General features: G+C 41.7%; 3 protein-coding genes and 1 long non-coding RNA gene across 14 annotated transcripts; 1 reads left to right on the top strand and 3 right to left on the bottom strand.

The window, feature by feature from the left end:
* Positions 1-25,402: 25,402 nt before the first annotated feature.
* On the bottom strand, positions 25,403-38,654 carry LOC136287606 (uncharacterized). Of its 3 annotated transcripts, none has more exons than XR_010720201.1 (4): positions 38,488-38,654; positions 34,515-34,936; positions 33,624-33,681; positions 25,403-26,986 (listed from the first exon to the last, which is right to left on the bottom strand). It is a non-coding gene; the product is annotated as an uncharacterized lncRNA (long non-coding RNA). The 3 variants fall into 3 exon arrangements; XR_010720202.1 differs by having other exon boundaries at positions 25,405-26,986; positions 34,515-34,634; XR_010720200.1 differs by lacking the exon at positions 34,515-34,936 and having other exon boundaries at positions 25,407-26,986.
* Positions 38,655-46,488: 7,834 nt separating this feature from the next.
* On the top strand, positions 46,489-70,776 carry LOC136287607 (lutropin-choriogonadotropic hormone receptor). 4 transcript variants are annotated; one of them, XM_066180375.1, is made up of 11 exons: positions 46,489-46,652; positions 54,681-54,752; positions 57,308-57,382; positions 59,049-59,123; positions 59,652-59,726; positions 59,819-59,896; positions 62,492-62,560; positions 63,202-63,276; positions 64,465-64,650; positions 67,106-67,186; positions 69,403-70,776. In XM_066180375.1, the coding sequence occupies exons 1-11, from the start codon at positions 46,489-46,491 to the stop codon at positions 70,649-70,651; spliced, it is 2,199 nt and encodes a 732-aa protein (XP_066036472.1). In that variant the 3' UTR covers positions 70,652-70,776. The 4 variants fall into 4 exon arrangements, with proteins under 4 accessions (XP_066036472.1, XP_066036471.1, XP_066036474.1 ...); XM_066180374.1 differs by having other exon boundaries at positions 69,409-70,776; XM_066180377.1 differs by having other exon boundaries at positions 69,493-70,776.
* Positions 70,777-74,145: 3,369 nt separating this feature from the next.
* Positions 74,146-86,152, bottom strand: GTF2A1L (general transcription factor IIA subunit 1 like). 2 transcript variants are annotated; one of them, XM_066178093.1, is made up of 9 exons: positions 86,126-86,152; positions 84,229-84,330; positions 83,803-83,926; positions 82,400-82,455; positions 81,328-81,421; positions 79,566-80,161; positions 77,799-78,074; positions 76,960-77,049; positions 74,146-75,100 (listed from the first exon to the last, which is right to left on the bottom strand). In XM_066178093.1, exons 1-9 carry the CDS (start codon positions 86,144-86,146, stop codon positions 74,993-74,995), a joined length of 1,467 nt encoding a protein of 488 aa, XP_066034190.1. In that variant the 5' UTR covers positions 86,147-86,152; the 3' UTR covers positions 74,146-74,992. The 2 variants fall into 2 exon arrangements, with proteins under 2 accessions (XP_066034190.1, XP_066034188.1); XM_066178091.1 differs by having other exon boundaries at positions 74,147-75,100; positions 77,799-78,071; positions 86,126-86,146.
* A 6,775-nt stretch (positions 86,153-92,927) lies between these two features.
* STON1 (stonin 1) lies at positions 92,928-117,077 on the bottom strand. Of its 5 annotated transcripts, XR_010719925.1 has the most exons (5): positions 117,003-117,077; positions 104,275-106,251; positions 99,410-100,310; positions 98,569-98,711; positions 97,661-97,714 (listed from the first exon to the last, which is right to left on the bottom strand). XR_010719925.1 is itself a non-coding variant. In XM_066178090.1 (4 exons), exons 2-4 carry the CDS (start codon positions 106,235-106,237, stop codon positions 97,063-97,065), a joined length of 2,241 nt encoding a protein of 746 aa, XP_066034187.1. In that variant the 5' UTR covers positions 106,238-106,251; positions 117,003-117,077; the 3' UTR covers positions 92,928-97,062. The 5 variants fall into 5 exon arrangements, 2 of the variants coding, with proteins under 2 accessions (XP_066034187.1, XP_066034186.1); XM_066178090.1 differs by lacking the exons at positions 98,569-98,711; positions 99,410-100,310 and adding an exon at positions 92,928-97,137 and having other exon boundaries at positions 97,512-97,714; XR_010719926.1 differs by lacking the exon at positions 98,569-98,711 and having other exon boundaries at positions 97,646-97,714.
* Positions 117,078-122,919: the final 5,842 nt, after the last annotated feature.

The raw sequence follows: 122,919 nt of genomic DNA on the forward strand, positions 1-122,919 counted from the left end.
GAGATTAAATATTACATAGAAAAATGGATTCGATAAAACAGAGCACAAATCATTAAAATTCCAAAACATAAATCTCTTTGTTACTGCTCTTTTGCTGCTGCTGCAAATTGTTGGCATGTTTTATTGGAGCTCTTTTTGTCTGTTTTTCTTAAAATCTGTACATAGAAAAGAGGGTGGAAAATGTAGGTGGAGGGTGAGGGCATTTTTTTCAGCTGGCTACAGTGAGACTAGGAAATATGTTTGCTTTATAAAATCAGATTTTTTCAGTGTTCTGGTTCCATATGGGAAATAGAAGGAGTTGTATAATTTGGAAAGGACTTCCTAAAGATAATCCAAAAGAATGAACTTTTGAGATCATCCATTCCATGTGCCAGGACATCTTTTTTTAATATGAAATTTAATCAGCACTGTGTAATGACACTACATTTTATATTGCAAATTACATATTGTAATTACCTAATTACACATTGTAAATATATGATTACATGAATTTGCACCAAAATTCATAATTACACTTAATTACACTAATTGCATCAATCTAAACTAATCAACTACAAAATACAAGGAAAACTCATGCAAACAAAGCTTAAAAAAGGAACATTTTGAGAGTGAGCCCACACTCCCAGAATACCCAGAGACACAACAGTGCGTTATATCTGGGAATAAATTCATAAGTGGAGATGTGTGGGAAAAAATTCTCAGATCTAAAGATGTTTTTGTGCTCTCAAAGAAATCACTCCTGTTCTGAATTAGGGCAGACACACCTCCATAATCTTACAAAGATTTGGGAAGGCTGGCTATTGGGGGCTTTTTTCCCTTTCTGAATAAAATTACAGGAGACTTCTCATCTGCTCCAGATGGAAGGGATTTGGCTTCAGTAAACTGCCAGTTTCCACCAGAAATGCAGATACATTTGGATGCCAGCTTCACCTGGAGCAGCAAGTGCTTCTCATCCCTTAAAATCCTGTCCTAAATCCCCCACTACAGCAACAGGGCAGGATTTACCTTTGTTGTGCTGAGGGCAATGGTCAGCAGAGAGGATTTAACACATCCTGGAGCACATCCTTGTTCATTTGAAGTTCATGTGGCAGCCCAAGTCCTAAAATGCCCTTTCTACAAAATTAATACTGGCACGTTCCAACTCCATGAGCATAGATATTGCCATGCATGATTATAATTTACTTTCTTACCAATTAGTGGCCCATTTTTCTGCGGCACTCTTATCATGACTCCAGGATAGGTTTTAGTCATGGAAACATATACTGCTTTTGATGCACTTCCAGTAATTAATACTCATCTTACATATTTATCTACATTTCATTCCTTTGGGGAACAATTCTGAGGAAACTGATGGAATTCCTGCTGATCAGAGTCAAAAATAGGCAATTATGGATCATCCCTTTCTTTCCTTCCCTTTTATCACTTCTGTATTGGTAATTAAAACCCTTGTACTGTAAATATAGCTTTACACATCCCAAATGAAGAAGAGCTGTTGCCAATAAAGCCCACACTGTGCCCAGACAGTGTCATAGTGAACGAAACAAACAGAGAGATGCAGTGCATTTCCCCATGGATGAACTCTGGAAAGTCCCATTAATACTCATAATTAGATGATGGGATGGGTGAGAAGATGCTATTCCAAGGCATTTAGAGGTGACCCAACTCAGCTTGGGTGTAGTAGATGTGCTTTAAAATGTTGTATCCCTTCTCCAGCACTCTTTTCCCAGGAAAATTGTCTTTCTGGCAGTTTTTCTTATTTGCCTAATAGAGTTAAAAAGGGAAAGAGCCTTTTCTCTGCAAGCAGCGAGAGGCAAATGTTTACCCTTTGTCATAAATGCCCTCTTTGAAATGTCCCCTCCTTCAGAAGCAAGACAGTGTTTTGCAGTAGATGTGTTGTCACTCTGGGAGTGTCTCTACTGGCAAACAGGGGGCTGGGAAGTACTGGAAAACAGCCTCTCAGTCCAAAGCAAAGAAAACCTCACATTCCCACACCCCCTGTGTACTGCTATCTTTAAAGCCTTTTGTAATACTCTTAGCTTGGCGAGTTGTACAGTGTTATCCTTATTCTCACTGATATAATCGTACTCTCACATTTAATGAAAACATGAGGGAACGTGATGTTTGCTGTTTAACCAGAAGATCCTATCCTGAAAAGACTCAACTCGTAGAAAGCCACAACAATAAATATCCCTTATGTTCAAAACCAGCAACATTTCTTTATCTACTGCCTCTAAACTGGCGTCAATCACACAAAACATTTTTAATAGAGCTAAAATTTATGATGTTTTAATTCAAAGATAGGCACACCTGAACTTAAATTTATCCATGTAATCCCAGTCCTTGCCGTGTGTGACATGGTCTTTAAGCACCCAGTTACACATTATATTTTCTAGTGGATTTAAACTCCTTGGAGGTCTTCCACGGGGCCTCCCTGCTAGCATGTTAGGCCTTGATTTGCATGGGGACATAGGCTCACTGGGCACAAAACCAGGATGTCTTCAAAATCCCCCCGCTGCTTCTGCCTTGCATGGGAGATGTCCCAGGTTCCCAGACCTTTATTATTCCATATCTGTCAGTAAATATCCTTAAGGTCTCAAGGCATCCTCTGAGGGATGTATGTCCTGATAACTTTGAGAATCTTTGCATCGCCATTCCCAAACACTACTAGAATCCCACTGGGATCTGGAAGAAAACTCATCATTCCCCTGGCTGCTTTCCCTGAAGATAGCTAAAGCACATTTATGGGGTCAATCTCCTCACAAAAGAGAAGCCGAAGAGAAGAGCATTTCCCCATTTCTGCAAGAGCTCGGGACTCAGAGGTCTCACACAAGGTATGCGAAATCCACATGCAGCTCTTCTCTGCCCAAAAACATTTGGTCTTCTCTCTCCACTCACAGCCATGCTCAAAGCAGATAATAAAGGGAACTTGCTGCTGCTGTGCTTGCCTGGTTTCTTTCACTGAAGCAATTTCACTGTAGTGGAGTCTAATCCAACACATATCGAGACAGAAATTCAGCAACACCAAGTTTCAGCCTGTCTTGCTGTGACATCCCCAACAGGAGTGGCAGTGCCAGGCACAGAAACCTGCAAGCCCTTCCCTGGATCTAGATCTGACACCTCTCCAGCTGAATTTTCTCACGGATTGAACAGGGTGAAAGCACATTATTTCACTTGGCAAAAGATGGGCAGAGAGTCATGGAAATGAAATTATCCAAAGTATCAATCAAATTCAGGTTTGCTCCTCAGAGTGTTGCCTTGTTAAGTTCAACCTGGGTTAGTTATCTTAGGTTGCTCAAACCAGTCCAAGCTGGAATTATCCACAAGTTACCAGAGGAAAAGAAGGAAACACTTCTAAAGGTGATTTCCCCCACGTACCCTGGATGCACTCTGTCCGTTCCACACACAACACACCAGAACAGACTTTCAGATATCGCTGGCAGTGGATTTGCACAGAAGTAAAAACATGCTCTTTGCCTTTTGTTCACCTGACACTTTGTACAATGTTGGTTCAAAGGCCTCCTTAGTCCTGCCCCACAGATCAAGCTACTTTGTGAGGTCAGGAGGGAAGCTGATGACTACAGTGCTGGAGAAATGGTTTCTGCAGTATTCCTCTCTCACAGCACCACATTTAAAGCTGCATGAATACAAACTGATTTTCATCTTTATGTCTGTTCCTGAAGGAAACATGCTTATGTACTCAGTCAAATGAAATTTCTCATTGTGATTTTAAGCTAGCATAAACACTTTAACACAAAATTAATTTTTTTTTCTGAACAGATAACTATTTTATGTTGGGAAATGGATACAGTTCCACTGTTTTCTCAGGCTGCTTAAAAAAAATGAACAAAAGGTAAACTTATTTCTCAAAAAAAATTTTAAAATCCATATAAAAATATCTTGAACCATGCTGCTAATTGTGATGACAGGTTTATGGTGCCTGTCACCCTCAAGTTTGGGAGTGATGGTATCAGAAACCTTTGTGTGTTCACTTCCTCCTCTGTCCTGTGTGCTTTACACTTCCTGACAAAACCACAGAGAGAAAACTGATCACAAAAAACCTCAGCAGCCGTTTTTGAGTCCAGTGCTGTACTAGGCTGATAATATTGTCCTGAGATGTATGAAGTTATGGATATTGAGAAAACACCTCAAGAGATGAATGAAAAACAACAGGATATTGGCTAATTCTATGTAAGACTGTTCTTCATTTTTCTCTGAAAATATCAACTCAGTTACTATCAGGAATCAAAAAGGCAGTAATATTTGGAAGGAAAGGAGAGGAGTAAAATCACAGCATTTTTCCAAACCATATTCCTTCATCCCAGGTCATATCTTGGATATCATGCAGTCCTGCTACTCTTTTTTCTCCCCAAAAGAGGAAGCACTGGGAACATCAAAGCTCATGGCTGTGCTCAAGTAGGGAATGGCCCCTGCAAAGGAGCTGTGAAACAGGTCAGAATTCTCTCTGGACAAAGGATGGCAGAGCTGGCATGTGTGGCTGGCTAAGCTTGGCAATCATGTTCAACCACAGTAAAACCAATCTGGAAAGATTAACAACTACTGCTCTTAACCCAGGAACTAGAGAGCACCTAAAACAATATTTATATATATGCAGAGGGTTTAAAATGCAGAGAAGGAAGTATTGTCTTCACGTAGTATAGAATTAAAGCATAGACCTTGTCACCACAGGATGTTGAAAGAGCTGAAGGTATAAATATCCATGGTAGAAAGTTTATCTGAGAGTGTTAAACTGGAGTATTGAGAAGCATATGTCTGCCTTGCTGATGGCTGAAATCTGGGTAGGTAATTGATTTATATATTATTCCTCAAAAATGTTTTCTTAAGTATCTGCTGCAGTCACTGGTAGAGGAAGAGCACTGGACTGAACCAGTCAGAACACGTCCAAAAGGGCAGATGTGGAGCGAAAGCAGGCGATGGAGACAGCATGTACCCAGCAGAGCAAGGGTCCTGTTAGTGGAGGTGATACTTCTCACCTAAAGCCAAGAGCATTCCAGAGCAGTGCCGAGCTCTGTGGTAAAAGATGGATGAGAGCCCTTCGGTCTGTGAGAAGGCAGCCTGCTTTCACACACTCACACCCCCAGCCCCCTGCACATATATCCAGAGCCAGTCCTTCCAAACTCAGGGAGCTTTTGTTCCTACAGTGAAGCTCATTCTCATTTCCTTTGTCTCAACAAAGGCAGACGGCTCAATTTGCATCCAGGTGTAATAACCAACCTACCTTTTGGGAGAGCCAGAAAAGGAAGCACCTTAATTCTTCCCGCTGAGGGCTGAAAACCCTGGCACCAAAGATGAAAGCCACAGGAATCAAAAAGCACTTTCAGAATTTCATCCGATTAAACAGAGACATCCGTGTGCGTTTCTCTCCATAACAAGCAGCAAAAAATGATTAGCCTGCCAGTTAATGGGAGTGCTCATGGCTCACTCCTCTGGCTCAGCCACAAACGAGGCGACAGCGACTGCAGCGTTTGAGTCGTTTCCTTACAATCACAGCTGGGCAATCAGACTCCTGCCTTCCTTTGATGGCTACACTGGGAAACCGGGGAAGGAGGCAAAAGGATCATTTGGGGGAAGGGGATCATTTACTTCAGTGCGTTTGGGTCAAGCCAGTGTTGCTTTATTGTTTTTAAACTGCTTCATGCAACATTTCTAAATGAAATGCCATTTTTCTAACAAATTTTTGTAGATAAATGCCCCCACACTACTCCTTTGCCCAGCCCCTTTCTCAAATATACCACACACTTATAAATAGTTTCAGTCATCCTAAAACTGTGGCTTTTGATGAGTAAATTATTTTTCCAAATGCCTTCATCTGAATTTTCCCTAAACTTCTCCACTCTCTTTATTTCAGCATAGCTGGGTTAGAAATAGCATGTCCATGCTCTCATTCTTTAGATTTAAAAAAAAAAAAAAAAAAAAAAAAAAAAAAAAAAAAAAAAAAGTATTTTCTTTTTAACCTACTGAAAAATTGTGCCTTTGCAGAGGGGCTTTGATCCAAAGCTGTGTGAAACAACAGGAATCTTTCCCTTGACTTCAATGGTTTGGGGACTTGGCCCTTATGCTTTTGCTGAGGAATAAGCAAAAGCTATTACTTCGGCAGAGTGAGATAATTGTGTCTTTCGTCTGTCGCGGTGCCCCAGCACACCGAGCCAACAAAGCCCAGCTCACATCTCTCTCAGCACAGCCTGAGCTGAGATGCATTTCAGAAAGGCCTTTGCCAGAGCTTTATCCAATCAAAGCAACAAATATGAGACAAATGTCACTGCTATATTCAGCAGCACCGAACTCCGCTTTATTAATACATATTCGTGGCTCGGCAAAAAAAAAATCCACGGGCTTGTTGGTTTGAATACACAAGGCAGTGCAGAAATCCTGGAGCTGCTGTAAGCCATACAATAGAAGCAGAGCTGGGTTTTGGGGCTGCTGGGAGAGAGCTGTGCAGAGGAGCACGGGAGGCTCATCACGGCTCAGGACTGGGAAGATGATCCCACAGAAGCCAAACGCTTGCCATGTGTGGGAAATGCAATAAAAACCTGCATTGGAGTAGACAGCAGGTGCTGATACAGCAACTGGCACTCACCAGTCAGACATGGACACCATTTTATGATTTCAATTTGTTTTACTTACTCATGCTGCTCGTGGTTTTAAAGAGCCTATCTGAGCAAGGCAGGGAGACTGAGGTGCGTATTTGTAGCAAAGCATTTGCATAGCAAGGTTGAGGGAAATAATAACTTGTCAGTGAAAACAGTTGCTTCCTGGGGGAAAAAAAAAAAACAACAAAACAGTAATTGAATCCTCATTTTATTAAGAGTAAAACCCACAAACAAATATTTTCTGCAAAAAATCCTCATTATGAATATGAAGGGTTTTGTGTGAGGCAGCGTGCTGCTGTGTGATTGTATGTTTCTGCTGCTGGCTGCTCACATTGGGGTCTGGGAAGTTTTGGTCTCTGCCGTTGGAAAATGCTGGCTGTACGTACCACACAGAAACCAGGGAGTGTAAACCTGGAGTAGAATGTCAGTGAGTCATACTCCTCCCTAAATCTCCCACTAGACTGGGGCATGGTATGAATTGTCAGCAGAAATGGAAATCTCTAATGTTATCTTTAGGGAAATGAATTGAATGGAAACTTGGAAATATGTTGATAAAGAGCTATGAAAGGTCTGATCTGGCTCCAGTGATGATTTCACTTCTCCCCAGGAAAATAACCAGAATTTTTACTGCACATCAGGGGAAAGGTAGGGAAGCTGGGCATCCAGGATATGGTTTTTAATAAAGGAATCAAACAGAAATGAAACCATGTTTAGGCTTTTCAGTTGATCTTTTTATGAGTTTTTTGACTCAGAAATCCCCCACAGACAGGTTTCTCAGTGTTGCCCATAGCACAGCAGGTTAGCTGAGAAACTCAGAACAAAGCAGCTCTCTAAGAAATGGGTGCTTTGGTACATTAGAGGCACTTCCACATAATTTCCTATACGAAAGAATAGATAAAAACCTCATCTATGAACACAAAAAGTGTGTGCACAAAAAGCACATTTTCTTCAATAAAAACATTTCCATGTGCTTAATATAAAAATTCAAACATTCCAATATTTTCCACCAGACATCATGATCTAGAGGATTTGTCGAGGTTGCAAGCGCCTCTTTTCCAGATTTCCCTGTCTCTTGGGATCAAGATTCAGCAGGGTGTTTCTCAGTTTCAGAATGTCCTGTCCCCTGTTCCACTTCCTCCTTCAGACAGAGCCTGCCTTGAGGTAAAATAATTGCAACATCTTGAGTTTGTGTATCAGGAAGATGTGTTGTTAGCACACAGAATTTATGCACACAGGCAGGTTTTTTGCGTCCTTCTGAAACAACAGTGACCAATCAGCATCTGAAACACTATTTTGGAGAACAACACTGTGATGACCTCATCATCAAGCTGCATTACTACCAATTCTCAAGCTCCCATGGGAAGTATTTGAAGGAAAGAACAAGTACCTGGACAGGGCTGATACTGTCTACCTTCCTGACTTTTGACGAAGTCCTACCCCACAGGCTTTTATGGAAACTAAGTTGCGGTTGCATAAGAACAAACCCCCCTGTTTGAATTATTACTTGATTAAGAGACAAGAAACACAGGCAGCAGTAAAAGGTCAGCTCATGCATGGGGGAGAAGTCACTAGGAGACCTCTCTAGGAAGCTGGGCTGTGCTGGGTCTGTGCTGTGCAATATATTTATAGGTGCATTTATAGGGAAACGGGTGAAGGAAGGAGAAATGGGGTGGATGTAGAGGGCAAAGAAAGGCAATGGAGTGACAAAGTTTTCTGATGAAACTCAGTGATAAGTTATGAAAGAAAAGTGTTCAGTGTAGTAAGGGTGAATTGTCTATGAAAAGCATCTCCTGAAGACCTTACCACACTGAGTGACCAAGCAGTAACAGATGAAATGCAGTGCAGATACACGTGGAACAAAAAATATGGCTGAAAGAACCCCAGAATCCTAACCTCACTTATAAAAAGATGGCTTCTGAGCTGAGCTTATCCTCCTCCACCATGAGGAGTAAAATCTTAGGTTCACGATAGATCATAGAATGGTTTGGGTTGGAAGGGACCTTTAAAGTGCAACTCCCTGCAGTGAGCAGACATCTTTATCTAGGCCAGGTTGCTCAGAGCCTGGTCCTTCAGACCCTGAATGTTCCCAGGTGTGGGACATCTGCCACCCCTGGTCCAGTGGTTCAGCAACTTCATCATCAAAACTTTCTTCCTTATTTCTAGTCTGAACACACTCTCTTTTAGTTTAAAACCATCTCCTTCAGCAGGCCCTACTAAAACGTTTTCCCCCATCTTTCATATAAGAAGGATTTAAGTAAGTACGTACATCTAAAGTACCTTCTAAGTACTAATAAGCTGCAGTGAGATCTCCCTGGAGCCTTCTCTCCTCCAGGCTCAATCCCAATTCTCTCAGCCTTTCCTTACACAAGAGGTGCTCCATCCCTCTGATCCTCTTCGTGACCCTCCCCTGGATTCACTCTGACAGGTCCACGTTGTGTGTATGTTGGGGATCCCAGAGCTGGATGCAGCACTGCAGGTGAGGTCACACCAGGACAGAGCAGAGGGACCAAATTGCCTCCCTCACCCTTCTGGCCATGCTGCTGTGGATGCAGCCCAGGATGCTGTGGTTTTCCTGGGCTGTGAGCACGGCACACGTGACCAGCTCATGTCCAGCTTTTCATCCACTAGTACCTCCCAGTCCTTCTTGGCAGGGCTGCTCTCAATCCACCCATCCCCCAGCCTGTGCTGGTACCAGGGTTTGCCCTGACCCAGGTGTAGCACCTTGGAGTTTGCCTTGTTGAACTTCATGAGATTCCCACTGACCCACTTCTCAAACTTAGCCAGGTCCACCTGGAGAGCATCCTGTCCTTCACATGTGTCAACCACACCACTCATCTAGGTGCCGTAGGCAAATTCCTGAGGGTGCACTCACAGATGACTGATAATAATACAGTTCAATGTTCGTTAGAAGTAGATAGATAATTCAGAACATCTAAATCATAGGGAAAGTATACAAACAAAACCAATGTGGTCCCACTATATCTTGAACACTACTAACATTTCTAGGCCATCTGATAGGAAAACTCCATAGCCAGAGGGAAGAAGGACAGAAAAAAGGAAGACTGCTGGTGAATCTACTGAAAAATGGATGTCATGTTAACACCAAGATGTATTCCATCCACGTCTAAATCTGCTCAGCCCAAAGTACCTTTGTGACAGGTTTTGTAGTCACCACTTCACAGAGGGAAAAACTGATACACAGAGATTTAGTAACTGGCCCAAGGTTACACAGGAAGTCTGAGGCAGAAACAGGTCTGCACTCAGATCTTCAACTTCTGTCTACAAAACCCAACGTGAAGTGTTGAGATAAGGGAAATGTTCCCAGAGTGGTACAAATTAGGGCATGGCACATACAGTGTGCCTCATTGTAAGCCTGTAAATGAATGTTAAACATGGATTTTGAATGCAATTATTCTGCCCTAGTCACAGAATATATTTTAAGAGGCTAACTGGCCCCTGTCAGTTCTCATCACTGAGGACCTCTGTAACCAGCTCACAAATCCAGGGCTAGAGTTAGGTGATTAAAACTGATAGGAGAAAAGAGGGGAGGGGAAGGGGAAGGGAGTAGCAAACTTAAAAATTCTACTCTTGGTCTTTCATAGAGCTAACTTCTAAACAAAGCCCTTTCTCAATGTAAGAAATATGGGACAGAAGGAATAAGCAGAAGACTGGAGGACAAATCCTGCACTGTCACATGCAAGAGGGACTCCATTGAAATTGATGGGACTGTACTAATGAAGCCAGAGGGGAAAAAAACCAGCTAGACATCTGTTAAAAATACTCTTTTTGTTGCAAAATATCGAGATATCCACGTAGCTTAGGGATTAAGAATAAACACACAAACAAAATAATACAACTTTACTTTTAAACCATAAACATTTAATCTGTCTATCCCTGGTATTCGATGTCTTCCTGTGCAGCAATTTCAAAGTGGGAAGTGGGTACTCAAATTGAAAACAAAAGTGGTTATCATCACTCTTCATTTCAATTAGGCTGAAAGATCAGCTGTAATGTCTGGAAAAAGGCCGCTGTGGAATATCCTGATCCTTACTCCACCCAGCAAATGCCCTGCAGAGATTGCTCTGAAGTGCGTCCTGTGGAGATGGTGAGGTTTTGTAAAGGATAAACACAGTTTGGCAAATAGATATGAAATGACTGATTTACTCAGATTTCCATGTTTACTGGTTTGCCACTGCTGTAATTTGTACTTGTTGTCATATCTCATCTGGCCACATTCTGCACATTTTGTCAGAGTGTGTCTGTGAGGATTCTTCTTTTGTAACTTTAGCACCACCCCATGGTTCGCAGTGTTTAAAACTCCTGCTAAGAAATTGTGAGATTTTTTTTTCTTTTCTATCTTTTCTCTCTCTCTCTCTCTTTTTTTTTTTTTTCCTTTTGGTGGGGGGAGGATTTTTCACAGACATGAAATAAATATTTGAGACCATTTCCTTAATGGAGCATGTGCAAAATGAAATACCTCATTCCTGAGCAATTAAAATCTGAATTCTCTCTTAGGCTTGTATGGTTTCTATTACTTTCTTCAAAGCTCCTCAAAAAAATGCCATTCTCTGCCTAAGTGGATTGGCCAAAAACATTCGTAATCCAACATGAAGAACACTCAGATCCCTTCTGCTTTGCAAATTTCTCACAGTGCATTTTTCAAAAAAATTGGCTAATATTGCAATAAATAACATGTCTTTTCTTACAAATAAAGGGAGAAAGAAGATGCCCATGCCGATGGCAGCAGTGGATGCCAAAGGGAAGAGATGTAGAGATCATGTCTCTAAACATACTGAGGAATTACCTTCCCGCCCACCCCCCTTGCCAGGTATGTGTGTGCAGGCTGACACTGAGCATCCACTTCTTCCCAGCATTAATAAATATGGTGGAGTTTTTTCAATGTTCATGTTGATGAGGCTGTTTCACTGCTACATTGTTTTTCTGGATATGTGCCTGTAGCACTGGAAAGTGTTTATGTTCCTCTCCTTGTTTGCTGCATGAATAGATCTGATCAACCTGCTCTGTGTTAGCTGATAAGAAAAAAAAACTCGACGTAGCTGAATTCTGTTGCATCTCAAACATCTAACAAAAAATTCAAAAGAAAAAAAAAATTGAGGTGAAAGTCAGAGGAGCTGTAACAGGGAAATATTGGTATAGTGGTCACAGGAAAATTTACAGAGTGGGTTTGCTTTAGGGGGAGGAACAAAGATAGATGTGCCTAACATTCTGCCTCTTTTGAATAATTAAAAGTCATCTCAAGCTGCACAGTAAATGCAAATGGCAAAGTCAATGTACCATTTATCTCCAAAGTTTGATGCTCACCGGAGTTATCATTCTCAAGGACTTTCTATCAGTCTTAGAAGGCAAAACATGTGATTGTGCTACAGAACCAACCCTCCGTTGCACAGGGTATTTCCAGGTGCTAAGGGCCATGGGATGCTCTATGTCTGGCCAAGCTGCCATCCTCTACAGACACAAAATGAGATGCCCTCACGGGTCAAGTGGAGTTATACCCTCAAAAGAAGAGGTGCTGACTGGAGTCTCCAATCTGAAATTACCTGTGAAGTTTAATTTACCATCCTGTTGTATTTATCTCTGTTACATGATCCAAAAATAAAATGGCTGTGCCTGCAATCACCTGAGAAAGACCAGAAAGACTGGGACCAAAGACTACACAAAGAAGTGGACTATGGGGGGAAAAACCAAAACAAAGAACCCATATCATTTGAGGTTAAGAGTTTCAGGGGTTTTAATCAAAATGTATGAAAAGCTACTATAACAGTGTGTAGTAGGAATCTAAACCCCTGGCTAGACTGGTGTGTCCAGGACCACAAAGGACTATTGAAATCAAAGGGGTCCAGGCTGACAGAAAGGTCTGCCCAGAGGGATTTGAATTAAAGATTAAGACCTTATATTTTACACTCACATCCCTCAGGAGAAAACTCCTTTTACTGAGGACCATAATGACTAATGGTCGTGTTTAGAAGGTGTTTTAGCATAGGAGGTCATGTTCACTGCTTCACCTGTACTTCTTTTACTGGAGTATTTTTTTCTCAGTTCCTGGCAGAGCAAAGATGAGAGGCAACTTATATTTTATTCTCCACTGTAATATTACAAGACTTAGCAAAATCTTCTTATCTTTACTCTTTCTGCCAGGAAAATTTGGACAACTATGACATCTTTGACTGACTCCCTACTACATATTCCTTCTCTACACAACATTTCTTCAGGTTTCATGCTTTTTCTTTCTCCTCCACATTTAATTTAGCACAGATGCCTCTGGCTCTGCTAAGGCAGCCAAGGAGAGGCACTGTGGTCCAGCAGATGCAGGACCAGCTCCCACAAGAAGCTGTGCCCCTGGCTGAGACCGGGGTCTGCAAAAAAATCCAGTGCCTCCAAGACAACAAACTTCTGGTAGCTTGGAGCCTATTTTTATTCTTTCTGATTTCAGACTCTTTGAAACACTACAGGCCTCCAGCTCCCTTACCTAAGGTAAGCCACTTTCATATTTCTACATCTAGTTCTCAACAGGATGCTGCATTGATTTATGAAAAGACAGTAACAAAGACATCATCTCAAGCATTTAGTGTGCTGGAGCATGGAGCATACCCATTATCTGCCCTGCAGCTCACACTGAATCAGTGCCATGCTGGACTAAACACACCTTTACTTCTCATTTTTTGACTTGGGGAAAAAAAAAAAAAGCCCGTGTTAAATGTGTTGGTTTTTTCTGCTAAAAGCAGAAATTAGAGCATCTGGACAATTACATCCAATATTTATTCCAAAGATTTCACCAACATCTAATGAAGAGTGCTGGACTGAGTGGATGTTTCAAAGGGGAAAGTGTTATCCCAGGATTATGCTCTTGTCTACAAGTCCAGCATTTTTTTGGCTTAGATGTTCAGAAGCAGCTAAGGATCTTTGACATTTGATTTCTGGAATGCTCAGTTGGAAACAGGTTAAAGGGCTTTAGTCCTTAGAGACTGGGTGATAAAATACATGTCGAAAATACAGCTCCTCCAACACTTCATCTGCACTGCATAAAGCAGCTCCTGTCCTTCCAAAAGCTTGGCCCTTGTGTCTCGTACAACGACCAGAAATTCCCAGTCACACCACAACTGCACCCCTGCCTACAGAGCTAAACCATGGGGTTGATATTTATGCCTACTGACAATGCTGGGCACCTTGCTGCTGTGCAGGAGGGAGACCTGCCCTCCCAGCACACATACAGCAGACCTGTCCATCCCAGCTACACCTGCCTAATCTCTCTGGAGGCCAAACAAGCTGGTTAGAACTTTCCTACAATTTTCCACAAAGCCTCCCAGAAGCTGTAATTCACCCTATAAACCCAGTATAATAGAGGAGATCTCTAGCTGTAGGCAGCAGGTTGAGGCACATAAATCCTGCCCCTGCAACACACACAGTAAATGAATCCATCAGGAAGCAGGCTGTGGAAAGTCAGGGGATATCACCCATAAAAAATCTGAGACAGCAGCAGAAAACCAATGGACCAATTACAAAAAGTGAAGAAAGAATAACTTCACGGCACTTCAAAGTGTGCCTCAGTTCATTTCAAGGAGAGAAATCTGAAAAAACAGAAGGGAAGAAAAAAACACCCCCCAAAAAGCCTAAATGATTCACCTCTCTCCACTAAATAGTACAGTGATTTAAATAAAGCTCTATAACCCATTACTGAAACTATTATTTCCCTGCAAAGTTGCATCGCGAGAGAGGGCCTAAAAGCCATCTGCTTGATTTTCCCTTCAGATCATTTATCAAAAGAGATTTTTAATGTTTTAGCCTAACTAGTAAAGACTTTTGAGTTTCAGCCAATCGGTGAACCCAGCTGAGTAATAAGGTGTCAATGCTGTGCATAATCCTTCTTTGTGCAAAAAAACGCTTTTAAAGTTAATAGCAGCTGAAAACAGAGGAAGGAAATGAAAGATTGGGAATTAAACCCTCAGGGCACCCCTACCTTTCTACCTACAGAGGAGGTATGGGCTGGATAATGATCCTCTTATTGCCGTCAACATATGTATGCTGAGGTCCATCCCCAACAGGCTGTGCAAATCAGGCAAAACACATTCCTCCTGTTTAAGGCTTCCACAGAAGTACACAGGCATGCTTTGTACACCTTCTGTTCATGAATCAGAGAAGACATAATTAAATTCAAGTAGCACACAGAATATCTGGTAAATATTTCCTTGCTATCCATTACTCTGGAAAAGCGGATGGAGGGAAAGCTTTGAGTAACTGCAATGTTGTATTTTGCAGCCCACAGAGGCCCAGGTTGCTGGACATTACACTTGTGTGCTGTTTAGCCATCTGGCAAGCACCAGCTCAATTCAATGAGCCCCCAAATAATTAAACTCAGCACACCAGGGCACAATAATGTGAATCAATGGAAGGATTAACATGTAGCAATTTTGCATTGCTTTCCTTTCATACGAGCCTCTCAAAGCATACACATAAACATTTAATTAAGCCCTGTAGTGCCCACACAAAGTAAATAGGTATAACTAAACCAATGCAAGGCTTCATAACTGAACTCGGATGCAAAGAGCACAGAAAAATATTTTCTTTTGCAGATTGAACAGGGCACACTGAAGATATTGTCACTCTTCCACAGATGAGCATCCTTCCCCAGCCAAAACATCAAGCTGGTGTTGTGAGTATGAGCAATGAGACCTCTCACCACTCATGCTGTCCAAAGATCAGGCCTCTCCACATCCTTGCTCAGCACAAAAGAGCAACCACATGGTCAGTAGCCAGCAGAAAGAGTGAGTAATTTCATATCAGCATCAAAAGTCCCAACTGCTGCTTCCCTAGGATCACAAGTGAAATGCCTGTGACGAGGCTAACACTGCGCATTCATCAACTAAATTGAAAGAAAGGTGTATCAGCCAGATAAAAAGTCACTTCACTGCAGCTAATCACATTTTATGCTCAAATAGGGCCTTAAATCCCAAGCAGTTCTGAAGCATTCAGCAAAACTCACAAATCACGCAGTGAGCCTAAGTGACAGCACCTGTAACTTGGCAAAGCAAGAGTGACCCCAGGAGACGCAGAACAGTTTGTGCCAAGTTTGTGTACAATAATATAGATACAGGTGCATGCACAGACATGGACAGCTGGGGTTTAGCAAGACACTGTAAGACACACCACAGTTTAAGACATAAAGAGTGGAACAAACCCACACAAAACCTCCATCCCCACCTGGCCACTTAGGGACACAATATAAGAAGGAATCTGGTGACCATGCCTGGCTCTCTGCTGCTCCTCAGAGCAGACACACAAAATCTCAGATTCTTCTCTCACCAATGAGTGTTCTTGAAGATCCAGTTTCATCAGTTCCCGCCTAGGAAAAAGATTTTTAGCTGGAATATTTGTTCCTAAAAAGCACATTTTCTTAAGTGCCTGGCAAAGACTGGAAAAAACTTCCCTGTGATATTCTTTTTTAGCTTGTGATTACTAGACTTCTCACTGGGTAGAGACTTGCTAAGGTCTCGAACCTCTGAGACAGTTCAGTTATCCAAGGACTCTGGCACCATGACTTTTTTCATCTGGCTGATTACCACTTAACATCAGTGCTGGAGACTGTGGAGATTGTGGAGGCTGTGTCATGTTTAGTTAAAGAAAAAAGATTAATCATTGTTTGAAGCTGTAATTTCACCCTTTAAAGATGCCCTTCGGTACCCTTGCAGCATTGCAGGGATCCTAGTGTTCAAGGAAGATATTCCACTCCCTGTGACCTGGCAGTTAATTCATCTTTGAAGAAATCTAACCCCTCAAACACTGAGAAAGAGCCAAGAGATGAGGACGAAGCTTTGAAACCAGGGTCCTCCTGCTGGGAGAAGAAATGCAAATTATTCCCAGGTGATGGGTATAGGAATGAGGCACAGGTTTTATATGATGCCTGAGTCAAGGTAATACTTTTTTAATATTGGAAAAAATATAAACCATTTATTTCATTCATCACTCACCTTTAGAGAGGGGAGATTTGTGCCTATTCAATTAAAAAGAAACAAAAGAACATAGTTTGATAAGAGTATGTGCAGCCCTACCACAACAAGTCTTGCAGTCATTTTTGTACATTGAATAAAATATTGGCCTTTTATTAAGCCTATTACATTTCTTAATTTGTTTTAGACTGCATTCACTTCCTTGTTATTGTTTTAAATTCACAAGGGATAATTTTAAACTAATCTTCTCATCTTTTGTAGAAAACCCTCATCAATAAGCACTGAAAGGATGATTAAAATATCACTCCATGTAGAACAAACTAAGTCAAAATTACTGTGGGGAGTAAATTACCCTAACAGAGATGTAATGTCAATGCCTTAATTTTATGAAAGATTTATTATTTGAAAGGAAAAAGAAAATGTACCCTTAGTGCTGTAAGCAGGTCTTTGTCAAAACAGCTTTTTTAAACAGATAAATAGCATGGTTTTGTTTTATATTTCTTCATCCACAGTGAAAGAAAAACTCAATGGAGAAAAATTGTAACAATCTTATCAGTGTCCCACGGATGTAATGTCCAAGTGTCCATAGCACCTGAATTTGTCTCTCCAGGCTGCAGGGATGTGGTTGTACCAGCTCCCTTCATTCTTTTACCTCACACTGAGCTCTTTGCCATCCCTGGAGCTGATGTCTCTATCCAGGAGTGTCCCCACCCCTGCAACCAGACCAGCTGCTCCCAGGGACACAATCCCACCCTGTCCAGCAGGAGTTGCAGCATCCTGGGCTCATTACACTCACCCCGTGTTCCTTTCCTGGCACGACCCAGAACTGCCCCTGCTCAGCCACAGTCAGACAGGATTGGCTTGTACAGAAAGCTTCTCACATTATTTTTAACACTGGTTAAAAAGAGAGGGTAATGTGGTCCTAAAATATTCTAGCAACAAGGCTCCAAAGCTGAACAGTTCCTGGGCTCATCTTCCATTATAATCCTTGCACTGTGTTTTTCTTCTAGCTACAAGCAACTGCCTGTAAAGCTTGGATTTTTCCTTTTTTGTTTCTTTTGTTGTTGTTGTTGTTACTTTTCTTTTTATGTATCTTTTCATTCCCTCCCAACAAATGTTCATTTATTCTCTTGAAACCTTTCCTGGGTTGCCTGCCTAGTTATTTACCTTTGATCTATATAGAATCAGAGATACTCAGTTAGTATGCTTGTCAAACTAATTTTTGGAACTTGCTATATTAACCTATAATCCTGAAGGATATTTTTTCTTTAACCTAGATATGAATATTTGAATTCTGCAACTATATAATTTTGTTCTCAGGTAAATTCCTTAAGGATACCGCCTCATGTTTTCACATTTTTTTCCTGGTTCTAACTAGGTGTAAAAATAATGACCACACTGAGCAGCCCTTTACTGATATAAAATAACACACCTTGAAGTTTAGGTCTACAGACTCCTCGATTTAAATTTTTATACTCATTCAGATCTGATTAATCCTTCTGTATTCTGCTGCACTTAAAATATATTTATGACGAGAGAAATTCAAATGACCAATATATTTCCAAATCCTGCCAGTTGCTGTGTTTGTAAACTGACCAAGTGCTAATTTAGCCATCAAAGCAATTTTCAGCAGACTTTTCTTTTGCTGTTATACAGTCAAACAGATTTCTCTGAGGGACAGCTGATAAATATCTAGAGCTAGACTGACTCAAATGCTGTCAAATGTCTGTCATGGCAAATCTTTCTATAAAATAAAAGCAGAAGTTAGGGCTGCCAAAAATTAAATTATTTTCTTCTGTCTAAATTTTCAGTCTAAACTGAACAAGTTATTCAGTTATTCTAATGCAGTTTTCTTGGTGGTCAGCAGTGACTATAGTGCTGCAGAAGCAGAACACGCACTCAGACAGATCCTGCCTCCAACCAAAGCACTGGACAAAAAGAGCAGCACCTTGGATGAAGCACAGAGAGATAAGCAGAACAATTATGCACCACAGAGGAAATTCCCAGGAGAACCAGTAAGGGAGGCATGGTGTCCAGTGCTTGTCTCAGTGGTGGGCTCCCTCCTGTTCATCACCTCTTGTTCCACAAGGATATCCCTTGCCTTAGGACCTTCCTGCTTTTGATACACTGCATTTTCCCATTCTCCTCTGTGAAAGGAGACACATAATTCATTTATTTATTCAACAGCTTCTGCTGCAAAATTACCCTTTCCATTTTGCAGAATCCCTGTTGCCTCATTCACTTCTTATTCTTTGTCCACTTGAAATCCCTCTTATTTATTTTTACTTCTTGTCCAATTTTCATTTTGCCTTCTATCTTTCCTACTCTTATGGCTCCTTTAACATTTTCCAGTTTATCCTGTAATTTTTTCAGATCACCTCTAAGTTCAATCTTTCATAATTCATGTGCCCTTTGCTGCCCCTCTTCCCACTTGAAAGTCACAGTTATCTGCATTATTTTACTTTCACAGCTCTCATCACAGTACAATTGCAAAACTCCTATTGATTTCAGTGGAAATGGGGCTCTTGGAGTATTTATGGCTTCGCACAACACATAAGCCCTGGGCAGGGGCAGACAATGTAATTAAGCAATCTGGGATGACAGCCTGCGCTGCTCTGCCGATTAATGGGTGTGCAGCGTGTGTAATAAACGTGAGCCTCTGGCACACCTGAGGTGAGCATTAATCAGCCCTGTGGTACAACCTGAAAACTCTGATCATTATGAAATGGGTAGTTAAAACATTAAAATGCCCTTTTTTTATGTGATAGAAAACATTAATCAGAGCACAGATCTACTCCTGTGTCCATGACTCCATCAGGCTGCAGTGACTTTCCATCACTGTTCCTCTTTATGCCACAGAAAGAAAGATGGGACACAAGAAAAAAGACAAAGTACAAGCGGCTTGCCCACCTCACCTGAGAAGGGGTCTGTCTGAACCTGTGGAGGGCGCACTTCTCCCATTACCCTCCCCCTGAGGCCTACAGGAGCTCCTGCCCTATACTACCATTCAAGGAAAACATGGTCATGTCACAGCCACGAGGTGCTCATGTCACACTGGGTCACTCAGAGAGGTGCACTGAATGTGATCACATTACAGCTCAGGCACTGCCTGCACTCTGGTTTGCACAGGAGAGAACTGATAGCTACTTTCAGAGTCAATCACTGCGGCTCTTAAATTCATTAAGATGGGAAACACAACCCTGCTGAAACAGTATTGAGCCTATTTTGCACTAAGGATTATGTGAGGCACCTCATTCCACTTGGAAAACCCAGGGCTGCATGCCTCGCTGACATCCCACTCACTCTTCCCCCACATAGCTCGGGGCTCACCTGTAGCCTCTGGTGCTTTTCTGACCAGACACCTTCAGATTCACAGTCTAATATCATTTTCCTGTAGTCTTAGCCTCCCAGAAGGCTTTTGATGGGCAGACCTCCCACTGCCTGCATGCTCTGCTGTGGCCATCTGCAGAGGTGGTGAGGAGGAGGGAATCCAATGGGTGACGGTGAGCCTGCAGGTGTAGCTGCTGCCATAACACCCTCTGCTCCGTGCTGCACTCTCGAACACTTTAGGACAAACCTTCTCCCACCTTCCTTCCGCCTCCTACCAGAAAAGCTGCACTCAGATGGTAAGAGAGGCTGAAACCCACACCCCGACACTGGGGGCTGAACTGTTCTCAGTGGTGTCCCCGATAATTCTGCTTTAAGTTATCAGACCTCCTCCTGTGAATCAGCTTTTGAGTAGCAAACAAGATAAAAAAGAAGCAAGCAAGAACAGTAACATCAGAAATCAGCTGAGAAACAGATCTCATTCAACAAAGACTGAAGTTTTCTGTTGCCCAGTGCTTTTCCCCAGCACAGAGAGCAATGCAAAAGACCCAGTCCTCCAAATTCCACACTTCACTAAATCGCTTCTTTCTCTCCATTTGCATTGGGAAGGGCAGCTCAATGCTATGTTTGTTTTCCAATTTAAGGTCCACGCCAACACATTCCAAAAGTGTTGGCATTTTCATTTTGTTCAGCTTAATGGAGGGTGACTCAAACCTTAAGCCGTTTGATTTTGAAAAGCAAATCAAATATACAGTGCAGCAGAGGGTGAGGTATGCTACAGCTCTGAACCAGAGACATATTTAACAGTAAATTTCTCTGTTTCCCTTCCAGAACAACTGAAATCCATGTTCAGTTCTGGTTTTTCCATACATTTCCTTTCTGAAGGGACCTACCACAGACATCCAATAGCTTCATATGCCTGTCATTTCTTTCTTTCTTTTTTTTTTTTTTTTTTTTTTTTTACTTCTATGAATCACTGACACTTCCTTCCAACTCCCTCAAAGCCAAACTGGCATGAGTCTCTCTATCCTTTTTACGTGTAAGCACAGCCAGAATGGCCACAGAGCACAGCAAGAGGTCTAAGCTCTCATGTACATGGAGGTGTTCCTCCTCAGTGCCACAAAAAGAGCACAAAACCTCACTTGGCCCCTGAGGTATTTTGTACATATAGCAGGTTTTCTATAAGTTGGGCAGTGATGTATCCCACTCCATCAGTCCCTTTGCTGCCACGTTATATCATGCAGGTGAACAGGTGATGCAGACAGTGATGATTTTTCTTTTTGGTAGCAATTGGCTTTGCAGATCCGTAGCACAATTGACCAGGCTGGATCCCAGCAGAGATTTTGGGGTATATAATTTCTTCTCCCATCTGCAAACTGCAATGTTCTAGGGAAGCAGTGGAACATCAGAGACAGGCTCCAGACATTTTGTAACTAGACCAAAGCTCTCTGCTTTCATCAGGAGGAAAGATATTCTAGAAGAGGAGTATGTGCCACAATTCTTTACTGTGAGGGTGGTGAGGCATTGGAACAGGTTGCCCAGAGAAGTTGTGGATGACCCTGGGGGTATATAAAACCAGGCTGGATGAGGCTTTGAGCACTAGACCACCTGGTTCAGTGGAAGGTTTCCCTGCCTATGGCAGAGGGGTTGGAACTAGATGATATTTCAGGTCCTTTCCAACACAAACCACTCTATAATTCCATGAATCAGAAGCAGGAATCTAAGCATTTGCTTTTCAGAGCTGAATTCAGCAGGATAGAAGAAAATATATAGTGTGTTTCATACAAAATAAAACCAGAAACAGCAGCTTTTGAGGACTCAGAAGAACTTTTCAATTTCTAAATCATATAACCAGCTGGCAGCTCTGTAGCTGTGCATGAGGGGCAAAATTTGCCACAGTACTCATGGGCAGTACAATACTGAAACCTTCTCTGGAGACTCTGCTCTGTGCACGAAGGGAACTGCACACCCAGGCACAGCCACAGCAGCGAGTGCAAATCAGAGTTAACACTAAAGAAGCCATTGCCACAGAATGAATGCAAATCACCACAGGCCTGTCTTTTAAATGGCAACATGGGAGCAAATAAAGGCTGAGGCAAGTGACTAGCTAGAATAAGATCTGGGAGGATTACAGGAGAAGCCCTACTGAAGAAGACAATTTCTGAGTGTCTCTTTGTTCAGTCTTTACCCATCTAATCTGAAATACTCAAGCCCATTTCAAAGTATTCAATTTTGGTTTTATTAAAAAAAAATATGAATTAATTAATCACTCTCAGCTGTGACAGTCAGCTCTCTAGCTAGTAAAAATTTCAGAAGTTTTTGTAGTAAATAGCTTCCAGCAGAGAATGATTAGCATGAAGATTGATTGTGTGATTTGGTGTAGTATATGGTAAATGTTTTCTGCAACTAAATAAGAAGAGCATGATCCTACTGTGTGGGAGGGCTGCCTTTAACTGCCCAGAACATCCCAGGAAAAAATAGGTGCTCTTAAAGACCTATAAAACAAGTACTAAAGAGTGCTTTCTCTTTCCACCATGGAAGGTCAGGATGACCTAGCACTGTTGCGGTAACATTTTTAACTTAGAGGATGATAATTACAGGTACATTTCCACCTCCAGTGCTGAGAGAAAATACCACACTTGGTATTAATCACACCTTCAGTACCAAGCAGTCATGTGTGTGGTCCCCAGTGTCTTTCAGTGGCACCAGCAGAGCTGTGGCAGTGGCAAATGTAGCTCTTACCTGAGTTCTCAGCCTCATACAGCTGGGCTATGCTTCCACATTCACCAGAGCTACAAGAGGGCTGTATTATAAAAAAAGCAGATATCCTCAAATGCACAATGAACACTTAACAATACCCCAGATCCTATTCATCACCACTTTTCACCAAAATAAGAAGCCTGCCTTCTACCTATGAAATACACAACTAGACACCCCCATCATGTGTCTGCTCAGCCTGTTTTCTTTAATGAAAATATATTCGAGAGAAAAGGCTCCCACACTGTCACTCAGAACAAATATGCAAAATTAATAGCATATTTCAAGATCTTTGCAGGCACAATCCCATTTTCTGTCATGGAAAGCGCCTATTTTGGAGGAAAGCAAGCAGTACACTTGCCTGCAGCCCCGGAAAATGTGCAAACCATCCAAAGTATCCTTGAGAGGAGAAAAGGACCAATCTGTCTCAGGTCTCCATTTCTAACAGTGCACAAATAACACTTCTAGAAGCAGCCTTGAATCATCCGAGCTGCTTTACTGCATCACTCACTGCAGCACTGCTGAGGAGAGAAGTGGGGCAAGGCAGAACCTCCATAACTAAGCACCTTCTGAGCAGGGAAAAAAATTTTGACAAAAGAGTCCTTTAATTTCTCCTCCATCTCTCTCACATTCAAAAGAGATGGGAAGGTGGGTGCTCAGACTTAGGAAAGGAAAGGAGATGGGTAGATGCTGGAATTTAAGACAGTTTTTTGGCAGCAGGTAGCTTGTTGTAAAATGGCTCAGTCTCATCTGAGGCTTTGCAAGCAGAGAGACTCAAGAACACTTCAGTCATTACTTTGGATTCCCAGATTTTCAGACAGATGCACATGCTCAAAAATCCAACAAAAATATTATAATCAGTGCTGCAGAGACCCTGTGGGGGATACTAAGGATGATTTCCCTGTCTGGTTTTTCATTTCACTTACCCCTCTATAGCTGGTAGTATCTATACACTAACATTATTCTCCTTTCTGGTTTAATTTGGGCTTGGAGCTGCCTTAAACTGATTTTATGCTTACTTAAGAAGCTGTGTTACTGCCAGCAAGAGATGGCTTTTACTGAGAGCATTTCCCCCAATGGCTTTTTAATCTTCCTACCCTTGACCTTTCAGTTCAAAATATTAAACAAATCACAAGCTATTACTTGTATTTATTAGGCCATTAAAAGCCAAACCCACATTTTCCCAAAAGCTATGTAGCAAAAGGGGAGCCCAAAGCAAGAAGGTCCAGATAATCATATTACTAAAGACCAAACACGTGTGAATTATTCTTGTGACATTTTCCATTCTTGTTGCCATCTTCCTAATGAAAATGAGGTGCCAGAAGCTTCACCCCCCAAACCCAAACTTTATGTGATTTCAGTTATGTGCTGCATTACTTTGAGGGTTTTCAATATTTGGAAGCTGGGCCAGCTAGCCATTCTCCTAAATTTCTGACTACAGACTTAACAACCCGTGGAGAGGAACACATTGTAAGCCCAAGTTTTCAGCCTATATAAATGCAGATATGGAAAATCTTATACGAAAGCTCTTCCACACACTGTGGCCACTAAAAGACAATACACAGAGAAATGCAATAGGTCAAAGATCTAGAATGGATTTTTCAGTGAAACAGAAATTTTCAGAAAAATGGCAAACAAACAAACAGAAGCCACAAAAAAACAAACAAACTTCGAGGAGCAAGAGGTTTAAGAACAGCTGCAAGATTTGGCAGTGTTGATGGTATTTTAGATGAAGTAGCTTTGCAGAATAGGACAGTTTACAGCAACAGATATCACAGTGGTTTCCTTCTCTTTCTTTCAGTGACTAAATTTCAAACAATATTCCACTAACTTACTTTGCCATCATATTTTTTTAAGTACAAGTGGTCTGTGGAGAATGTGAAAGGGCATTGTATGTTAGTGTATTATGACAAATACTTCCATGTACAACACTGCCCAATAGCATCATTTATTCACCTGCTTCTGCTCAACACAATGCTGTTATATGAGGAGCTGCAGCACATTAACCTGAAATGCTCAATTTCGAGCTGCTGTCAAAAAGGGCAAAGAGCTCTCATCTCTGAAGATGTAGGAGATGTTCAGATGCAAGCCAATATATATTAAAGAGCATGACTTCCAAATGCGGCATCAAAGAAGGTGAGAATAAAAAGTATAATTGAGGGAGGTCTTTACTAGTATTTTAATTTGCAATGGAGGCACCACAGACTTTCTCAGAGCTACTGCAACAGCCCACTGTGACAAAGAGCAGGTGCCTGGGTGTTTCACTCTTCCCTGGCAGAGGAAGGTCAGCTTGTGTCCAGCTAAGGCTTATGTTACAGCAAGAGAGTGGAAGGCATGATTCTCAGCCCAGAGAAAGATTCATTAGGTTTGGTGTTATTGCTTATGTTACTACTACCTGTGCCTTCACAAAGGCATTAACAGAGAAGGAAAGGGCTGGAATGCTCAGAGGCAGGGAGCTTCCAAGTGGCACTTTCACCCAACCTTTGAGTGCCTGCAACCCATCCTTCTCAGCAGACCTATTCACACTTAGAGGTTACCAAGTTTTACAGCCAGCCCCCTTGTAACAAGGTGAGGGTGATGAACATTTTGCTTCTAAAGCAGCAAACTCGATGTGGTACTTTCACACCACTCAGCTGAGCACACATTACAGTGCTGTCTTGGTCTCTGCTAACAATCATAAAGAGATAGACATTTCCTAAGAATCAGGTTACAAAAATGTAGCTGAGAGACATGCAAGGACATAAAAATTCCAATGAGATAAAAGCATCCCTGTTTACATAGCAATTCTGCTTCATTAGACTCAATGTTGCTTCATTATATTCAATGCCATTTAGTTTTGATTTCAAGGCTGCTTGTTTATACTGAGGCAGAAAGGGAGAAACACACTAAAAACTCCAGGCTGAATGCAATGTTGAAATGGATTTTAATATGAACAACATGTATATATCATGTTCTAGTTAAGATAGCATCACAATTTGCTTACATATGTTACTGTACAAACAATATCCTAAAAATTAAATTTGCCTTCACTAAATCCCATAAGCAGAGAAACTCTTGATTGAAGTAACTCAGAAACTATTCAGAACAGAGATATCTTTTTTACCTATTTATGCATACTTTCTGCTAGATGACATTCACTCCTATTCAGGGCTTCAAAGAAACTTTTTTCTCAGGGATGAATTTCACTTATTAGTATTGATGTCCATCTGGAGTCTTTTGCCAATGGCAAAAATCCAAGGGACAAGGGCTGGTACCTCTGAGGCAGTACAGACTACTTGCCATGCTGTAAAATTGCCTACTTTCTTAAAATGCTTTTCATCAAATTTCTTATATGCAGCAGCTCAAACCCACTAAGGGCTTAATTTTTCATTTTATTGTATGCTATTTTGCACATCTTGCTATAGGGTTTCCCTGAAAGTGCATAAACTCATTTTAATTGTTCCCAGTGCTGACTCCCATTTAATTAAATGGTAGTACTCCAGCAAGATTTGTTATACAGAAACTGAGACTTTTTTAAAGCTGCAACAGAACGTATAGTAGATGTGTCACACTTTAAAAGCCTAATTAAATCTATTGTTTCTCTGTGTCCTCAGCATGTCTCTCTCAAGTGTAAGATATAATTTTAAATGGCTGAGATGTTTATTTCTGTGATCATTTGAGCCAGATCCCCATTTTGGGTGGTTGCTCCTGGCAAAGTGAATGGAGCAGTCAGTAAGAGTGTGTGGTGTGGGTCACTGAATATAACTCAGGTAAGTGAAAGGACTGAGAACCAGAGGACATGTTTTGCCCTTTGTGGGTTTTATCTGATGTCCCTGGATGGGAAAGTGTGCTGAGTCAGGCTTGGGGAGGTAGGTGGAAACCCAGTCCCATTTCCTCCAAATGTGCACAGCTTTCTGGCTTTTTACACCCCCAAACTGAGCCTGAGCCCTGTAGAGACGAACAGGAGAGAGCTGGACCACCAGAGAGCCTTCCCGCCTCACCAAAGAGCCTTTACAGGACAAACAAACCCATCACTAGTGTGGTGCAGGGGCTGGGCTTTACCTGCCTGCACCAGGAAACAGCGGTGGCTCTTAAATCAGCCAGGAGAACAGAGAAGGCTGCAAGGCAGCCAATGCCAGCATGGGAGCAGAGCAGGCACAGAACACTTTCCTTCAGGGGTGCCTCCCAGGACAGGCTGTTCTGAGCTGCCCCATCCTCAGGGATGTGCCTTATAAATAAAAGTCATTGGTCTGGAGCTGGCTGGGATGGCAGCTTTGCATGAGCTTCCCCCTCCTAGCTTGGAGGTTCTGGAATTTGGTTTCTTTAATCACCTCACGTGCCAGCACTCAGATGCTAAAAGGAAAAAAAATTACAGTGATTATTAGGACAGAGCCAGGCAGGATTTTTCCACAGCCCCCAGTGTTAAGCAGACTGGTCCCAAAATGGAAGCTCCCAGCACTTGCAGAGGTGATTAGGCTACAGCCAGTCTTTCTAAGAGAAATTCCCCCTTATCTGTAATCTCAGAACAGAAGGGATGTGCAGCATTTCAGAGACAAGCTGTGCTCCAGCCGAGGTAGGATGTGAGCCTGTGAGGCCAAACTCAGCTGCCCCAGCAGTGTTTGAGCAGCAGAGCAGAACCCAGGGCTCAGCTCAGAGCTGCTCCTGCCATGGTCAGAACCACCGCACCCCATCCCTTCTGCACAGTTAAGACAATCTCATCTCATTTTAAAGGCAATCAAATACAGCCAGTCCCTAAAAATGAGAATAACAACAGGCACCAAGGGAGGCAAATTCCCTTAGAGATCATTGGAGATTATCTTAAGAGAAGAAAATTCAGTACAAGCTCAACCTAAGATGTAATAACTCCTGAGAAACACCCTTTTATGGAGAATCAGAAGCACAGTGGTTATTTAGTCTTTGGCATCTATAACCTCTTATAGTGAAGAATACATTGTAATTATTTAGTCTTAAATAAGTAATCACTTTTTTCCTGCTTTAATATTCTAAAAATAATTATATTACTTGAGGTTCATTAACTGTTTCCAGCAGAATAACCAGCTTTATTTAATTAGCTGGATAAAGCTTTTTAGTTACTTATTTTCCTTCCATCACTGATTAAACATTAGTTTCAGAAGATTAGCAGCCATTTTCTTCCAGTCAGTATGCTCTCTAGTTTATAATCTTTCCATGGGAGAAAAAAAAATTGCAGTAAATCAAACTGAAATGCTGTGCTTACTTAGAAAAGACATCAGTGAGAAATAAGGTTTGCTGAACTCTTTCATCTGCTTTCTCATCCCTAGCAGTGGAAATGGTAAAATGTTCAAAAGCAAAATGAATACCACTTGTAAGGGACCAGAGTATCTTGCTGCACCTTTATTATTGAGCAAGAACTGTGCTCTGGTTATCCTCAAAGGGACACTGTTACAACATAAGCATAAATCTGATTTAATACATGAACCATGAATTCCACTCAGCACATCACTTCACAGATTGAAATATGAACTGTTGCTCTCCCAATCCAATTCCAGCACATTATGGGCATCAAACATTCAGGATTTATTCTTTTCCTTAAATCTGACTTTAGGTAATTCCTACAGCAGTCAGTTCTACATGTTTTCTGTAGAAGTAGTGAGTCAAACTTGCCCCTGCATGCTTCAGCTGACCAAAAAGGACACAATAAGTGTAAGTAAGTGTGCACATAGGAGACCCTTTTGGTAAAGTACGACTCCTTGTATGCTACCCTGGAAGAAAATGGGGGTGGATGGGAGGGGAATAGTGAAAGTAAGGAAGAAAATGTCTTGGAAACAGACACTGTCTTGTGTCTTTACCAAAAGAACTCCACGCAGCAAACAGTTCTGCTATCCTGTCAAGTGCAGGGAGAGGAAGGTTGCAGGCTGTGGTCCTTGGGCAGGACCCTAGGCCACTGGGAATCCAGCACAAGCTCAGCAGGTGAGGAATATTTTTATCAACAATTTACATTCCTATGTAAAGGACCAGTCACTGCAGAAATCATCACTTTCTCTTGCTGAACACCATCTAAACTCCACAGTGACAAAGGTCTGGACTACCAAAAACAAATGATCATGGGATGGCAACATAACTTCTACTGCATTAAGAGAAACAACAGCTTTGTAGAAACGAGATCCAACCACATCAGCTGTCTACTACTGTCTTATCTTTTTAAAATTTTAGCAAACAGAACCTCCACATCTACAAAGCCTACAAATACAAGCATGAAATTTTATTTCCCTCCTTTCAGTAGGGAAAGAAATATTGTCTCAGCTTGCTTAGCTAGTTAATTTTTGTGCCCTGCACAAATTGTGTTAGTCTGCAGCAGCAAAGCCAGAGCTTTCGCACTGGCCCTGCAGCACATTCCCTTGGAAGTAAGCACAGCCAAGCAAATGCTTGACTGCAGACTTCAAAAAGATGCAGTGCTTAGATGTGACATGACTTTCAGGTAGTGGGTGTTAGCAGGGGGCCAGGATTGGTGTATGGATCTTTAGTGAAGGCATAAATCTATTTCATCATCAATAATAGACATTTGAAATGAAAATGCAATTTGTTTTAATGAAAAATTACAATGTTCTATAGATTGTAATTTTTAAATATTAGTCACTCTTACCTTTCCCATGCTCAAGGCCTATTTTTGTCAATACCATACAAACACAGACCTAAACTCTCAGATATCTTTACAGAGTCAAAGATCTCTTTACATTTGCCATCCTAAAACAACTTTACTGCAAACTGCGGCTTCAGGAGGAATTCAGTCTAAATATTCCTGCATGGCACGTGCAAAGGATGTCCACGTAAGGACCCCTGCAGCAGAAGCAATGGTGCACTCTAAATGACTGACAGGAAGATTTTGGGAAGAGCCTCCTGTTTGTTTGCACTGACTCAATACCCAGCCAGCCAACAGTCAGAACTCAGACAGCATTTAACACCTATTGTCAGTAACATGACGTCTTTGAGCATTATATACATTTTCATAGTGGGTGAAACCTGCCCAGAACTCAACAAAACATGTCCATCTATTGTCTGTGTGTCAGAGAAGATGAAAGTGACATAGGGAAATGGTTTGCTTTCTTACCAGGCAAGTGAGGGGGTCATGAAGCAAAAAGATATTTCAGCCTCTCATTTCCTCCCTGCATAAGCAGTTACTAAGTTAGAGAAAGTCTCTTTACAAAAGAAGGACTTGATGTGTGCTTGTATAAAGGATGAGGGAAAACTGGTAATAGGTGGCACTTTAGTTCCCATATCCCCAGAGCAAGATTGATGTTGGAGGATCACAAATTCAGCGAAGAAAAGTTTCTCCTTTAAACACAGTACAACTTTGTGGGCTACTAAAATTCCCCGCAAGAGGAATGGTATGGGGGTAATTTAATTCTTTATTAGTAAAATTCTTCAGTGTAAAATAGTAAAACCAGAAACTCTTCAGGATTAAAGGACAAAAATATTTTCCTTTTTTTCTAAACCTTATTATGTGAAGCATGTTATTCCATTTCCCTGTCCCTCAAAATCTGACTTGCAACAAAACTAGAAGATGAAGCCAACACTTCTGAATAAAATACAGCACTGATTTCAGACACCAACTTCACTGACTCCAGCGAGTCACTCTGGGCCACCACAGTAAATGTGCACCAAGAGCAAGTTCACTGCTGCAGTTTAACCACCCTGTGAGGAGAGCTCCTCATTAAACAAAGGGACTCCTATTTAAGGAGGACAACTAAGATCTTGATCCAGCATTAACTGGCAAATCTTTACTAACTGTAGTTCTACAGACTTCCAAAAATTTCAAACTTGTGGCTTTGACAGCCATTTCACAGATGCTCCTTCCCTCCAGCTCTGAGCCTCTCTGCTGGCTCTGTCCTGCTTTTGTATACTGGGTTCACACCTCACAGCTCTGAAAACTATCACTTGCTCTAAATTTTCTAGTCCGTGCTCATAGCCAGCAACTGTGGTTGTTGTTGCTCCTTTTCAATTTAGTGTTGTCATCTTGATTGACTAAATGGCAAATCTTTCAATAACTGATGTGTTTTTCAACTCACCATCTACAAAATAAGCATCTGATACTCAAGGTCACAGACAGAAGTTGGGAGAGCAGAAAAAAGCAACCCCTAAAAGCCAAACAATAGGAAACAAAGTTAAAAATCCATACATTTACTCTTTTTCATGGTGGACTGGTTTGCATGAAAGCTACATGTGATTTTTAACTGCTTAGGACTATCAGAACAGATACTTCCCAGTCTGTATATGGGTGGCAGGTTTTGGAAGCCTAAAAAGTCATTACAATAAGTTCCCCTTCACTGTACACCCAAACATAACCCCCACTGGGGACAGGTCATCTGGAAGTTTATAAAATAGCTCGCCACCAAGACCAGTTTTCATCATCTCTTTTAAATAATAGATAAAAACTGTTTTCCAATGATTTGCACCCTGCAAGAGGATTTCATTACATCTTGGTAATTTAGGATTTTCTTTCCCTGCTGTCTGCAGTTAAGGACTTTTTTTTATCTGTTCCATCTGTGAAGTGCAATGAATTTCTGATAGACTTTATAGTGACTGTCCTTACAGTTTAAATCTTCCCAGAGAACTTGTTTACCTGTGCTTACTAACCAGGCTGTGGTATACTAAATCATTTAAATGGACTTACAATTTGGTTGTAAAACATCAAGGGATGCTGACCAAGAACACTATTACATTATAAGCAGAAAATTCGTGTTATAAACATTGTTCTCATGCATTATACACAGTGCAAGGTTAGATATTTTATGCAGTAATGGAGGCAATAGAGGCAGTTTTTTCTAATAACATTATCAGTGTGCAGAACTATCCTGAACCTCACAATGGGTCCAATTCTGCCCTGAATTAAGTGGTTTTCACTACAATTCCTTTCAATTTTTGCTGTAACAAGAAAATCTGAGCACACCTTGGGTGCTGCATACACGTGTGTACACATGGGTTATACTGTAGCAGCATTTGGACCGTATTACAAACATGATACCTTTCCATGGAACAAGGTTACCACACATGGTGTCCCCTCCAGGGCTCCCTGGACATAGAGAAGCTGGTGGGACTTGTGAATGATGTATGAAAGCCATATTATTTTATTACAGCAGGACTTAGAACAAATCCAGACAGAGGCCAGGGCATCATCATGGCAGCTACTTTAAACTCACAACATAAAACCTGTGAAGTTGACAGCACAAAGGAAGAGGTATTACCATCATTTAATGGAGAGGAAGAATTCAGATGACAGACTCAAAGATGACCACACAGAAGCATCTGGCAGAGCCACAGAGATGTGCTCACACAATCAGGGTCATCTGCCTTCACACCAGGACATGTCTCCCTGTCCTGATTCAGCTCCAAGTCACTCTTCACTTACTTAAAATGCCACAGCAAACACAAACATCAGTTCCTGAAGCATCCCATGAATGCACTCACATTACCCAGGAGGACAGAGCTGTCACCTCTAAAAGGTGATTTAAGGAGCAAGAAGTGAATCTGTATGTGAATGGGACCAGACCCCTGCTAAGTTACAGAGATGACAGAGCAGAACAACATTGCTGCTCAGCCTACAAAACTCATGTTTATGCTGTATAACTACTGACAGCCCAGGATCCTAGAGAATTTTGTGGAATTAGCAATGATATCCTATAGGGAAGGCCCCCTGAGATATCAGAATGAGTGGCAGCACACTGTGGTACTGTGCAGGAAGGGGTTCTCAGCTTAGTTAAATTTAGCCTTTTTCTTGTGGCTATCAAGACTTCACCAGCCATAACAGAGATAGGATTATAAGCCACAGGCATTGCAAAACTTCATCTTAAGGAGTGAAAGGAGAGAATTAGGTCAAAATGATCTGAACCAAAATCTAGTGGTATGAAGGAAGGAGAGCCAAATAGAAAGGAAAACAAAAAATTCATCCCACACACATCTTCAGACATTGGGAAGGAGAGAGTCATGGAGGGATAAGACCCAGGCATTGAAGTGTAAAGGAGACATGATGAGGAGATGCAATGGGATGTGGAACAGGTAGTTTTGCACTTTCCATCTATTTTTCTGCTGCCAATAATCACCATGTATGCATCACCACATGCTTGTTGTTACCCTTCTGCTGCAAGTTTCTACAGTACCTTCTGAAACAAAAATGGTCATACAACCATTACTTTTTCTTTGGACACGAAGGTAAGGCTTCTTACTACAGACTTCACAGGGAAGTGGATGAGGAAAGTTCACATGATCTTTTACACTGACTCCAGCACATTGGCCACAACAGTCAGCTGGCCCAAACTGACATGTTTATCAGACCCAGAAGAGGATATTTGCCATCTCCCAACATTGTTCATTATAAGCTCTCCAGCCTGAAAAAGAATCTGAGAGAACTCAAACACAATAGCAGCTCTTCTTTTTGATGAGCAAAAGTCGATTTGATTTATACTTCTTACACCTAATTTATAGACAAAGCATAAGTGTGCTAATGTGAGGTCAAAAGATGATTCTCTGGGTCAAATTCTGCTCACAGCTCTATGAAAACAAATTTGTACATCCATTTAATTGGTATTTACATCAGTTTAACCAAGTGAAGAAATTGTCTAGTCAACTCTGATCAGACTCTCACACTACAAAAATCTAAGCACAGAAAAAATTTCTATTTAAATAGCTAATTTTATGCAAAGAGACTGGCAATCTCTGCATCCTTATAAGTCAGCAGTACCACCTATTAGGTTCATTTTTAAGCACACACTTTCATGCTTTGTCCAATAGACACCTTATCTTAAAGGGGGATTTTCCTATACATCTCTGAAAGCCTCTACATTGTCCTCCTTGCAACCCCATCCCAAAACTTCCCTACAAAGCTGGCAGAACTAAGGAAAAAAAAAAAAACAAACCCAGCTGCAATTAGACATCTAGCAAACCAAGGTCCCTGCTGTCCATGCACACAAACCATCTCCTCCACCCGTTAGTTCCTGCCCACACTTCCCCAGCTCACCGAGATCTGTTTGTACAGCACTTGGGTACGTCAGGTCCATGGCCCATACTGAGTGTTCCTGCGCACAAGTGTAACACAGACCACAAAGAAATCATTATCAAATCCCTGGGAAGCTAAAAAAAAAAGCAGCTTTTCACCCACTTCCAGCAGACAAGGGGAACTCAAGCTTTCTTAACTTCTGCTTGTACAATTAACACTCCTTCATTTCACTTTATCATCATGGGGCATTTTCCTATTTGAAATTGTTTATTAACCTGAACCAATTTTTTTACTATGTATTTACATTTAATCATCCAGCAAGCCTGATTATCTTGAGTACTAATAATAATCAACACATGACTAACATCACTTTAGTTTCAAGCCTTATGACTAAACATTTCAAATTAATTCCAAGTTAATCAGTTTCATTAGCTATGCAAATATGTCTTCAGCTTAAAGCATTAAATCAGATTTAATTTACTAAGACAATATTCACTGGGAGTTTATGCAATCCATTCTTGCTTTCTGTTAATTAAGGCACATTACACTGTGGGGTCTCTATGCAAAAAAAATATAATTCTGAAAAGACAAAATTGTAAAACTTGTGCCTTCACTTGCAACTTTTGTATTATGACAAGATCTGAAAACAAAAGGAAAAAAATCAAATCAATGAGACAAAAAATCATAATTTCCTTGTAGCAGAAAATAGAATGGATTTAGATGCATTTAAACTTACATACATCATAAATATTTTCTCAAGATCACTGCACTGGGTTTTTCTTACTGCAAGAGTAGCAACACAACATCACAGCATATAGGAGTGATCTCACTTGTGCTTTAACTCTGAAGTATTTCAGTGGAAGGCATGAAGAAAATTCACTGAGAATGCTCAGGTGCAGAATTAGTCCTTACAGAATATGCAGATGTACAGACACAGGAGAGTTTGTGAACAACTAGCAGTGTAGACAAACAGAGTTGGTTGATCCTTTGATTTATTTGGGCAGCTTTCCTTTGCATCAGTGGAGGTTTGTCCTGTGCAGAAACACAAATATCAATGTCTTTGGGTGGGGATTTAAGCACCTGGCCTACTGGGCAGGAAATTATTAGAGATATCTAAACATCAGGTTGTTCATTTGAAAAACAATCTGGGAAATTGAGGATGTGATACAATCTGAGGATGTGATAGCCAGGTGAATCAATGGGCTGCTCTGGAGACTTGAATGGCCTGCAGCAGATCCAGCTGTAGATGTGCTCCTTGTTGCATCATATCTGAGCCTACAGGAGCAGAGCTGAGCACCCGAAGTACCAGCTCACACAGAAATCACTATTGACCCCTGTAAAATAAGGAAAGGCTAGAGATTAAAATATAATTAGAACTCCCTGTGTGCCATTGATGAGCGAGTTGGCTTCCAGATGCCTCTGCTCTTAACTTTCAGTAACACTGGCCTGTGAAGAGGGATGCTTGAAGGACTGGAAAGTGCTAAATATAAAAGCACTGTGTAAAAGTTTGCTCTTGTTTTCCCATCTATTTAGGTATTGATGATGCTGGATTTATCCCAACAGCATTGTGGAAATGGTAGATCCCCACTGGGAAGTTCTGTTTTCAGGAGCACCTTCATGTTTAAACTGTGGAAATGGAATCCCTATTTAGTCTTGTGAGTGCTGATTTGAATGGCAGCAGGGTGACAGGGAATGGTGCAAGTTATTGGTAGGTATTTGCATTTTACATCACATCTTCACATTTCTGCCCTGTGTATTTCTCACTCTTTGCAATGGTAAACATAGGTAAAGGCTGGCCTCAAGCCACAGAGTATGTACATTTGTGTACAGCTTTAGTGTTAATGAGCAAAGAAAGAGCAGGGGTAATTAGGGATTGAACTTAGAGCTAATTTTCATTCACATGGACTACAACTGTTATGGGATTTTAAAAGATTTTTCCTTTTGCAGATACATCTTGGCCTGATACCAAGTGCTTTTGACTTCAGTGACAATGAGCTGTGCCTCTCAACACTCATCACTCAGTCAGACCACAACTGGAGGCACGAGGACTTCCACACTCCATTCATCCCTCAGATCTGGCCATACTGCCCTCTGCAATGACCTGTCATCCACACTAACACTGCTCTTCCATGAAAGGGCCTTTAGGGAAATGGGGCAGGTTGGTTCTGCCTAATTTGAGAGGTAACAGAGGGATCTTCCCTTTGCACTTTTGGTATGTGGAACAAATCAAATAATGCCACATTTGAACTCTCTGTGCTGAGGTACAGCTCTCCCGTGACATCCCAAGCCAGGGGCAGAGGGGACAGGAGAGCCTCAGACCTATCTTCGTCTCCCAACCAGCTTGTGCTTTTCTCTGGAACACAATTTCTGAATCAAGACTGAGCCTTTCCAAACCAGTGAAAACTTCCTGCTGTTCTTTTCCATTCTGCAAGCCGTTTCTCACAAGCCATCTGCCTCAGTTTGGCATGAGGACAATCTGGTTAGATCTGGGTTGGCACCAAGCTGGTTCATTAAACAAGTGCTCTCTCAAAAATGTGTCTGTCCAGATCATTTTCCTGGACCAAACATAATTCAGGTTTCTTTTGCACACCTAAATTGCATCAGTTACTATACAGAAGTAAAGTCATATCTCAAGACTGATGTATAACTACACCCTGGGACAAATTCCACCCTGTCACAACTGCATGAACTTGAAGTAACTGAACATACACAAATGGACTGGGTTATAAGAGTTGGGTTTCACTGCTTCATCTGGGGAGATGGGATATACACCTGCCTTCCATAGCAGCTTCAGCAAGTATTTACCTCTTTAGCAGACCTTTTCAGGACAAGAGGATCCACAGGTAGCTGTACCTTCACCTCTTAAACTCAGTGGGATTAATGCATACAACTAACTTCAGTCCTATCAATGTGCTCAACTTGCTTTCCACAAGATTTCTCGCACCAATGCAATTTCAATAACTGAAAGGTATCCCAGATATCAGAGATAATTTTTTAATAAAAGCAAATAACTTCTTGTTGTTACAAGTACTTCACTCTTCATACATGCTCACAAATTTAGAAAGTATGGAACTAAAAATCACTCTTCCCCTTTAGGTTTTTATTTATTACTAATTAAAATGTTTGCTTTAATTTTCATTCTGAGCCCCTTATTCCCCTTAGCAGACTACAAATCTGTACAAAGGTTTCATGGACACATAAGGAGCATTGAAGCTCCCTCCATCTTTTAGGATTTGGTAATCAATTAAATATTTATTTAATAAAGATCAAAGCAACAAAACTTTTTTTTAAAGAGAATATTTGCTTATCATTTTTAAGTTTCTCAGTTCCTCATCTAAACAAGGCACATGTCAAAAAGTAATGAGGAAAGGTGTGAAAAGGGGCTATCTTGACCTCTACATTTTTCACAACCAAGAGATGGGGTGAACAAATTTCATCCATGGAGCTGCAGCAATTACATATGAACTCACAAGAAGTGCTCCCTGTTCCCATTTATTTGACCCCAAAGCAGCTGAAGTGGAGGCTTAAGGCAACTGACATCCTATACTAACACAACCTGGCCCCATTCTCAGCAGCTACACCAAGGAGTGCCCTCATGACAGCAAAGAAAGATTAGGATCCTGGCCAGCCTGCCCTTGGGAAAGGCACAGAGCACACTGATAAAAAAGAGAAAAAGGAAAGTAGGGGCAGACCCATGAAGCATCTTTCTGATATTTATCCCACCCATATTCTTCTGCTTCATTTTATCTAGAAAACACTCTCCTCTGACAGCCATGCACACGATCCCACACTTACTCTGAGCCAAAAGGAACGAGCTGGAGACAGGAGAGTTGAGCCAAAGGGTGCTTAATGTGTGATCTGGGCATGCAGCAACTGCTGGCTGCCTCAGTCAGAGCTCTTTTCAGCTCCCCTTCACACACAGGCTTCATCTGTGCTCAGGGGAGCCAGCAAGAGGCACGGCAGGGCAGCACCAAACCCACAGCTGGCAATGCCTTTGGCTTCTTGGGCTGGTGTGGGGAGGTAGGAGAGTGTGAACAGAGCAAACTGAAAGGAGTAGGAAAGGATGCTGTGTGGGAGCTAGAAACAGGGAGGAAAAATCAAGTTCTCTGCATGTCGCAGGGTAGCAGTGCCTGCTAGCTAGGCAGTGAACATACAGGGAGAGTTCCACAGGCCTCAAGGACCTGCTCCTCTGGGCACCTTGGGCTGGCAGGGCAGCAGGGGGACTGGAGAGAGCTAAAGTGTTCCAAGGCTTGTTTTGCTGGCCCAAATACCTTTGAGGGGAGCAGGAAGCTCTTACAACCCAGAGGTGGCCAAGAGGGATCTGAAGCACATCAGGGAATGCACCACTGAGAGGCTGTACATGGGAGAACACAGCTCAAGAAGGGCAGTGGGACATTCTAAATTAACATGTGAAAGTAGACAATTACTCCAAATCCAAACAAATAAATAATCAGAAGCACTGCACTAAGATGTCATCTGTGGCCCCTCCCCACTTCATTTGGCTTTGGTGATGTGAGCCACCATATGAGGACTCGATTTTAGTCTCCTTTGGCTGGTATTCAAACAAGACTGGCCCCAGTGAGCCTGACAAAATACTTTCATTCACAGTAGGCTAAGCTCAGTGGGAGAACAAGAATGTGTCCTGATGAGAAAACAAGTTGAGAACTGTTCCAGGGACAGCTGGTAGAGCACACATCTCAGAAGGACATTAGCAATAATAGCACATAACAGAGAAACACAATAAAGCCACAGCAGCAAAGATCTCTCAGCTAATCTGAATCAGAAATTGTAGAGAGAAAAAAAAAAAAAAAAAAAAAAAAAAAAAAAAAAAAAAAAAGCAGAAGTTATAGCAAACTATAAAAACATAAGAAAAACTAGCTCTTACCTTTCTTTACTCCAGGCAGCAGCTTGCAGGTGCTCAAGCCCCAGCCAAGAACTGCACCACTCATCTGGAAGGTGGGATTTACAAATCCAAGTCACCTTTGAGCAGGAAAGGCACCAAACCCAGGCTCCCTTCTCCTTAGAGGCAGCAGCATTTCTGCCCTTTGTGGAAGCTCCTTAAAAGACAAGGATGAGTTTACAAGGATTTCCTCCTCCCAAATGAGGTGTGGTACTTTGCAGCTCTGAATGGATGCAGCTGTTTGCCTCCAGGAACCCAGCTCCAGGGTGAGCTGGGCTTCATATTCCTGCCTCTGCCCAGACCTCCCTGGCTTACTTTGGATGGCTCTTTATACAGTTTGGATGACTTGGGACCACTTTTTTCAGAGGGGTCTCATTCTGTCCATGAGTTTCATAAGAAGACCAAACCTTGAAGATGGGTGCTGCTGCTGCAGTGGTTGGATAGGTAACAGGTACCAGAGAACTCTGGTATCAGCTCCAGCTCTTCAACCTCTGATGATACTATTGGCTTCTGCAAAAACACATCACAGCTAAGCCCAGGTGAGAAATTAAAGAATTGGGGTCAGTCATCTCCTGGGGCTGTTCCCAAGCATTACACTAACTCCTTATTCACATCAGTGAAACATTACTGAAAAGAAAAAAAGGAATAAATGAAAAAAAGGAATAAATGAAAAAAGAAGCATATGAGGCTAATCACAAGTAAACCAAAAGTGCCTGTCACCTAGATCTTAGTTCCAGTCTCACTTGATACTGGTGTAAATCAAAATGTCTTTCATTTTTCTTGAATTTCTGCCAGTAATCATTAAAAAGTTTTACAAAATTGTCTTTCTTTAGGGCTACTGGACACTGTATATTCAGCAAGATAATCTGGTTGTCAAGATAGTTGAAAGCATTCATCTTGCTGGATTCTGGCCTGAAAATGCAACACACACACATCTCCTCCAAAAACATAATATCTGCTATAGCTCATTACCTAAACAGCTGACAGACTCCATTAATTTGACATTGAGTTGGGGAAAAAAGAGCTTTATGCTTTGTAAGTTATATAAGGGCAAGCAGAAATCATTCCTACATGCTTTATCATTATTAATGCATTTTCTGACTGATGGCAAATTACACAAGGTCCTGCACCCTTGGAGAGGATCACCCTTGGAAATATTGATCTTGAAATAATGTAACCCTCTTGGATGTCAGTGGAAGAGGTAAGAAAGTGAATAAGCTGAAGATGGATAACACAACTACTTTTTGAAATGAACACCAAGACTTGGAATTATTCTCCCTTGTAAATCTACATATCTTTGTCTAACTCAAGAACCTGGATGTTAATGAACTCCCAGGAAAAACAGGAATACTAATTGCTTTCCTAACCAGTTCAAAATATTCCAAAAAAAAATTTTTTAATCAATATAGTACAAGCATTTCTGATTTTTTATCAACAGTTTGTGAGCTATTATTTTTATCTAATGAACTTGTATTGACTATTAAACCAATATTTAATTATTGAAATCACTGCAGTCTTTTTAGACTGTCCCCTACCCATCTCTGCGCTGTCAGAATCTCACAAGCTGGCCTGCCTTGTGTAGCAATTGAAACTCAATGTAATTGCAGCCCTTTTGAACCTGAAAGTCCATGAAATACTTGAACCAAAATCTCAGGATCTAGGCAGCATGCCATTATATTTTTTTTATTCAGTATCCAAATATCATGGGAATGGCAAAGTGTAACTCAGTGGAATTTTACCAATCTGGCCTCATCTATTGATACAATAAAAAATACCCTTTCTGAATAGGACTATTAAAAAGAGATCAAATGTGCCACAGGTACTTTTGTCCAAGGTGGCATCCCACAGCACGGAGTTTACATATGTAAGATTAACAAGGCTGTGTGCAAAACTCCTTCTTACCTTATGAACTTTGGAAGTCACATATTGATCTCATTTGCAGCAATGTTAATCCAGAGCTCAATGAAATTCAAATTTATGCCATTACAAGCATGAGCAGAATTTGGCTCTTAAACTACAGCAGCTAAGCACAACAGTTTTTGTTTCCCTTGGAATGTTTTTAAGCTCCTGATATAGAGACAGCTTTTATGCCTTTAATAATACTTTCTTCCTGAATTCAACAGGGTAAGCATCAAACACATCCCAGAAGAGCAGGGGTCCCTTCATTTCTCATGATGGCTTTAATTTATTTTAAAATAGTCTTTAAATCAGCACATAATAAGTGCTAAAAGTGACAGAGGAATCAGGCTCAGACCTCATTGTGAATGTCTCGGACCTCTTTGCAAAAGGCTGTACCACCCTCTTTTGACATTTTGAGATAACAGACAAAAAATAAATAAAAAGGTGAAAGTCTTAGGAAGAGGGGGACTGTAAGATTACGCTGTACTTAATTATTGGATTTATCATCCAACTGACACATGGATTACTGGATCAAAGACCAGGGGGTTTGTCATCTAGTGAATAAAGCTTACAATTCATCCTACTTCAAAGCTCACCCAGCCTTTAAGCTTGGCTGTGTAACTGTACCTGTATGAATTCACAGCCTGCCTTTTCTGTTCAGTGCCCCTTCAGGCACTCAGATGCTGATGCAGACAAGAAGCCCCACTGGCCTCACTTCACACCTGGAAGTGTAGCTCTCACACAGGTACAGATAAGCCAGACTTAACTGATGGGTCAGTCAGAGAACTAATACTAGGGCCCAAGTGGGAAAAATCCCACTCCCCCGACTGCACTAATTTGCCCTCCACTGCAAAACTGGTCCCACTGCTGAGAGCCCAGGGTTAACTCCCCAGTGCACTCAGCCTCCACACAAGGATGCAGAACACCCACAAACTGGTCTAATTCATAAAGACATGAGCACTGATCCTGTCATCATATTCATGAAGAACTGACAGCTCTGGCATGAAACTGAAAGCACACACAGTGAAGTCCTGAGGCACAGTAACAATTGTACAGAGACCTGTACAATTGTACCAGGTTCAGATCATTTTCCAGCTGCTTACAGACGAGCCACGGGCTTCTTTCTCTCTCAGCATCCTTCCTCCAGCCTTTACTGGAGGTAAATCATTGATTTATATACCCTGGTCCTTCCCAAAAATTTAATGGTGTTTTGGTCAGGAATTGCCACAAATCACAGCTCAATGCTGCCAGACAAACTGGGAAGAAAGAGTGCATCATTAAGTAATTGGCTAAATAACAGAGACCCACTTTCTGTAAACAAATTCTCCTATTAATCAGTACTCAGGAGTTTGGATGTGGTCCAAAGTTACTTACTACTTTCTGCTTTGTGACTGTAGTGACATATTTTTAACAGCATCTTTACAAAAGCAATTCTTTTTGTAGTTCTGGGCCGGGTTAAAGCAAAAGACAGTCAAATGTTAAAAATGTGATAAAAAATTCAAGTAATGGAAAGGAGCTGAAGGTTTGTGTTAAATGGGAAGTACTTGACTAGGCTGACTCAATCATTGTCAGTTCTAATTCACCTGTAATTAACACAGCTCAGCACACTGAGTGGTATATTAGCAGGGCTATATCAATTATTCTGGCCAAGTTAATCTATAGGATAGAAAGTAATGAGCCACTTTAGGTTTAATTCACTAAACAGTACACAGAAAAGCATTTCACCTATCCAGTACCACAGAAAAAAAAAAAAAAAAACTCACACAGAAAGCAGTGAGCACAAACTCCTGTGATGTGGCATGCTGCCTGTTACCTCTGTGCTGCTCTTGGTGTGACACCTGTCCTTAGGATAAAGTGTGCACTTAGGAACGATGGGATCTGAATCACCATTGCATCTTTATAAGTCTGTCTGCATGTAGGAGACTAAAGCCAAACAAAAAACATAATTCCTCCTGACAGACGTACGCAGCATCAGATGTCTCTAAGAGTCCGGGTAGAAGAAATACTGGAGCATCTGCAGGCTGCTCTGCTTTTCAGGCAGAAAACTCAGTCCATGGCAGCCTGCATGCTCACTGTTATCTTCTGGAAACTAGAAAAGCATATGTTACAGCAGCTGCTGCACTGTGATTTCCCCCCTTGGACTCTGTTAAGGGCATTCAGCTAATTGTAGCACTGTAATTAGCTGTGTTCTGTATCTCAGAAGCAATTTTTCCTACACAGGAGTATTCCACTGGCACCATTTCTCTGAGGAACTGTAAAAAGGCATGTTAAGGTTAATAAATGGGGAAAGAGAAGGAAAGATAGTAAATCAGAATAACTGGCCTAAACTGGGTCTATGATGACTGCAAGTTCTGGGTCAATCCTGAACAAAGTGGGCTGACAGGTTGCAGCCCTCAGTGAGGAACCTTGTACCAGCTCATCCAAGCCAGATCTGCCAGCCCTTACTCCATCAGCCCCACATTTCAGGTCAGTGGCAGATCCAAAGGACTGGGGGGTTTTCCTGTTTGTATTTTTTTGCCTGTGCAGAGCAAACCTACAACCTACAGCTGCAGCTCTGGCAGCTGTTATCACTCCTGCAGTTCCTCTGTGCAGAAGGGCCCACGTACACTTCTGCACAGCGGCCTTGAGGCAAGGATTCAGGAGAGCACTCCAACATGTGTAAAGCAATCCCTGCCAGCACTTGAGCAGAAGAATAATATCAGGCATATCTTTAATTCCCTGTAACTTCAGTGAATCTTCAACCCATCGAACTCGAGCTCCCACTTAAGTACTGCCAGAATAAAGATGGTTCCTTCAACTGCAAAATACATATGTTGCCGTTCATTATGATTACATAGGCATGTAGGAATGTAGGTGTGAAACTCTTTGTTGTAGTTTTCTAGTTACAGAACTGTAGGAGGTTTCTCCATGTACAAACTGCTGTTACTCTGGAATCTGTCAGTTTAGGTTAAACACCTAAACACCTATACATGAATATATGCCTATACCACAGATAATTACTGCTTCATCTTGAATAGATATTAACTCAGGAACAGATGTGCAAACAGCATGATTAATGATTTTGTCTTTTCATCAGAAATAAAGGGTTTTTTTGCTTACAAGTCTAATTTAGGTATGTTAAAAAATTTGGCATCAAAACATTTTGATATATATGGGTAACATTTCTCAGTTTCAGGGGGCATGGTGTTCAGGGATAGGTGCACTTTCAGGAGGGTAAAAGTGGGCTGAATGTAAATCAGTGGGCTGAATGCAATTAAGTATGTTTCTTACAGATTATTAAATGGCTTTTGCATTTGATCACAAGATATATACTCTTACACATACGACCATAACAACACATATATTATAAATACAAGATTTATAATTATGCAGCTAATTGTAATGTTCTGCCAAACTTGCTGAATGAGCAGGAGGAGGCTCAGAGATCTGGTATGTCTTGATATCAGCACAAACCCAGCCCCCAGTGAGCCTTAAGTTACGAAACCCCTCACAGCCACTGGTACTTTACTTGGAGGTCAAAATGCTGAAGGAAAAAAAGAAGATTAAGACAGAGAAATCCCTCTGCAGCCTGTGCTATGTTGGCATTGCTGCCAAAGATGAGAGTGCAGCTCATACCCAAACCAGCTTGAGCTAACCAACTCTCATATGACTGCAGCACACAAACCCACCTTTGCCCAAAATGGTTACATCTCAGCGAGGCCAGTCTGTCCCTACAATTCACATCACAACCCCACAGCAAGCCCTGAAGGTCACAGAGGCTACTCACAGCGCCTTGTCTCCCAAGGCATGACACAGGCAGAGCAGTTCCACCTCTCCTGGCAGGGTCTCTGCTGAGAAAAGTAGTCACACCCTCAAACACCACACACTGTTCTAACACCCTTGATAAAAATATCCTCAGAGGCATCTGAGCATCAGTGAAATCCTGCAAACCATCAAATGTTGTGGATAATGGAGCAACCCATGACACCTGCCAGGCAGAGAGTGGCAGCAGGTGTCACTCAGCCATGCTGCTGCCCCACGTTCTTCCAGGATCGCTTGTCAAACAAATTTTCTTTTTAATTTTGTTGGGTTTGGAGTATTTTTATGATGATGCACTACTTTGCCTGACTTTGGGAGTATAGGCAGTATTGTGGACAGGCAAACTGTCCAGCAGAAGGGAGTTTTCTTCTTCACATCAAGTGCACAGGCAGTCAATTGGTAACCAAGCTCCTCCTTGGGTCCCAGTGACCTGACAGAAGTCTGAAGATGGGATGTTCTTGCTTGCTCTCTGACCGTCTCCTCCCCAAATCAATGTGTGTGAGCACATGTAAATAATGCAGGAGTATAACCAGATTTTTCCTCACTGATTATTCCTCCTGTAGCAAACCAAGCTGCAGGAACCCAGAAACCTGCTACTGTTCAACATTACCAGCTGAGTGTCAGGAAAGGGTCAGCAGTGCCACACAGACAAATCTCAAGGAAATTGCAGGTCTTCACCAGGGCACAATGTTATCCTACGTTTGCCAGCTGGCAGTTCAGTTGATCCCTTGATTTCACAACCCCATCACTTTCTTTGATTTCAAAGATGATAGGGAGGTGAGGGGAGGAGGAGGAGAGATCAATACAAAGGCACATGCTGGCTGGAATTAGTTAGCCCATCCATCAGAATAACCCTGCTGCAGTGTTGGATACAAGGGTGTGCTGAGCACAGTGGAATAAAGTGACAGAGTGAACCTCAGAACCACTGCAAGGTCAGGATAAAAGCTAACATCACTATCAGCTAAAGTGGAGCAGATGACACTGAAGGAAGAAGGTTGAGTGGATGGTAGGGCTCTTGGAAAGGACAGCAAAGTGGGGCTTTGCCACCCTACCCTCCTGTGCAAGATTTGGTTCCAGTTCCTGGTCCAGATGGACACAGGTCATGCTGTTGAGGCCAGTCCCAGGGGAGTTCTTAGCAGTTGTTAATGATTCCCCATGATTCAGTCCCTGCTGAGATCACAGGGATGCCCCGAACCACACACGTCTCATGCATCCTTCCTGTCTCACATTTAATTCCTGAAGTGTATAAGGCCTTATGATTTGATTCCATGATTTTAAAGTTAGAAGAAATGTTGTCAGGCAAATCCCATGTGGTGCTGGGTCACTCCCTCCTTGACTCTGACTTTTCCTGGATACACTTGAAGAGATGGATAGGATGATGTACCCATATCCTTATACTTACTTTACAAAGCCTGCTCTGGTGAACAATTATCTTTTTCGGTGGCTTGCTCCATCACTCACCATAAATAAGGTCCTGATTTCTAACTAGCTTCTTTCTAGATCCTCAAAGCTCCAGTTGTAGCAATAAACAGTAATAACAACAGCTATAATGATAGTTGCATGGAAAACAGTCCTTTTCAAAATGGATGGACCTTTGTGAAGAGAAGTGCTGAGAACATGATTGCTGCTTCTACACAAAGGGTATAATTGATCATAAAGTTACAAGTCACGTACTCAGAAATGCCTCTCCCACCACCCAGCAGGCAAATTATAATTCTTCATCAGTGATCTGGCGACTGTGCATGGAGCTGTAAGAGAGCATTTGACACGGACATTTGTATCCCAACCACTTCCATCTTCTAACGAGGCTGCTGTATCCGCACAATAAGCATTTACCCCATTATGGGAAAAGCAGCATATTTTCCCCCAGGCACGAACTCTCAAAGACATTCACAGCCACATAAATGGGTGTTTGCAGGGCCCACATCTCCTTACAGCTTTCCCATTAGGAAGGGGGGGCACTGGGAAGCTTTCCACTAGGAACGGGCAGCATCGCTTGTGGTCCCTCCTAGGCAGGGCCGTGAGGACCAGAACTTCTGAAAATCCATGGAAACCTTCTGCCAACAACCTGTAGGCTTCGCAGCCAACTTTCCCAGCTAGAGCAGCCGAGGAAGGGCGCTCCTCGGGCAGCTCCGGGGGCCGGAGCGCGGCACCCCCGCGGCGGCGGGCGGTGGGCGGCGATCCCGCCCCGGGGCGGGGGGAGGCGGGCGGAGGAGGCGGGGGTGCGGGGCTGCGGGCTGCGGGCGGGCAGAGGCGAGCGAGAGGCGGCGGGAGGCCAGCGGGGCGGTCATGGTGCCCTCGCTTCTGCTGCTGCTGCCGCTGCCGCTGCTGCTGCCGCTGCTGCCGGGGTCGGGGGCCGCAGGCGGGCGCTGCCCGCTGCGCTGCGCCTGCACACACGGAGCGCTGCGCTGCCCGCCGCCGCCCCACGGCGCGCTGCCCGCGCCCGCCCGCGCGTAAGTACCGCGGGCTGCTCGGACAGGGACCGGGGGACCGCGGTGCCTTTCCACCCGCCGTGCCGGCTTGGAGCATCCCTGGCCGCGCGGAGGTGCGGAACTTGGGGCTGAAGTTTTCAAACTTTTAAAGTTCATACAAACCCGGTCGCGGAGTTTTCCCCTTGGGAAGTAGACGCGCATCCTTTCGGGACTTTTTCTCAAGGGGTAAACTGTCTCACTCTCCAGTAGCCTCAGTGACAAAGGAACGGGGCGCAGGTGTCAGGGCTTTCCATGCTTTCTCGCTGTGGCAGGAGGCATAAACTGCCTTTCCAGTTCCAAAACCAACGTCTTGTAGTGGTATGGTTAGATTTAAAGAAACCTGAATAAAATATTGAGAAGTCACCTTAAGCCTTCTGTCAATTCTAGGGTTTGTTTTTTTCTTTTGCAACTCTGTTGGATTTCTTGTAACCTCTTCTCCCAAAGTTTGTGCGATGATTAATTTTCCCTCTATCCTGAAGCATCAAAATCCTCTTCACTGTGCTCATTGCATCTTCTTGAGGTGCAGCTCATCGACAATTTATTTTCCCCCTCTCTTAGTAAAAAAGATGCTGTGAGTTTTGACAGCTGTTTAGATCTGTGCAGGGTGGACCATCATAACTTTCTTAATGCTTACTGCTTTGCTGGGAATTTGGATTAAATTAAAATAACAAGGCAGCATGTGGATTCCCTTTCCCCACTCACACACCATAATCCAAGCTCATGATCTAGGAGACCAGACCAAATAATTGATATATGTAGGTATTCAAGTGTTGTGTTGTTTATGGGCTCAGTTACAGCCCTGATCTAAACAATTATGGCGTCAAAATATGGGATTAGAGGAGTAGCCGATAGGATGCTTGCCATTTCCAGGATGTCTTGGTTATCTCTGCATGAACTGAGCTGGGGTTTTCATATTATGACCCTTTTGGTAACAAAGCCTGTGTTTTCCATTTTCATCTGACTTGTTTGTAAATTTAACTTGGTCTTGAAATTCTCTAGGGATGATACTAACCCTGATCTCCTCTTCCCTTTCTCCCTAGCTCAAGAATGGATAGGAGCAAGAAAACCTAATTTGTAATAATCTAGAGCCATGTGAACCATTCCTCCAAAGTCAGAGATACTAGAAAAAAATCTGTGTCCTGGATTTGTTCCCTCCCTATTTCCCTGTGTTACCTTAGTGTCAGAGAAAGCAGAGCCCATGGGAACAGGAGATTCTCCCATCGTGTTTATTCCTCAGTATTCACAGCCACATGCAGAGCAGGCAGTGGACTAAGCATGTTTATTAATCCGGTGCACTTCACAGCCCAGAGAGGTTATCAAGAGCCCTAAACATTCATGATTTTATTCTTTCTCTGTTATGATTTCATCTTTTATTCCTCCTTTTTCCATCTGTCACCCAAAGAAGAAACCACATCTCAACCTCAGTGATCAGGTTAGGACAGATAATGGGTTTATGGCTGCTGCCAGTTCTGCCTCACTGAGAGCAACAGGGCTGGGTAACGGGCAGAAAGAAGAGAAAAAATTTCCTTTCTACCGTCAATAGAATGTTTAATCCTGATGATTGTACACAAAGTCCCGCTATTAGGCTGGCTGTAGAAACCAATTTATAGACAGAAAAGAGTTCAACTAAGATTTAGCTTGATACGCCTATAGAGAAAATATTTACACTTACAGCGAAGAAAAAATCCCTGTCTTTCACAGACATGTCCAGCTCCTTCTGCTTCCAACCTGATTTATATTGAACCTGAACCTATACTATTAAAATTTCCACTCCTTTGTTTTTTTTAATAGAAATCTTGCATTCATCATACATTTACAAAGCTGTACATACGGATGTAGTCACTAACCCTACAGGTGTACATGTATTCTCACTCTTTTGTTTAGTTGTTATTCAACCTCTTTTACTTTTCTTTCATCTCTTCCTTTGGTTTTCATACCAGTTTCTTCTTATCCATTTAGCTGTTGTCTTCCCCTCTCCCTTACTCTTTCCCCTCTCTCTTATTCATGCAGTTTTTGGAGCTTTGTTAGTGCTGCCTGCCTCTCTTTCCATACTCTCCCAGTCCTCCTAGCTCCCTTCTTCCCCTGCACAGCTCTGTGTATGAGAGAGAAAGCAAGAACATATTAATTTTGTCCCCTCATAGTCACATCTGTACCCGCATGCACCAGGGGAATTGCAGCATGATGCTTGCAAGTGCATTAATAATTTGGGGGGGAAATGCTGGTTTAGGTTGTTCCAGCACAGTTCCTGGGGTGCCCATGTCCTACCATCAGTGCCACTGTAACACAGAAACCAGACCTCAGAAAAGTCTGTCTTTATTGTATGGTCAGTCAAGAAAATAAGCCCCAATATTTAACTCCAGCTATATCTGAGTAAAATCTGATGCTGTAATGATCTGTGCTTCCAAATGTATTTTTGATACTTTGTTATATCCATAGTATATATCCCATAGGGAAATTTCAGCCATTTTTCTTGACCCAAGTTATCCTTGCCATGTCACGTTATTGCTTAAAAACTTTTTTCAAAATTATTAGGCTTCTGACAGGTTGCAGAATTAGGGGGTTTATACAGTCCTGAATTTACCATATTTTTCTCAAATTCCTGTTTTTTGTTTGGACATTACACAAATGCTACAGAACCTCCATTATTCTGACACCTTTGAATGCCCTTTGGCTACAGCAGCTATATGTCCTCTTAGTCTCAAGAGAAAAATAATCTTTAATACGCCATTCTGTTTTGAAACAAAACATGATTTTTCTTCTTTTGAAATCGTATATGTACTTCTGGGGTTTTAAGCAAAGTCTAGTTTGCACCCATCTCCAGCTATACGGCAATGGGCATTGGATAACTTAAGACATTTTTGCCTCTTCAAAAACTTCATTTCATGGTGAGGTTCACTTTGCTGTACCTGAATGTGTGCCCCTGTGTGCAGAACTTCTGAAGTGGGGTGAGTGACATGTGATTAGGAACCAGATTACAAAATATCAAATACAAAACTTCATGGCAAAAGCCTGAAGAAGTAGACAGTTTTACCTTGTATTCATTGGGGGCGTATTTGACTCCTTGGGATTGTCAAAAGAATTCCGTTTCAGGGACAAAGTGTCTTCCATAGGAGATTATATCACCCATCATCACCTTGTGAAAAATGCTGTTTGGGTGCTTCTGTGAGATATCAGAAGTATATCAGGTACATTATACCCAATATGTACCTGATTTCAGGTACATAATGCCCAATATGCAGGGCTTCAAAAATCAGTGCCGATCCTTTACACTGCCTCCCAGAAGCTGATGAAAATCCTAGGAAAATAGTGGGTTTTCAGCTGTAGTTTCAATCAATATTCCCAATCCTCCCAAGTTTAAGGATGCTACAGATTAAAATGCTTGCCAACAAGAGTCTACCTTATGCCTTTTGGGCATTAAAAATGCAAGTAATCCTATAAAATAGACATATTAAAATATAACAACCAATCCAGCTACAATAACTCATTCACACCTATTGCTATTGGGGCTGCACTTTTTATGTTATTATTTATTACTTCAACTAAACACTTTTCATACAAGGTCAGTTCTGTAATACAATGATTTCCTCCGGTGGTGTCAGTGAGCTTGGGCTTGGACTCCTCCTCGGCAGGACTGCAAGTGATCCTGAGCTCCTGGGGCATCCAGATCTCTCAAAAGCTTTTCTTGGAGCTTGAGTCTACATGTTGGCAGTTCCTGTCTTTGCCAATGCTCCTGAATAGCCTTAAATACATTTAGCTTGTCCATTTCAAATCTTACTGCCTAGAATTATGTATCTTGAAAATCAACCTTGATATCTAGAAATGAAAAAGGCTGCTGAATGCCAGGAAGTCTGGCTGGCTCTCCACTTCTTTCTGTCTTTTTCCAAGGATGAGAAGTCCTGCAATTCTGTGAAGCCGCAGCATTGTCAGCACTGAATGACAGCAACGAGTACAAGCATACAAGTTATGATGCATTAGATATGAAAGAAACTTTACAGGTTTTCTTAAAAGTGCAAACATATATCTTTTAACAGTAGTCTTCAAAACAGTGCAAGCAATTTGTATTAAAGATGGGTGTATCCCTCCTTTCATGAGCTACAGAACTCAGGCCAGCAGTGTGGGCAAGTTAGATGTATAAAAGCTTTGTAGCTTTGTAGCTTTGGAAAAACATGTTTTGTCAAAAGCTTCCTCAGCTGAATGAGTTTCACAATCTAAGTGCTGAAAAGAGAAGAGGAGAGGAGAGGAGAGGAGAGGAGAGGAGAGGAGAGGAGAGGAGAGGAGAGGAGAGGAGAGGAGAGGAGAGGAGAGGAGAGGAGAGGAGAGGAGAGGAGAGGAGAGGAGAGGAGAGGAGAGGAGAGGAGAGGAGAGGAGAGGAGAGGAGAGGAGAGGAGAGGAGAGGAGAGGAGAGGAGAGGAGAGGAGAGGAGAGGAGAGGAGAGGAGAGGAGAGGAGAGGAGAGGAGAGGAGAGGAGAGGAGAGGAGAGGAGAGGAGAGGAGAGGAGAGGAGAGGAGAGGAGAGGAGAGGAGAGAGAGAGAGAGAAAGAAAGAAAGAAAGAAAGAAAGAAAGAAAGAAAGAAAGAAAGAAAGAAATCAATCTGAACAAGCCACCCCACTAGGAAGACTGAGCAGATGAGACATCTACAGACAGAGAAACAGCCTCATGTTCACAATTCCTGATCCTCAGGGCGGACTTCAACAGCAGCAGAACATAAGCAATCCAAGAAGTTCTTGGAATCCTTTGATGATAACTTCTGTCTCCAAGTGATAGAGGAGCCAAGGAGGAGAGGTGCAGTGTGGGCCTTGTTCTCACCAACAAGGAGGGACTGGTGGGGAATGTGAAGTCCAAGGGCAGCTTTGGCTGCCAGGACCACAAAAGGTGAAGTTTGAGGACCTCAGGACAGTGAGGAGGGTGCGCAGCAAGCTCATTACCCCTGTCTTCAGCAGCCTTTGGTCTTTTCAGGCACCTCCTTGGCAGAGTCCCAAGGGATAAAGCCCTGGAGGGAAAAGGGGCCCAAGAAGGCTGGCTGATATTCAGAGACCAGCTCCAGGCTCAGGAATGATACATCCTAACAAAGAGGAAGTCAGGCAAATCACCAAGAGACCTGCATGGATGAACAAGGAATTCCTGGACAAACTCAAACACAAAAAGAAGGACTAGAAGGTGGAAGCAGATACAGGTGGCCTGGGAAGACCACAGAAAAATTAAGCATACAGGATCAGGCTAGGAAAGCTAATGCCCTGATGGAATTAAGAAAAGGGGAAACATAACCTTTATTATTACAGAGGGAAATAAGGAATACCCAAAGAAATACATGCCACTCAGTCTCACCTTCATGCCTGGCAAGATCCTGGAGCAGATCCTCCAGGAAAACATGGAAAGGCACATGGAAACTAAGGAGGTGATTAGTGACAGCCAATGTGGCTTCATTAAGGGCAAATCTTATGCCTGACAAATTGAGTGGCCTTCTAGGACAGGGTTACAGCAGTGGTGGATGATAAAAAAGCACTGTCATCATCTACCTGGACTTGTGCAAAGCATTTGACACTGGCCTGCATGACGTCCTTATGTTAAAATTGGAGAGAGATGGGATTGATGGGTGGGCCACTTGGTGGATAAGGAGTTGGCTGGGTGGTTGCACTCAGAGTTAGTCAACGGCTCAATGTCTGAGTGGAGAGCAGTGACAAGTGACATTCCTCAGGGGTCCTACTGGGAGCAGCTCTGATTTACATCTTTGTCAGCAGCATGGTTGGTGGGACAGAGCTCATTGTCTGCAGGTTTGGGGTTTGGGGATGCAGGTGTGGTGGGTTCAGCTGGAGGGCAGGGACCTTGGGAGGTGGGAGAGGCTCGAGGCCTTGAGACTGTGCAAACCTCATGGAGTTCAGCAAGGCCAAGTGCAAGGTCCTGCATGTGGGCCAGGGCAATCCTAAGCACAAAGATAGGCTGGGCAGAGAATGAACTGAGAGCAGCCCTGAGAGGGACTTGGGGGTGCTGGTGAATGAGAGCTTGGACATGAACAATCAGTGTGTGCTGGCAGCCCAGAAAGCCAATGGTATTCTGGGCTGCATCCAAAGCAGCATGGGCATCAGGGCGAGGGAGGGGATTCTCCCCTCCTACTCCGCTCTTGTGAGAACCCACCTGGAGAACTGCATCCAGCTCGAAGGCTTCCGGCATAAGAAGGATGTGGACCCACAGGAGCAAGTCCAGAGGAGGCCACAAAAATGCTCAGTGGGAGGAAGCACCTCTCCTGAAGAGACAGGCTGAGAGAGCTGGGGTTGCTCAGTGAATATTCATAGAATCATAGAATGATTTGGGTTGAAAAGGACCTCATAGATTCATCACTTGTCACTCCAAGCCATCACCATTACAACCAGCACACTGCTCACCCACCAACATGGCTCATGGCCTGATGCAATTGAAAGCCAAGATTTGGTTTTATGTTTTGCACCTTCAGTCACATTTCCATTTCTTTGTTTTTGCAAGCAGTTCCACAAAAGATATGCTTTGTTTTCAGAGCAGCCTGAGCTGATGGTGCAGTTAGAGGGTTATAGAGTAGGAATTTCTCAGCTTCTACTTTTTGCTTCTTCCTGAAGTTCTTTTCCTTTTGGCTCAGAGTGTTAAAACCTACAGCAGATTACTTCTACCTGTCTCTACCCTTCAGGGAAAAAATACATTCTTCAAGCTGCATGACCTAGTTTCATTTCTGTTTTAGCCAAACCTTATACACAGCAAAACACACCAGCATCAATCTAGAGACAGGTATGACCCAATCACAATGGCATGACAAACATATATAAATCCTTATAACACCCTTGTTAGGTAGGGAAGCATTGTTATTCCCAGTTTACTGACAGGGAGACAAGGTCCAAGCAAACTAAATTATTTGCCCCAAATCATACAGACTTCTTAGTACATAGAACATAGCTAGGAACTTCCAGGCTCCTTGGTACATCCAGATTTGTAATCCCTAGACACAGTATGTATGACAGCCTGCCTTTATAATGTGTAGGTATGACATAATTATATATATATATATATATATATATATACAAAAAAATTGATGAACATTTAACATAAATATTGATAATAATCATATTTCTTCATATAAAGGATCATGATAACAATGAAAACAAAGCAGGTTATGTGAACAGCAAGGAAACATTTCAGTCAAAAAAGCCTTGAGGGGGTGAGTTTAAGGATGGGAAACAAACGTCTCTGACTAGATATTTGTCATTCTAAAGCAAAATGAAGCAATTATCTGTTTTCACAGAGATAACATTTTGAAATATGTTAAATATTTTCCTATGGCCATTATCAGGGAGAGTGTGGTCATGGATAGATAATTTGGCTGGTAAAAGTACTGTGGTTCAGATATGGAGAATGGTAAAATGTGGCTCAGTCTCCCACATCGTTGTTAATTTCTCAATCAGAGAAACTCAAAAATTAAAAATTAAAATCCACACTTGCTTTGAATCAACTAACTACACTGATGCAATTTATTAAAAAAAAAAAGAATTCCATTATACCAGTCTGATTTGAAGTTCTTTTACCCTTTGTGTACAGCCATATTCATGATGCCACAGTGCAACATTACAGGGGTATTGCTGCGAGGGGAACATAGTGCAGCTAACACAAAGATACTGTTTTAATAGAGAAAGCTTTACATGAAAGCCACTTCTGAGGATCTAACTTTAAATAGCCTGTAGTTGCCTTAACTGTGAATGTAGCAGCCTACTTTCATGAGGCTATAAATTTACTTAATAGGTTATGATTATTATTGATTTGATGGTGATTACTCTCAAATTTATGCTTTGAGGAACTGACTCAATATCTTTTGAATTCCATTTAACTAAGATCAATGACAAATTGATCAGGCCCCTGAGATACAGAGAACTGCAGGAAAAATAAAGTGGCATTATGCTTTATTGGTTTTCTCCAGACCATAATGGTACAATTATAAACAAAGAAACCCCCTGCCTTACAACCCTTTCTTCCCTCTCTTCTTTTTTTTTTCAGATCATTTACTCATCTCCCTGTAAAAGTAATCCCATCACATGCATTTGAAGGACTTCAAGATGCCTTCATCATGTAAGTTGTCAATATTTTCCATAGACTTTTCTTTAATTTCTTACAAAAATCATCCTTTTGTAATAATGTAAAAACATGCGGCTAATACACTCTGTTGATGAAAAAAATACACAGGGGAAGGATAAACATAGCATTCCTTTCATGTAAACAGTATACAAAAGACTCTTTGAAAGTGTGTGATTTTTAACATCCATTTAAAGATCAAATAAAGAAATATTAATCATGTCAGAGACAACTGGATACAGCTTAGTAACTGATGAGAGGAGCATTTGATTAGCAGAGGAGATAGATTTCTATCATCAGACATTACCTCTGCAATGACAGCCATGGCACTCTGTGGTTATACATTTACAGAAGATCCAAATAAGACATTTCTTTAGTATTTTGCAGTGAGAGATAAGCTTGGCAGGGGTTTAGTAGGACTGAGCCTTTCTTTGATCTTTCAGTCTGCAAGTGCTGTAATTTTGCACACCAGGTCTGCACCGCTTCTTCACCCTCAGCATTGGACCTATTTTCCATCAAGGATTCAGACCATAAGGCTCTTCTTATCCCTCTTGCCCTCGTTTCTGCTGTTATTCCAGCTGAAATGGCATGCTTGAGTCTCCTTTATTTATTATTTTTTATTTTGTCTGCATTGAGTGACCTCTAAAGGACAAAGCTGATGACACAGCAGTGCAGTGAAGAGCAGGGGAATGACCTCCCCCAGAAGCTAAGCAACAGCACTGAAGATGCTGCCTTCTTTTCAAGGTGCACTCTTTGTACTTCTCTGCTGCACATACCCACCTGCAATACAGTATTAAAGCAGAATCCAGTGATTCTGTATTCTTGCATTCACTTGCATCTGAATGTTTAATGAGAACTTAATCATTTTTCACACTGGAAACCAACTTAAATCTACAAAATTTCTCCTACCTGTAAGGCTACTCTCAAACTGTACACGTCATATTCTCCATAAAGAATGGTTTATTCATGGACATTTTCTCTTCCATAACATGTATTTAATTGATCTTTTTATGTGCTTTTAATGAGTCTCTCCAAATTAACTGTGTGTGAATCGTATTTTATTGAATTTAGTTTGTAGAACACTTCATAATTTTATTGAGATTTAGGGCTACTTTGAAAAATGCATATTTTTTAATTATAAATCTCTGGGTCAGCTATTTGGCAACACATCACTCTCTGAAAGATGATAAATTATTCTTATGTCATAAGTCATTCCAACATATGTAAATGGAAAAACTGGCTGACAGGGAGGATCCCATGGAAGAACCATGTTCCAGATCCGAAAAAAGTTCTGTGAGCAGGCACTGATCCCTCCCAGCCTGTGAATCTCTGAGGATCAGGTGCCCAGCAGGCCACTAATTCTACATCCATCCTTCATTTATAAGTAACCAGTGCAACACCAAAAATAACATTTTCACTGAATTATGATGATATAAAAAATCCTTGATAATTCTTTAGGACACACATACACATTAACTGTGTGATTTCTAGTGTGCATCCCCCTTTGCCACTACTAATGAAATACGGAATTCATTCTGGTCTTAAGGGATTTTGTATCACCAATAGAGTTGTCTTCTCATAATTGTAATTGAATTGAATTCAATCTTGAATTGAACTCAGGACTGTCACAATACTGACTCTGACAGGGTAGACACATTCCAGTTGTTTGGGAAATATTTTTTCTTGAGAGTGTATAATCTTAGGTTTACTTTCTGTGCCCTTCTAGTCAATTCTGTTGAGAAATTTTGAAGCCTTTTCCCTTATATATGCATCAATGTATACTATTTACTTTCAGGACTCAGTTTTGCATAGCCTCTTAGATCTTAATCTAACAAGCATTTAAAAAGCATCTAATAAGTGGATTTTGTTTTTCTATGTCAGTATTGATTAACCTTGAGTACACATATGGAATAGGGGCATCTGCACATCACAATCCACAGTTCGGTGGAGAGTGCCACCAAATACAGTCATGTTGGTCTGTGTCATGATGAAAAGAGACACTTCCTTTCAGTTTGCATACACGTAATGAAAATGGCATTTAAATCCCAAAATTGTTTGTAAAGTGTGCTAAATCCATATCTGTGTATTTCTTCATCTGTGGATTAGGTGACCATAGTTCTGACTTGATAATATCATATGAAGCATCCTGAACATTATCCATGTCCTCACCCTACAAATAAATTCAGGACCACAAATAAGCAGAACCAACGATGGGAAGGAGGAAAAGGCTCACAAGGCATGGACTCACTCTGTTTACATTAGTTTTGGCCCTCAGTCTCTAGCTTACCTGCAATTTACTGAGGAAATGGAGATTGGCTATTAAAGCAGTACTCATTCCTAAGGGTTGGCTTTCCCTTTTGCCAGGCCAGAAATAGCTGGTCCTGTCTCAAACCCCACTGGCACAGCCTGCCAGGATGTCTGAGGTGAGGCATGGACAACACTTATAGGAGGGGTTGAACAAGTGTGCATAAAAGGAGGAAATAAAGTGGAAAGTGAATTGCTGGGGTCTCCTGTGGTAATGTGTGGCTTTGTGTCTGCTGTTTTCATTGTAGTGAAATCTCTCAGAGCGACTCCCTGGAGAGAATAGAAGCGAGTGCCTTTGACAGCCTTCCCACCTTGTCTGAAATGTGAGCACCAGTTAGAAAAAGGCATCCATGTTGTGGTTTCGGATCATCAAGGAATAAACAGTCTGCAGAGAAGTATTCCTGGACCAAATCTGTCTCTGTTACTTTGATTGGCTTTGACTGAGATCTGTGATGAGAAACATTTCCCTCCAAAGTACTGTATGAAATAGTGAGCACTCTGTAAGGCCTGGCCTCAGAGATCTAGCTCATGCAGAGACATCCCTGCACAGAGTCCCACTGCTTTCAGTGAGCTCAGTGGCAGGAGTGGAGCTCTGGCACTGTCAGGTTTTCTAATTGGGGAAATAATTTGTGATGACAACAGATGAGAAAAATCTTTCTTTTTGAAGATGCCGTTTTCAAAGCCCTACATTATTTAAATACAGCTGCTTAGTATGCATAGCTCTTCTGTGGAGCACTAAAATATTACTCAAACAGAACATGCACTGATTTTAAACTTGACCTGCATAGCACAAGCATCTGAGAGAGAGAGTTAAAAGCAATGACTAGGAGAATGTTCTGAAATATTTAGTGAAACTGGAAACTCTAAATCTGATTCAGTATCTCATTACTGCCTTTTTCACACAGCATGACCAGTGAGTGGCTGAAAATTGTGCAACTGAGTGAGGACAAATTCATCTCTTTTTTTTTAATATGTGAACATCACTGAAGCCAGTTACTCACATAAGCAAGAGATACAGATTAATCCACCTCTGATTGAGTCCAAATTCCACTAGAATCAGTGGTGTGTTTAGGGAATGAATTAAAGATTTGACCCCATGCATTCACCTACAGTTTATGAATAGCTTGTCTTATGCCTGTCTTCCAAAACCCAAAAGCTAAGCAAGACTATTAAAGACCTACAGGAAGTTGGCAAGAAAACCTCCTTGAATCTTGAGTGCTGTACAGGACTCACACTGCAAGGGCTTGATATCCCAAGCTGAGCTCAATTCTACATTCAATGGATGATCAGGGTAGTGAGTTCAATGGCATCCTTGAATTTCAAATTTCCTTGCCACTTCACATGCTAAAACCTGTGTATTTTGTAAGTTATGCACTGGGAAGGAGCTGAGCTACAGTTATTGGCCTTTAGGGCAAACAAAGCTTTACCAGATAGTTCAGCTGCAGGAAGTGCTCCTTGATTTTGAGATCTGCCTGGTTTTTGCATGACCGCTAGCAAACAGGACTTCTCACACCCTTCTCTCCCAGTTTCTGCTGATCCACTTCTACCAACCACTGCTCTAAGGAAGTCCATGGTGCTCCTAAGAGCTTAAACTATCTGAGGAACTGCCTTTCCTGGCTAGGAAGAGGATCAGTAATGTAATGGAAACAAGGGGTGATTTGAAGGGATCTGATTGTGGAGCAAGGATCAGGCGCACACACTCTCTCAGGTCCAGGCTTGGTCCCCACGTCCAAGCCTAAAATGCTAACTCCCACCAGTCACCAGGATAGTCAAAGCAGACCAGCTCAGAGAACCATGAGAATTCAGGCTGTGTTATCTTTTGTTGGCTGCCTAAAACTTGCAGGCCATTTTTATTACCAACAGTGCCTCAAAATGCATCCAGCAACATATCTGCAGGCTGTTTTCTGAGAAAGAAAATCACAGGCAAAATTCAGGGCCCTCCCAAACCTATATTGATTATAATACTGAAGTGTTTTCCCCTTCTTGCAGATTAATCCTGAATACGAAAAATCTGTTGCACATTGAGGATGGAGCGTTCAGAAATCTTCCAAGGCTAAAATACTTGTAAGAAATAGTTCTATTCCTTTTCTCTTTATTTATTTTTTTCTCCAAAGGACTACACAGATCAGATTAAGGAGTGTAAGGAAAAAGGTTTTTCATGCATTACAGTATCCTAGAAGTACACACATTGTTTACAATAGCTTTAATCTGGAGTTAGCCAATAGTGAGGTCTTTCATTGTACAAGGCCAGGGCAGTGATGGACAAAATAGAAGTCTTCAACGTAGTTCTGGTAAGTGCTTATTTCTAGAATAAAGCCTTCAGACTAACAGAGTACTAAACAAAAGATGTAACTAAAATCTTTCCCTCATGCTTAACGTAGTGAGAACATATGCTGCTCCTCTAAGACACTGCTTGAGAATCCTAAAAACTTGATTTTTACAGGCCTTACAAATACCTTTGGAGCCTACTTTAAAAATTGGACTTGTCACTTTTTAAAGTGACTGTTAGACCTAGACCTACCAAGTCAGCTTCCTGTTGCATCCACTCTGGTAATATTTCCTTCCATAAATCGGAACTATGCTTTCCTCTAGGAGCATTTGTAACACTGGAATAAGACAATTTCCAGACCTGACACAGATCTTCTCACTGGAAGCTCATTTTATTTTGTAAGTAGAGACCCATCCTAACCCAGCAGCAAGTGTTTTCCATCTTGTTCCTGAGTCACTGACAAAAATACCTTTTTTCTTTCCTTCCAAAGGGAGCTCTGTGATAATTTGCGTATGACAATTATACCACAAAATGCTTTCCAAGGGATGAACAATGAATCACTGACACTGTGAGTAAAATAATCCTAGCTCCAGTTCCTTCTGCGAGGATAACACTTCTGCTTGAGGGAAGTGGGTTGACTTCATGAAAATCTTGACATTAAGCCCCATAAAATATACATATGTATTGTGCGTTGAATTTTAAATACCTAAGAAACATAGGGATGTTCTTCAAGATGAAGAGCAGAGTTTTATCCAAGATATAATTTCAGTTATGAAAGAAAATAGGACCAGGGATCTGAATCTTCATGTTCCATGCAATGTTATTTTTAAAAATACCATTAAGATATAAACTACAAAAACTGCACTGGAGGCCAAGATCTCTGTTCTTACCTCAGGGATGTGGTTTTTTGAAACAGTGCTTTCAGGCACCCAGCAGTCTGAGGGAGCTGAGCTTCAGCTGCACAGGGTCCCTCTGAAGAGGAAGAGATGGAGACGCAGAATAAATTGGTACAAACTATAGATGCTGCTTCTTACCCTGATTTCTTTTGCCTCAGCTTACTTTCTTAAAAGTCTCCACACCCAAGAATTTCCTTTTAGCCCACAGTGGGTTCATTGCTTCAGCCTCCTGTCAAGTGGGTGGGTTTGATGCTATGAGATGCCCCACCTGAGGACTGCAGAAAGCAGCAGAAAGCCAAGGTGAGATGTCCTCTGCCAGCACAGCAAGAACTCTGTATAGATTTCACAGCTCACTTGTCTTCAGAAAAAACTTCCACAAAGTAGTGCTGGAAGAGGAGAATTCACAAGCTTAGCCTCTTGGCAGGATGTGGCTAAAATTTGGGTTTCCCAAGGAAGGATCTTGAGCCATAGAGAGCAGCAGCAGGCACCCACTTGGTATGGTAGCCACAAGCCCCAGGGCAGCCCAGTGAAGCCAGCCTTTGGGGGCCAGGCTCCAGTGCACATCCAACAGGACCCCTGCCCAAAACTCCATGGGTACTTGCACCTGCAAAGGAGCTGTGCACATGAGCAACAACTGCAGCATCTGATGGACTCTTCATCAGGCTGATGTGCCAGCATGACAGTAATTTTAACCCAGATTTTATGCATTGACCAATACCTTCTGGAAATGAGAGAGGAACTGGGCATGAATGTGACTGAACGCTACTCCCACACAACACTAAAGAGGAGCAATTGCTTGGATTAGTGCATCATTTCATCTTATGAGCCTCTTTCCTCCGAAAAAGTTCTCAAAATAACTTCAGCAAAATTATGATTCTGCTAATGGTGCAAGAAAATGAACATAAAAGAGATGGAGAAAGGTACTTGAAGTCTTTACTGTAACCCTAAAGTGTATTAAATGGGAGGGAGTCTAAGTCAGGAAACAGCCAACAGTCATTTTTCTCCCATTCTTTTGTGATGGGGAGCTCACCACAAAAAGAAAAGAATTATCTTATCAGCAGCTTCCTAATTGTAGAGCTATGTATTAACTCCACCCCATGTAGTTAGCTGTAATTAGGTAGAGTAATTCCTCTTGCTACAGTATGGTCTGGTGAAACACAAGTAATCTGTGGAGGTGTAAAGTCACCCTGCAGTCATACTTTGCACTGCAAACAGCTAATTTAGCCTTTCCAGCAGCTAACGTTTCTTGTGGATTGGAAAATTGATCCTATGTATTGTCATGGTCTTTAAGGCTATGGCTAACTTCAGCATTGTGCTGAGGGAGGTTATGCTATCAAGTGTGGGTGCTCCCCACACTTGAGCACTTGGCAGCAGGTTTCACAGGGCCATTTTGTGCTATCCCAAAAGCAAGTGGAAAAGCAACAGAAGTGTTGTTTAATTCATAAATAGTTCCAGGTTTTCTAATAGGGCTTAATATTAAAGAAATATATATATATATAAGTGACTATATTGAATTTCTATTGGATACAGGAACTTTATATCACAAATGGATATCACTAGACCAGTTGGGAGGTTACATCTCCTAATGAAGGAAAAGAGCTGGACTTGAGGTGTAGCAGAGCCCAGGCTTTAGGTGTCTGCCCCCAGGGTGGGGAATCAGGAAGGAGGGTGGCACCTGTGCAGTGCAGGGGACAGCAAGGCTTCTACAGCACAAATCAAGCCTGGCAGCAGCACTTTGGAGAAGCTGATAACTCACTGACTGCTGGATGATGCACAGCTCACCCCTGCCTCTTTGCAAAGCTGTTTCTTGGAAGATTTGTTCGTCCATAGAGGATGCAATCCAGCAGCTCTCTTCAGGCTTTACAATTGCTTTCCACCTGACACATCTCCAGGCCTCGAAGTCTTCCATCTGTACCCCCTGACACCACGAAATCCAGGCCTTCTGCCTCCAGGTTGTTGTCTGCATGCCAGGAGCTTACCTGGACTAATGTCTTGTTCCTGGATCTCAGTCCCAGGTAGGCACAGGCAAGCCCCTCAGCAGGGGGAGGATCTGAACCTCAGCAGAAGTTCTCTTCAGCAGCTAAACAGGAAGCAGCTTAGAAAATTTGAACTGCATCTTTCTTCATTTAAGAGCTATAGTTACCTTCATTCTTTATAAGCAGAGCCTCTAATCATTAAAATAAGTGCAGCACCGAGGTTTGAAACTTGTACATAACGTAATCTCACCTTTTCCAAATCTTTTTCCCTTATGTTTATTTAATTTCCAGCAAGTTGTATAAAAATGGGTTTGAAGATATCCACAGCCATGCCTTCAATGGGACAAAGCTGAATCAATTGTGAGTATGCTATCCCTCCTCAGTAATTTAAACAGTAAATAACAATTTAAACACAGTCAGAGGCTCTTCCTTCAGTTTAACTGGCTGTGTCTTCTGTTTCCCAATACCCATGAGAAAACTGCATCTTTCAGTTTCATCGTGACTCAGTCGTTAATCCTGCAGTTCTCACTGCTTTTCCTGAAACAACATCCCTTAAAATAGCCCAGCTTTTGTGAGAAAAGCTCATAATTCTTAAGAAAATTTCATAAAGTAGTGTAAAAATTTGAACAGTAGCCCAGACTAAGGAATCTATGGTTTAGGTCTGGAAACATCAATAGTTTTTTAATCTCTCACACACACTGGGGGACTAGTCTCTTGGATTGGGCAAAATGTATCTTTGCTATGGTAGTGAAAGAACTAGCCTTGTTGTTCCTGGTTTAACTTAGAAGAATTTGGAATTTATCAGATTTAAGTGTGGAAGATCATGATCTGATGGCAGCAGAGGAAGTAAAGGTCAAATGGGAAATACAAGCACCCCCCAGGAAGGCATGCAACAATCACTGCTGTGGTGGGAGAAAGAACTGACACAGAAACAGAACAGAAACCAGAAAAGTGATTTTTAAAGATACACATGTAAAAAGAGTTCGTTTTTGGTTACACAGAATCCTGAAGGACAACAAGAACCTCAGGCGGATACACAACGATGCCCTGAGAGGGGCCACAGGGCCAGATGTCCTGTAAGTATCCACAATTCCATGAGTGTCCTGTGGGAACTGCATTGTGCCACCAGAGCTGTGTCACCACAGCAAACACAGGCCTCGAGCCTGGAAGGAGATTTGATCTCTTATCCTCTGTGTACAAAGTGGAAATATGTCAACAAGATGCCATGAAATTACAGAGTGAAAGGAGTTTGCACCCTGGCAAACACATATCACTTCTACTGTTGGCATTGATCTACACCTCTTAGACATTTTGGTTTTTTGCTTTATTTGTGTTTGATCCTCCTGATCCTCTTCCTGTGTCTTATATTCTGGCATTGTAAACTAACTTGTCCTTTGATAGGATGGATATGATTTGGCAATATATATTGGTTTAGAATTTGTTTGTAAAAGTGAACCAGTTGATTGCATACTGTCAGCTCATGCTGAATAAAACTTGTTATTATCATCCTCATGATTTATTAATCAAGGACTTACTGGAGGGCTGCCCTGGCTCTAACTCCATGCCATAAAACAGTGTGGTTCTGTAACTAGCACTCTGTGCTGCCCATGCCTTTTTTGTGCCTTTTATTGATGCTTTATGGAACATGGTACTACTGATATCACTTTCAGAATTGTGGGCCTTTTTTTTCCTTTGTTTCATGTCCTGACTCTGAAAATCCTTAGTCACTGATGGACTTTCTTCACACAAAAAATCCCTCTGCAGTTACTGTAAGCCAAACTGCTTAAGTTCGGCAAGAATGGCAGATTCTTTTGGGGTTTTAATTTATAGCCACTTAATTAAAGCAGCTAGAACAGCCCTTCAGAGACAAGCAGAGAGCAAGGAGGGTGTCCTGCCTGTTAGCTGGCTGGAGAGTCACTATTGCCCACCTTCTTCTCTCCCTGTCTCTGGCTCTGAGGTGTCCCTCACTCCATGCATGGATTTCAAATGGAAAGGTCAGGACCAGCCCCTGGAGTGGTGGGTTTCAGTTTCCCCAGAACCAAGGGAGCTCATTGCCTGGCCGGAGCTGCTGAGCCACGGGGATGCTCTTAACCCTCCTGCTCTGTAGTTTCACTGAGCATGTCTCTGAGCTGGGCATCAGGTGCTGAAGAGGCTTTGTAGATCTGAACCTTTGTGAACAAACCAGTTGCTGTTACCTACCGTCATGCTTTGGTGTTGTTTGTATAGGGATGAAAAGAAAAGAGAATTCTCTCTTTGTTTCGCAGGGATATTTCTTCAACAGCGCTGGAGTCCCTGCCTAGCTACGGGCTTGAGGCCATTCAGGTCTTAAATGCAACATCATCTTACTCGTTAAAGAGGCTGCCACCACTGGATAAATTCAGCAGTCTTCTGGAAGCTGTCCTAACATATCCCAGCCACTGCTGTGCTTTTCAAAATCTACGGACAGAAAAGTAAGTCCAAATAGCACATTATTTTACTGTGGTGCTTCAGAAGCTCCAAAATTCTGCTTTATTCTGCTTTATTCCAGTTACAGGGAAACTGTGGTCCATTGCAAGGCCTTGCAGGAAACAGCAAATCTCTGCTAAGGCCAGGAAAATTATGTCCATTTATTTTAGAGCAGAAATGGATCCCATCCTGTGCCCTGGATCTACCAGCAGAAACATTATTCTAAGTTTACTTAAAGCTTATATTTTTCTTGGTATCTCAATGAAAAGCCTACTGGCACACAGAAGACAGACCTTTATCAATAGCACGATTCCCTAATTAAAAAAAAAAAAACCCTGTAGCCTTTAGCTTAATTAATACAGGTGATATGATGCCATAGTAGAAAGGGCAAGCTTTCAATTATCCACCAAAATTAGGGCCTGCAACAAGCCTACAGAGAGAGGTTACATGGTTTAGCTCCAACCATTTCAAGTAATAGACAGTATTGTTCTCCCCACAACTGGAAACCGTGGCACAGGGAGAGCTTTGCATCCACAAACTTGGGGCAGTTAATCCAAGACAACTGGAGCTCATTTTTCAGCATTTATGTTTCAAAGAAACCAACCCCCAGTTGGCTTTAGGCAGCCAAAGCAACTGTTGAGTTTAGTTTGAGCCATGAAGGTGCCTTGTTTCTCACCCGTCTCAAATGAAGGCGAGCAATGACATGCTGAGCAGGCAGTTGTGAGAGGCCTGAGCATTATCACTCCCACGCCTTTGCTTCAGGGATGTCCTGGAAAGGCAGGCATAGATTCCAGTTTCTAGGGTAAAATTAGGGGTTAATCTATGCTTTCTCTGCCTACCTCATTTTATTAAGGAGTTCTCCATTCTGCAAGAACAGAACAAAGATTCTACTGTCAAGCATTTCCATTGCTAATGAACTGATTCAGTCACGGATCACATGTCTGAGTGTATTAAAAACAGGAGCAACTCTGGCAGAGAAAAAACAGTATTTATTCCAATAAAGATAACAATATTTCCGATACTGTATTATTTTTTGGCTGCTTGACTTTGCAGCATGAGCATGGTCCATAAAAACATGCATGCCTTAGTAAGTCACTATATTAAATGACAGATTTCTTAGTAAATTTCTGGGGAGAAAATCCCATGCAAATCAGGAAATGACTGCTCCCCTACCAGGGGTATCAGCAATGAGGTGAGACAACACCATTTCCATTCACACTGGTAGAGTACCTTGCTGCTACTTTCAAAGCCTCAAAACCAGAGATTTTGCCAAATGTATCATCTTTCAACTTCTACTATTCAAATTGCTTTACTTCAAGCATGCAAAGTCTACCATTGGATCCCAGACAGTTTTAAAATAGGGCCCCCTGGGGAAGATTCACCCCATGCACCAGGATGCGCTTAGGGCTGAGCTGCTGGAAAACAGCTCTGCAGAGGACATGGAGACCTGGTCCCTGAGCCAGCAGTGTGTCCTTATGACCAAGAAGGCGAATGGTGTCCTCGGATACATTAGGAACTGCATTGCCAGCAGGTCGAGGGAGGGGATCCTGCCCCTCTGCTCAGCCCTAGTGAGGCACATCTGGAGTGCTGTGTCCAGTTCTGTGCTCCTCAGGACAAGAGAGATGTGGAGCTGCTGGAGCAGGTCCAGTGGAGGGTTACAAAGATGATCAAGGTGACTGGAGCATCTCCCTTATGAGGAAAGGCTGAGGGAGCTGGGGCTGTTCAGCCCAGAAGAGAGGTGACTGAGAGGGAACCTCATCAATGTCTGTCAGTATCTGAAGGGAGTGTGTCAGAGGCTGGAGCAGGCTCTGCTCAGTGATGCTGGGCAATAGGACAAGAGGCATCAGGCAGGAACTGATGCACAGGAAGTTCCACCTGAATATGAGGAAGAAGTTCCTTCTGTGCAGGTAACCAAGCAATGGAACAGGTTGCACAGAGAGGGCATGGAGTCTCCCTCACTGGGGATTTTTCAGAACTGTCTGGAATGTGCTCTAGGATGACACAGGGAGGTTGGCCAGATGCCCCACCATGGTCCCTTCCAACCTGGCCCATTCTGTGATTCTGTATCAGGCCAGTTTCCCAGGAACTGTTAACAGGCTCCTCTCAAAAAGCCACCCTAACTGCTTCCATTCGTCCTGGTGGAGAATCCGACCCACTTCAATATGATATTTCAAAACACACCATTTAATTAAATTTCAAGTTATTTCACTATAAAATACATCCTACACAATAACCAAACTGAAATACCATCCTTACATACCTTACACACCCTTACCCTCCCTATTTTCACAGTATTTGAAGTCTTCTCCTTCCCACTTCCAGATGTCGGCAGGATCCTTTGTGCTGTCTTGAGCCCATCGCTGGCTTACCTTACATGTCTGTGAAGATTACTTGCAGAGAAGACAAGGCTTTGGCCAAAATCCAGCCTGAAACTTAACTTTCTTCTCATCTCTCTTGCAGACAGAATTTGTTGCTTTCCATTTTTGACAATTTCTCCAAGGAGTGTGAAAGTACCATGAGAAAACCGACTGACGAAATGCTGTAAGTACCTCTCTGCATAGAGATGATGGAAGTAGCAAATACAGACCTCTTCCCCTTTCTGCTGTTCACATGCTTTTTCACTAAACAGGTCTTTGCCTGCCAATTCAGTCACCCCTACAAGTTGCACAGTGGTAATTTTACTATCATTAAACCAAGATATGGATGTTCAAATGGATAGGGGAATAAAAAAACCCTCATGATTTCACAAGCTTTATCATTCCACTTTGTCTTCTGTATTCTGAAAGGATTTCAAAACAATGATTAAATATTTACAGAAGTTAGTGGCCTACATGGAGACTTTCCATTCCCTGAAATAAATGCAGTTGTTGGTATGATTCAAAGAAGAGCTGCAAGTGTTAACAATTCTTTTTCCTATAGAAAGGATAATTAGAACTCTGCATATCAATAGTTTTCCATGATAGAATGGGGTCCCCGTGCCAGTGGTTTACTGTCTAAACATGTCTTTTCATATCATCACAGTTTTGCTTGACAGTGTTCAGTGTGAAAATGAGAAAGACTAATATCAAAACTGTTGTGTTGGCCGAGCCGGATGACAGGCTCTAACCCAGCTTTTAAGGGAGGAGTTTAAAGATTTGCTATTCTTCATCCCTCTGCAGCTAAATGGGAGACCTTGGGAGTTCTTAGCGGCCCAGACGTGGCATCAAAGCATTTTAAAGTCTAGAAAAAACAAGGTTATAGTCACAAAATTCCAATGGCTAAATACAGCTGAAATGTGATTGATTCATTGGGATAATTACTTCCTTGGACATTATCTTGTTTGCTAGTTGGTGAGGCCTCCTACCCTTGTCATTTGGTTTTATCTGTCAGCTTGTTTTGGATTAGCATCTGTTACGCTCCTGCTGTGCATTAAATGGTCTGCACAGCCTATTGGCTCCTGAAGCTTTTTGCTTTGGCAAATCCCAATCCCAGCAATTCTCTGAGCAGACATAAGCAAGTAAAAGTAAGGTTATGGGCTCAATGGCTGCAGAACCACAGCAGAAATCATCTGAAAGTCCTGAGTTCTTATTAGTAAAAAAATGTAAATAAAAATAATAAAAAAGAAAAAAGAAAATCCAGCTTGCACATAGGAGCACATTCACATGGCCTCTCAGAAAATCACATTTTTATAAATAAATAGAACCAAAAGTATTCCCTGCTCTTCCAGTTTGAGCCAGGCGAGTAAACGCAAGACATTAGGCAGTTTTCCATATACAGAGAGAAGAGTTAGGATAACAAGTTTGGGATGTTATTTGCCCCACAGGAATAGCTGAAAAGCAGCTCAGTTTAATTTGCCAGTTAAGACCCTGCTCCAGAAATATCATTTAATGGACATGCTTCAGTAGATATGGAAGCTTAAGCATGTATTTAAATTATCCTAAAGCTACCAGTTTTCTCAAGGGTTGTCCTCAATAGATATATTTTCCAGGTCTCACACTGCAGACTGAGTGTTTGCCCACCAAACAATCACAGGCAGGATGATTGGGAAGTTGGGAAATAGGCACCTGTTATGGCAGGGAAGTGCCACTGTTTGGTTTTTAAAATGTTTCTTCTTTGGTAGGCTTATCAACACACTCTTGATGGCCTAGAGATTTTAGAAGTCTATATTAAAAACCTACAACATTATTTATTAGGCACTGGGTGCAGCCTAAATGAAATAAATTCCTAGCTATCTGTGTGATTTAGCTAACCATGCACTCCTTGCCCTACAATACTGCAAACAGCAAATTCCTCAGCACCTCCCAAGCCATACATAGTCTCAGGAATTCATTTGCTAAGTGCCTTTCCTAAGGGGAGAAAAGGTGCACAGTTAAAATCCATAGGTTATTTTGGTATGGCTTCTACAGCTGCCTGCAAAACTTCTGTGCATCAAAGCTGTAATCCATCAGCCCAAGTGCTACTGTAGCATGGACTGCAGCCAACCAGCAGCATGAGAACGATGGCTCCTTCACCAAGCAGTAAAAGTGAAGTACTTACAAATAAGCAAGTTGTATAAGAGAGCATTTCTGTGGATGGGACTGTGACCCTTGCTGCTCTCCAAGGCTGCTTCCCAAACACAAAGCATCCTTACAAGGCTTCGTTATTTGTAAACACCCTGTTGAAACACACGGAAGAAGTCATTGTTTTAAAACAACTGTTATCTGTTGTCTTTTGCAAAAGAATGCGCATAGCATGTCACAAATAATTCACTTCTGTTTGGGGGGGTGGTTTTTTCATGGTTACAGAGATGACTCCAACAATACGTTGCTGTGGTCAGCGGAGAGGAACACACACCCCTTTGCAACAGATGATGAAAGTTCTCCCTACAGCTACTCAACCATTTTCGATGACAGCGAAATGGCTGGCTTTGACTTTGAGTATGACTTTTGTCAGCCTAAAGTCCTCACGTGCACTCCGGAACCAGACGCCTTTAATCCCTGCGAAGACATCCTGGGATACAGCTTCCTGAGAGTGCTGATCTGGTTTATAAACATCCTCGCCATCGCTGGCAATTTCACCGTGCTTCTCGTTCTCCTGACCAGCCACTACAAGCTCACCGTCCCCCGCTTCCTCATGTGCAACCTCTCCTTCGCCGACTTCTGCATGGGGCTGTACCTCCTGCTCATCGCTTCTGTGGATGCCCAGACCAGCGGTCAATACTACAACCACGCCATCGACTGGCAGACGGGCAGTGGCTGCAGCACCGCTGGCTTCTTCACAGTGTTTGCCAGCGAGCTGTCGGTGTACACTCTGACGGTGATCACGCTGGAGCGCTGGCACACCATCACCTACGCCATGCAGCTGGACCGCAAGCTGCGGCTGCGGCACGCCGTGCCCATCATGCTCGGGGGCTGGTTGTTCTCCATCGGCATCGCCATGCTGCCTCTGTTCGGCGTCAGCAGCTACATGAAAGTCAGCATCTGTTTGCCCATGGATATTGAAACTGGCCTGTCCCAAGCCTACATCCTGCTGATCTTGGTGCTGAATGTTGTCGCCTTCATTGTCATTTGTGCTTGCTACATCAAGATTTACATTGCTGTGCAGAACCCGGAGCTGGTAGCTGCCAATAAGGACACCAAGGTCGCCAAGAGAATGGCAATACTGATCTTCACGGATTTCACCTGCATGGCCCCCATCTCTTTTTTTGCCATATCCGCTGCCTTCAAAGTTCCTCTCATCACAGTGACCAACTCCAAGATCCTCCTGGTTTTATTTTACCCTGTCAACTCCTGCGCAAACCCCTTTCTCTACGCCATTTTCACCAAAGCATTTCGGAGGGATTTCTTTCTGCTGATGAGCAAGCTTGGTTGCTGCAAGAGCCAAGCAGAGCTCTACAGGAGGAACTATTTCTCTGCTTATAACTCCAACTGCAAGAACGGTGGCATAGCCACAGCCCCGAGCAAAGCCTCCCAAGCATTCCTGCTCTTGTCAGCCTTAGAGAAGCCCTACCCTGCACCACGGGACAAGACATCCCACAAGGAAAATTAACCCAGAATGCCAAAAGATGCAGCACTTTGCAAGGCCAGTTGTGATTATTTTAGCAACTAGGGATTGTTTTACAATATCTTGAACATTTCATAATAAATAAACATGCCAGTCAGTAATTCTTATGCAACATAACTGTTCTGATGTTCAAAGTGGTGTTTTCCCTTCTCTTCCTTTGTGATGATAGGTGTGGAAGGCAGCTATTAGGCAAAACTTTTCTGCATGGGGAACCAGAAGAGTCCAGGAGTAGTCAAGTTGCTCTTGAAGCTAACAGCTACTGCAGTGATTGCAGCCTAGCTTCTTTTTCTCCATATCTGTTTCCCTGGAGTATTTAAAGCCTGTTTTCTATCCTTCATGGCTTCTTTTTTCATTCCTATCAGCTGTGCTGGCATTGTTGGTTTAAAGAAAGAGGCACTAAACTAGATGCCTCCATTTCATCAACAGAAACTTCCAATTACACAGCCACCTACACACAGTTAAAGGAGAGCGTTCAAGCAATAAACTGTAAAGATATCACCAAAGGAGGAAAGTTGATTATTGAACCTTTGTCACTGACAATTTTGCAGTTTACACTAGATCTCGGTCTGAGCTGGTGGGTAGCTTACTCAAATTATTAACCCATACATAGCCATGTGGGATCTGGAAATCACAAGAGATGCAAGCCCCCCCCGCTACACACAGGACTCAATTTAGGCTATCACATGTGCACACACACAAATCAGGTAAACTGTAAAGGCTCCCTCTCAGCAGCAGGAGTGCTGCTTCCTGCACAGGCAAGGAAGTACTGCCTGGTTTTCCCTCCTGGGGCAGTCTCAGGAATGATTCCCACCTGTCCACTCTCTGACATCAACAGTGCCAGCGGCATTCAGGAATGCACCAGGGCCTCTTCAACACACACAGTCCAAGTCTATTCCCAGATGATGAAGCAGAGCAGAAGACTAGTTACTTTTTCATGACAATGTTTTCCCATTAAAATCTCTTTTCTTTCACTATGCATTGCCTGATGCTAAGTGATCATGCTAAATACCTGGTCCAGATTTGTGACTGCACTGCTAATTTAAGTGCAGAGTCTGATACATAAGAGAATGGTACTATTGCAATCACTTTAAGCCTCTAACATTCTCCTTTTCAGCTGAGTCTTTTGCTTTCATGTGTATGACAGCAACTGAGTTCCAAAGCACTCCTCTTGTTGCCAAAACACTGCACCACAAGCTAAATTTGCTTCACGTAAATGAAAGCAATTCTTTTTTTGCTAGTGACTGGTCTATCATTAGTTCATAATTGTGATAATGAGAAATAATATCTCTGACCCACTCTTACCTTCAGCATAATGCCATGATTTCAATCAGTACAAAAGCTCTGGATGTAAAGCACAGCTGTGCTCACAAGCAGTTCCCACAGGTGGGGAATGAAGCAGGATTGAGAACAGAGGAGGATCTTAAAACTCTGTGGTTTAGCAATCAATACAAATTCCATATGATGCACCTCTTTACACACACAAGCTCCTGAGCTTAGCCAATGATCAAATGGGACTATGATAGGATATTTAATTATAATGCAAACCAACAGTACCAGTCTAAAAAAATAGCTACTGGGCCTAAAACTTCTCTATCACCTAGAGATAAAACTGATTTTTGAGACGCATTTCTTCTGACATCACATGAAGGAGTCCTGCACATGATTTAGGACATGACAGCACAATATCTAAAGTGGGTGACAACTGATTTACTTGCATTATGTTTTAACAGGACAAGAGCTTGCCAGCACACCCTCCCCACCACATAACATGGTCAGGAAACTACAGGCAATGGAGATGAGTTAGAATTAACAACAACTGATAGCACCTGCCCTACAGAGCTGCAGAGGTAACAGCCAAGCAGAAAGAGAGTCTCTGTGGGCATTCTTCTTTCTGTACCTGTTGTAAGTAGAGTGAAATCCACCATTTACAAAATTGCTGTTTAAACAAAAAAAAAACCAAAAAACTGACAAAACATCAAATGTAATTTATACTTTAAATTTGTCTACACAAAAACGTAAGCAAATAAGTCAAACTTTAATAAGAGATTTAGATTCATGCCAGAGTTTCTCATACAAGTTACACTTATTATTCTATCTCATTATTTTGATTTTACCTTCTTTTTGGTGTAAAGTTTCAGGCATCCATTTACTGAAGTATCTTTGTAGACTTTAACTGGTATTATACATCTCATCCTGTCACATCTGCAGCAATATGTTTGCTAAACTATAAGTAGCAGCAATCAAAAACATTAATTCATAAACTATTCAGATCAAAGGCACTGACTACTGCTCAAGTCACAGGCTAGAGCTTACCTTTTTATCAGAAACATTTTGTTTTAGTATAAAAATTCCTGACCTCAGGTGTATTTAGTTGTAAACATCTTTTTCAAAGCTGTAATTCTTTACTAATATTATCTTTAAAATTAGCTAAAAACTAAGTGCTCTTTAGCCACTTTATTTAATAGTGACCAGGAAAAACAGGTCAAATTCAGAAGCACCATTCAGCCTTTGTGGTGCTTAGTGAATGGTGCACATCCAGTCCTGTCCCATGGATTCCTGTGCCACACAACCTCTGCTTTCAGTGTTTTCTGACATTGGAAATGGTCCCACAGTTCATAATGTGCACATTTACAGAGCATGTGCACCTCAGAGCCTGTGGGAGAGGGCTGAAACCTAAAAGAATCTATCATATGGTAAAGGCTGCATTTCTTGTGCATTTATAGGTCTGAAGTGTAGCATCAGTGGAGTTACAAGTCATCTAAATGGGGGAAAAGAAATCATACACTGGAATATTTTAACTGCCTCTGAATACACAATTCTTCACATTCCAGCAGCAGCATCGATAAAGGACAAAAGAAATATCATGCTTGGTTCAAGTTCTCTAGTTCAGTGTCCTGTCTTTGATACTGGAGAGTAGCAGATGCATCAGAAAAAGCATGGAATAAACTCAATAATTGTTTAAAAACTACTTCCTGCCTTATGGCACTAGCACAAGGGTTTGTACCATTATGAACAAGGGCTGGATTTTTTCTCTTCATTTCTTCCATACATTCATTCTCTCCCACTTTCACATTTCTTTTCTTTCCCTTCTCCCAGCCTCTGCACCCTCTCAGGGAGTAGAGATAACCAAAATGCCTCACAATGTCTCATTCCAGCAGACACAGGAGGCATGCCTCAGTGTAGCACTGCCCTTCCAGCAGGATGATCCTGTTCTGAGGCAGCCTGGCTGCAGCTGTACCGTGGAGTTGCACATCTTGCCCTACAAGGAACAGGAGCCAGCCAGGGAAAAGCTGCAGCTCTGAAAGACAAGGGCCCAAAGCTTCTTTTGGACCTTTATTTCTGAAGAACTAACAAAAACATTGACATTGAGGGCTGGGAAGAATGCAGTTCTCATGTTAGGGTGAGCTACTGCCATGTGCATGGCTTGTACCCTTTTCTCTAAGCAGAGTTTATACTGAGGGAACACAAAAACAACTCCGTGCTAGAAATGTATATGAGATGACACTTTTATTATTATGCACAATTTGTATCATTCACAGTTTACTGGTCTGTAGGCCTAGAACGAAGTGGAAATGTTCAGTAGCAAACTTAAATGACTTTGCATTGACAATGAAAATAAATCACATTTTAATGTTACATCACACTACTCGTTGCATCTCAGTAGACATAGCTAGTATAGAACAAACAATAATAATTCTCATATATTGAGAGCTCCAGGATCTTTCCCAGACATTTCCCATATTGCCTCTAGAGTGCATATCTTTAAACTGAAGTCCAAAAAAACACAAAGTAACTAAAAAAATCAAGAGAAGTATGCAGCTGAAACAGCCACAGGTTTCAGACTTGCACAGATATTGCTTTTTTTTTCAACTCAAAAGTCTTTGAAAAGAATAACACAACAGTGCAATTTTAAATTTCAAGTCATACCTCAGCTTTTAAGAACTGGGAAAAAAAACCCAACAGAACATTTATTTAATTATAATCAATAAGTATTTCTTTACTTTCTTGAATAACAAACAGATATAATATTTCAAATTTTAAAGCTATTCATTCCAATGATGCTTCTTCATTGGAAAAAAATGTAATAATCATAAAAGAACAGCAAAGACAGCTGAGTAGCTAACAGTACAGTAGTTTAGTTTGCAAACTAAACAGATTAACAACACAAATTAACAACACAGATTTTGCATATTTTTTACCACAACTTTTTTGTTTTGGGGGGTTTTTTAGTTTTGTTTTTTTATGGCACAACAATAGAAAGTCCTGTTGTTTCACTGGTTTATAAGGAAATAGTGCCACAGTCTTCAAAGATACTGGAGTGAGGTTTCACCACTCTGCATCTCCAATGGCTTTTGCAAAAACATGGTCTTTACCCTCAATGGACATCACTCCATCTTTTAAGTAGAACTTCCATTTGTTCTTAGTTCGATGTATCTGATGAAAAATAATAAACAAAATTAAAGCAACCACAAATATACACTAGACCATTCATTTAAAAAAATCCCAATGTTTAAGCACAAGCTGTTTTATACCTGCTGTTTATTTTAAAATCCTTAGGGCCCAAAATATTCAATGGAAGCATTATACTTCAATTGTTTATAAAGAACTCCCCGCTCTCCCAAGAGAGAAACCTCCTGAATCTTATCCCATCATGTCCCATTCTCCTATCCCACAAAAAATGTTTTACCTAAAAGAAAGTGTTGAGTGACAGCTCAACACCAGCAGGACAAGACAACAGTAATGGGGCAATCCCAAAATGCAGCACACCTTGCAAACCAGTGGAGCTTCACTAAAATGCAATGTTTTCCTTTTTTACATGGCAAAGCAATGTTGCATGCACAGCGGCGTTAGGAACAGGCTAAAAGCATCAAAACTTGGCTTAAAATCAAATACTGCTATTAAAAAAAAAGTAAGAAAAATTGCATATTCCTTCTTTTTTAAGGCCTGCAAGGAGATCCATACTGCAGAAAGTTTTGTTTAATACTAAAAGGAATTTAAAATATCTCTAGAAAATTCCTTGAATTGTCAGCATCAGTCTGTTTTCAATTCCAGAAAGAAAAGAAACAGGACAGCAATTTTACCAACATTGTCTTAAAGGTAACAAGGTAATTTAGGACATAACTGGTTTTATCTACTTTCTACTGGGCCTACGTGTTTTATTAAATCTGTTATTGCAAAAGGGAAAGTTACCAACATCTTTCCCCAGCTTCTGTAACTCTCAATTTCTAATAACATCTGATATTAAATTTCCTATAAGACATGCCCAACACCGACCTTCCTAGTAGTTTCTTTTAGATCTTCAAGCAATTTTTCAGCTTATTTCAGACAAAATTTGCTCTAGATGACAGTATGCACTACCTATAGCAACTGTAACATCTGAGTTCTGAAGCTGCAAAACTTGGTGTACCTTTCAATACAATACAGACACCCATGGCTTCAATTGAGATGCATTTTCTACACGTATCCCTATAAGTTTCCAAAATAACTGGTCTCAGGAGCAGTCAATCTGTCACAATTTCATAAAGACAATTTTTTTAGCACCTCTCTGTTTCCTAAACCACAGAGAAGTATTAAGACAGCCCTAGTTTTACACACAAAAAGTTATCACTACTCACTTTGGAAGGAACATTAAAAAAAGTCAAGGCACACTCCTAAACTACAGCCACATTTTTGCATATTTACTTTAAAATATGCATTTTTTTATCTTTTAAATTACTGACATGTAAGCATCTGTCAAAACCATACAATAGCTAAAAGGACTTAATTTGATCTTCAGGAGTTCAAAATCAGGTTGAATTTTAAACATTAAAATGAACGAGGACAAAAAGGCACTTAACAACTACTTTGTTTTTCAAACACAACAAAATTCTGGTAGGAAAATCTCTCAGTAAGCACTACAAAGACAAATAAAAAGATATACAAGAAAGTAATACACCTCTCTTTGTGTTATCCATCTTAAAAGCCTTAATTCACAGCTGAATATGCCTACATACATCCAGAGAGATGTTGATCTTACTTAAAAGTTAAGGAAATAAACAAGCTTTTGCACCTTTACAAATCATAGTTTTGTCAGACTTGTTGTTCCCTTTTCCTTTAATAGGCCATTATGATTATCCTCTTCTCAGAAAACAGCAGGAAAGTCTTCAGACTATTGTCAGCTAAACACATCATTTAAACACTCTATTACGGCATTAGAGTTTCTTCAAAAGGCACTGACAGGAGAGCAGACATGGTTTTGCTGAAGATATTATTTAGGATGATTAAAGAACAAAGATAAAAGTGTATTACTGTACCTTTTCATACTGACAAACTATCACATTGTCAGTGTCAAACAAGTCTGCAATGTCCTGTTCACTGACATCATCACCAGAGTTTAAGGGATCCTAGAGATGAAAATTCTGTTTTATACACTCTTTCAGATTAGCATTGAATATACTTGGAATTAAAGATACCAAATAAATCAAGACCTGGAGGCTGTGAAGACCATGTTGCACCAACCTCACTTACAAGTACTTTTTACATGTTTGCATTCTCAAAACCCAAAACACAATAAACAAAAACACAAGTCAAAAAAGCAAAACTTCTAACTGAAAAAGCAGATTCCAGTAACTGAGTACTGATCAAGTCGTATTTATGTGAAGTCCAAAACTGCGTATCTTTAAGAAAAAGGAAAATCTAGGAAACACAGGCCATTAAACAGAGAACAATGTTCTTGTATCACATTGTTCTCTGTCTAATCTCCTGTGGTCCTTCAGAAGGAAAGGAAACCTAGATTTGTATCCTGATCTTATTTAAATAAATCTTATTTAAATCAAATTCTTTAAATAATATTTTACTTAAGTAAGAAGCAGAACTCCATTCCACTGAGGCCAGGGTTTTACAATAAAACTTTAATTCTGATAGGTAAGTATTTTAGTTCATCCAATAAACAAATGACTTTCCAACAGTTCTTTCATTTATCCACATTCATAATGAGTTTTCAAGTAATTTCTCTGCAGCACTTCCTATCTCCAGAGATTTGTAACTTTACTGTGCATGCCCTGCCTTGAACTAACCAGGAACTGTTCTAGGTCCAACAATCAGAAGAGATCTAATATTGTTATGGGCTTCTAAAGGCTTAAAAGTAACTTACCTCCTCAACTATATCTATCTGGAGGTCTTCATTGTCCCCATCACTGCAGCTGGACTCCATGTTGGAAGAACTGTCACATTCATCATCATAGTCTTCCTCATCATCCAGAACTCTTAGATCCTCTGAATCAATAAAACCAATGAATTCATTATCTTCTTTATCTTTTGTATGTGGTATTTGTTCCTTGGAAGAAACATCCCCAGTGCCATCGAGCTGACTTATGCCTTCAATGTCACTGCAGAGATCCTTCTCCAGTGGTAAATCAGATTCTGTCTGCTCCATGGGTTCCATGGGTCAGCAATGAAAGAGACCAGGGACAGCTTGTGAATCAACACCACAATGGAAGCCATGGTCAGCGCAAAGCCTGAGATTTTTGTTTAATAAATCAACAAGCCTGGGGCACTAATATGAGAGTTTCAGGTCCTGCTGCTTGTAAACCCAAGTACATTTGCAAAAATTGTGTTGCATCTAACTTAAATGGAACTCAGGTTAAATATTCCTCAGCAATACAGAAAAATTTTCTTACACTTTTCTCTAAACACCCTTGTAGTCAAACAACCCTAAAACAAAGGCTATCAAGTGGACACTTAGAATTTCTATTGCAAAAAAGCTCCCATGAAAACAAAAATGGAAGCTACTCCCCCACCCCCAAAAGTAGGATTTTTCATTTTTGAAATAAAAAGTCAAGATGAACTGATCCCTCTCCCTCAACTTATTCAAAATTCTTTGTTTAAACAAGATATAAAAAACTGGAAGAGACAGTAAATATTTCAGTACTTCACGTTACTGTTCATAAAAGTGGTAGAATTCCTAAACAGAGCATTCACAGGAGTGTAAAAGGGCTTTAAGGTTTCAGCTATCTTCAGTTCTCATTAAATCTTTATTGCAGCACTTAATTCCCATCCACATACACTTTCTAGTTCAAGAAAGTAACACTTCGTTTTGACCTCTCATTCTCACTACAGACAGTCTTCATCATGCTGCCATCAGAGTTCAGATGAACAACATAACATGCCTTCTATTTACAGACATTTGGCATTACTGTCATTAAATTTGCATTTAATAAATTTGCCTTAATCACATATGAGCACTACAACTCAAAGTCAGCAAGCCAGCCTGAACTTCAAACATCTGCAAATAATTTCTGGAACTAAAATTAGATGAGGTCAGGAAAGCAGCTTGTTAATTAAAATCATTCAAACTTCCCACACAGCTCTAGCTGGGTTCTACTTTGTCCAGGACTTTTACCCCAAGGAAATACATTTTCTTCAAGGAGATTTTCACTTATCAAATTTGACTTTTCATCCTGAAAGCATTCTCAATACAACTGTAATGCTCTTCACACATTACAAGTTAAAATCAATCCCAGCTGATCTTGCAAAAGCACTTTGCCCACAACTTACCTGTGTCCCTATGTAGATCAGTGTCAGAATGATAGGGAAGCTCTCAGAGTCTTTCATGTCTGTTTAGTCATAAAAACCCTCCATGACTCTCAAAAGTAAACAATAAGTCTAATACATTCTATCCATTACATTTTTCAGTATTTTTAAGTTGATGTGCTCATCAATCACAGTATTTTAGCTGTAGTTTTGACAAATTCTTAATGTAAAAACAAGCAGTCAGCTACTGTTATTCTAAACAAGCTTAAGAATGAATCATAAAATCTAAAGAACTTTTGTTCTTCTCATTTCGAGGTGCTTAGAATTGTGTTCAAAGAACTGTCTCTAACAGATGTATTTTCATTAGCTAAGAAACAAAAGTCCTTACCTTGTCAGAGGAAGCAATGCTGCCCTGATCCTTTAGAAATGCATTTTCATCCAAACTTTCCCCTGCAATAATCAGGTCAATGATATCATCAGACACCTGCTGCTGCAGGAGCTCTGGATGCTCCATGCCCAGCTGCCCCTCCACATTCAGCAGGACACTGCTTGAGCTGCTTTCCAAGGATTCATCAATAAAAAGTCCTTCAGAGCATTCTGGAGTAAACACAGCTGTGTGAAGGTTGTCATGCTGGAACTTTTCTGTAGATTCCCTGCACTGATTCAATGCTGCATTAATTTCAAGTTCCTGCAGATTCACAGGAGGCTTCTGGACCAAAGTAGCAGAGGTCTCCAGGTGTTGTTTTTCCACATAGCTTGGTTTGAACAGCACAGCCTGTTGGACAGCAGTCTCCTGGGGCTGCAGTGTTTCACCAGCTGCATGGGCAGCAGATGCATTCACCTGTGCAACACTGGCAAGGCTGGCCTGCAGAACTGAAGCTTGCCCAAGGGGATGAAACATCTGCTGCACAGGGTAATGGAGAATGCTTCCATCTCCTGAGGCCTGTGTGACCACAACAGGCACATTCACCTTGTAAAGTTGTCCTACAGGGAGAAGAGTTAAAAACTGCTTCAGCAGGTGAAATACAGGTTCATCCAAGCCACAGACCTGTCACCACTAAAAACAAGAGAAAACACTCAGACAAACTATGAGAAAAAGGACATTTGCAAAGCAAAACTTTCCTCAAGCATAATCCCAGCCCTTGAAAATCAAGCATTCAGAATCTTTCCGAATCATGGCTTCCATCCAATCCTTCATGTTTAATATCTCTTTTGTGGTTTGGCCTACACAGTACCCTATGAAAGTAAGTTCAGTAATTTAACTACATACTAGATTTAAAATTAATAAATAAATAAAATCTATGTTTTAAATTTTTCCATGTCATTTCAGAAACAAAGGAATACAAGATGAAACGGTAAACTAGTCCATAGCTACAGGGAGAGTTCATTCCTCTAAGGGCCTTTAGATTTTCTCTCTAAAACACCTGCCTATTTTAGTTTAATAAAACCCAAACCATTATGAATTTACATATAATGTCTTAAGAAAACCACTCCAAATACTGAATGCTTAAAGTTATTATTATCAGTGTTAGAACCGAGATGCCAGAGCCAAGCTCCAGATTTCATTTGATTTTTCTTCTTCGCACACACATGCTCACACAGACACAGTCACTGGTACCAGTCTATAGGTCTCATGACATCAGGAATTATACCTGAACAAGATAACTGGAGACATCAATTTTCATCAAAAAGCTGTTTGAGGGAAGAGTCAATGACTGAACTAAGCCTTCCACTTGATCACACCTAAGCAGTGCAAGGAGTTTTTGTACAAGCAGTTTTATCACCAAAATAATGGGATCAAAAAGGTTAATGGATAGTTGGATTTTATTTGAATAAGAAATCAATTTGTCTCTGAAGCACCACAGTGCCTTTAGCTTTTGGAAAACATAGAAGATTGTCCCAGAGAGACAAGAAGGAAATTATTTTATTAGCCAGACACAGTAAACACTTATCACAAGTTGTAAAACTGACACACCGACTAGTCAAGGCAGTTACTTCCCCCACACAGCCACTACAAACGCAAAGTACAAAGAGGAGGGTAACTGGCTCTACCCACTTTACTTTCACATCTGTTTCATCTACTGTTCCTGGGACTGTCTTTCAACAGCCCCAGGGCACTGCAAGCTTTGACACCTCCTTGTTACCCTTACCTGGTGCTGGCTGCAGCATCACTCCACCTGGCATCTGTAAAGGATAAGCAACACACGAAGGGAGAGCAAGAGTCACACCCACTCGTGGGGGCTCCTGCAACACAACAGCTGGGTTTAGGTAGGAAAGGGCACGGAGTGCCACACCTGGAACATCCATGGGAAATACCAGTGAGGGCCTCTGTGGTCATCTTCACTGGAAACTGCAGAATGCTTTTGAGATGTAGACAGATGAAGAGTATTCTGCACTGACAGAATGGCTTGCCCCAAGTGTTTCCTGCTTTCCAGCTATCCCACTCCCTTTTTGCTAAGGTAACATTTTCCATATCCCCTCAATGCACCCACCATCCAGAAAGTCATTTTTCTACTCAAAGTCACTTTTACCTAAGTTTATGCATTACTCCACCCAGTACAGGTTTCTTGCCTAGGCCTATGAAGTCGCTTCATATTCTCTTTTCCTCCTGAGGAGCAGAGTTGGATATACAGCTCCCTTTCAATCTAGCTCTTCTGAGGAAATCCAACTTTTAAATCAGGAAACTCACATCTTGCATAAACATCTTCCCAATATTATATTTCAACTTGAAAAGGTACTTAGCTTGAGGCTCAGAAGGCATTAGCTAAGTTCATCAAGCTCTGGCAATTAGTGGCTGCTCCCCAAAGAAATTTTGCTATGCCCAATGTTACAAACTTGTCAACTATAAAAGCATTCATTTTCCTTCTGGATAATTTCTACACCTCACAGATATTGCTGCTCCCAGCTTCACTAGTGGTAGTATTTCCCAGCCATGCATTATTTTAACAACCAGTAATATATATATTTAAGTATATGGAGCTGTGCATTTCCACAACACTTTCATCCTATGGGCTAAATACATGCAGCTGTATCTTTCCAACACTTCTGGCTCCACTTCTTGCAGAACCAGCTGGTACATCCCATCCTTTTTAACTGCTCCAACAGAAGCAGCAGTGTTAAAACTCTCCCTCCTGAAGCCTATTAATAACTGGCAAACAATTTTAAAGATTTAGGAGTCCAACAAAATCAAAACTGAAGTAAAACATCACTACAGCTACATACCAGCTTTGCTGCTGTTAAATGCTGAAAACCTCTGCCAGCTTGGATGACAAAAGAAGCTATATTAAAAAAAACAGAAATTAATTTCTTGGATACAATTATCTTTCAATAATTTACAGCAAACATGGGTGAAACTAAAGCAATCTAACTTCAGTTCATCCTCATTAGTGAGCACAAGTATTGCCTTGTCAACTTGAGGAAAACATGCAAGTACTTTTTCCACGGCAGCAGAGCAAATCCACTGATGCTAAAAGTTGGAACAGTAGGATAAGATTTTCAAAAGCACCCAATACTGACTTCCATGGGAGAAAAAACGGGCAAAGGGAAAACTTTCCCAGGCTTTTAGAAGCAAGCAATTTAGGTAGCCCTAACTACTTTGAAAATCTCTAGCCTTGGGGCAATTCAAATCCCCTTTTCAGAAACAAATAAATAGATTTACTCAGACTGCTTGGCCTTAGTACTGCTTTTTAAAAAGTTAAGAGTAAGAAGGTAATTCTCATTAAATATAAAACCTCCAATAGGATGCAAACACAAAAGTATATTCCCTTTAGTCACATGGAACAAATAAAACACTTGCTTCCAACAACAGTTGATTCAACTAGGAAGACTGTAAAAAAATCAAACACAAAAAAGAAAGAAAAAAAAAAGAATCCCACAGATAAAGAATGCCTGCCCAAGCCTGAAATACACCACAACACAGATTTTCATTAAATCATCTCATATGGGGTTTGTCCTTCATGGGCAAAGGTCCTAACAGCCTCTCACTTTGGGATAAGTCTCAGCTGAGTACTACACTCTTCCACAACAATACCACAGTGGTCAGCTGGACTTTACTGAGAAGAATAGGTCCTGATGTCAGAGACTGTGTGAAAGTCAAGTACTCCTCTGCAACAGGAATGCTGCTTTTAGAAAAACTAACTGAAAGAAAAACTAAAAAGCTTCCTCTCTCCTGTTTGAGCAAGGGATTACATTTCAACAAATTGAGAACCAGATTAAACACCAACCTGACTGCAGAACTGCGTGGCACAAATGAGCCATAAAACCTCTGCACACATCAGGACACACATCAAAAGGGGAAGCAGGAGCTTAACCCTGCAGGTAAATTTGCAACTGAAGGGCTACACTACTGGACTGCAGACAAGAAGGCTAAAACTGTCCGCATGTTTTCCTACTGGAAATGCGCAGCTGGTCAAGAGCATGTAGACAGAATTCTATTAGTTTATTAAAGTTTAATTCATCATTTACTGGTCAAATGGTTCTGCTTTCAAATAATCACTGTTCCACATCAAGCTAGATATGTACATAAGATATATACACAAACCAAGATTATCACAAGTCTTCCAAAAACATCTCCAAATCACTGAGATATTCTTAAATTGCATGCATTGTGTCCAACAACATCTGACCTGCTGAAGTCTGCAACATGCTGTGAGAACTGTGCGGCAGCTGCAGACTGAACCGTGGAGAACAGTGGCTGTGTCTGAAGAAGCCTTCTGTTGCTTTAGACTGTGTCACTTTCGTTTCCCAAAGCTACAGGAAGATTATTACTAAGGTCAACAAACATCAGCTTTAAAAACAAACTACATCAAAAAAGATAATCAGGTATTCCCAGCTTTTCCAAGAGTAAATTGACTGATTCTATCCAACAAACAGGGCAGCAATAACTAACCAATTTCCACTCTCAGCAGCCCCCACATCGCTCCCAGGATACTTGTAACTCTAAGTCAGGGCAAAAGTTTGCATGTTTTGGAGGGCAAAGAAACGGACAGCTCCATCATCTCAAAAGAAAAACACAAACACAGCTGCTATTAATGCAAGGGAACCCAACAAACCTGCTTCAAGTCTTTCAGAACCTGCTCCTCTACACCCTCCTCAGCAAAGAGTTCCCGCACACCTTCAATCACATCTTCGATAATGGACTTATACAGTTCAGGCTACATTAGAAAAAGAAAAATTCAAGCTAAGATGAGCATTAAGTCATGTGAAAAGATAGCACAAAGTCTAATCTCACTTCATAAACTGCTGTTACAAACTGAACAGCATGAACAGATCAGTTTAATGAACAGAATGTCAAATACAAAGGTCAGCAAGTCCTCATTCTTTTAAATCTAAAAAAGTACTGGATTTGAGCCTCAAATTATTGCTTAGGCTTCTGCTGTATTTTCAAACAAGCTTCTCTAACCCCACTGTATTATACTAGAATCATTGCTCTTAACCTAAGGGCCAACCAATAATACAAGCTATTAAAAATGAACTGTGCCAGTTCCATCAGAAGCAGAATGTAAGGAACCCACAAAAAATAACAGTTTTTTTTTCTTTATGGAAACAGTCTGATGCTGTATTCTAACCTAGCTGTGGAAATTTGAACACTACTTTTGTCAGTACAGATCATTCATCTTACATTACAATAGGACTGCAACGGAGCACTTTATTCCTTCCTCTGCCCATGTCAGTGATTAAATCCTAATCCTCCAGTCAGACCTGGACAGCAGATACACATGAGCTTCAAGATTCCTACAATCCAGTGTAAACGTAAGATAATGAGCTTTTTGCAATTTAAAGCCTATTAATCTTGACTATGATTACCACCAGAATAGCCTACACAAGGTGCAAAATCAAACTGAAATATTTTAGGAAACCTTACAAGACTCTGTATTAGTGTTTTTAAACATCAAATAATGTTTTACTGCTCCAAAGTTGTTCTAAAGTGCAGAATATACACAGTTTCTTTTCAAAGAAAAGAAGATATTAAGAAGTAACATGTTACACTTTCTGGAAAAAGCAACCAACACAACTACTTTAAAACAACCATACTCATGTATCATTTCTTATCGAGAATATTAACGTCGAAAGATTCCCCCAGCACTTTTTCAAGACACCAGGAAGATGAGGAAGGAAAAAAAAAATTCTTCTGGTACCACTACGCTAAAGCTGCTGATCAGCCCATATGTCAAATGCTCCGCCTTCACCGCTAACCCAGAAGAGAATCAGAATGTAAATCTTTTAACGGGCCTATTCCTCTCCCCAGGATTGCCAAGCTACAGTGAGTGCAAATATTTATTGTGCTACATAAAAACTGCACACAGCAACTGTAAAATTCAAACACCACATGCTTGCAAATTAGAGAAAAATGGTTACAGCACAGACACTATTGTACTCCAGCTTAATCCCTTTACACACAGGCACTCTTTCGCCAGAAGCAGGCCATCCATAGCGGGAACTGTCAAAATTTGGTTTTATTCGTGTGCAGGGAGGTGGCAGGAGGGGCTTATCCCCATCCCATTCCAGCAAAGCCTCCAAGGTTCCCCCTGGGATTCCAGTCCTTTGAGGGAGCACCTGGAGCCCCACGCAGGGAGAGGCAGCAGCGGACAAAACTCGCCATAGGCTAAAGGCCGCCGCCTCCCCCCGGCCCTGCCGAACTGCCACAGCGTCCCTCGCACCCTGCAAGCGCCAATCCCTGACACAACACTTGTGCCACAAACGGTAATTTTCAACAGAAAAATTTAAATTCTTTAAAAAAGAAAAAAAATATCACAGGCTTTCGATGTCGTCCTTAGGCTTCCCGCGCCGGCGGCGGCTCCTGGCCGGGACGGGAGGCGACTTCCACGTCCTCATCCCTGTCCCCTGTGTCCCGCAAGGAGAAGCGGCCAGACCCCGCTAGCCTAGCCTAGCCTAGCCTAGCCTAGCCTAGCCTAGCCCAGCCTAGCCCAGCCTCGCCCAGCCCCTCACCACAGGGCTGCCGTGAGCCATGGCAGCGGCAGCCGCCGCCTCAGCCCCCGCCCGCCTTTAAGGCGCCGTTGCCAGGGGCCGCGGCCGGCCCCGCCCGGCCCTGAGGGCCCCTGTCCCGCCACGCAGCCGGGGGCCGTGCCCGCTCCGGGACACATGGTGCTAAAGCCAGAGCCTAGAACTGAGAGTGACTCGCCGCTGTCCGGTCTGGGCTCCAGGCTCCAGCCTGAACCATCGCCTTGCGAGCACAGGATTTATCTGGAGAGCCGCAGTTGTTCCCGTGGTGTGGGAATGCACCTAGGAAAGCTGGCTACAAAAGCGTATCATTTTTGCTCTAATAAACCCTGAAGTCGTGATTAGCTCCTAAACGGAGATAGCTGAAGCTAAGTGTTGCAGTTAAGCAGCAGCAATCTGGTACAACTACTCAATTATTGCTTACATTTGCAGCAATCTGTTCATATGTTAATGCGGAGATCTACTAATTTAGCAGTTACTAATCTGGAAAAATGTTTATTAATCTCATATGTGTAGGAGAATATATACTTAGGTCTTTATGCACCTTCGTCAGTGTTGCCCTGAGGGTTCTGAGAACCTAGAAACATAAGCTCTTCTTTCTTTTTCCTTTGTTTTTCATACTTTAAGTAGCTATGTCATTACAGTGCTGTTTGCCTTGTGAAAAGGAGACTCACCCATTAAGCTTTAATTTTTAAGGCTTACACATCCTGAAAAATGAAAATATTTTAATGAAAATACTGTCAGACCCTTAGTTAAATAGCCAGACTAACACCTACAAAATAGAAGAAGCGGCATCCTCAATAAACTGTGTTTTCACAAGTGAGACAAATGCAATTTGCTATTGAAGTAATTTTTCTCTGCAAGAAAATATGTTTAATGACACTGCTTAAGTCTTGAATTAAACAGCAGTTGCATATTCAGCTGTTCTGTATGCCCTCCATCATTGTGAAGAAAAGGCAAGCCATGTTGCTCTGCTTACAGAATAATTTAAATAATAAACTATATTTTTTCTTAAAGCATAGTGCTCATTTGAAACTGCCTGGGCTAGTGCATACCAAAAGTGTCCTTAATCTTCTGCTGACTGTTTTTTTCCTGTTGTGTTAGCAGAGATAGCAGGAAGAAGCTGCAGCCTTGAGGATCTCGCTGGGCCCTGAAGGTCGCAGATGCGGATCCTGCAGCTGGCTGCCACTTCCTCATCAGGCAGCCAGACCTGACACAGAGCCATCACCCTGCCAGCACACTGTACTGGGCTTCTACAAAGGTGCAAGTGCAGAAACAGTGCAGAAAGAAGATTCCTAAATGAGCTCCCTGCTTTCTACCTCCCTCTGTTTATCTAGGGGTTACAAAGTGCCTTAGAATCAGAACAGTTTGTACACCTAACTTCAAAAAGAAGGAGAGCTGGGGAGCTTGATACCAAAGGACTGCTCAGCTGTCTCAGATAGTGGTCAGGTGACTTTGCCTATGTCCACAGGAAAATTTGCAGACCAAAGTAAATTATCCTTACCTGCACTTGAGGTGGACAGTATGTCTCTGTATTTGCATTCCCACAAGGCCCTGTGGGCATCCCCCATCTGTTCTAAATTATACCCTCTGTATAGTGAATAACAAAGGGCTGGTCACCAGGTCATGTCAGCTCCCTTCATGCTGGGACAGCAGATAAACCTACTTATTGTACACAGATGTCACTGGGGATAAAGTAGAAACGGGAATGGGAATACGACCTTCTAAGCTTCACAGGGAGGTTGCAGAGGGCACTTCCTCCTAACCAAGACACTTCTATTTTCATCTGCAGCCTAGCAACACACCTTAAAGAATTTCTTTTACAAATTCATAGGGAAGGTGTCTTTTCATCCAAGCACTCTCAGCTGAACAGCATTGAGTCATTTCTGAACAAGGGGGAAAATATAAAAATATCTGTGACTAGCATTACTCATACTGACTGGCTAGCTTTGATATGGTGAGCTTAACCTACTATCTGTGTCCTGCAGTATAAAGTACAACACTGTTGTCATTTTCATGCTTATGGAAGTTTTTGACATTTAATCCCACTTTCAAGAGAAGAAACTGAGGCACAGACCCACCAAATATCTTGCCCGAGTTCAGGAATGGCAGCCAGGAACAGCATCGAGGTTTCATCAGTCTTGGTTCAGCTTCCAGTCCAACTCTCCCCATTGTAGTCTCTAAGAGCTCACAAGAGTTTTAGACAAGAGTCTACAGAAAAGATTAGCATGCTGTTCAAACCCTCCTGATTTTTCAGGGGTTTTGTCTGCATTTGGGATAGTGCTGCTTAAGGGCACCTCAAACATTTGTTTACTAGACAGGTTTTAATTTGTAATTATTTATACTCCTTTTGGTACAGGATGTCTAGAGAAGATTTATTTTTGGATGATAAGCCTTTATTAATCATTAAAAAAAAATTACAGTTTTCAAATGTCTTCCCTCTAAGAAACAGGAACGCACAGCACACTCAGATGCTTGGTCATGAATGCCCTCTCCTGTTTAAATCCAGCATTGCTGCTGGAGAGGAACACGGCCACACAACTGCAGGGCTGCAAAATTCTTTCTCTAGGCATATTATACAAACACCATCTTGCCTTTTCTTTCCAATTAAAAGCAATCATTCTTGGGAGGAACTGCTTGCAGAATCCAGGCAGTCCTCACGGAGATAACATGACACGAGCAAAGGTGTAATTTCATTTTAAAGATATCCTCTAATGTGTTCCCTTTGTTTTCAGCTACTGACTCATAGATATATGGCACTCCAGTCTCATAATCAATTTTATTAACAGCGTGATTTTGTTACAAGCTCCATCATTTCTCTCAGAGTTCTGAGACACATAATACTGGGACCCGTGATTTGTTCCTTTTTCATTTATCGTGTGTGACTCCTGTTTCTTCAAGAGCCTCTCTTTTTTTTTACCAGATTTAAGCCACTTTATCAGAACTATAGAAAGAGCTCTCCCTTAATTCAATTTAATGACAAGTTTTCAGGACATTGGGTGGTTTATGAAGGGCTCTGACCTCTACAAACTGCTATATAAAAATGGCAGTCTGATGCATTGAATATACTGAACTAGTACTGTATCTCTCAGCTCAAAGTCTTGTGAAGTATCAGTAAGCCTAATTAAGGATTAAATAAGCCTTACTTCTCTTAAATACTCACCCTGATACATATGCCTTACGTGGACAGAGAGCCTCAAAGGGAAACAGCAGCCACCTGGGGTGGGGAGGGGGCATTTCACTGTGCTTATTGTGCCTTTCTATCACACTGCTGCTGGTGTCAGGCTCAGTGCTCAGCCCGTTCCCTCACCTCCTTTGCTGTCTGTCTTCTTTCCCTGGGTATGATGTACAGATGCTTATATCACCCCTTTTCGCAGAGACCCCAACCTCCTGACCTGCATCCTAAGAATAGCCACAGTCCAGCTCCCTCCTCTTTTGTCCATTGTTTTTGCCTTCATGGCTCTTTTAGTCCTTTCCCTGTCACCTGGTTTTACCCTTCTTCATCAGTGGATGAAATTTCACCCCTTCCTCACCTGTCTGCAATTGCCATTCATCTGCTCCTCCTCCTGGTGGGGGGGGATTAGCTACTGGGGGTGCAGAACCACACAGAGGCAGGGTGCAGTGGGAGAATAAATGCCAGAAACATAATTTCTCTTTATTTGAATTAGCTGCTGGAAGTTCACTGTTGAGCAGATGATTGCAGAAGTCCAGCAGTCTTAGTGTGAAATTAAGTAAGAGCAGAGTTGCATGTTTTGGTCAAGGCCAGTTTGTTCTGCTTAACTTTGCATTTGGTAATTTTAAGAGGAATAAAGCTGAGTGACTGCATCAGGCATCTGAACTAGCATTGGAATTTGCAGCACCAAGCAAGCACCAACATCACCCAGCAAGTGACTCTGAGAGACAGGCTGAAGCATAGCTAAGCAGTCAGGCTGTCCTTCTTACTGCCTCATTAATACCAATTTAACTGTGCTAAAGAATAACTCAGATGTGTGGACAGTAACCTTCATTGCCATGTTGCCTATGGGAAGCATTTATATGAGGACCCCAGCATCTGCTAAAGATCATATTCCTGAGCTTCCTTTTCTGAGAAAACAAGGAGGGGCTCCTGTTTTCCTAATACACAACTGTACACACATTTTCATTTTTTTTCTTTTCTTTTTACCCCCAGCTCCACTTTTGTGTAGATCTACCCTAAGCAGATTTGCTGCACTCTCATTTTGACATTATAATCACATCATTAGCATCAAAGATATTCAGTAATGGATTTACATGGAGGGGGCTAAAGCAGCCTTTCCCCTTTTCTATTCAGGCAGCAGTTGGCTCCCTCCACTTCAGATGAAGTCTCATCTAAACCCCGGTGTCATTACTTACATTTAGACAGTAACATCTGCTCCATGCTACAGATGATGGTCCCTTCCTAAATGGTAGTCCAAGAAGGTTACAGTGGTAGCTCACCTCTGGATTTCACCAGGCTAATGCCTAAATTCTTGCTTTAAATCCTCCCTGTTTCACTGCTGGGGTTTTTTGTTTGTTTGGGTTTGGGTTTTTTTTTTTTTTTGGGGGGGGGGGTTGTTTGTTTTTTGTTTGTTTGTTTGTTTGCTATTTTCATTGCATTCCTTACAGCATTGATCTTGTCGTTTCCATGGCATGAACAAGATTGTCCTGAGGACAGGTCACCATTGCTGAGAGTGGTGCAGATGTGAAACAGGGATGCTCCAGGCCCAGCAAGTTCTGCTTGGTGCACGGTGGAAGGTTGTACTGTATGAAAGCAGGGCCCGCTGCCTAGCCTGGCACTGCCCTGCTGGGGTGGGGAACCTTCACTGTGCCCCACATTAGTCTCACAGCCACCTGCTCTGCCTGCAGTGGCTCTGCCCATGCTCCCCCTGCTTCCTTTCCAGCTGCTTCAGATCCTCCTCCCCACCCCAGGAGACCATTCACTGCCTTTCCCCACCCAGCCACCCGCAGCTATTCCCAACTTTGTTCTCAATACCTTCCCTTGAAGGCACTTCTCTGCATGGGTTCCCTCGCACTTCTCTGTTTCAGTCCCGCTCCTCGGTAAACTTTTCAACTTGACTTGGAGAGGCATCAGTTCTCCTTAGAGACCGCTCCGTGCAAACACGCTCTGCTTGCTGCCCTCTCCTGCCAGCTGCCGGCTCACCGCTGCTTCCTCTCTCTTACCCCCACTGCTGGTCGCTCTTCACACATTACTCACAGCACATCCCTACTTCTTTCCCCTTGGACTTTTACTACTGGGAATGGAAGTAAAACTTATTCTCAATTAAACCAAAAAGGCCATCAAAATGCAAAGTAACACTAGATTGTGCCCACCCACAACTAGAAATACCTAATCACACTGGGATTTGGGATGGCAAAGAAGAATTTTGAGCCCAATGCTTTGCTTTTCATTAGTAAGGCTTCAGCAGGGAGCATGAGCATCACTTAAAACATGTTATGCTTGTTATTGTAAAAAATTACAGGTTGTTTTTGCTAAGGCAAGAACAGTGCTATAAAATAGCACATACAAGGAATTGCAAATACTAGAAAGCTGTCCCAAAATAAATGTTTTCATGTTTTTACTTATATTCTAGCAGTAAAAATCTTTTTTTTTTTCATGTCCCTGAATCATGTCTACTGATACTTTTAAACATTGCACAATGTTTAAGCTCTGTAAGGGAACTCTACTTTTGCTAGATACCTGCTTTTCATTTTCAGGTGCTCACTGAAGGATAGCATGCCACTGAAATGATAATGGATGTTAACTCTATTTCCCAGTATTTCCCAGAATAGCTGATTGCTTTGCTACAGACACCACAGCATAGGAAAGTGGCACGGTTATTTTATTCTTTAAGCCCATTCTTTGAATGCTGCCTCATAAACCTCTTGCCTCATTCCCATATTTCCCCACAGAGGTCTCACTGTTTCCGTGGTAACAGAGCAGGCTTTGAAATTTGTGAAAGTCTTAAACAGTTGTCACTACATTATATTCAAATATCCCAGAGAGACCAGAGGGAGCACTCAATAGGAAAAATCATGGCATTCTTTTGGTTAGTACTGCTATGAAGTAAGTCAGGAAAGGGTCTGCCATAAATAATTGTGAGAATCCTCCAGAATGCTGCATCCAGCTCTGGGGCCCCCAACACAAGTCAGACACAGAACCTACTGGAGTGAGTTTAGAGTGTGGCCATGGAGATGCTCAGACGGCTGGAGCACCTCTCCTGTGAAGACAGACTGAAAGAGCTGGGGCTGTTCAGCCTGGAGAGGAGAAAGGTTCCAGGGAGACCTTACAGTACCTAAAGGGGGCTACAAAAAGCTGTTAAAAGAGAAGTTAGTGATAGGACAAAGAAGAATGGTTTTGAATTGAAAGAGGGCAGGTTTGGATTAAATGTTAGGAAGAAATTCTTTACGGTGAGGCTGGTGAGGCACTGGCACAAGTTGCCCAGAGAAGCTGTGGATGCCCCACCCCTGGAAGCATTCATGGTTGGCTGGGACCTTGCACAACCTGGTCTAGGGAAAATTGTCCCTACACATGGCAGGGGGATTGGAACTGGATAATCTTCAAGGCCCCTTCCACACCAAACCATTTTATGATGATAAATGTAATATAGTGCTTCACTGAACTTTCTGCAACCAGCTTTATCTGAGTGATATTCCCCACTCACAGACTAGAACTGTTCCTTCTAATAAGCTGCAATACCTGATGATCAAGATCAACCAGTTAATTATAGTAAATTCAAAACTAGCTTGATAAATTTCTAGTGAGGGGACAAGAAACTGCTAGTTTGAAATACAACTTTATTTTTTTAATCAATATGCAATCTACAAAATGTTATTACAAGATTATCAGCATGATTTCTTTGCACTTATACTGACAAAAGACCCAAATAAAATTACAGTTTCCATTAGGAGTAACAGCACTGCTTCAGAGTTATCAAAATTATTGCTAAGAACTACTAACTGCAGCAGTTAGTTACTGTGTTAAGTAACAAAAAGACAAATAAATGCAAAATAGAAGTATGGACACCAATGCTGGAGCAAAGAAGTCTGCCAGGTAAAATAAACACAAACAAAAGTAACATGTGAAAACATGTGTTCAGATGTAAAATACTTTTGGACAACTAATACAGAAGTACAACTAATACAGAAGAAAACAAATCAAGGATCATAAGGATGACAGTGGCTTGGTATCAAGTTCAATGGAGTGCATCACCATCCTCATTTCTCAAGAGTTGCTAGCCAGGGGCAACAGAACTGTTGTTCCCAATCACTGCAAAGCTTCAGCTGTGGCATCCAATAACACCTCTTTTCCTACCCTTTGTGCTCTCTTCTGGTGGAATAAGCAGGCATTGCAGGTTTCTTACTTACTGACAAAAAAAAAATCATCCACAGACCATTACCACAATTCCTTTCTTCTTTTTTTTTTTGCCTCTCTTATTTTTAGAGACTTTGATGCAGATCCCACCTTGTCAGTTAAAAGACTTCCACTGACTTCAATGGGCGTTTGAATCCAAAATTACATCAAGTACCATTTACCTGGAGTAATACAATTAGTACAAGAAAGATTAATTCGAAGATAAAGTTTGTCGGTTTCAGCAAATACAACACTTTGTAAGTAAGGCAAACACACTATAAAAATAGTTGTTCTCATTGATTTCTGTTTTAAATATAAAATCTCCCAAACTCTGCTAGTCCTTTGTGAAGGAAACACGGATAACATCTAAACACTGCCCTGAAGTAAATGTTAGAGAAATGTCAGCATCTTAAGTGACCCAGACAGTTAGAAGCACTTCAGTGACTGCAAGTGCTCACTGCAGGAAGCAGAGATCTGACACATGTGAGACCTGGTTCCTTACATGATGCCAATGCCTTGTGGGTTATTTAAAGATCTTCTGCTAGCTGGACACTGCTTATGCATCACAACAGCCTATAGCAACTGTTCCTCATCTCCATTCCCCTTCCCAAAATCACAATTAGACTACTTGTAGCCCAGATATCTAAAGAATTCAGAGGCCATATGTTTACTTGGTATCAGCTGCTGTAACATTCATGGAAAATGTTAGCAGTGAGTCTTAAAGTTAAGAGTATTTGTTCAGGAAGTTATGCTCAAGACAACACAGAAGAAAGGAGAAGCCTGGTTATTTCTGGTTTAGCATGTTGCAATATAATAGGAAGTTAGAATTTGATGGCAGGGGATAAAGTCAGACAACCCTAAGTTTTTTCATTAAAATGCAGCCTGTTTTTAAATATTCTGACATCATGGCATATAAACATCAGTGTGAGACTGAACAGGGCAATTATTCAATCTTAGGCTGCACTAATTGTCAAACTTAAACTGAAAGCCATGTATTAAACGGAGTAACTTTCTTTCGTGTAGCAGTATTTCTGTGGAATTAATTCCCTGTAATCCTGATCCAATTCTGATTAAAGTTAATCACGAGTCTCCAAGCCTCAGATGAAAATCCAGTGGTTTGCAACACAGATAAAGCTGTAGCTTGACCTTTTTATGTTACTGAGTTTAGTAAGTCTGATCATTTGTACCACAACACCTTAATACAACTCTCTAGCAGGAATGGTGACTTGTAAGGTAGTCACTCATTATTTAAACCACTCACGACAAACAATAGCTTGTATCTTAAAGGGTCAACACTACACAGGCTCCTTAAACACATCCTGAGACACAGCAGACACCTGAGAGCAGAAAAGCAGCCACAGCTTTCTGCAGGACCTGTAACACCACCAGATACCCGATGCCCAGGAGGTGTTGTGAATGGAGATCCTAAGATGAAAGAGAGATGGAATGGAGATATTCTGGTTCCTCCTTCTTAAAAACAGAAAAATAGGGGCCAGCTGGGCGAGACAGGCTTTGGAGAGCAACCACTGTTAATAGGTTTACTGAATTCACTGTTTAATGCCAATCAAAACAAGTCAGCCTCAGACAAAGGTAACTGCAGGTAATTGCAATGAATGTTTTGCTTCCTCTACCTCACTGAGCAAAGAGGTTAATAAATATTGTAGCTGTAGTACAACCATGGACTTCACTAAACTGCAGAGCTTGCCACATTGCCAAGCATAAACACTTTGCCCTGGTATCAATGCTGTGCCACTTAGTTCAGCTGAGCACAATATAAACCAAAATTAAATATTAATAAAACACACCAAACATGACTTGAAGGTGCTAATGGCTTCTCAAGTCAAAACACAGACAGAGGATGCAACAGCTGAGACATATTTGGATCACTGCTGTAGTCCAACGCTTGCTTAGATTTATAACAATATAATCTGCTAATAAAAAGGGATATATAGAGAAGCCCAAATACCATAATAGTCTATTTGGGGCTTTGGCAATGCAATACCCATAAAAAAACCTGCCCTCAGGACAAACTATAGAATCTATTACCCATTTCATTCTCAGCTTCTGGATAGGGGGAAAAGTTTATTGTGATGAACTAGGTTCATATTATGGTCTTCTGTTTCCTCAGACTGGTAATTTTCCCTCTGTATATCCCACATATTTCTACTTTTGGGGAAACCATTTATCTGTATTTTTACACAGTGTTCATATAAACAGTTACAAGCTGCACAAGATATAAAGTGAGGCAGTGCATTACTACATTTTTGTTCTCCACTAATTTTAGTTTGAAGTAAGGCTAATTTTAAGAAAACTGGGGGGGGGGGGGGGGGGGGGAAGGGTATAATGAGAATTTTTTACATTTGTCATATTTTTTCAGACCTGGAATTACAGCCTGCAAAAAATGACATAGGGTAATGGCTGAAGGGAAGTATTAGGATCTTTTCCTAAAGGCCAACTGTTTGTTGAAAACACAGTGAACACACTGACATTAGTGATTAGTAGCTCAGGCTACCTGATGAAGCACCACAGCTTCATGTGTCTTGAGACAGTCCATTCCTGCATTATTTCCCCATGGAAAATGCCTTTAGAGCCAGGAGCATGAAAACATCTCCCTTTCCATGCACGTCTTAAAAGTTACTCAAAGCCACAGCTCCTGCAGTTTCCATACCAACATCTGGAACTTGCATCCTGAAGGAGACACAGAGCAAACAGCAGCAGCCAGTCTTTTCTCCAGCTTGTAGGGGGAAACCTCCTCTGGTGTAAATTCTCCAAGCCTCATCAGATGAAACGGGCCTGGACTGATTTATACTCACTGAGAATCCACTCCTTATCTCACTTGCTACAGCAGTGAAAAGGAACTGTCTAATGCTGGCACAGAAACTTCAGTCCCATCTGCTATATGGTTTTTTTGCCCAAGAGATTACTCTGAGTGAACCTATAAAGTTCTGAGGAGGAAACAGTTGCAGTCACAGAAGAATAGAGTATTATTGCAGAGGGCCCTCTTTCCCAATGAAATCACCCAATTTACAACTCAGTAATTAAGGCTCTTGTTGAGAATATTTTTTGGACTTGTTCAACTCACATACATCAAGCAGAGCCAAAACATGAGGGACTTCAGTTTTCAAACAGCACTAAAAAATTTAATTTGTCCTTCTGGACCTTACATAGGTGCTGATAAATCATAAGCACTCTGGAAGTTTTTACTACCAAATATTATATGCCCAAGTGACATGAACCCTTTGAGTAGTGCCATTAGGTTTCAATACAGAGTATGAGATCATTCCCAAGTCACTGGTCCACAACGGGAAAATAATACATTAGAATCAGTCAACGAAGTGCTCACATCCTGCCACTCTGACAAGGAGACCTTACTCATACCAGGACTCCCATGACAGGAAGTTTACTTGAACGCAGGCCAGTCAAATGAGTACTGATTTACAGACTCAAACCCATGAGCACTAAAAAAAATTCAATGACTGTTTACCCTAAACTAGGTCACTGCGCTTCTTCTAACAATGGAATTTCCTATGTAAATTGATTCCTACTAATATCCTATGATGGTGCCTCCTGTCCTCTTTCATTGCATTAGGCAGTTGCCAGCCTTATCTGGGTCTTCTCCATCAAGCCTAATCCACTTCTTTTCAATTTCAACCTGTAGGTAGAAAACAAAATCAGCATGTAGAATTAGTAAATAATTGGACACTGAAAGTGTGAACTGCAGCAACAGCATGGAAAAAAGCTTTGACACAAAATCAAAATATTTCCAGACCCAACAGATTTCAAAACCACTACTCCCAAAAATAGCTCAACTGAGGAAAAAAAAGCTGCATTCACAGTTCTATTTTTCAGTCTCATCTTTCATCAGACAAGGAATTATTATTTAATGATTCTTGTGCTCAAAGGCATTATCAAAAGTACTTGCAAGATATGTTTAGAATACAAAGCACATTTGCTTTTCAAATACTGTATGGGGTAGCAGGGAGGGAGAAGAGGAGGAAAACATGGAAAGCATAGCCCTGAGAATACCTGGCAATTGTAAAAAGCTTTCTGAATCACGTGTTTCTGGGGCTGCAGATCGCTCTCTATGCCCAGGGACTTTACTTCCGTTCCCGAGGCACAGGTATCATGAACAACAAACTGGACAGTAGCAAATGGGTACCAGTCAGATGGTATCTCCTGGTCTGATCCCAGTTCCAGTTTGTAAGACAGGCTATGTGGATGATCCAAACCTTGGAAAAGAAAACCATCACACCATTAGCGAATTATGTTTCCTTTGTTCAGGTTCATTTCCTAGCAAGAGAGCACAGCTTTACCTTTTATAAATACAGAACTGATGTTATGATACAAGGTTATTCTGTCTATAATCTTTTGCTACTTGGGCATAAGGTGGCTCCTTGTTCATTTTCTGTCTGCTTCAGCACACTTGTCAGAGTCATTGCAATTTTACATATTAATTTACACAAGATTTACCACATCCTTTCAGCTTCTCATTGAGAGAATATTACAAATGTAGGGCTTTGTTGCTAAATCCAGACTATTTCATGGAATCTCAGTTTTCCCTTAAAAGTGCATTTCTTACTCCCACAGAAAAACAAAAACTGGAAGGTCCCAGTGCAGCCAAGGCAGAGATGCTGCCCTGTGTCCAATAACTCCCTTCCCAGAGCTCTCTGCTGTAGAAATCTTACTGCAGTGCTTATTTCAAGTACTACAGCTATCTTGTGTACCATCATTTATTACAGTATGCCCACAGCCAGAAGATAAAGGTGCAGCTCAGAGTGCTGCTCAAACAAGATACATCCCACCCGCCAGGATAAATGCTACCCTCTCTAGTTTGGAAAAGAACATACCCCATTTCTTCAAAAAACAAAAGTACTGCTAAAATACCTGTGATGTTATAAAGCAGAGTCATGCAGGATTTGCGTAGCATATTCTGAATTACTTTAATCATCCTAGGGATGATCCTAAGGATCACTTGCTTCAGCATCTTACATGTGGCAATGATAAGGGCAAGCACTTCTCCTGGCACACAGGAACACCAACATGAAAGCCTGCTTCCCAAAGCACCTGGAGTCAGCAGACTTACTATGTGTGTGAAAGCAGGATGATACAATTTAAAATAATGAAAAGAATCCTCTCCAAATTCTTCATGGCAAAACGTAGGAGTTCTGCATTTCTCCCTCTCTCCAGGATTTTAATCATCAGCTTAGACAGACAACTATGTTTTGGCTGCAGGGAGGAGAAAAAATAAAAGAAGAGAAAGGATTGCTTGTATTTTGTCAAAGGCAAGCCTGGCAGTGTATATTTGGTGTTCATCCATTACACTGAATGGAATCTTGAAGTTCGGGAAAAAACGTCCCATTCTTTATGCACTGACTTCCTCCAGTGACAGGAAGCAGTTTTGTATCAGAATGAAGGAAATACTGAAGGAGTTAACATAAACTGAGCTTTATCCATCCCATGGGAAAAATCATGCTAATATTCCACATCAACAGGCTCACAGCCATTTTGTAAGGTAAAAATAAATTTAAAAGCTGCATCTCCATTGCTCCTAGGAGCCTTGGGCTGGGTGCCTGTTTGTGCTGCAGGTTTTCCCTGTAACATTACACAGATCTCTTGGCCCACTTCAGGAGAGGTCACACTTCACTTCTGGAGCACAAAGATCCCCAGTTTGCAAGGAGTGCCATGCCAGGCGTGTGCAGCATGTGGCTGAAGTCTCAGGACAACAACACAAAACACAGAGACAAGTAGAACTGTAACATCAGGGATTTTATTATGGAAATAGAGGAGGGATCAAAGTCAGAAATAAGGATTACAGCCACCTGCCAACATCTTGAGAATGAAGCTGGAGCACGGAACAAGTGCAAGGAGATGGTGTTTCATCACTCACGCACCCAGGGACAGGCAGATCTTTGCACCTCTCTCACCTCTGTGAGCCTTGTCCATGATCTCCTGCTGGTCACCTCTTGCTGTGTCCAAGCCATTTCTCCTGCACTAACAGTCTCTTGGTCCACAGTCCCTCTTCCAGACTGCCTGGACATGGTGGAATGAGCCTCTGTTGATGTGGGCCTCTCCATCCTTGAATCCTTCATCATCCTAGCAACAGGACACCACAACAAACATCCTGTTCCAGAGACACACTGCAAGATGTCATCCCATCTGAACTAGATCCTTTTGGCTCCCAGGGCCTGGTCTCCTCTCCCATGGTTAGTGCCAGGATGCAGCTTGGCAACAAATTCACATGACCTGCTCTTTGTGTTGTTTGCTGGGTTGGGCTGCACAGACTGCACAGTGCCAGCCACAAGTGAAGCATCCCAGGGAGGACAGCAGGAATTGCAGCACCAAGATGACATGGTATGTCCTGGCCAGGGAAAAGGCACTCTCTGCCTCTGGAGCTGTGGTTAGTCAAGGATATGAGGAAAAATGCAACCAGCATAGATCTAAGGGCTTTTGGAGGCCAAATTCAGAATCTTCCTGGGGTTTTTTGGGGGGGAGGCCTATGAAGAAACAAATAGCAGTGAAAACTGTCTAGCAAATTATTTTGTCTTCTGGGAAATGGAATACAGAAATAACCACTGCTTGGAATTTTCCTGGGCAGATATTGGATGGTAAATGTTGGATAACAGATGTCCACTTGAGTCCAGGCATAGATGAGCCATACTTCTTGGGCTGTTACTGAAGGTTTCCCTGCTCGACATGGCATAGTTGGGATCCAGAACCACCAAAGAAACCTCTGGGTCCATATTCCATCTGACCTACAGCCATGAGGTGGTCTTGGTGTAGGGATGCAGTGAATTCTGGGGTGCTTCCTTTTCCTTAGGTAGTAACCTGCAAAGGCAGAGACAACAGGTTTGGGATTTGGATAAGGACAATGCCTTGGGTCCTCTGGAGCAGCCTCCATTGGACATTTTTGCCTATTCCTAAAACACAGGGTTCCCCCCAGCCCATCTTGTACCAAGACCAATGTCAGAGGGAGGTACTCACCCCTTCACTTTTGGAGAAGTTCTTCTGCCACTGCTGGGCTCTGCTAGGATCCCATCAGCTATCAAACAAAGTGACTGACCAGCCTTTTGGAAGACTGTGAACATCACCTTAGCTTCCATCTAAAACTGAGCAGTTCTTGTCATCTCTGCTCCATGAAACCACTGCTTCCCAGGCCTTGTGTTACAGTGGAGTTAGAAGAAAGAGAGGCTGTGTGTAGAAGATCCTTTTGCAAAAGAAACTGTAATGCTGAAATAGCCAGGTGTTGGCCAGGAGAGAAACGGTGGTGCTGTGGAAAGACAGGTGGGTTGGAGCAGGCACTGTGTGCTAAGGTGACATATTCAGAGTTCTGACATATTCAAGATCACATATTGAAGCCCAGCTATCCAAAATGTGGCCCATCAGGCACTGCTGAGTCATGACCACCTGGACTGATGAAATCAAACCACTCCTGAGAGGCAACCAGAAAAATCTGGGGAGATTCCTGAACTTTTACTATCTAATTTATGAGACAGAAAGCCTGCAAATCTATGCAACTTGTTAAGACTTCTGTGAATTGAGAGATTTTAGTCTGCCTTAATCTGAAAATCTGGCTTGTTATCTAAAAGTATTCCAAACCCTTGCTCTCTGTCTCTGAAAAATACCAACAAAAAAGCCAAAACAAACAAACAGAAGATTTGTAAAGTTATGAAACTAGATTCCAAATATCATTTAGCATTCATATAGCATATCAAAAGCAATTAATAATCTAACTTTGCACTTATTAACATTGTTTAGCCCTTTTTCACTTGTGTAAGTAGCAATAATACAACCTTGATCTGAGAAAGGCTCATGAAGTAAAGCAATTAAAGCCAAAATAATGTACTAGTTATCTTAGTTGTGCAATAATTCTATTTTTGCCAAAATAGGTCCAGTTCTAAAACTCTTACTTTGAACATGAAAACATAAACAATTACCAAGAACAGATTTACATACATTAGGGTTGTTAGAAGTCAGTAACTCCTGCAGCTATGTCTAAATGGGTACATTTATCCAACCTGTTGGGAGAAGTGCATAGGAAATAGAGGAGTAGGACAGTATCACCACCAAGCACCAGTTCACAGTGGTGCCAGTGCCAGGAAATGGCTGGGAAGGGATGGAGCCCACTTAACAAAGCCATGGCTTTGAGTTTCCACCTGGGCAGTTTAGAAAATAAGCAGCACCTGGTGGTTCCTGGGAACCACATCACCTCCCACAGCAGAATTCATGCACAGATGCCAAAGGCGGTAACAAGGCTGCCAGCAGCCACAACCTCCTCAAGCTCCAACTTGCTATATTGTTCAGTCTCTGCTTCCTCAGTGTGGCTCCATGATGCAGAATGAAAGAAGAAATAATCACCTGAAGAACTGTTGCTTTACACAACAGCTCAAGGATGGAGGTGTCCTAGCAGGAAATATCACAGGGCTCAAATTTACACAGCAAGTGATTAAAGCACAGTGCTTTGCAGTTTAGACTCTCCTTTGCTCCCTGGGAAGCAGCTGACACAGCTGCTCACTGCAAAGTCTGGCCCTGGTACTGTGCTAAAATCATGACATGTTCTGCATTCTTTTACACAAAGCTCCAATTTCACAAACACAGACTCAATTTGCAGAAATGTCACTGGATCAGCCCTTCAAAGCCTATTGCTTTTTTCCTTTTCTTTTTTTCTTAAATAATGCTGAAATTCTGACTCCAAATGCAACATCTATATATCTGAATAGGCATAGGCTGCTTTTAAAAGTCAGGTGTTTCTTGCAGCTCCTACTGACTTCACTTGGCCAGCACTTTTCCAAGAAAACACTTCAGTAGAATCCAGTGGATATTAACATATTTCAATGTCTATAAATGGAGCCACAAAATAACTCCAGGCAACCTTTCATTCTCCTTTTTTTTTTTTTTTTTGAGAAGTCTTGGACAAAGGTTTTTTGAAAGCAAAATCCTCAGCATATTTTTCCATCTGCGGTAAACACATTACGAAAGTTTACATATTTCTGTTAGTTTGACTGTCTCCAGACTTCTGGCACGCCTTGGGACAACTCTATTTTTAAACTCTTAACTGTGTACAGAGCACTTGATAAAGAGGTTTAAAATTTGACTGGGCAGTATTTCTAGCAAAATGTTTTTCCAAATGCACGAACATTTCACAGAGACAAATGATTCTGCAGATCTCAGCTAGAGGAGTTATTCAAATGTCAGAAGTTTAAGCTACTGGTTAAAAATAATGTAAAGCTGTGGAATGCCGCAAAAAAAACCCAGTTCTTCCTTTCAAATAACTTAAATCTGAAGTTAATTGTGCACATCAAATCTTCAGGTACAAGAACTGCAGGAAATCGGGAAGATCTATAAGCTTTAAAACTGCCTAAACTGCTGACTTGATTTTACAGAAGCAAACCTACATTAAATAGCAAAGAACACTAAAAGCTACCCAAACAGTCCTGTAAGCCTTGGGAAAACACATGGGTCATAGCAACATGGTGCAAATCTCTGAAACCTGGAGCACAGAACAGGGATTTTGAAGACCTGAAGAATCTTCTTCTACCTTCTCACTCTTCTACATCTCTCTATCAACTCCTCTGCCCTCCCTGTCCTCTTTCCAGTCCCCCCAGCCCATGCCCTTCACTTCCCTCTCTCTGTGACTGCTCTTCCCCCACCATTAGTCCTGGCTTAGTAACAGAATGCCTGAAACCAGGACTTAAGAAGGTAAAATCTTTTCTGGACATTTTAAAGAGGCAGTTAGCCCAGACAGGATAATACAAGACTAGGACAATCCATATGTTAGTAACATACACTTACCCCCCTTTTTCACAGTACAGATTTTACAAATATTTTCCATTAAATGCTTTAACAGGTGCCCTTGTCTTACACAGATCCCCCAAAGCCTCAGGTACACATAATGCAAAAGATCAAACAAAGGATCAAATGCCTTCACTCTACAAAACTTGAAGCAGAATACTGTATTCCTCAAAAATTTTTATGCCTTTAGAAAAGTACTATGTCTTTAGAAAGGTACTGATAACATGACTAAAAATTGGAATTTTGAACACAATTTTTTTTCTTCAAAAAGTCATATTTTCTCCTTTAAATTACAGCAAATTAACTACTTCCATGTGTGCAATTAAAAACATAGCTGCTTTTACTGCTACAAGTCTTCAGTGAGGTACCACCACCAGAAAGAAATGGGAATAAAGTGGGAGGCATTTTTGTCAGTGCAGCTATTGCCATGAATGCACAATCTCAGTGCACAAACCCATGAAAGAGGTGATAGAAATCAGCCTTTGCAAAAGCACAGTTGCCTTCCTACAACAAATTTAACCACAGCACCTTCTAGTTCTGTATCCTACCTACCATTTCTTAAATGTTCTAGAAGCCAGAAAGCTAAGACCTAGCAGTGACAATACCACCTTCTCTATTAGCTGTGTGGTATTGGGTGAACAAATGGTTTTATCAACTTCTGCTTCCCATCCCACCCATTGCCCAGCTGGTACATGGGAAGCATAAACCCTTCCCTCAGCCTTCCTACTACAGACTTGACAATTACTCAGAATGATCAGCTCTGCTTCCATGATACCACACACTTGACATGACTAACAGTACATCTGCCTCCATCAAATAATTTACAAAAACATGGTTTAAAGAAATTGGTAATTCTGTATCCTCTTTTTCCTAAAAGATTACTCCAGCTTCTACCAACTGCATCCCACAGATAAAAACCCAAACCACAACAGCTGATGGAGGTACACAAGCATAAACCCAGTGAAGCCACACACCCAAGCCCATAGCACAAATTATTTACTTGAATTTTTATCTGGAAGCCTGTCAATCTTCCACACCACAGCCCTGTAGGCACTCTCGTATTTTGCTGTTCCAACCGAGACTTGGATTACAGGATCAGATTCAACCTCATGCAAAGCCCCAAGGCATGCTCTTCTATTCATTTTCGCTTTTAGGGACTTTTGCCTTTGGAGGTTCATGGTCCAAAGTGCTTTGATCCACTGTGTGGGAACAGGGAAGCGTATCATAACATTTTCACAGTATTTCAGAGAGGGTAGACGTGTCAGGATCTGAGCAGTTGAAGACATGTTTATGAAAGCCTGAAGTTCAATGTATGCCCCCTGAACCACCACTGCAGCCTTCACAGAAAAGGGAAGGTCTTGCCCATTGTAGCGTGTCCTGAAACGCATCAGTTCCAGCCTGCAGGCATCCAGGGGCGTAAACTTAATAATCCGTGATTGCTCAAATTCCTGTGCTTTGACACAGTTATGGAAATGGCAGTCGAGAATATTGATCCACTTCTTCTCCTGCTCCTTCTCAAAGTAACGCTCGTCCCTCTTGTGGAGCTCCAGGTCATTCAGGGTTAGAAAACACTCGGCACCGCCATTCACAAAACACAGGCAGTAAACGTGTGTGATGACCGCACTTTCTACGAGTTTTCCTTCTGCTTTAGTGACTTTTCCCCAAAAGTTATCCACTATTTCCAGAGTCATTTCTTGCTCTTCATAATTCCTCTTTTGTCTGGAAACAGTAGGAAGTTTCATGAGCTCCTCCTCGACCGTCACGAGGAAATCGGTGAAGTCATTATAATCAGTGGTGCCCAGCTTTAACATCTGCTCCACCTCCGGCTCATGGATCACCTCTACTTTGGGGTGGTACCTCCTCTTCTCCGTGTAAGACACGCACTCGATCTTCACAGTGTGGATTTTTCCTGAGACACTGTAGCTCTCCAGTCTGGGTTCCGACAGCTTGCACTGCGGCTGCAGCTGGAATTCCTTAAAAGGTTTCTCCAGGCCCTTTTCATAATACATCTGCAACACTCCTCCAGCCAGGATGCTCAGGTAAATAGGGCCCCACTGCCGAGACGACATCATGTTCTTCTTTTCAGGAATCCTCAGCATGAACGGCCACCCATCTGATTTCTGGCTCCTGAAAAGGCTGCGTGGGATGGTGGGGGAGAGCTTGTGCCACGTGTGGGTGCTGGAGATGGGTGGGTTTTCCACAGCCTCACAGCTGTCAGCTTGCAGGTGTTCAAGCCTCTCACAGATGTAACTGAAGGAGCCCTGGTTGAGGCTTTTCTGATCATGATGCGTTTCTTTGTCTCTAGGATGACAGCCACTCCTGTCAAGCACTTTGTCCTTCCTGTGCATGCTAACATTAGCCAGCGACATGTTGAAGGAGCACCCTTCCTTCCAAAAAGGACTGGAAAAACCACAGTCACTGTGGAAATACGGGAAGTGTCCTGGAACCAGCTCCTCGCAGCTTCCTGGTGGGTTAGGGCTTCCTTCTGCTGATTTGGAGACCAAAGTCTTACCTGGATGGTCATTAGGTGAGGGGTTCAAAGGAAGGCTGCTTGGTTTCTGCGAGGCTACGGATGAGCAAATACCAGGGGATGAAGGAGGGTTAACATTTGATGGCCATTCAGGGATGGGATAAAGCATGTGAATCCCAGACTTTGGAATGCAGGGGTTTCCTGGGTAGTCTCTGGTAGGTGTAGTAAGTGGAGAGTTGCTGGGGGGTCCAGGACTTAGGTAGAAATCAACTACAGGGGATGAGAGTGGAGTGCTGCCTGTAGAGGATGATCTACTTGAAGACTCATGAACACCGGACAGGTTGAGCTTAAGGCCATTTGGTTTGCAACTACTCTGATTGTCAACCAGTTTCTGGGGTGACTGGAAGAGAGGCTCGTCATCAAAGGTGACCCAGTTTGCTGGATTTGGAGAGCACATCTTGTAGGAGAAACTCAAGGCACTTGCACAACACATCACCCGCAAGCCATCTATGAAGAAACAACAAACATGATTCAAATCAAACTCAAATCACACAGCTCAAATCAAAAGCTCAAATTTGCAACCATTTCACAAATCCAGTGTATTTTGTTTTGCATGCATAATCTGAGATAGCTGTGTAGAAACAGATGAACTGCCTGTGAATCCCCTCTGCTCTCCCAGGTTGGGGATTGAAGGGAGTTCTAAGCTCTACAAGCTGTTCCGAGCATCTGATGTACAGAGCCTCTCAATCAGAGAGAGCAGAATGCCCCACAGCAGTACAGGACTGCTTGAATAATATTTTCAGCTTCGTACTAGACAACATAATACTGTACAGCTTATGCATCATTTCAAATATGGACAGAGATTCTCCATATTCAAAATTTTCCACTGGGCATCTGCTCTGGGTAAGGTTTCCCCTCCTTCCCCCATCAAAAAGACCAGAATTTTACTAAGAATGGTGTAGCTGTTTCCAAAAATAGAATCAGGAGGAAGAGAGGGGATTTTTTTTTTTTATGAAAAGCTGTAGCAACTCAGTGCTGATGGCAAAGGTACACATGCTGCTGCCATCAGGGCAGATCCTGGATGCCTGCCAGACCTGGGCAGGAATCTCTCTACATCAGTTCCTTCAACCCAGGCTTACACTCTTGGAGACTGGGCATGTTATAAGGAAGCATTGGAAAGGCATTATACACATAAACAAGAAATTAGGCCTAAGGATGAGCGGTACATTCCTGCTGAGTAGACTGCAAGCCTCCACCGCAGACAAAACGCTGATGAAACACAAGTCAAAGCCAAGTAACAACAGTCACATCTGCCAAGCACTGAATTGGCTGCTGGCCTGGAAAAAGGACAGGTCTTTAAACCAATTAATAAACTACACTTCATCAAACAAAGTGTCTTTGGTAAAGGGCTCAGCTGGATGTCCTCCGAGCAGGACTGCAACCAGTAAACCATTAATCTTGCCGTTGTGGTTCTAAATTGTGCGCTGAAATTTAAATGCTCGTTGCATCCTTATGCAGGGCATGTTGTCCCCAAAGTTTTTCCTCCCCACTGCTCCTGCCTGATGAGGGAGCAAGCAAAAAATTGCCAATGCCTGAGGAGGAATCAAGTACAATGAAACACCACGGGGGCACATATAAACATAGCTCATTTGATAGAAAGTTACTCCTGTTCTGTCAGAACACATCCACATTTGCCTGAAAGCACAAGGAAGGCAGAGTTCATGTAGACAAAAACCACCTGCATGTACATTACTCTGTTAATTAAGGTCAGCTAATGATGACTTAAAGCTATTGCCCTTCATGCACAGACAGGCACAGTCAGGCTGCTTAATTGCACAGCATTACAGAATCACATAACCATAAAAGCCATTCTTCATCTGTAACATTTAGAGAACAGTTCACTTCTAAACATGCTACAGTTCAGCCAAATGAAACTTGTGCTACAAGTCTTTATTTTTTATCATTACTCCATTATTTCTGGGGCAGTTTCTAGCCAGTAAGAAAGTGCCATAAACCGTGGCACAGTCTGCTTACTCTGAGCAATGGAGAGCTCTTAACAGACAACTCTGCTCCTTCATTAGTTTTTGAACTCTCGACCTTTTTGTTCAGAGAAATATTTGCACTATGCTAGTTATTTTATAAGCACTCTAATCACCACTTACAGAAAGAGAGAGAGAAAAGGAGCAAACAAGTACAAATTACTATCATAGTTCAGACACACACAACAACCAGTGTATCCTTCACCCACACAATCACTTCATCATAAAGTGCAGCAATGGAAAGAAAAATCACAGCTATTTGGTCTCTGACTTGGTCATCATTTTTTCCTCCCATATCACACCCTTCACTCCCTCTGGTTGCCACCATGGGTCTTTCAGCATTAATTATTTCTACAGCTGAAGTTTCAAAGTTTTCAGCCCTGTTTTCAAAGCCTCATTTGTTAAGAGCAGCTCATGTGATGCTAACTTGGAACGTGGCTTTTTCCTGGAACAGCCGGGATACTGGGGCAGCCTGGTAGACATGAGAGCATAAGGAAACAGCCTCAAAGGCTGCCATTAAAAACTCTTCTGGCATTTACAAAAGACAAGGGATGGCCAGAGAGAGAAAAAACACACTGTGGATGGGAGAGAAGCCTTTTTCTGCAGAGGGGCTCTGGGGATGCTGCCACAACCCTCCAGTGTGACCACAGCCATGCTCAAGGGGCAAATCACACAACACTGAGATGCACCAATGGAGAAGAAATCATAAAATCCAGCGTCTACAATAAGGAACACATTTGCAGACTGTTTCCCTTTCTTGTTAGAAATTGAGTTTTTCAGTGTCCTTTATTATTCCCAGATGTTTGGGGGTTTTTTCCCCCGTCTGTTACTATTCCCTTCTTAAAATATGATGTTGCAGATAATTTGGCAGGGGTTTTTTTTCCTGTTACAAAACAAAAATATGTTTGAACTCCACCTGCCAAACATTTAACATCAGTCAGTAAGTGTCAATGAAGAAAACCACTTTCCCAGATGGAAAAATTGGAAAAAACCACTTTCCCCTGCAGCCACAATACCCTCAGTGTACCTGTCAGAGGCTGTAGCTTTCACCTCTTGTTGTTGTTGCAGTTACGTGGGAGATTTTTAAAAGAAAAAAAGATGCTGATGATAATATAAACATACATGCAAAAAGCATTAAATAGATAGTGGTTCCCCTACTGATGCTCACTGATCCCCAAAAATGACTACTAGGAATGGAGGAAAAAAGCCCAAATGGATTTTTACAAGCTGACTGGATAACATCATGCTAATAAACGGAAATGCACCCTCTTGTGTGTTAAGGATAGCATCACTCATCTAGTATTTAAAAAAAAAAAATCAGTCTTAAGCTGCTTTACATCACTCGTTCTCTGATTCTTTTACGTCTGCACAAAGCAATAAAATAATGCTTTCAATTTCTATTTTGTCCTAAACCGTGCTCCAGATTCCTTCCTATGAACTGAGACATTATTCCTTGAAATCAAAATAAAATTCTGGCTTCAGGATTGATATGTTTTGCCTCGAAAAAGCTAAGGTCCCCCATGGGTCCCACATAAACATAACCTAGATGCTTTGGGTAAAAGGAAAATGATACAAGATACCATTGATCACACACATGTTATGTGGCCTGTGACATTTAAATTACAAGCACGTGTGGTATCTTGTTGAGATATGAGGCAGGAAATACCATTTTTAGAATATTGAAACTGCAATAAAAAAGCTGGCTGAAATAACAGTTAATCCTAGGTGCATTAATTCCAGTGAACCCAAAAGTGGCAACTCATTTCAATTCATCCTCTTCTGCGTAACAACAATCTTCCCATTTTTCAAATTAACACAGTCCCTCAGCATTTAATGAGCAGTCATTGCAGCTTAATTTCTTCATTTTAATACCTTGAGGATGGAAGGAAGAGAAATCCTATCCTATTATTGAGACATTTCATAGGCTGTAGCTATCACTGGGTCCTTTGTTGCTTCAGAAATCCCAGATCAAATCTACAGCAAAAATACGGCTCAACTTTCCTGCCTTGCTGGGGGATATTGTTACCTCTTCCTACACCGAGTACTAATAATAAATAACTCCCTACTCACTCGAAGATGTCACTCCAGGTATTGGCTTTGGTATTTTTCATCCAGATGCACCTGGGTCCTCAGTGAGCTGAGGATGCTGACGTGTCATCAGCAGTGCCCCCACCACGCTGACAGCACAGCCTTCTGTCACCTCTCTCAGAGCAGCAGCATTGAAGCATCACAGTGCACAACTGGACCCCCTGCACATCTCACTCTCAGGGGTCTTCCCTAAAATTTTACACCAATTAAAACCCTCCAGCACATCCCCTTCTGTTCAAACACAAAGGTCCTCTTTTAAAATATTGGAGGAGCATGGGGTCAGGCAATGAGGAACGTCAGGGAAACATCTCCCATCTGCAAAGCACAGAGCAAGTAAATGCAGTGTTTAATAGACAGTACTCACACTCCCAACACACAGAAAAGCATAATTTTATAAATACATTCTTTATTGCCTCTCTAGCTCCAGAGGCCATCCCAGTTCCGGAACTGTTAAGCTACACATCCTCTAAACAAATTCTGTTTGTAACACCCAAGAACAAACCTTATGTGTGCCACTTGTTCAGTGGGGTTTTACTGGGTACACAACAGCCTCATTACTTGCTCCAAGCTCAAAAAACCCCCCAGATTTATCTGCAAACAGTGTGACAAGAGTTAAATAATCCCTTCAAAATAAGCTGAGCTCTTCACATGAGCTGCTCTGTTTGTGGATATCCCTGGTCATTTTATTCCCACCCTCACAGAAAAACTATGGACCCCATACACTACTATACATCAATTTTATTTCCAGGAGCAAGGTCGTGTGTTGCATACAGGCCATATAGAAATTTAATGCAAAGCTCTGCATCCTGTGCACGCTGTGGTGAAGCTGTCCCATAACCACACCCTGAGCTGTTGCTGTTCCTTGTACAAACACTCAGACAATTCTTCAAGCATTTTGCCACAGAGTGCAATAGTCCCACAGGGAAGTACAAATTCTCTGCAGTTTAAGCAATAAAGCACATATGGTATATAAAACGCCCTAAATGTTTCTAAGCCCTTGTGATATCCAAGTAAAACATGGCAGATTTATCTCTGTGTTTTACAGCCATATTCTTTGTGTCACTGTTTTGGTTGTTACTTAACTCTGCAAAAAAAAAAAATCTTGAAGCACAACTTCTACATAAAATACTGCTTGATTTATGATGATTTGCCTCAAGTTTTACTTTGATACTACATGTGCCTGCACTTCTATTTAACTCTGCTTGTTCTATCCTAGATACACATAAAAAAAATATGCAGTCTAAACTTCTGAAATAAACATAAGCAAAAGCTACAGCTGATAGGAATTTCTTGGCATTTTCTTATATTTGGGATATGGAGTAAGTCTCCCACTGCATTACTCGTTTTAGAAAATAAGGAACTGGTGTAATAGTCAAAAATACACCGACTTCAAAGTGCAATGTGACCTTTTATTTACATTGCTCACTCTCTGGGGCATAGGCACAGCTGGGAGAAGTTCAGAGCTTGCAGCTAATCTGTTTAATTTGGAATTCCTTGCTCTTGGCCCCAAGAGCTGGAAGAATTAAAGCTTTCAGCTTTTGACAGTGTACACATCCCCAGAGCAAAGGCAGGCCCAGCTCTTGCAAACACCTCTCACTGCTGCTTGTTCCTGCCTCGGTCATGGGGGGTTTACAAATCAGGTGGTTGGTATTTGAAGGCACAACCTTGAAAAAATTAACATTTTTAAGGGTATCAACACAACCCATCACAATTCCCAAGCAGAGACAACACTTACTTTCCTTGGCAGGGAAAAGGGTTGGGCAGAGGCTGAAATGCTCTCTAGTGAGGATGATGTCACAGGGTTTGGGGTGTGGGGGGCTTCCCACCGAGGTCAGGGACTGATGGTGACAGCACTGCCAGTCCCTGCACACCAGGAGAGCATCCATAATCCAGCCAGGAACAGATCCTACATGCACTGCACAAGGGAGGCCTGGGGAAATTCCAGCTCCTCTTCCTCTCAGGGTCACGCCTCATGCTTTAAAATGCTGTGAGCTGATATGAGATTCACACAGGAGGGAAAACCTATGGGAAACTCCCAAATGGAAAATTAAAGAAAAGCAGCCAGAGTCACATCTCCGGTAACCGTTCAAGCCTGCTCAGCTGCGGCTGAAGTGGATCCTCCCAAAAGAAGTAGCTCTTCTTGCTGACAAGAGGAGGAGGTTGGATAGTGAGGATCTTCCACTGTACGTGAAAATTCAGCACAGCAACTCAAAAAATTCCCATCTTTGCCATGGATAATCATGCAAACCTCAGCTGTTACGCACTGTAAAAAAACTCCTTTTCATGTGCAGATCCATTCTGGGAGTCCTTCCCTAACACTCAGATGTGAAGTCATTCCAAAACTGCCTCAAAAAGACAACAAATCATGCATGCCTGGTCTTGTGTGTAACACCATCAGCTTCCACCACTCTTCCCATACACAGTGAGCCGTGATTCCCACACCCTCCCTCACCCCGCTCCAGCAGTCACATCACCACGGGTGAGTCACATCAGCTTTGTCCTTCACTGTTTTCTTAGTGGGGAATAGGAACCAAGGCAGAAAAGCTAGACACATTTTACTGAGGTGTCTGCATGATTTTATGGAGACAAATCAAAGGTATTTCCTGAAGAGATTGAGAGATTATTACAAATCACGGCCACAAAGCCACCTAGGATCTGCACCGTCATTCCTCTCAAGGATTTATTTGCAGAGCTTGTTATCAGGAACATAACTTTCAGAATGAAATAACATAAACTAAATAGAATAAACTAAAAATAACTTTTTTTTTTAAAAAAAAAGGAAACTAAAATAGAGATCCAATTGAAGTGCCATCAGGAAAGATATTGGAATGCAAACCTGAAGCTGCAAAAAGCAGCAGAGGTCCTCTTGCCCCACAGGCCACCTCTCTCACCTGAGGGGAACGATAAGGTTTCTTTCAGCAGGTCCTGCACTACCTGCTCGGACTCAGCCCATATCCAGACACCTCACAGAACACATGAACCAATGAATATAACAGCACAGAGAAAGAAGTCAGGCAAAAATCAGCCTCCAGCTATGAAACATCCAAGGATCACAGGCTTGCAACAAACACTTTCTAACATAAAAAACAGTTTTCCCAAGCCACAGCTACATGTAACTATTTTGTTTCAGGAAGATAAAATAACATCTTACATCACACCACAAACTCTGCATAATTCTCGTACATAAAGAAGAGCTGTATACAGGTACACTTCGAACTCTGTTTGTTTTTCCTTTTAATGTAACCAAAGTGATAAAAAACACATTTATCTCTGGCATATCCGTAAGAATTACAAACAGCAGTACTCCACAAAAGTCTGAGCATCTTTCTTAGGTACATCAGTTCTAACTTCTCAGTCAGTTCCTGCAGATAATGCCCAGCAGAGTTCCATCCTGGATGTCCAGCATTTTCCTGTCCACTGGGCAGACTCCCCATCTCAGAAGGTGACAGACTGTGCCAGTTCTCACTAATACACATCTAGTGGCCCGTGGTTCTGTGCATCTTTGGGCTCCAGGCTGGGAACAGAGAAGACTGGTGGACCCCTGCTTATGCCCCATTTGCTGGCAAATGGGATGGCCAGGAAAACCCTCAGGAAGACACAGTCTGCTATTAAACACAGTAGGAACAGTTTTACTAGCTCAAATTAGAAGCGGATTAAATCCTGAGAACTACAAAATGGTTCTCTATGTTTTAGTGAACATGTCTAACAGAAGAAAGCTCATTTTTTCCTAGAAGAAATAACAAAAAGCCTAATGAAATCAGTATCAACTACTCGGTGTTTTTATTCTCTTCCTTTCTGGATATTACAGTGCCTTCTAAGACGCATCACTTGTGTGCAAGAGGTGTGATGCAAGACATGTATTGTGAAAACTTCTTTGTTTCTTTAATGTTAGAAAGTGCTCACTGCAAACCTGTGACCCTTAAAAGTTTTTTAGCTGAAGGTTGGTTTTTGATCTTTGCTGTTGCACCCAATTTCTTCCCATTATCTGCATAGATAAGATAGGTAAATCATATTTAATTCATTTCATTGTGTCCCTGTCATGTGTTCAAGACAACTCCCACAGGGCCCACTCACATTCAGTGCCCTGGGCTAGTCCTGCTTCATCCTCTGAATCACACTCCTCTTCAGCATCACCACAGTGATGGCAGAGCTGACACTCCATAGGCAGATTTTGGAGAGCCAAGGGACAGCAATAAACTGTTTGTTGACACCAGCTGACATTTTACTGTACAGAAGGTTTGTTGGGTTCTTTTAATTAAAAAAAAAATGCTCTGGCCTACAAGAGACAGGAAAATAAATCTACTTTTATTTGCAGTACTTATGCAGGTCACTAAGTTAATGGAATGTTACTGCATCTACTGAAGCAATTTTTAACTGTGTTTAGGAAACATGTTATTATTAGGAACACATGCACATCCCACATAAGTGCTCTGGTCACGGCAGCTCTGCACAGGGTTCTGGCAAGTACTTTAACATCCCAAACATCTCCCTCTCTTCTCTGCCTGAGCAGAGACAGAGATTTATAATGGACTAAGAAGCAGCAGAAATGCAGTTATGGGTGGCTGTCCTACTTCTGTAATAACAACAGCCTTTTTCTTTTTTTTATAGGATTAAGCAGCTCTCTGTATTTAAAAAAAAAAAAAAAAAAAGCCTGAGTACTTTGGCACACAGATTACACATCAAAATATTAAGCTGGCTGTGGTCAGAAAGAAGTTTAAGCCTGGTCCTCTGCTAGTGTTTGCAGTGTCCAAGGGAAGGGAGGGATGAAGTGCCACAAAGAATACACAGCACAGAAGAACAATTCAAAATTCTTGCCACTAATCTCAGAGTGAGTAACAAAAGGTAGGGAAGCTAACAGAAATATTGTATTTAGGAAAATTACTGAACAACATAATAGTCCTTTTTTTAAAAATTTAGTTTTAGTTCTGAGTCAGCTTTTATATCTGCCTTTAAAACTGCCTCATGCTTTAGTGCCCAACAAACACATGGCAATACCTTTCTGAAGTATAATCCATAAGATTTGTAGAGGTCTTCTAAACATGAGAAGTACTGTCTGACATGGGTCAGGAACATTTCCTGACAGAACAGCTCTCACCTCAGCTGTGGGATACTCCCCTTCTCCCTGCCTTAAGGCCTTACAGGAATACTAGCACTAAGGAGAGGATGTGCCAGTTTTATCCTTGTTTATTTAGACAGGAGTATTTTTAATAGCAACTGATTATAGTCGTGTCAGAAAGTGTAACTCATAACACAGACACCAAAAAAAGCCTCATTTGGGTTCCTCTCCAAAAGCCTTTTAAGACAGACACATGGGCAGCCTGCTTTTCTGAAGCAGAAGACGTCAGCTTGTATTTATACCAATCAAAACCAGAAGAAAAGGAGTGGTGGACTAGAGGGATCTTGTTTACCCAAACACAAAGTCAAACACTGCCCAGGACAGCGCATCTCTGTTTTCAAGTTGGAGTTAATGTCCACACACAGATTAACTTACAAACCCACATTAACTTGCTATTCAGAGACCATCAACAAGCTGGGCCATTAAGTTTACAAACCCTAATAACTTTTGAAGTATAGAAAATAGCACTTACTACATATTCATGAGGGAGAAGGAAAACAATTAAAGCCGAGCATGAAGCAAGAACCTCGTACCTGCCTTGGGGCAGGTTTTCCCAGGGGTGTGATGTACAACTCCAGCATCGGGTAAATACGATCTCCGGCCACGCTCCCTGTTGTACAAATTACTCCTGAACTCAGCCACAACTGATTAAAGAGCACAGTGCTCAGTTCTCCTCCACTCACACACAGAGGCAGGAAGGCAGCTAATCTTTCCTCACAGCGTTTTCTCCCGTGGCACAAATCGAACAACATAAAGTGTTGTCTTCAGCTACTGATTTTTCTTCTTTCACAGCTACAGAACAATGAGTCTCAGTTTCCAGACAGGGCAAAGTGAGTTAACACTAAAACGAACAGTTCATGTTTAAAAGCCTCAGGCTCCAAAAACTTCTGTTCCCTCCTCCCCAGTCAGTCATTACCACTCGGCCCAAAAAAATCTAAGTCCTGTTTGCAGAGAAATCAGTCAGGGTTTCTCCACCTCACCAAAAAAAAAAAAAAAAAAAAAAAAAAAAAAAAAAAAAAAAAAACCAACAACAACAAAAAAAACCAAACAAACAAAAAAAAAAAAAAAAAAAAAAAAAAAAAAAAAAAAAAACCACCCCACTGGGGAAGCACAGAATTGTGTAACTTTTGCTTGGGTCCGAAAAACAGCTTAGTCAGCAGTTTTCTCGGCACACTTGTTCGCCGCAAGTATCAGGGCAGCTGCACCTTCAAAAAAACCTTACTGCAAAGCCCCGCTTCGGTGAGCACTTACCTAAAGCCAGAAAGGGGATATTTTATACCTTTTTTTTTTTTCCCCTCTCATTTACGCTTTCCTTGAAACTCCATCCCCGGGTCTGCAGTAGGGGGACACACGGTCAGTGCAGTTTAAACATCCCAGCCCTGCGCAGCACAGCCTCTGCATCCGTTCCGTGTGTTTTCCCAAAGCCCTGCGCCCCGGCTGGATTTTTGGGGGACATTTCTGCAGCAACGCTTTTAAACACCGTGATTCTACGTGCATACTTTAATATCATCAGCCGAACCACTAGAAAACATGAGAAAGGTTCCAGGAATTCAATTCACTTCGACTATTAAATAAAAACACTCCTCGCTTGCCCCGGTCTCCTCCCTAACAAGACAAAAGTCATGGGAACGTGATCCCGCAGGATGCCCGGCACCCAAACCCTCCCGATTTCTGTCGCGATTCAAAGACCCGGGTACCCCTGGGCAAAACCATCCCCTTTCCCCACTTCTACTTGAAAATAAGAGGAAAGGAAGAAGGGGAAAGAGAGAAAAGGGGGGGGGGGGGGGGGGGAAGGAAAAAAGGAAATTAAAAAAAGGAAGAGGAGCCAAATATTTTTGTTAAATGTACCATGTTCTAACACCAAAACAAAAGAGCCCCATCCACCGGCCCGTTTCAAGGCAGAACTTCGTGGCTGTGCCTCAACTACCGAGAAAATTCCACATCGGACTGAGCCCCCCGCCCCGTGCCCGGTTCCTTCCTCTGGCCCGGCACCCCGGGGCAGAGCCGCTCCTTACCCGCTCCGTGCCCGCTCTTATCCCGCCGCGGCGCCGCCAGGGCCCACCCGCCGCCGGGAACGGAGCAGCGGCCGCCGGGACCAGCCGGGGGCGGCGGCCAGGACAGGCCCCGCCCGGCGCATCCCGCGGGTGCATCCCCCGGTACGCCGGGAAAGGCAGGGATCCCCGGGGGAGCCAGAGCGGGCAAAGCTCCTCCGGGGATAGGAGATCCTCCGAGGACATGTAGCACGAGGCTTGGAAAATATCCGAGTAACCAACAGGATTGTACAGTTGTGTTACCTTTAAGAGATTGAAAGTCCTTCTTATCCATTCATTCCCCTCTGCGTGCTCCTACCAGAGGTGACACGATACCGTGCAGAAAGACTGCTCCCGAAAGGCCAGAACACACAGATAGAATGTGGAGGATGAAGAGGGGGAAACCACCTATAAAACCCTCCAGAACATTCCCAGGAACATGGAACAGAGCTGCCAGGGACTGCAGACACCCAAAATGCCCATCTGAAGGGCTTTCAAGTAGCAGTGACTGTTCTCTTAGAGCAGCGAGCTCCAGTTTCTTGTGTAATCCATCCAAAATTCTTTGTCAAGCATTATGCATCCATTTCAGCTCCACTGCCTTCCAGTGGAGGGCTTGAAATCTCCCTTGGATTTTAATAAGGAAGGACCTCCTTCTGCAAACCAGCTTCTTTTGCCCTGTTTATCTCCTCTGTAAAGTTTTCTTATGTTTCCTGTGAAAATGAAGCAATCCTACTCCTTTGTTTCATGCATGGGAAGTACTATTCAGGCTCTATCTGCATTTGCAATAGAAGTGTTCAGTACAGTTTTCCCTACAAATAAATTCTTCTGTAAGCTTAACACCATTTCACAAATTGCACTAGGACGAACACTGGTTAATCATAGTTTAAAAAGATTTGTGTTTGTTATCTTAATTTTTTAAAAAAACAGTGCCAAAATTAGCACAGATTTTTTTCACCATAAGTTAACCAGTAACTTGCAAGCCAGTGAATTGTTACATTCTTCTCTCCTTTGAAGACCTTTTTGGAGCACTGCCAGACTGAGGCCTCCAGGCTCAGAGCACAGGGTTAGGCAGCTCCACCTGCCTTCCTCATCCCGGCATGTCAGCCCTGGAAGTACCAGAACGTCATCTCAACCTCTTCCCTTGGGAATTCCATCCCTGTCGGTCTTCTGCCCTTGAAATCCAGGCCTGGTGTCAAAATTGTATTTCCATAAAAATTGTATTTTCCATAAATAATTCAGTCTTCCGCCTTCTCCTAGGACACACTCAACCTCTTAGCAGAGGGAACCAGTGGATCACTACCTCCTGTTTTGAAAAAATGCCAGGAAACTTGACATAATCTCTAATATTTTCTACATATTCCAAAATGAGTCCTTAAAACTCTCATGTACTGTTGCAAAACATTCAATGAAACCTTTTTTTCCTGTTTAGCTTCCACATTAGCTTTTCCTAATGGTTTTCAAGTGGAAAGGGTATTAATTTCTCCTATCTCTTTATCAAAGCATGCATAGCTAAAAATAGATCAGACGTTCCTTTGCTGAGACAAGTGTATACATATTCAAGACAAGACTATTCTTCTCCAGTAAATTCTACTATCACTTTATCTTCCAAAATAATTCAGTGCAATATGAACTCAAGCATCAGAGAAAAATAAAACAAAGATTTAAAATCTCTTAATATAATTTGACTTTGATGAGACATACATGCAGAACAAATTAGAACTATTAAAAGTTATTTCTACTGTAAATACAATTCGAAGAGCATTTCAGATAAAGATACAGTATTATAGAGGGATACAGTATTATAACTGCTAGAGGCAGCTACAAAACTCATTCAACATTTTATAACACTAACTCAGTTTACATTGTTAACTATATTTAAATTGATCTTAACATGATTTGCAGTATATTGCCCTGTTTATAAAACATTTACTGTCTATGACTGTTTTCTCAAAAGTAAAACTTGTCAGTTCGTATCTGGCTAGAACCAAATATTTGTAGAGACAGAAAAACACTTGTTTCTAGACTTATTTTTACTCTTTGCTCTACTGCTTTGCTTCTAATTTTGCAAAACAAATTCTGCAAAAGTTCCTAATTAAGAATTACTTCTGTGTTTTGTTTTGAAAAGTCAGACTCCTCTTCCCATCTAATGAATCCATCTTTCACTTAGTATTATTGCTATTAAAAACTTACAAACCTAGTATGTTCACTATTTAAATGATGTCTATTTATTACATATAAATTGATTATAGAAATGTAGCATATTAATGTCCTTTTTGTGACTAATTGAGTCCTTGTTGGCTTCAAATGTTCTTGACCTCATGGGCTAGATCAATAATCTAAAAGAAACTTGTTCTTGCCTGCTTGTTTGGACTAAAAATAAACCAGGCTTTCCAAGACTTCAAAAGAAACTTCTGGTCAAGTTAATTGTCCCTCTCCCAGTGCATATTTTCAGTCCAACCCTGCACATGCTACAGACTATTTGAAAGTCACGAAGTATAAGGCACAGAAGAGGCGCAACACCACATCCAGGATTACAGCTGTTCCCTATGCCAAAGGCTGCAGTCAATGACACTGCACTGAAATTCTCAGTTCACACTGTTTCAAGCTCCTAACTTCATTAAAATAATCTTTCTTGGATACAGCATTCTGCATTCACTATTCAAGGACAAACTGAAGAGTTCTTTTAAATCCAAGAGAAAACAAACTTGAAGCTTTAAGGGAGAGCAAGCAAGGATGAAGGCTCTGTCTGGGGCAGAAGGCGGGGCGCGTGGCGGTGTAAGGTTCTCACACTCATTTCCAAAGCAAAGGACTTTACACAGACAGAGCCTGCAGGAAGCTACATGCCACCATTGATTGCATGCCAAATCAATTCATGAGAGAATCCCTTGTGCCTAAAATAACTGGAAATTACCTGGACTCCTAAACTTTGTGGGTTTAATCCTTCTCAGGACAAAGCTGTGTTGTTTATGGGAGACAGTAACTACAGTTTTGTCACCAGACCTGGGGTTCAAAGCCCTCCATTATTTAGGACCTCATCAGCTTAGAAAGTTTTGGACTCACAGGGTGAATCAGTGCTGAAACAGATAAATTATGCTTTCTACTGCTATCTCTGCAATTTCCATGTAAGAAGTTCATAACCAGAATTCTTTTAGGGCTGGTAGTGGGGTGTGTTGCCCTACAAATTAAGCCCAAGGAGAATCCCACATTTGTTTTTTTGCAGCTCAGCATTCCAGCAATTCAAGTATTTGCCTCTGTAAGGAACTGGGTGATTCTGAATGAGCACTGACGTGTCTAAAGCTGCCTACACACACAGCAAAGGCAGACAATGAGCATTGCCCCAGGCAAGTTTCCATGTGCTGCCGTTCACAGCCCCGCTCAGGCCCTGCTTTACAAAGGTCCCCAAAGCTCTTCTCTGTAACCAAGCTGGCAGCACTGCAGGCACAACTGCACTTAAAGTTTTTAACTCTGTGATTAAAAGAAATATTCAGGAATTTGGGCAAAAATGGCCTCTTCCAAACAAACGTGGTTTGAAGTCACAGCTGAGCAATACTGCAGGTAGTGACAGAGGCAGAAAATGCCGAGTAAGACAGAACAAGCACTCCAAGAGCGGCATCCAGCCTTCGTGGGAGGAAGCAACCAGACTTCTGGCAGCAATTCCAATTTTTTACTGCACTAAGCTTTGTTTTTATTATGACCCTGCTGTTGCTAAGATAGTGCTCTCAAATTACCTTACATACAGACTACATTAAACAACAGATTTGCCCAATTTACAGGGCCAGATGGTTCTCCAAAGTTTAATATATCATTGGATTGACACTATTAAAAAAACCCCACAGCCTTGACACTGCTCAGCCAAGCCAGTAAATAACCTCCCGTCTCCTGATAGGCACTGTGTGGATACAGTTTATTTCCTTTCCTGTTTGCAATTGATGCCTTGCATGTTGGAGCAACTCCGGATTTTGGAGCAGTAGCAAGCACTGTTGAACAGTGAAGTCAGCATCCAGGAAACATGCTGGGCCAAAGACCTTCACACCAAAACTTCATCTGCAGGCAAGGGAAGGTAGGGTAGGTGGAGCAGTAGGATTACAAGTACAAATTAGAAATGAAGCTGGGTTGGGAAAAAGGGAAAATAACCATAAAACAGCCAAAAGTAGGAAAAACAAGCCTGGATATTTTACATCAATCGAGAAGATCCTGGCACCATCATGCCATGAAATGTTGAACTGGTTCAGAATGAAGCTGAAGGGATTAACAAGAGACATGACAAACACCACGAACTTTAAACCAACACTTTAGCTGATTGCTGTTTAAATCACAGATGTAGCAATTTAAAATAATCGTTGTTCAAACAGCAATGAGATGCACCCTTGCACAGCTTATGAGATTCCTGTTTTAGAAGTTAAGCTTTCAGGCAGGGAAACCTCTGACCTCCAGGAGCTTAAGGCCTTTTAAAATAGACAATGGCTTTGGTGCTTCTTGGGCAGTTTCAAACTGATGAAGCAGTGGTTCTTAGGAGGGCAATCTTGAAGTTAAATTAATGCCTGATTACAGCAAGTATTTATTTTGAGCACACAGAATAGTTACTGGGGATGTGCTTTCAGAAATTTTGAAAGAAAACATTTTGAAAGCCTTGAATGTGTTAGTATGGCTTTAAAACAAAGCTCAGAAAGATTTTTTTGAAAATCCAATTAAAACCATTAAAATAGTGTTTTCTGAATTAGCCACTTAAGCCTGAGAGTGAGAGATTATTCATGAGCCACCCAATATTAAGGAGAAATTAATTAACACTCAAAAAATGCTTTAAAAACTTGTGTGTCACACTGAACTGTCACCAAAAAAAGGCAACTGACATTCAGGCTTTTCTTTAACTCTGGTTTTACACTGTACTGTGATAAAGGCTTTTACACTTTACAACACTTTATCAATAGTTTCCCCAATCAACCACCTAGAAGGCAAACATTCACACTGTACATTTTTGAAGATAATTGTATTAGTAACATTTATTTGCCCAGATTTTGCACATTCCATGATGCTCTGCATATACCATTGCAAACAGAGTAGTTCAAACTCATTTTTTCTGAATAACTTTGCCTCAAAGATAAATTTTTGGCTGCAATGTTGAAACAAGTCTTCAGTTTTTTTAATAGCAAAGCCTTGTGCAGTAGCCATTTCGACATTTAACAGCATTTGAGATACTGAGAAAGATTCAGCATCACCTGGTTAGCACAAGAAGGTGGTATTTCTACTTCATCCAGTTTCTAATGTCACTGAGTTAAATGTAATATCCTGTGGCCCCTTAAAACACTACTACAGCAGCATCCAAAATACTGACTTACATTTCTTTTGCCAGATTTTATTTTGGGGTATTGATAGTTTAGTTGCCTAGAACTTACTCAAAACATTTCCTTGAAAAACTGAAGGCAGCTTAAGTGATCAGAATTGTCTCTTCTTGAGATACGGTTATTGCTTTGTGAGGGGGACACCCGAACACATTCCCAAATAACACTGCAAAGAAAAAATGCTGATAAACTGATGTACACTGGAATCGTACATAAATGCCTATACATTCTACATGAATTCCAGCTTGGATATTGGGGTACACTCTGAACATGAATTTGATTTTTAATGCAATTTCTAAACACACACTATTTTTATTGACATATAAAAATGGCCTAAACAAAATCTTTTTCATGGGTTGCTGCATTTAAAAAAGTAGTATCGGTAAAAGTAGTATCAGTTCAGTAATTTGATTCAGAGAATTAAAATAACTGGATTAGTACCTTCAGTGCAAGATGAAAGTTCTCAGAAAAGGCAGATTCAAAAGAATTGGAAGAAAGCAATTAGCTTCCCAACCCTAAATTAAACAGTTGAGCTGTATCTGCTTCCATAAAATGGCTGGAGA

The sequence above is a fragment of the Chamaea fasciata genome, unplaced genomic scaffold (assembly GCF_029207755.1).
Source record: "Chamaea fasciata isolate MVZ Bird 193981 ecotype frontalis unplaced genomic scaffold, bChaFas1.0.hap1 SCAF_3, whole genome shotgun sequence".
Classification (NCBI taxonomy): Eukaryota; Metazoa; Chordata; class Aves; order Passeriformes; family Sylviidae; genus Chamaea; species Chamaea fasciata.

Bases quoted from the DNA above. Each gene is read 5' to 3' on its own strand.
- GTF2A1L (XM_066178093.1), bottom strand. From the start codon at position 86,146: ATGGCTCACGGCAGCCCTGTG. The intron at 84,331-86,125 runs GTGAGGGGCTGG...TTTCTAATGTAG, and splicing joins TGGCTCACGGCAGCCCTGTG to CCTGAACTGTATAAGTCCAT. The intron at 77,050-77,798 runs GTAAGTTACTTT...TTTCATCTCTAG, and splicing joins AGATAGATATAGTTGAGGAG to GATCCCTTAAACTCTGGTGA.
- LOC136287607 (XM_066180375.1), top strand. From the start codon at position 46,489: ATGGTGCCCTCGCTTCTGCTGCTGCTGCCGCTGCCGCTGCTGCTGCCG. The intron at 59,727-59,818 runs GTAAGTAGAGAC...TTCCTTCCAAAG, and splicing joins CTGGAAGCTCATTTTATTTT to GGAGCTCTGTGATAATTTGC. The intron at 67,187-69,402 runs GTAAGTACCTCT...GTTTTTTCATGG, and splicing joins AAACCGACTGACGAAATGCT to TTACAGAGATGACTCCAACA.
- STON1 (XM_066178089.1), bottom strand. From the start codon at position 106,237: ATGTGTTGTGCAAGTGCCTTGAGTTTCTCCTACAAGATGTGCTCTCCA. The intron at 100,311-104,274 runs GTAAATAATTTG...CTGCCTTTGCAG, and splicing joins GCTTCCAGATAAAAATTCAA to GTTACTACCTAAGGAAAAGG.